The sequence below is a fragment of the Leucoraja erinacea genome, chromosome 2 (genome assembly GCF_028641065.1).
Source record: "Leucoraja erinacea ecotype New England chromosome 2, Leri_hhj_1, whole genome shotgun sequence".
In the NCBI taxonomy this organism is placed as follows: Eukaryota; Metazoa; Chordata; class Chondrichthyes; order Rajiformes; family Rajidae; genus Leucoraja; species Leucoraja erinaceus.
The window spans coordinates 25,958,951-26,103,129 of record NC_073378.1 but is presented as its reverse complement, the minus strand read 5'-3'; the positions used below and the strand labels follow the sequence as shown (position 1 = coordinate 26,103,129).

The window sequence follows — 144,179 nt, the reverse complement described above, 5'->3', positions numbered from 1 at the left end:
TCTGAGGCAGAGAATTCCACAGATTCACAACTCTCTGTTAGAAAACGTTATTTACTCGTTTCCGTTCTAAATGGCTTACTCCTTATCCCTAAACTGTGGCCCATAGTTCTGGACACCCCCAACATCTGGAACATCTTTCCTGCCTCGAGCGTGACCAAACCATTAACAATCTTATATGTTTCAATAAGATGCCCTCTCATCCTTCTAAACACCAGAGTGTACAAGCCCAGCCATTCCATTCTCTCAGCATAGGACAGACCCACCACCCCGGGAATTAATCTTGTAAACCTACCCTGCACTCTCTCAATAGCAAGAATGTCCTTCCTTAAATGAGGGGACCAAAACTGCACACAAGACTCCAGGTGTGTCTCACCGGGGTCCTGTACAACTGCAGAAGGACTTCTTTGCTGCTATACTCAACTCCTCTTGTTATAAAGGTCAACATGCCATTTGCTTTCTTCACTGCCTGCTGTACCTGCATGCTTACTTTAATTGACTGATGAACAAGGACACCCAGATCCTGTTGTACTTCCACTTTTCCTAACTTGACACCAATTAGATAGTAATCTGCATTCCTGTTTTTGCTACCAAAGTGAATAACCTCACATTTATCCACATTAAACTGCATCTGCCATGCACCTGCCCACTCACCCAACCTGTCCAAGTCACCCTGCATTCTCATAGCATCCTCCTCACAGTTCACACTGCCACCCAGCTTTGTGTCATCTGCAAATTTTCTAATGTTACTTTTAATCCCGTCATCTAAATAATTGATGTATATTGTAAATAGCTGCGGTCCCAGCACCGAACCTTGCTGTAGCCCCACTAGTCACTGCCTGCCATTCTGAATGGGACCCGTTAATCCCTACTCTTTATTTCCTGTCTGCCAACCAATTCTCTATCCATGTCAGCACTCTACCCCCAATACCATGTGCCCTCATTTTACCTGCAAGTCTCCTATGTGGGACCTTATCAAATACTTTCTGAAAGTCCAGGTACACTACACCCACTGGCTCTCCCTTGTCCATTTTCCTAGTTACATCCTCAAAAAATTCCAGAAGATTAGTCAAGCATGATTTCCCCTTCGTAAGCCATGCTGACTCGGACCGATCATGTTACTGCTATCCAAATGTGCCGCTATTTCATCTTTTATAATTGACTCCAGCATCTTCCCCACCACCTTGTTCCCCTTAATAAATTCACATTTTTCAGTCTTCAAGGGTCCAACTTTGGTCTTAACTATTATTTTTTCCTCTTCACAAACCTAAAGAAGCTTTTAGTATCTTCTTTTATATTCTTGGCTAGCTTATCTTTGTTCCTCATCTTTTCTCTCCATATTGCCTTTTTAGTTACAGGTATCTTCTGTTGCTCTTTTAAATATTACCCAATCCTCTTGCTTCCCGCTCATCTTTGCTACGTTGTACTTCTTTTTTATTTTTATACTGTCCTTGATGTCCCTTGTCAGCCACGGTCGCCCCTTACTCCCCTTGGAATCTTTCTTCCTCTTTGGAATGAACTGATCCTGCACCTTCTGTATTGTTCCTAGAAATACCTGCCATTGTTGTTCCACTGTCATCCCTGCTAGTGTATCTTTCCAGTCAACTTTGGCCAGCTCCTCCCTCATGGCCCCATAGTCCCCTTTATTCAACTGCAACACTGGCACCTTCGATTTACCCTTCTCCCTCTCCAATTGTAGATTAAACATGACCATGTTATGGTCGCTGCCTCCTAATGGCTCATTAACCTCGAGGTCCTTTATCAAATCCGGTTCATTACATAACACTAAATCCAGAATTGCCTTCTCCCTGGTAGGCTCCAATTAGATTAGATAGATTTGATTCACCTTTATTGTCATTGCACAAATACGAGTACAGGTATAACGAAATGCAGTTTAGCATCTAATCAGAGTGCAAAGTAGTAAAATACCGGTTGAAACAATATGTACAATGTGGATATATTGATCTAGTATATAGGTATAAAAGACAGCTAGCATCGGTCCTGTGAGTTCAGCAGGGTAATGGTATTTTGGAAGAAGCTGTTCCTTAGCCTGCTGGTGCGAGACCTGAGGCTCCTGTACTGCCTCCCTGATGGGAGGAGGGCAAATAGTCCATGGTTGGGGTGAGAAGGGTCCTTAATGATTTTGCCAGCCCGTCTCAGACACCGTTTGCGGTGAAGGGCAGCCATGGCAGGGAGCGGGGCACCGATGATGTGCTGAGCGGTTTTCATCACCCGTTGCAGTGCCTTCCTGTCAGCTGCGGTGCAGCTGCGGTACCAAACCGTGAAGCAGGTGGTCAGGATGCTATCAATGGTACAGCGGTAGAAGTTGGACAGGATCTGAGGGGACAGGTGAACTTTCTTAAGTCTCCTCAGAAAGTAAAGATGCTGCTGCGCCTTTTTAGATATAGATATGCCATTAATTGTCACTATACATGTACAGTGAAACTGAAAGCTGCTCGTACTCAGTGCATACATACAATTTGGCACAAAAAAAAAGAAACAAAAAAAAAAACAAAAAACAGAAGGGAGATGGGGGGGGGGGGGAATAGGTGCACAAATTCTGCGGCGCTACATACATATATACAGATGGAAGTCCGTGTTGGGCGGTGTAGTCAGTGCATGTGTGAATTTGAATTTATAGTAGATATAATTCTCGGAAAGCAACTATTCCTGAGTCTGTTTGTCCTGGATTTGATGCACCTATAGCGCCTTCCAGAGGGCAGCAGGTCGAACAGTTTTTAATCAGTTTGGTGGTGTTGAGGGACCAGGACAGATCCTCTGAGATATGTACCCCGAGGAATTTGTAGTTGGAGACGCGCTCCACCTCAGTCCCGTTTATGTGGATGAGGGTATGTCTGCCACCTCTGGTCTTCCTGAAGTCTACGATGATTTCCTTTGTCTTCTTTGAGTTGAGGACGAGGTTATTATTGGTACACCAAGCTGCCAGGTTCTGAACCTCCTCCCTGTAGGCTGATTCGTTATTGTCCCTGATCAGTCCTACCACCTTGGTGTCATCGGCGAATTTTATGATGGCGTTGGAGCCATACATAGGGACGCAGTCGTGGGTGAAGAGGGAGGAGAGAAGGGGGCTGAGCACACAGCCCTGTGGCACGCCGGTGTTCAGTGTTAGAGTGGAGGAGGTGAAGTTGTTGATCCTAACAGACTGGGGTCTGTTGGTGAGGAAATCCAGTGTCCAGTTGCAGAGGGAGGTGGTGATGCCAAGTCCGCTGAGTTTGGTGATCAGACTGGCGGGGAATGACAGTATTAAATGCGGAGCTGAAGTCGATGAACAACAACCTGATGTAGGAGTTGTTATTGTCCAGGTGGGTCAGGGCAGAGTGTGGGGCCGCAGATATGGCATCCTCTGTAGACCTATTGGGCCTATAGGCAAACTGATGGGGGAGGGAGGCTGGATTTGAGGTGAGTCAGGATCAGTCTGTCGAAGCACTTTGCGATGACGGGGGTGAGTGCCACTGGGCGAAAGTCATTGAGACTCCCTGAAGCTGATTGTTTGGGCACTGGCACAATGGTTGATGTCTTGAGGCAAGTAGGGACGACACCCTGGGCCAGTGACAGATTGAAAATGTCAGTGAAGTCCAGGGATAGTTGTCCAGCACATGCCCAGAGCACACGCCCAGGGATGCCATCAGGGCCGGCAGCTTTGTGCTCATTCACTTTGTTCAGTGCGCCTTGTACAGCAGAGGTGGAGAGACTGAGGGGTTGTTCATTCGGGGGTGGAGCAACTTTGGTGGCTGGTGTTTTATTGTCCCGATCAAAACGAGCATAGAAGTAGTTTAGCTCATCGGGAAGGGAGGCGTTGTCTGGGGGAGGGGGTGTTTACTTTGTTGTGGTCGGCAATGGACTTGTTGCCTTGCCACATTCGTCTGGGGTCGGAGTTATTTTGAAAATGCTCCTCGATCTGCCGTTTGTATTTGAGTTTAGCGCTCCTGATTCCCTTTTTCAGGTTGGCCCTGGATGAGCTGTATTCCTCAGCGTCGCCAGATCTGAAAGTGGCATCGCGAGCCTTCAGCATGAGTCTGACCTCTCTGCTCATTCACGGCTTCTGATTAGGGAAGGTCTTTATTTGTTTGTGGGTTGTGACGTTGTCGGTGCAGGATTTTATGTAGTCTAAAACAGGTGAGGTGTATGTATTAATGTCCACTTGAGAGTCAAAGGTGGCCTGAGTGGCAAAAAACTCCATTACAAGCTGCTCTATGAATCCATCATGGAGGCACTCCACAAACTCCCTTTTTTGGGGTCCAGTACCAACCTGATTTTCCAAGTCTACCTGCATGTTGAAATCTCAAAAGCTATTCACTGTATCTCGGTACACATGACGATAAACAAAACTAAACATAATAAAGGGGATGTTTTTTTTTTTTTTGTTTATTTTATTAGAAGTTATTACAGCACAAAACAGTACAGTGGAACCTAATTTTAGGTGCCAACTATGTAATACCGTAATCCATTCTATGTACAACCTCTAGTTTTATGTTATGAGAAGGAAGTAAGCAAGACAAGAAAAAGAAATCAATAGAAAGAGGAAAAAGTGGAAAAATAGATGGTAGAGAGTAGAAAAACGTGAAGTGTGTATATAAAAAAATAAAAAAGGAAGAGAGAAAGTGGAAAGTAGAAATAGAAGAGAAGGCCCCTTAAAAGAGAATTTTTCAAATCTGTATTCGGAGATGTAGATCTATCCGTCATGAACTGAAATCAGCAATCTTTACGGTACCGCTGCATCACATGATTCCAAAAAGTCGATGAAAGGAGACCAACTCCTTAAGAATTGGTCATATTTATCTATTAGTCGGAGTCTCATTTCTTCAAGGCGTGCTATGTCCATCATATTCCTAATCCACATTTTATCAGTTGGTATGGTTGTATTATTCCAAAATTTAAGTATCAATTTCTTTCCAATTATTAACCCATAATTAAAAAAAACATTTTGATCTTTATTTAAATTGGTATCTTCTCCTATTATTCCAAACATAATCCATTCCGTTTTGGGTTCTATTCTTGACTTGAAAAGCTTTGTAAATATATCAAATATATATAAAGGGGATGTTTAAGAAAGAACTCCAGATGCTGGAAAAAATCGAAGGTTGACACAAAATGCTGGAGAAACTCCGCGGGTGAGGCAGCATCTATGGAGAGAAGGAATAGGCGACGTTTCTGGTCGAGACCCTTCTTCAGACTGATGAAAGGTCTCGACCCGGAACGTTGCCTCTTCCTTCTTCTTGTTCTTGGTTCTTGGTCCTCCAAAACCTACGGCTGAAAGTGAAGAGGTATTATTGTGTTGCGTTTATTAGACGTCTGACGTTGTGTGAGGTATCACCCATTCCTTCTCTCCAGAGATGCTGCCTGACCCGCTGAGTTACTCCAGCATTCTGTGAAACGTCACCTATCCATGTTCTCCACAGATGCTGCCTGACCCGCTGAGTTACCCCAGCACTTAATCTATCTTAATCTCTTTAGCCTGAACCCAAAACTATCTCAATGTGAGCATTGCTTCCTGACACCATGATCGTTAGACTTTAGAGATACAGCGTGGAACAGGCCCACCGAGTCCACGCCGACCAGTAATCACCCCGTACACTAGCACCATCTAACACGTCAGGGACAATTTACAATTTACAGAGGTCAATTAACCTACAAACCTGAAACCGAAGCACCCGGAGAAAACCAACACGGTCGCAGGGAGAATGTACAAACTACATACGGACAGCACCCATAGTCCGGATCGAACCTGGGTCACTGGCGCTGTGAGGCAGCAGCTTTACTGCTGCACCACTGTACCCCCTGCCACCCCTTGACCCATTAAATACCCGATCCCACCAGTAATTGGTGTACTTACTCCCCACGCCCCCCCCCATTCAGGCACAGCACAAAACGCACATTGGCTTTCCATGCATCAGCATGTTAATTTGCCGTTCCATTAGGATTTCTAAGCCAAGCTGTTGTTCATGTTGTAAAACAGAGAACGTGTGACATCTGTGCTATTTATGTTTTATGACCTAATATTGCACCAAAGATTGCAGCTATAGAACTTTGGTTAGGCGGCTGCTTTTGGAGTGTGTCACGCAGTGCTGGCCGCCCCATCAGAGGGGGGAGGTGGAGGCTCTGGGGAAGGGTGCAGGAGAGATTTACCAGGATGAGAAGGTGTCGTGAGACAGCGACTCTATCGCTGCACCACTGTGCCGCTGGTAATGTGGAGGCTGAAGAGATTAATTTCACTTGGTTCCACTTAAGGGTCTGTCCCACTTCGGCTATTTTTTGGGCAACGACATGCGACTAGGCTGTCGCCAAATGGTCGCCATGGTGTCGCCTTTACGGTCGTGAGTAGTCTCCTTGGTCACCCAAAGAGTCGTAGCGTCTTTCTGGTCAACGTTGAATTTTCAACATGTTCAAAAATGTTTGCCGGCAGTGGGCTTGACGCCAATGAGCGTAGCTTGACTTCTCCTGACGTCGGTGCTGTCATAGGTTGTCGCCAGGTAACGTAGCTTGTCGCCGGTGTTGTCTTTCGTAAATTCCATTGGCGACTACCTCCATCAACCAGCGACGGGTACCGGCGACTGAATTGTCTTCATTTGTCGCCAACAGGGTCATAGCTTGGTATAGCTTGTCGCGGGTGGACATATGTTGACTTTGGTTGTTGTAGGTTGCCGCCTGTGTGGATTGTCGTAGGTGTGGTCATAGGTGGACCTCAATAGACAATAGGTGCAGAAGTAGGCCATTCGGCCCTTCGACACAGCACCGCCATTCAATGTGATCATGGCTGATCATCCCCAATCAATACCCCGTTCTTGTCTTCTCCCCATATCCCCTGACTCCGCTATCTTTAAGAGCCCTATCTAGCTCTCTCTTTAAAGTATCCAGAGAATCGGCCTCCACCGCCCTCTGAGGCAGAGAATTCCACAGACTCACAACTCTCTGTGTGAAAAAGTGTTTCCTCGTCTCCGTCCTAAATGGCTTACCCCCTATTCTTAAACTGTGGCCCCTGGTTCTGGACTTCCCCAACATCGGGAACATGTTTCCTGCCTCTAGCGTGTCCAAACCCTTAACAATCTTATATGTTTCAATAAGACCTCCTCTCATCCTTCTAAACTCCAGAGTGTACAAGCCCAGCCGCTCCATTCTCTCAGCATATGACAGTCCCGCCATCCCGGGAATTAACCTTGTAAACCTACGCTGCACTCCCTCAATAGCAAGAATGTCCTTCCTCAAATTAGGGGACCAAAACTGCACACAATACTCCAGGTGTGGTCTCACTAGGGCTCTGTACAATTGCAGAACGACCTCTTTGCTCCTATATTCAATTCCTCTTGTTATAAAGGCCAGCATGCCATTCGCTTTCTTCACTGCCTGCTATACCTGCATGCTTACTTTCATAGACTAATGAACAAGGTCCCCCAGATCCTGTTGTAGTTCCCTTTTCCCTAACTTAATGCCATTTAGATAACAATCTGCCTTCCTGTTTTTGCTACCAAAGTGGATAACCTCACATTTATCCGCATTAAACTTCATCTGTCATACATCCGCCCACTCCCCCAACCTGTCCAGGCCACCCTGCATTCTCATAGCATCCTCCTCACAGCTCACACTGCCACCCAGCTTTGTGTCATCTGCAAATTTGATAATGGGTCGCCGGTTATCGGTTGCTTGCCACAGCCTGACGTCGACTAGGTGGTCGGGTGTTGTATCTTGTTGCAGACATTGTCATAGAGGGTCCAGTCGCCGTTTATTCGGCGACCTGCTACGTCTATGACAGTCGCCTAAAAAATCGCGTGGGACAGGCCTATTAGACACTGTCGGCCGAAGAACATATTCCTGTTCTGTACTTTTCTATGTTCTAAATTCACCGAACGGAGAAAGTTTACGGGGTGATAACTTAATTGAAAGTTAACGCTTGCAAATTAAGGACTTGGATAAAAAAACGAATCACTGATGCAGCACCTGAACGAAAGCAGTAAAATTTTTTAGTAAAAAGAGATGTGAGCCCAGTTCAGTCTGTATGCAGCGTCAAGAGTGTTTTATTGTCATATGTCCCAGATAGAACAATGACATTCTTACATTCAGCAGCACAACACAATATGTAAACATATAAACAATATAATAAACGAGAACAAAAAAGTTCAATGTGTGTACATATACATATACTCTTGCGCACACACACGCGGGCCGCATGCACACACACTTACACACACACACACATGCTCACACACGTATATACACACGCACGCTCACACATATATACAATATATATGTATTCCTGCTCTCCAGAGATTCTGTTTGTCCCATTGAGTTACTCCAGTATTTTGAGTCTTATCTTCGATTTAAACCAGCACCTGGAGTTCCTCCCTACACACATTTATACACAGGGGCACTCACACACATATATACACACGCACGCTCACACACACGCATATATATATACACACACGCGCATTCTCTCACACACACACACACACACACACACACACACACACGCGCGCGCTCACACACACATACACACACATATACACACACGCATTCTCACACATGCACACACATATATACACACACGCATTCTCACACATACACTTACACACACACACACATGCTCACACACGTATATACACACGCACGCTCACACATATATACAATATATATGTATTCCTGCTCTCCAGAGATTCTGTTTGTCCCATTGAGTTACTCCAGTATTTTGAGTCTTATCTTCGATTTAAACCAGCACCACAGTGGGGATAGAGAGGGTGGGTGGGTTGAGAGGAAGGGGGGTAGAAAGGGAGGGGGGGCAGAGGAAGGGAGGGAGGGGGGTAGAGGGAGGGGTAGAGGGGAAGATGGACGGTAGACACAAAATGCTGGGGTAAGTCCCGCGGCTATTAAGTCACTAGGGGTGATGTTAGGGCCCGCTCCAAGTAATTTAATCCCAGCGATTCCGGCGAGTGGCGAGTCCGCAGGTTCCGACCGGAGGCAGCCGCCGGCTCCACGATGTTAGGCCCAACGACACCGGAGACCGTACAGGGAAGAGATTAAACAGTTTCCCCACATATACCCAGCAAAAAAAAAAAAATAATAACTGGAATAAAAACATACATTTAACAAGACAAAAATGTTTTTTAAAAAAGGCAGACGGACTGTAGTCGAGCCGCTGCCGTTAGGCGCCGCCATACCAGCCCTCCAGCAGTTACTCCAGCACTTTGTGTCTTCTTTTGATTTTACCAGCATCTGCAGTTCTTTCTTACACACTTAAGGATGGATAATACGTCCTTGCATCGTCGGCGAGGTCTGTTTTAATGTGAGTTTATAATCACAGAGAAATGGGCAGTAGTTCCAGGTTGGAACTAAAGTATCGCTTGTTTGCTTCATTCATTTTAAAATAATGTTGGACCTCTCGTTTCTTTAGCTGGAAAGTGACTGAAGCCAAACAGGAAAGCACAGCGAGGTCCAGCCAGTGCATCGCAGAGTCGTGGATGAGTTGTACAGTGCTGTTTGAAGAAATGGCCAGCTTCAAGAAGCAAAACCCAGGAAAGGTAAGGACATTCGAATTCCCTGTGATATCTGTCGTTTTTGGTTTCGTTTACAATACAATACAATACAATACAATACAATCAGTTTTATTCGTCACATTGCACATAAAGTGCAAGTGAAATGAATTTGCCAGCAGCGGTACAATGAGAAAGAACACACAAAAACACAATAAAATTTAACACAAACATCCACCACAGCATTCATCACTGTGGTGGAAGGCACAAAATTTGGCCAGTCCTCCTCCATTTTCCCCCGTGGTCAGGACTTCAACCCTCCGCAGTCGCCGCTGCGGGCATCCAGATGAGAAAAAGTCAAGGTAAGTCCTGAGTCGGTGCCTCCCTCACCGGAGACCGCGGCTTCAGATTGGTGTAGGCCGCAGGCCAGCGGTCGGTGATTTAGCGCTCGCGCCGCAGCCAGAAGCACCACAGACTGCAGGGCCGGCGGTCGAAGTCGAAGCTCCCCACCAGGGATCCCCGGGAACTCCCCAGAGGAACCCCGCTCCCGATGGTAAGTCCATGCCGCGCCCGCGGTAAAAATAGGCCGCGGGCTGGCAGTCGGAGTGGAAGTGGAAGCTTCTTCCTCTCCCGGGTCCCCAACGTGAGATCCCGGGCTGTAGAAGCCATAGAAACATAGAAATTAGGTGCAGGAGTAGGCCATTCGACCCTTCGAGCCTGCACCGCCATTCAATATGATCATGACTGATCATCCAACTCAGTATCTCGTACCTGCCTTCTCTCCATACCCTCTGATCCCCTTAGCCACAAGGGCCAAATCTAACTCCCTCTTAAATATAGCCAATGAATTGGCCTCGACTACCCTCTGCGGCAGAGAGTTCCAGAGACTCACCACTCTCTGTGTGAAAAAAGTTCTTCTCATCTCGGTTTTAAAGGATTTCCCTTAAGCTGTGACCCCTTGTCCTGGACTTCCCCAACATCGGGAGCAATCTTCCTGCATCTAGCCTTTTAAAACCCCTTAAGAATTTTGTAAGTTTCTATAAGATCCCCTCTCAATCTACAGTGATACAGTGCGGAAACGGGCCATTCGGCCTGCCGAGTCCCACTCCGCAAAGCCACCCACTAATGAGTTCACCCAAGAGCTCTCCCGAGTTTAAAAAAAAAAAAAACTCGTGGTAAGCACGTAGAATGTCCGTAGCGGGTACGTCTGAGCTCGGGACGTCTCTTAGCGACTCGTAACGCTAACGGCAGGTACTCGGGAAACGTGGTAAGCTCGTGAAGATTCGTGAAGATTTTTTCAACATGTTGAAAAATGTCCACGAGAACCCCGAGTACCTACGAGCGGCCGTTACCGTGAATCTCCGAGTTCGAATCAGGGGAAACGCGGCAGAACTCTTGAATGAACTCGTGCAGTGGGACAGGCCCGTAACACTACCCCACACACACACTCTCCAGGGACAATTTACATTTATACCGAGCCAATTAACCAACAGACCTGTACCTCTTTGGATGTGGGAGCAAACCAAAGTTCTCGGAGAAAACCCATATACATTAGACAATAGACAATAGGTGCAGGAGTAGTAGGTACAGTGCGGGTTTGCAGGTTAATGGCCTTCCGTAAATCATTCCTAGCTTGCGGGCTAGCGCTAGTATACGGGCGATGGAGGATTGGCGTGGACGTGGTTGGGCCAAAGGGCCCTGTTTCCGTGCCGTATCTCAAAGCCTGGCACGTGATCGGTTGCTTTAGGTGAGGGGGGGTTGAGTGGCAGATGGGTGGACCAAGGCCAGAGGTGAACAGGATACAAACGGGTGTGAGAGGAGAAGAGAAGACGCGTAAAGAGTGGGGAATGGGGTTGGGAGGGAGAGATAGATCAGCCGTGATTGGAATGGTGGAGTGGACGTGATGGGCACCACAAACCTATGAACATGATGCCAAACCAATCTCATCTGCCGGCACGTGATCCGTATCCCTCCATTCCCTGCATATCCATGTGCCGATCCAAAAGCCTCTTAAACACCACTACCGTAACGGCCTCCACCACCACCACTGGCAACGGGTTCTAGGCCCTCACCACTCTTGCCCCACACATCTCCGTTATAGACAATAGACAATAGGTGCAGGAGTAGGCCATTTGGCCCTTCGAGCCAGCACCGCCATTCAATGTGATCATGGCTGATCATCCACGATCAGTACCCCGTTCCTGCTTTCTCCCCATATCCCTTTTCTCCGCTATCTTTAAAAGCTCTATCTAACTCTCTCTTGAAAGCATCCAGAGAATTGCACTTCACTGCCTACTGAGGCAGAGAATTCCACAGATTCACAACTCTCTGAGTGAAAAAGTTTTTCCTCATCTCCGTTCTAAATGGCTTACCCCATAAGGGGAGAACGTACAAACGGGGAGAACGTACATACTCCGTACAGGCAGCACCCGGATTTGAACCCGGGTCTCTAGCACTGTAAGGCAGCAACTCGACTGCTGCGCCACCGTGCCGCCCATAAGCGGTGACCTTGCAGGAGTAGTTTCTAATGAAGGACTGTGTACGTTCTCCCGGTCAACGCGTGGGTTTGCTCCGGGGGCTCCGGTTTCCTCCCACACTCCAAAGATGTACATGTTTGTCAGTTAATTGGCTTTGGTAAAAATTGTTCATTGCCCCTAGTGTGTATGCCCCTAGGATGAACTAGTGTAAGTACATAGCTGTCTTTGCAGCTGCTAACATGCAAAGGAGCGGCAGGGTGGCGCAGCGGTAGTGTTGTTGCCTGACAGTGATAGAGACCGGACTTTGAAACTTTTGCTGATACCCCTGGTGGGAGACTGCTTTTCGGAGCTGCCGCAACGGCAACATCTCCCGCTGGAATCGCGGGGTTTAATGACTCGGAACGAGGCCCAACATCGCCCAGCATGGCTTAAACGGCCGCGGGACACAGTCGCCTCAATGCTACAGTTGGACTGCTGGACCGCGGGAGAAGAACAAAGGGAAGAGATAAGACTTTTGCCTTCCGTCACAGTGAGGAGGTGTTGGAGATTCACTGTGATAGATGTTAGTGTAAACTGTGTTAAGTGTGGGTCTTGGTTTTTTATGTAATGTCATGTCTGCAGGAATGAAATTTTGTTCAAATCTTGTCTGTTTGAATGACAATAAAAGGCATTCTATTATATTCTATTCTACATCCAGCTCAAAGCTAAACTTAAATCATAACAGTCTAGGTTATGTTCAGAACTGAAAGGAGCAGATTTAGGCCATCCAACCCATCAAATAATTTGAGGAAGGACATTCTTGCTATTGAGGGAGTGCAGCGTAGGTTTACAAGGTTAATTCCCGGGATTGCGGGACTGTCATATGCTGAGAGAATGGACGTCTGGGCTTGTACACTCTGGAATCTAGGATGAGAGGGGATCTTATTGGAACATTTAAGACTATTAAGGGGTTGGACACGCTAGAGGCAGGAAACATGTTCCCGATGTTGGGGGAGTCCAGAACCAGGAGCCACAGTTTAAGAATAAGGAGTAAGCCATTTAGAACGGAGACGAGGAAACACTTTTTCTCACAGAGAGTGGTGAGTCTGTGGAATTCTCTGCCTCAGAGGGCGGTGGAGGCAGGTTCTCTGGATGCTTTCAAGAGAGAGCTAGATAGGGCTCTTAAAGATAGCGGAGTCAGGGGATATGGGGAGAAGGCAGGAACGGGGTACTGATTGAGGATGATCAGCCATGATCACATTGAATGGCGGTGCTGGCTCGAAGGGCCGAATGGCCTACTCCTGCACCTATTGTCAATTGTCTACTGTCTATTGACCCGCTGAGTTACTCCAGAACTCTGTGAATCACCTATCCATGTTCTCTAGAGATGCTGCCTGACCCTCTGAGTTACTCCAGCACATTGTTTTGTTTGTTTTAGACTTGAACCATGTTGGAAGGCTGAAGGCACACCTTTGATATTCTTGCAACGGGATAACACTTCTGCTGCAGTGTCAAAGCCAGGCTTTACTTGAGTAAAGATAGACACAGGAGTGCTGGAGTAACTCAGCGGGCAGTGGAGGCCAAGTCACTGGATGGATTTAGGAGAGAGTTAGATAGAGCTCTAGGGGCTAGTGGAGTCAAGGGATATGGGGAGAAGGTAGGCACGGGTTATTGATAGGGGATGATCAGCCATGATCACAATGAATGGCGGTGCTGGCTCGAAGGGCCAAATGGCCTCCTCCTGCACCTATTTTCTATGTTGCTATGTTTCTATGTAACTCAGCGGTCAGGCAACATCTCTGGAGAACATGGCGAGGTGACGTTACGGGTCGCACCCTTCAGACTGAAAGTGGGTGATGGGGGAGAACTGGAGGCAAAACCTTTGGACGTGCCATTTTTTTTCCACTGGGATCGACCTGTGTTTGCAGTGACGTCTTCCTCCCAGCATCAGCTGCAGTTGCACCTGCGATGCTCGTGTGAACCCCTTGTCACACGGACAGGGCTATTACACACCAGCCTTCCACTGTCAGGCTGGAAATCAGACCCACATGCCTGTGCAAGTATTAAATCCGGCACGTTTAGTGGTCTATGGTGACTGGGGACATCGGGTCCTGAGGGAGCGCCAACAGTTTATGCTCCTGTCATTTCAATCTGATTTCATTTATTTGATTTTTATTTTGTTTTAGTTTAGTTTATTGTCACGTGTACCGAGGTACAGTAAAAAAGCTTTTGTTGCGTGCTAACCAGTCAGCGGAAAGGCAATATATGATTACAATCGAGGCGCCCTCAGTGTGCAGGCACAAGATAAAGGGCATCCCGTTTAGTGCAAGGTAAAGTGCGGGTGGAAGTTTCTTAAAAAAGGAAAGTTTAACGTTCACACTGCTGGGTTCTCTCCTGCGGCTTCTATTATTCATTAGTTTCTATAGATCCCAGAGGAGTCCAGCACAGGAAGGAGGACTTTGGCCCGCAATGTTTGTACTGAACGTGATGCCACGTTAGACTGATCACATCTGCCTGCTACATGATCCATATCCCACCATTTCCTGCACTTCTACCAGCCTATCTGAGAGCAACTTAAACGCCACTATCATTGCCCCCGCCAACCCCCCCCCTGGCAGCGCATGCCAGACTCCAGACCACTCTACGTGTAAAAAAAAAACTCGCCCCGCACAACTCGATTAAATGTTCGACCTCTTCACCTTATAGCTACAGCATGCCCACTAGTGCTGCATATTCCCACCCTGAGGAGAAGATTCTGACTGCGAGTTGGGGGCTATGCGTGAGTTGATAGGGCGGGGATAGGGTAAAAAGAACAAATTAATTAAAGTAATATAATATCAAGGGTTACACAGAAAAGCTGGAGAAACTCAGCGGGTGCAGCAGCATCTATGGAGCGAAGGAAATAGGCAACGTTTCGGGCCGAAACCCTTCTTCAGATGGGGATGGTTAGTGTGTGTGTGTGAGGTGGTTGGTATGTGTGGGGGGTGGTTTGTGCGTGTGATGCCGCAGGCCCCCCCCCACCGCTCGTTGAAGGGACCCAATGGCATCCCCTTGGTCTAGTACCATCTATATCTCTGATAATTTTACATACTTCTATCTCGTCTCCCCTCAACCTCTGATGTTCCAGAGAAATAGTTTAATAAAGTCTAACGGTTCAATAATGAATGACTGAATGAATGAATATGTTTATTCACATACACGGAATTTGCCTTGGTGCACCGCCCGCAAATGACTACATGACATACAGTAACCGTTAAGAATGATGCATAAAACATTAAACCCATATGTAATAAAACCCAGAGAAGTTTAATGACCTTTCTTTCTATTTTCCCTCCGTCTCTCACCCTACAGTTTTGCCTCCTTGTTTGCAGTCTCTGTACATTTTGTGCGGTTATTGGACGCTATATACCCGGTGCCCTGGTGTCATACTTCTTGTGTAAGTACTCCTGCTGCTGTTTAAGGACGATTTTATGTTGTCAATGTTTGCTTATACCTGTTCTCATGTAGTTCAACATTAGACAACACCACTGTTACTTCGTGGGGTGTGGGACTATCTCATGGCCGATCTATCGTTCCCTCTTAACCCCATTCTCCTGCCTTCTCCCCATAACCCCCTGACACCCGCACTAATCATGAGTCCTATCTATCTCTGCCTTTAAAATATCCATTGACCTCCGCAGCCTTCCGTGGCAAAGAATTCCACAGATTCACCACCCTCTGAGTAAAGAAATTCCTCCCCATCTCAGCCTATTGAATATTTGTAACATTACGGATGGTGCGTAATCACAGAATGAATTCGTTCATAATTCATGATCAAAATTCAATCCAATGGTATGATCATTGAATTCTCCATTTTAGCGACTCGTCTCTCCTCCCAACCCCCACCCCGCCTTTACTGTGCCCCTTGGACCCTGCTAACACCTATTTCTTACCCCCACCTCTCCCCCTTCCCCTGCATTCCTTCCTCGAGCTTCACAATAGACAATAGGTGCAGGAGTAGGCCATTAGGCCCTTCGAGCCAGCACCGCCATTCAATGTGATCATGGCTGATCATCCCCAATCAGTACCCCGTTCCTGCCTTCTCCCCATATCCCCTGACTCCGCTATTTTTAAGAGCTCTATCTAACTCTCTCTTGAAAGCATCCACGGAACCTGCCTCCACTGCCCTCTGAGGCAGAGAATTCCACAGACTCACCACTCTCTGTGAGAAAAAGTGTTTCCTCGTCTCTGTTCTAAATGGCTTACTCCTTATTCTTAAAACTGTGGCCCCTGGTTCTCGACTTCCCCCAACACCGGGAACATGTTTCCTGCCTCTCGCGTGTCCAAGCCCTAAACAATCTTTACGATTCACGACTCTGCAATTGTCTTTCATCATCCTCTTTGTCGCAAACATGGAGGGCACGGTATAAGCGTAGTGAAGCGCAATAGAGTCATTGAGTCGTACAGCATGGAAACAGGCCCTTCGGTCCAACTGGCCCATGCCCGCTAAGGTGCCCCATCTAAACTAGCCCCATTTGCCCACGTTTGGCCCAGCTCCCTCTGAACCATTTCTATCCATGTGTCTCTACCTGTCCAAATGTTTAGTTTAGTCTGGAGATTGGACAGTGTGGAGACTTTCCCTTCGGCCCATCTAGCCCGTGCCGATCAGTGATCCCCGTACACCAGCACTATCCTACACACTAGGGACACTGTACCATTTACAATTGCTGTACAGCGCGGACTCAGTACCTGTCACCGTGCTGTGTCTCTAAAGTCTAAAGTCTAAAGCCGAGTCAAGTCTAAAGATCACCCCTCGGCCTCCTGCGCTCCAAGGAACAAAAGCCCTCGTCTGCCCAACCTCTTCCTATATAGCTCGGGCCCCTCAGACTAATTAGTCTTTAGAGTGTAGACATCCAGCGTGGAAACAGGCCCTTCGGCCCCACTGTGTCCGAGCCGACCAGCAATCATCCCGCACACTAACATTATCCGACAAACTACAATTTTTTTTTACCAAAGCCAACTTAACTTACAAAAACCTGTACGTCTTTGGAGTGTGGGAGGAAACCGGAGCACCCGGAGAAAACCCACTCAGGTCATGGGGAGAACGTAGAAACTCCGTACAGACAGCACCCGTAGTGAGGATTGAACCCGGGTCTCTGGCGCTGAGAGGCAGCAACTCTACCCACTGTACCACCGTGCCACCCACTGGGCTTTCCACTGTACTGTGTATCTTATTTTGGTTGCAGCATTTTAAACATTCTTCAGTTTCAGTTTAGTTTATTGTCACGTGTACCGAGGTACAGTGAAAAGCTTTTGTTGCATGCTAACCAGTCAGCGGAAAGACAACACACGATTACAATCGAACATCACAATCGAATTAAAATGTACTCACAGTGTACAGATACATGATCAAGGAATAACGTTTAGTGCAAGGTAAAGCCAATAAAGTCCGATCAAAGATAGTCCGAGGGTCACCAACGAGGTCGATAGTAAGTCTTGTGGAAGTAAATGCTAGTTGTGTACCTTTTGCTGCCATAGAAAAGTGACTTTCCAATACTGATGTAAATAAGATTGTCAAATGTACACAAATTCACCGTGTCAGTCTGTGACTCCGACCCACAGTTAATGCCGATGGAAAACATTCTGATTTTATTTTCCTAACCCGCTCTATTTCTGTTTGTTCAATGGCACCAACATCAGCAGGAGATTTCTATAAGTCCATTACCTGTTACAAGATGTATAAGAAGGAACTGCAGATGCTGGAATTTCGTAGGTAGACAAAAATGCAGGAGAAACTCAGCGGGTGAGGCAGCATCTATGGAGCGAAGGACGTTTCGGGTTGAGACCCTTCTTCACACTGATGTGGGGGTGGGGGGGCGGGAAGAAGAAAGGAAGAGGCGGAGACAGTGGGCTGTGGGAGAGCTGGGAAGGGGAGGGGAAGGAGGGAGAAAGCAGGGACTACCTGAAATTGGAGAAGTCTATGTTCACACCGCTGGGGTGTAAACTACCCAAGCGAAATCTGAGGTGCTGCTCCTTCAATTTACAGTGGGCCTCGCTCTGGCCATGGAGGAGGGCCAGGACAGAAAGGTCAGATTCAGAATGGGAGGGCTGAGCCACCGGGAGATCAGGATGGTTTTGCAAACCGAGTGGAGGTACAAGACGGCATTTTCATCCTGCAGGCGTTCACATAATGGACATGCTTTTCTTCTTTGTCACAGTGACAACCATTCGATCGCTCCGCGAAACAGGCGGCTAATGTGTAGCATGTGTAGCACGGGACTGCAGATGCTGGGTTTATACTGAATATAGGCGCAAAACGCTGGAGTCACTCAGCGGGATCGGCAGCACGCAATACGATACAATACGATAGAACTTTATTTATGCCAGGAGGGAAATTGGTCTGCCCAGAGTCATAACGTACATAGATACATAGATACATAGAAAATAGGTGCAGGAGTAGAGGCCATTCGGCCCTTCGAGCCAGCACCGCCATTCAATATGATCATGGGTGATCATCCAACTCAGTATCCCGTACCTGCCTTCTCTCCATACCCCCTGATCCCCTTGGCCACAAGGGCCACATCTACCTCCCTCTTAAATATAGCCAATGAACTGGCCTCAACTACCCTCTGTGGCAGAGAGTACCAGAGATTCACCACTCTGTGTGAAAAATGTTTTTCTCATCTCGGTCTTAAAAGATTTCCCCCTTATCCTTAAGCTGTGACCCCTTGTCCTGGACTTCCCCAACATCGGGAACAATCTTCCTGCATCTAGCCTGTCCAACCCCTTAAGAATTTTGTAAGTTTCTATAAGATCCCCCCTCAATCTCCTAAATTCTAGAGAGTATAAACCAAGTGAGTACAGCAGGGGGCTGAGCACGCAGCCTTGAGGTGCTCCCGTGCCGACTGTGGTCTGTGGATGAGGAATTCGAGTACGAGCCGAGTCTATCCAGTCTTTCTTCATATGAAAGTCCTGACATCCCAGGAATCAATCTGGTGAACCTTCTCTGCACTCCCTCTATGGCAATAATGTCCTTCCTCAGATTTGGAGACCAAAACTGTACGCAATACTCCAGGTGTGGTCTCACCAAGACCCTGTACAACTGCAGTAGAACCTCCCTGCTCCTATACTCAAATCCTTTTACTATGAATGCTAACATACCATTCGCTTTCTTCACGGCCTGCTGCATCTGCATGCCTACTTTCAATGACTGGTGTACCATGACACCCAGGTCTCGCTGCATCTCCCCCTATCCTAATCGGCCACCATTTAGATAATAGTCTGCTTTCCTGTTTTTGCCACCAAAGTGGATAACCTCACATTTATCCACATTATACTGCATCTACCATGCATTTGCCCACTCACCCAGCCTATCCAAGTCACCTTGCAGTCACCTAGCATCCTCCTCACAGCTAACACTGCCCCCCAGCTTCGTGTCATCCGCAAACTTGGTGATGTTGCATTCAATTCTCTCGTCCAAATCATTAATATATATTGTAAATAGCTGGGGTCCCAGCACTGAGCCTTGCGGTACCCCACTAATCACTGCCTGCCATTGTGAAAAGGACCCATGAAACATGAAATTAAAGTGACGAGTGGAAAGGCCAGGATTGGGGATGTGCAAAGATTGGAGGGGCGGGGGGGGGAGTTAGTCTACCCCACGGCAGAAAGGGGAGGAGTTGTTTAGTTTGGTGGCCACATGGAAGAAAGATCTGTTGTGGCATTCTGTACAGCATCTGGAGAGAAGGAATGGGCGACATTTGGGGTCGAGACCCTTCTTCAGACTGAAAGTCGGGAGAGAGAGAGACAGAGATATGGAAGGGTAAGGTGTGAAAGGGACAGATCAAAGCAGATGATGATCAAAGAAATGTAGAATGGTACATTGTTAGCTAAGGGGATGATGGCAAAGAGCCTTACAAACAAAATTGATCAGGTTTGATAAATTCCAAGTGTATTGTCCTCCCGTTTCTCCGACACAATTTTTAAACATTCTAACAGACGGTGGCGCAGCGTAGAGTGGCTGCCTCACAGCGCCAGAGAACCGGGTTCCATCCTGACTACGGGTGATGTCTGTACAGAGTTTGTACGTTCTCCCTGTGACTACGGGTTTTCTCCGGGTGCTTCGGTTTCCTCCCGCATCCCAAAGATGTGCAGGTTTGTAGGATAATTGGCTTCGGTAAAAAATGGTAAATCGTCCCTAGTGTGTGTAGGATAGTGCTAGTGTACGGGGTGATCGCTGGTTGGCGCGGACGAGGTAGGCCGAAGGACCTGTTCCCGTACTCAATCTCTAAAGACTAATTCAAAAATACCCCAAAAATATATTTTACTTTAAAAAATGTATTTCTAAAACCTGGCCTGAGAAAATGGTGGGCTAATTTAGTTTGGTGGAATGCATGTTAGTAGAAACAGCAGAGATGCTGCCTGACCCGCTGAGTTACTCCAGCACTCAGTGAAACGTCACCTATCCATGTTCTCCACAGATGCTGCCTGACCCGCTGAGTTACTCCAGCACTCTGTGTCTTTCCTATTTCAGATTAGTGATGAGAGCAACATTGAAACTCCTCTTAAACTGCCACCTTGTGGCATAACCAGGCATTGCCAGATGTAAGTGAGACAAATTAGTTGCCTGGCACGGCCGTTAGAAATATAACATAGCAGTCCACATCATGCGTGTTGGCACATATAAGGAGATCAAATTTATACCTGCACTCTGCATTGAAATGTATTTACCATTCCATTGTTATGAGAAATGTCATACCTTGATCCCAATCTTAAACCCCGACCTTAGTTTTTAGATTTATTGCCTGATTAATTAGATCTGCTGCATCCCAATTTTTTTAATTTATTTTCAAAATGTAAGTGATTAAAATATGCGCAAAAATAAATATGCTGTTCATGTTCATAAGTAATAGGAGCAGCGTTTGGCCATTCGGCCGATCAAGTCTACTCCGTCATTCAATCATGGCTGATCTATCTCCTGCCTTCTCCCCGTAACCCCTGACAGCCGTACTAATCGAGAATCTGTCCGTCTCCGCCTTAAAAGTACCCATTGATGAGGCCTCCACAGCTCCTATCAACACTGCAGTCAAATCTATTCTCAGTCACGTCTAGAATTGACAGTAAATGTAGAATATTGACGTTCCACAGGCTACGATAATAAAAATAACCGATTTATTTATTTATGTATTTAATTCTTTATTTCGAACAGAATAAAAGAATAAAAAGCAAGTGTGAAACAGCATACAAAAAACAAAAACTAGAATATTTATAGTGTCATAAACAATATTTATAAATAAATGAAATCATATGCGTCCAAAAAGAAGCAGGAAGCCAAAGCTTATTAATTCCCACCTCTTATTCAACTACATAATTATCTTAGACAAATTTAGCAGCTATAAACACCTATTTCCATATTTCTGAAGAAGGATCTCGACCCGAAACGTCGCCTATTTCCTTCGCTCCATAGATGCTACCGCACCCGCTGAGTTTCTCCAACATTTATGTCGACCTACCATTTTCCAGCATTTGCAGTTCCTTCTTGAACCTATTTCCATATGTACAACAAATTATTTACATTTATACGCTAATCAAATATTTGCAAAGCCATACAAAAAAAGAGAGGAAAAAAATAAAAGAAAAAGCCCTCAGATACTATACAGTATCTCTTAGTCATATATACAACCCATCACCCTATAATTACACTTCCCAATACAATCAGTATGACGAATATCCCACTCACAATCACCTATCCTCATCCCAATATCCTTTTAAAAAAGTGTTTTTTGTTCATCTTTTTAAACTGAATTATGTTTGTGCTAAGTTTTATCTCCTGTTCCAATTGTCGCTTGAAATTATTCTAATTGTTTAAAGAGTCAGCTGCACACTACAGACACAGGACCTCCAAACCACCATGTAATGTGTGCGGTTTTGGTCTCCAGATTTGAGGAAGGACATTATTGCTATTGAGGGAGTGCAACCAAGATTCGCAAAGTTAATTCCCCAGGATGGCAGGACTGTCATATGTTGATAGAACGGAGAGGCTGGGCTTGTACACTCTGGAGTTTAGAAGGATGAGAGGGTATCTCATTGAAACATATAAGATTGTTAAGGGTTTGGACAAGCTAGAGGCAGGAAACATGTTCCCGATGTTGGGGGAGTCCAGAACCAGGGGCCACAGTTTAAGAATAAGGGTTAAGCCATTTAGAACGGAGACGAGGAAACACTTTTTCACCCAGAGAGTGGTGAGTCTGTGGAATTCTCTGCCTGAGAAGGCAGTGGAGGCCGGTTCTCTGGATGCTTTCAAGATAGTTAGATAGGGCTCTTAAAGATAGCGGAGTCAGGGGATATGGGGAGAAGGCAGGAACGGGGTACTGATTATGGATGATCAGCCATGATGATAATGAATGGAGGTGCTTGCTCGAAGGGCCGAATGGCCTACTCCTGCACCTATTGTCCATTGTGTTTTGTCCATGCCGACCAAATTTAGATTAGTTTAGTTTATCATCACATGTACTGAGGGACAGTGAAAAGCTTTTGTTACTTGCTATCCAGTCAGTGGAAACACTATACATGATTACAGTAGAGCCATCCACAGTGTACAGCACAGTTGGCATACTAGGCTCGTCCAATTTCTTTGCATTTGGTCCATATCCCTCCAAACCCTTCCTATCCATATATCTGTCCATAGACACAGAGTGCTGGAGTAACTCAGCGGTTCAGGCAGCATCTGTGGAGAACGTGGATAGGTGACGTTTCACAGAGTGCTGGGGTAACTCAGCGGGTCAGGCAGCATCTGTGGAGAACGTGGATAGGTGACGTTTCACAGAGTACTGGAGTAACTCAGCGGGTCTGGAATGATGCTCAGGACTACCAATGTTTCTACCACCGCTGACCCTCATCACCTCCTGGGAGTACCGACCAGAGATGCTGCCTGACCCGCAGAGTTACTCCAGCACTTTTTCTATTATCGGTATAAACCACCATCTGCAGTTCCTTCCTACGTATATATCTGGCCAAATGTTTTGTAAAGTCTTAATTGTACCCACTTCTCTAATTTCCTCTGGCAGCCCATTCCAGGCACGGACATTTTCTATCTTCACCCCCTCCATTCTGTCATGCTGCCCTTTTTTACTCCTCCAGTTGCTAAACGGCAGCGAAGCTTGATCCTCAGTAACGTTATTGTCCTGCTTGATTTTGCAGTGCTGTGTTTCCTGCTGTGGCCTTTAGTAACCTCGTACGACCTGTGGCATCGTTTTTGTACCAAGGCTGAACCAGTTCTGCAGCGACTGGATTTTGGCCTGAGGGACCTTGTACAACATTTGCAAAGAAGGATAAAAAGTAAGAACATTTAGGCGATTTCAAGACAAACATGAGTGTGAGAAATGATCCAAATCAGACCATGATGACCAATTATACTGTGGAGTCTTATTAAATTATTGATACTTATTGTCTCGCCAATGCATACTAGACTTTAGTTTTCATGAGTCATAGGAACAAAATTAGGCCATTCGGCCCATCAAGTCTACTCCGCCATTCAATCGTGGCTGATCTATCTCTCCCTCTCAACCCCATTCTCCTGCCTTCTCCTCATAACCCCTGACACCCGTACTAATCAAGAATCAATCAATCTCTGCCTTAAAAATATCCATTGATTTGGCCTCCACAGGCGTCTGTGGCAATGCATGACTTAATTGGCAATCTAGAAGTCCACCACCGATTTTCTGGCAACTGATGAGAGCCTTTAATCTAACATTAATAAAACATGAGATCACGTTTGAAATCCCCTTCCCGGAAGTCCCCCCAAAAATGTGACGCCCTGGCCATGCAATGCGGCCGATCTCGACCTCACCGGGACTTCCGTGGCCGATCGGGGGGGGGGGGGGGGGGGGGGGTGTAATTTGCCCCCGGCGGGCGGCCAGGGCTCTGGAACTCGGGCCCGGCCGGAGCCAGCAGATCTGTTCCCGTGTGTGGCGGCACGGTGGCGCAGCGGTAGAGTTGCTACCTTACAGCGGCAGGCAGTTTAGTTTTATTGTCACGTGTACCGAGGTACGGTGAAAAGCTTTAGATAGTGGATAGGTGGTTGGCGCGGGCCGAAGGGCCTGTTTCCATGCTGTGCCTCCAAACTAAAACTAAATAAACTGAACAGAGCCGACTTTGCGGGCCGGTATCTCGGCCCCTAGGCGGAACATTCCGGTACCGGAGGCCGTGACCTCTGTTGCTCCGGCAACACGGATATTCCGGCAAGGCTCTGGAACCGAGGGTGCCGGAAAACCGTTGGTGGGCCCATATCTAAATCGATTCTTTCATAATCTCAGAACGTGGCAAAATACAACACAGCTAATGCGTGCCTTTGAGTTGTCGCTGCCATAATGTAGAAAAATCAATTCATATGTGGCAGCTTACACTGATAGGCCAATACGTCACAGGAACAGGGCCTTCGGCCCACAATGTCTGTACTGAACCTGAAACCAAGTTAATCGCTTCTCCCCTGCCCATAAATGATCATTTTCAACCCATTCCTTGTATATCCATGTGCCTATCCAAATGTATCTGTGAGAGTAAACCATTTATTCTACAACGTGCACTTTACAGCTTTTGTTATATTCGTCTTGGTTATGAAAACAAAAGAAGGTAATTTCTCTAACCGACCCGTCGTCATCTATCTGTGTGTCGTTTTGCGTTTCAGTGAAGCAGGAGAGATTGGCTGAGAGGAAATCAGAAGACGAGAGTGAAGCAGACACGTCAGCTCTCTGTCCCAAGGTTAGGCCGGGTCCTCCACACCTCCGGTCACAGTGCCTGCAACACTGCCGGCAAGCCCAGCCGCCCAGCGGTACAGCCGCCCCAAAGCGGTAGATCATAAAGGATATGAGCAGAATTAGGCCATTCAGCCCATCCAGTCTACTCCACCATCCAATCACGGCTGATCTATCTCTCTCTCCGAACCCCATTCACCTGCTTTCTCCCCAGAACCCCTGACACCCGTACTAATCAAGAATCTATCTATCTCTGCCTTAAATATATCCGCTGACTTGTGGCCTCCACAGCCGTCTGTGGCAAAGAATTCCACAGATTTACCGCCCTCTGACTAAAGAAATTCCTCCTCATCAGTTTCATAAAATCTAGGTAAACAACATCTACTGACTCGCCTTTGTCTGTCCATAGACCCGGGTTTGATCCTAACCACGGGCGCTGTCTGTACGGAGTTTGTATGTTCTCCCCGTGACCGCGTGGGTTTTCTCTGGGTGTTCCGGTTTCCTCCCACACACTCCAAAAAGGTGTGGGTTTGCAGGTTAATGGCCTTCCGTAAATCATCCCTAGCTTGCGGGCTAGCGCTAGTATACGGGCGATGGATGATTGGCGTGGACATGGTTGGGCCAAAGGGCCCTGTTTGTTTCCGTGCCGTGGGGGGGGGGGGTTGAGTGGCAGATGGGTGGACCAAGGCCAGAGGTGAACAGGACACAAACGGGTGTGAGAGGAGAAGAGAAGACGCGTAAAGAGTGAGGAATGGGGTTGGGAGGGAGAGAGAGATAGATCAGCTGTGATTGGAATGGTGGAGTGGACGTGATGGGCACCGCAAACCTATGAACATGATGCCAAACCAATCTCATCTGCCGGCACGTGATCCATGTCCCTCCATTCCCTGCGTATCCATGTGCCGATCCAAAAGCCTCTTAAACACCACTACCGTAACGGCCTCCACCACCACCACTGGCAACGGGTTCTAGACCCTCACCACTCTTGCCCCACACATCTCCATTATAGACAATAGACAATAGGTGCAGGAGTAGGCCATTCGGCCCTTCGAGCCAGCACCGCCATTCAATGTGATCATGGCTGATCATCCACAATCAGTACCCCGTTCCTGCCTTCTCCCCATATCCCCTGACTCCGCTATTTTTAAGAGCCCTATCTAGCTCTCTCTTGAAAGCATCCAGAGAACAGGCCTCCACCGCCCTCTGAGGCAGAGAATTCCACAGACTCGCCACTCTCTGTGAGAAAAAGTGTTTCCTCGTCTCCGTTATAAATGGCTTACTCCTTATTCTTAAACTGTGGCCCCTGGTTCTGGACTCCCCCAACATCGGGAACATGTTTCCTGCCTCTAGCGTGTCCAAACCCTTAACAATCTTATACATTTCAATGAGATCCCCTCTCATCCGAGTGTACAAGCCCAGCTGCTCCAGTCTCTCAGCATATGACAGTCCAGCCATCCCGGGAATTAACCTTGTAATCTTTTCTCCTCTCACATTGTAGCAATGCCCTACAGAGTTAAACATGATACAACTTACACCCCACAATAAAATGTATGTTTAACCCGAGATACATTAGACTTTAATGACACAGCGCTGAAACATGGCCCTTCGGCCCACCGAGTCCACGCCGACCATCGACCAACCCCGTACGCTGCCACTGTCCTACACGCAATTTACATTTTTTATGGAAGTCAATCAATGAACTTAAAAACCTGCACGTCCACGGAGTGTGGGAGGTAACTGGAGATCCAGGAGAAAACCCACGCAGGGCACGGGGAGAACGTACAAACAGCACCCATAATCAGGATCGAACCCGGGTCCCCCGCCCTGTAAAGCAGCAACTCTACCGCCGTGCCTCTGTGCCACACCACTTCCACCCTGGGGACTAAAGTTTCTGCCTGTCTACACCTTTCTGTGCCTCTCATAAGTTAATATACTTCCACCTAGCATCTGCCTGTGGTCCACTGTTGGTATTCTGTTTCATAGTTTCCGTTCTATAACCTTGATTAACATTTCTTAGCTGCATGCTTATTCATTCTTCATTGTTTTGTGTTTTTTTGGATGCTTGACGGCCTTCCTGTTTGTTTCTTGCAGATAAGTAGCTCGGGAGCTGGTAAAGAGCTATCCATTTCAGACACGGAGCTATCTGAAACGTCTTGGACAGAGAATGGAACCTTTAACTTATCTGGAGGCCACACTCCCCAGACAGATGCTTCCGATGGTATGGTTCATTTGTGCTACCGTTGAAGATAACGGGCAGAATGTTGCACATAAAGTTATTTACAATAAATTAACACAACTATTAGAGTCATAGAGTGATGTAACGTGGAAACAGGCCCTTCTGCCAAACTTGCACGCACCGGCCAACAATGTCCCAGCTACACTAGTCCCACTTGCCTGCGCTTGATCCATAACCCTCCAAACCTGCCCTATACATGTACTTGTCCAATTGTTTCTTAAACAATGGGATAGTCCCACCCTCAACTACCTCCTCTGGCAGCCTGTTCCGTACACCCACCACCCTCTGTGTGAAAAAGTTACCCCTCAGATTCACCTTGAACCTATGTCCTCTGGTCCTCGATTCCCCTACTCCGGGTAAAAGATTCTGTGCATCTACCCGATCTATTCCTCTCATGATTTTGTACACCTCTATAAGATCACCCTCTCATCCTCCTGCACTCCATGAAATAGAGACCCAGCCTGCTCAACCTCTCTCTCTATAGCTGAATGAACCATAAGACATAGGTGTGTTAGAAGGAACTGCAGATGCTGGTTTCCACCGACGACAGACACAAAATTAATCGAAACATAGAAAATAGGTGCAGGAGGAGGCAATTCGGCCCTTTGAGCCAGCACCGCCATTCATTGTGATCATGGCTGATCATCCCCAATCAATAACCCGTGCCTGCCTTCTCCCCATATCCCTTGATTCCACCAGCCCCTAGAGCTCTATCTAACTCTCTCTTAAATCCATCCAGTGATTTGGCCTCCACTGCCCTCTGATAGAGAATTCCATAAATTCACAACTATCTGGGTGAAAACGTTTTTTCTCACCTCAGTCTTAAATGACCTCCCCTTTATTCTAAGACTGTGGCCCCTGGTTCTGGACTTGCCCAACATTGGGAACATTTTTCCTGCGTCTAGCTTGTCCAGTCCTTTTATAATTTTATATGTTTCTATAAGATCTCCCCTCATCCTTCTAAACTCCAGTGAATACAGGCCTAGTATTTTCTGGAGTAACTCAGCCAGTCAGGACCCTTCTTCAGACTGAAAGTAGAGATGGGGGAAGAGGTAAGGTGAGAAAATGCCGGGATAAATCAGGGCCGGCCACAGATGACCTCAGGAAGGGTGGAGTCCACAATGGTCCATTGTTGGCTGGGGAAGGTTTGATAACGGCAGGGATGCAAGGATGCGACCAGTGGAACTGGTGGACTGACTAGGGTGGGGGAGAGAGGGGAGGGGAGGAAAAATGCAGGAGTTACTTGAAACGAGAGAAATCAACGCACAAATCAGCTGCCCACGCGAAATATGCGATGCTGTTTCTCCAATTTGCATTTGGCTTCACTCAGACAATGGAGGAGGCCGAGGACAGAAAGGTCAGTGTAGAATTGGAAGGGTGTGTTTAAAGTGTTTGGCAACCGGGAGATTGCGTATGCCAAGGTGGACTGAGCGTAGGTTTCCAGCGAAACGATCGCTTGGGCTCCCCGGTATATAGGAGTCCACACCGGTAGCGCCAGATACAGTAGATGAGGTTGGAGTAGGTGCAAGTGAATTAGGCCATTCGGCCCATCGTGTCGGCTGCACCATCCGATCACGGCTGATCTATCTTTCCCTCTCAACCCCATTCTTCTGCCTTCTCCCCATAATCTTTGACGGCCTTCCTTAATCATTAATGATTGCGGAGAACAACTTGTACCATATAATCATAACGTAAATTGCCTTCGGAGATTTATATTGGGCGGCACGGTGACCCAGCAGATAAAACTCACAGCACCAGGGACCCTGGTTCGATTCTGACCTTGGGTGCTGTCTGTGTGTGGAATTGAGACTTTCTCCCCGTGACTGCGGTGGGTCTGCAGTGTTCTAGTATTCTCCCACACAAGGCATTGGAGCAAAATTGGATCGTTCGGCCCATCAAGTCTACTCTGTCATTCATTCATGGCTGATCTAATTTTCCCTCTCAACCCCATTCTCCTGCCTTCTCCTCATAACCCCCGACACCCGCACTAATCAGGAATGCTGTACATTCCAAAGAGGTGTGGGTTTGTAGGTGAATTGGCCTCTATAAATCGCCCCTCATGTGTACTAAGTGGATGGGAAAGTGGAAAAACATAGAACTAGTGTGAACGGGTGATCGCTGGTCAGCGTGGACTCAGTGGGCTGAAGAGCTTGTTTCTGTACTCTTTTTATCTCTAAAACTAAAACAATATTTTTGTTCTAGGAAGCATCAGCTGAAATTTGATTTTGTTGAAATTTTATATTTTTCATGCAGAAAGCATTTCATGTTTAGAATGCAGAACGCTCTTTAAAATATACTAGACCAAGTGCAGACCCGTTGGGTCTGTTCCCCAAACGTGTGGTTGTGGGGAGGGGGGGGCAGCATGCGGCGTCACACACACTAACTACCCCACCCCCCGCCCCCCGCACACAAGCTAATTACCCCCTTGATATTATATTAATATTATTAATTTGCTCCTTTTACCCCATAACGCCCTATCTACTGACGCATAGCCCCCAACTCACAGGCGCTTCTAGAGAGGAGGGGCGGGGGTAGAGAGTGAGGGCAGAAAGAGAAGGGGCAGAGACAGAGAGAGAGAGAGGGGCAAGAGACAGAGGGAGAGGGAGGGGTGGGGGGGAGGAGGAGAGGGAGGGTGGGAAGGGAGGGGGAAGAGGGGGGGGGAGTGAGAGGGGTGGGGCGAGAGAGAGGGGGGGGGAGAGGGAGGGGCATGGAGGGGGGGAAGAGAGGGAGAGGGCGAACCTGAACTCGGTGAACGGGCGGCTCGGACGGGGCCTACTGCGAACGGGCAGCGAGCATCAGCAGCTCTTGGCTCGGGCTGCATGGAGAGCCTCGGCAGCACGCGTGACGGGAGACGTGAAGGGGTGAGAGCAGGGAGGGGTGAGAGAGGGGTATGGATATATCCCAGGGTACTTAAGGAAGTGGCTTTAGAAATCGTGGATGCATTGGTGATAATTTTCCAATGTTCTATAGATTCAGGATCAGTTCCTGTGGATTGGAGGGTAGCTAATGTTATCCCACCTTTTAAGAAAGGCAGGAGAGAGAAAACAGGGAATTATAGACCAGTTAGCCTGACATCGGTGGTGGGGAAGATGCTGGAGTTAATCATAAATGATGAAATAGCGGCACATTAGGATAGCAGTAACAGGATCGGTCCGAGTCAACATGGATTTATGAAGGGGAAATCATGCTTGACTAATCTTCTGGAATTTTTTGAAGATGTAACTAGGAAAATGGACAAGGGAAGGCCAGTGGATGTAGTGTACCTGGACTTTCAGAAAGCATTTGATAAGGTCCCACATAGGAGATGGTAAAGTGGGCAAAATTAGGGCACATGGAATTGGGGGTAGAGTGCTGACATGGATAGAAAATTGGTTGGCAGACAGGAAACAAAGAGTAGGGATTAACAGGACCCTTTCAGAATGGCAGGCAGTGACTAGTGGGGTACCGCAAGGCTCGGTGCTGGGGCCGCAGCTATTTACAATATACATCAATAGAAACATAGAAAATAGGTGTCGGAGTAGGCCATTTGGCCCTTCATCCAACTCAGTATCCTGTACCAATGATTGAGATGAAGGGATTCAAAGTAACATTAGCAAATTTGCAGATGACACAAAGCTGGGTGGCAGTGTGAACTGAGAAGGATGCTATGAGAGTGCTGGGTGACTTGGACAGGTTGGGGGAGTGGGCAAATGCATGGCAGATGCAGTTTAATGTGGATAAATGTGAGGTTATCTACTTTGGTAGCAAAAACAGAAAGGAAGATTATTATCTAAATGGCGACAAGTTGGGAAAAGGGGAAGTACAACGGGATCTGGGGGTCCTTGTTCATCAGTCAATGAAAGTTAGCATGCAGGTGCAGCAGGCAGTGAAGAAAGCAAATGGCATGTTGACCTTCATAACAAGGGGAGTTAAGTAAAGGAGCAAATAGGTCCTTCTGCAGTTGTACAGAGCCCTAGTGAGACCACACCTATAGTATTGTGTGCAGTTTTGGCCTCCGAATTTGAGGAAGGACATTCTTGCTATTGAGGGAGTGCAGCGTCGGTTTACAAGGTTAATTCCCGGGGTGGCGGGACTGTCATATGCTGAGAATGGAGCTCTCATCATAGATGCTCCCTCACCCGCTGAGTTTCGCCAACATTTTTGTCCACCTTCGATTTTTCCAGCATCTGCAGTTCCTTCTTAAACACTTTATTTCAAGGTCGTTTTATTCCTCTTCAGACAAGTTTGTGTAACGGCATGATAAGAGTGCTGCATTAATTGTAATTCTCTCGTTTTAATCGTTTGATTCAGACTTGGACCGTCCGAGCGACCACGAAGAGGCGTTTGCCAGAGATCTCCCGGAGTTCCCTTCGATAGATAACAAGGGGACGATGGACGATGACGACGACTCCAGCATCGGCATCCCCACCCCCCCGTTCCCCACCCTGGAGACGGGTTTGTGTCAGGAAGACCTGGGGTCGGTGGTGGCCGGCCTGGCCCTCAACCTGTCGAGCGAGCAAAGCCTGGCCCTGATCAGCACCATGGCGAGCGGAGCCATCGCCGCGGCCGTCACCTCCGCCATGACCGGCCCGCCGCGGGCCGCCCACACCGGTCCCTCCTGCTCCTCCTCGCCGCCGCCACCGCCGACCACCCCCAGCGAAGACACCGACACCGAAGACGCCGACGACTTTGAGCTGTTGGACGAGTCCGAGCTGGAGCAGATCGAGAGCGAGCTGGGGCTGGGGCTGGAGCAGGGCCAGGCGGACAGGCACCAAGCCGGCAACGACGGCAAGCCGGGATTTCTCTCGAACCTACTGGGAGGAGGCCACTGAGCCCACCCCCCCCCTCCCCGCTGCTGCTGGGCTGGATAACAAATATGCAGACCATATTTCAAACAATCGCAAGCTCACAAGCTTATTCACTGCAGTTGTTTCCCCACTCTCTGCCCCCCTTCCCCCTTCCCTCCCTCCTCTCCCTCCCTCTCCCCCTCCCTCCCTCCCCCCCCCTCTCTCTCTCTCTCCCTCTCTCCCCTTTCCCCCCCCCCCCTCCCTCCCCCCTCTCCTCTCTCTCTCCTTCTCTCCTCTCCTCTCTCCCTCTCTCTCTCCCTCCTCTCCTCCCTCTCTCCCCCCCCCCCCCTCCAAACACAAAGAGCCAAACCTCACAAATAAGATCTTGTGAATATGGAACTAAACGCAGCAAAAAAAAAGACAAGACGAGAAAAGGTGAAACGATACTGCACATTTAATAATCTACTTATTGAAGGAACTGATTTGAGTTGTGTTCGTTGGTATAATGGGCCACCTACTTTTTTGTGTGTGTGTGTGTGTGTGTGTGTTGTCTGACTATAATCTTTACGCCTTGAATTAACAGCATGGAAATTAATCCTGTGGCGTCAGTCCGAGTTTCACGACTAGCTTTAAATGTTTTAACTGGACTCGTCCGGCGAATGTAACAGTCGGATATTCAACAAGACACAGTTTTTCTCCTCTGGATTGTGCACAGAATCAGACAATCGACGGCCAACTACCCCCTCCCCCCCGGTGCCGCACCGAGACTTGCCGCTGACGGTAACAAGTACCCACTTTTTTTTTTCTCTTTGCAAACATTTGCTGCGTTTTAAAAAAATATTTCAACTATTGAAGTCCCGTCCCTGTTTCAAGTCTTTAACTGGTATGTTTGTGGACGCTTTGCCATTTTCGTTTGCACTAGACGTGGAATGTTCACGGAGAGCTTTGTCCGAGGCATGTTTTCCAATCTGAGACTGGTCGTCCGTTTTCCATGCTTGTTCACTTCTCCAACCAATCTGTACTGCACTTTCTGCCTTAGTGAACTGAAGATTCAAAGATGAAAAATATTAAAAAGTTTAGTTTAAGTTGAGTACTGCAAATTAATCTTTCATTATTTGAATGATCGTACCTTAAAACGTTATCCTTTTGCACAAAGAGGGTGGTGGGTGTATGGAACAAGCTGCCAGAGGAGGTAGTTGAGGCTGGGACTATCCCAACGTTTAAGAAACAGACGGGTACATGGATAGGGCAGGTTTGGAGGGATATGGACCAAGCGCGGGCAGGTGGGACTAGTGTAGCTGGGACATTGTTGGCCGGTGTGGGCGAGTTGGGCCCTACGGCCTGTTTCCACACTGTATCACTCTCTGTGATTGCTGTTTAGCAGGGTTTCAGTGGGGTGAAGGGCCTGGTTCCACACTGTATCACTCTATGACTCTCTGATCGCTGGTTAGTAGGGATTCAGTGGGCTGAAGGGCCTGTTTCCACACTGTATCACTCTATGACTCTCTGATTGCTGGTTAGCAGGGATTCAGTGGGCTGAAGGGCCTGTTTCCACACTGTATCATTCTATATCATTCTATGTCACTTTGTTCCTTTAGAAAATGGGCTCTGCTCTGAAAATAGTTAAGCATTTTTATTTCTCGATTCCAGACTGTTTTGTTTTATAGATGAAGTGAGTACCAAAGCTATTTCCTATGCTGATTTAATAACTTTTAGGAGCAGAATTAGACCAGTCTGCCCATCACGTCTTCTCAGCCATTCAGTCATGCCTATCTTTCCCTCTCAACCCCAGTCTCTTGCCTTCTCCCCATAACCCCTGACACCCTTACTAATCATGAATCACTGCTCTAAAACCATCCATTGACTTGGCCTCCACAGCTGACTGTGGCAGAATTTCATAGATTCATCACCCTCCTCATCTCCTTCCTAAAGGAACGTCCTTTAATTCTGAGGCTGTGCCCTCTGATCCTAGACTGCCCCACAAGTAGAAACATCCTCTCCACATCCACTCCATCCAAGCCTTTCACTATTCGGTAAGTTCACGTAAGATACAATGTCAAATGATGACATTAAAGCTGATTAATGTTATAAATTTGTAGACACAAAATGGTGGAACTTGTCCTCATCCTCAACAACTTCTCTTTTGACTCCACTCATTTCCTTCGCCAGGTTTAAGAGGTGTAGCCATGGGCGCCCGCATGGGCCACAGCTATGCCTGCCTTGATGTAGGTTACATGGGGCGGCACGGTGGCGCGGCAGTAGAGTCGCTGCCTCACAGCGCTAGAGACCCGGGTTAGATTGTGACCACGGGTGCCGTCTGTACGGAGTTCGTACGTTCTCCCAGTGACTGCGTGGGTTTTCTCCGGGTGCTCCGGCTTCTTCCCACACTTCAAAGATGTACAGGTTTGTAGGTTAATTGGCTTCAGTGAAAATTGTAAATTGTCTCTCGTGTGTAGGATAGTGTTAGTGTACGGGTTTGATCGCTGTTCGATGTGTCTTTGGTGGCACTGTTTCCACGCAGTATCTCTAAAGTCTACAACGAACAGTCCTTGGCCTAAGTTTCCACCCCCAACTTTCTCTGCTGCATCGACAACTGCATTGGAGCTACCTCCTGCAAACTGTCTCCTCCACGGACACTTTAACTCCCCCTGCCATTCCCACACTGACCTTTCTGTCCTAGGCCTCCTCCATTGTCAGAGTCAGGCCCAATGCAAATTGGAGGAACAGCACCTCATATTTCGCTTGGGCATCTTACACCCCAGCGGTATGAACATTGACTTCTCTAACTTCAAGTAACCCTTGCTTTCCCTCTCTCTATCAGTCCCTCCCCCATCTTAGTTCTCCGACTAGTTTCACTGTCCTCCTGATTAAATTTTACCGATTATAAGCCTCGTTGTCACCTTCCCCTCAGCCAACAATGATCTATTCTCTATTTTCCTTGAACTTTGTCCCCTTTGATCTTTCGTTTTCACGCCTTACCCGTCCATATCTCGATGTATGTCTCTCCCCTGACTCTCAGTCTGAAGAATGGTCTCGAGCAGAAACGTCGCCCATTCCTTCAATCCAGAGATTCTGCCTGGTAGGCACAAAATGCTGGAGCAACTCAGCGGGTGAGGCAGCATCTATGGAGAGAAGCAATGGGCGACGTTTCTGCCTGTCCCGCTGAGTTACTCCAGCGCTTTATGCCTATCTCCTGCATAGAACTCATGGATTTCATTAATTTCACCACTAAATTCATCTGGACTATCACTGATGCCTCACTCAAAAACACTCCTTGACACCGTAAAAAGAGAAAGAAGGCAGATAGCCCCATTATGATCATTTAATGACCATAGCAGCGAACACGTTCTCCCTGTGACCGCGTGGGTTTTCTCCGGGCGCTCCACTGTCCCGACACACTCCAAAGACATGCAGGTTTGTTGGTTGACACAAAATGCTGGAGTAACTCAGCGGGACAGGCAGCATCTCTGGAGAGAAGGAATGGGTGACGTTTCGGGTCGAGACCCTTCTTCAGACTGAGAGTCAGGGGAGGGGGCGGGATAAAAATACCCATTCCGTCTATCCAGAGATGCTGCTTGTCCTGCTGAGTTACTCCAGCGTTTTGTGTCTACAAATTAAGAACATTAATCAGCTTAAGACGTAGGAGAACTGGGAAGGGGAAGGGGATGGAGAGAGAGGGAAAGCACGGGTTATCTGAAGTCGGAGAAGTCAATGTTCATACCGCTGGGGTGTAAGCTGCCCAAGCGAAATATGAGGTGTTGTTCCTCAAATTTGCACTGGGCCTCACTCTGACAATGGAGGAGGCCCAGGACAGAATGGTCAGATTGGGAATGGGAGGGGGAGTTGAAGTTCTGAGCCACCGGGAGATCAGGTAGGTTAATTGGTTTTGGTAAAAATTGTCGCTGGTGTGTAGGTATGGTATAGTACTGTGGTATGGTACTTTAATTGTCAAATGTGCCGAGGTACAGTGAAATTAATTTTTGTATATATGTTTGTATCACTTGTAGGCACTTAGATATATATTAGATAAGCATCTGGGATACAGTACAAGTGTGTAGCAGTAGTACACTGAGTATACAAGGTCGCCAGATCTGGCACCATTTTCAAGCCCCAGTTGTAATAAGTGCAGGGATCTTGATGTGACCATGAAGGCCCGTTGTCATGGCAATGCAGGGTCGGCCTGGCCAAGCGTAGCCGTGGTGTCCTCCGCCGCTGTAGGCCACGTGCAGTCCACCTCTTCGATAGCGCTAGTGTGTGGGGTGATCGCTGATCGTCACGGACTCGGTGGGCAAAAAAAGGACCCGTTTCCACACTGTATCTCTAAATTACATCAAGCGGTATTTGAACAATTGTTTTTAAATATATAGCATGAACTCCCAACTGCACGTACATGGTTTAAAGGGATATGGACCAAACGCGGGCAAATGGGACTGGTTTGGTTGGGACATTTTGGTTGGCATGGGACGAGTTGGGCCGAAGGGCCTGTTTTTATGCTGTTTGACTCTATGAATCTGGGGTACTGACTCAATCCTCTTGTAGGCGGGTACTTACCTGTCTGTCATTGAACCTACACCCCCATCCGTAAACCCCTTTAAATATCCTACAACATCGAACAGTGCAACACAGGAACGTGCCCTGGTGGTGGCCCACAATGTTTGTGTTAGGCGTGATGTTTAGTTGAACTGATCGCATCCATAATGGCTCCATTCCCGGCACTTCCATCTGCCTATCTAGAAGCCTCTTAAATACTGCTATCGCATCTGCCTCCACCACCCACCTCTGGCAGCCCATTCAAGGCCTCCTCCACCCTCTGTGTTAAAAAAAACCGAGAGCAAATAGAATGGCAGGCAATACTCTAAACACAGCCTAACCAAAGTCCTACAAAGCTAACTTCCTGGCTCGTAGAGTCTTCCAGCGTGAAAACAGACCCTTCGGCCCAACTTGCCCACACTGGCCAACATGCCCCATACACCCTAATCCCAGCTTGCCTGCCTTTGGCCCACATCCCTCTAAACCTGTCCTATCCATGTACCTGTCTAAATGTTTCTTAAATAACTCTTATTATAATGACTCATAGTCCATGCCCCCTCGCAATGAAGGCAAGCATACCATATATATGTCTTCTTCACCAGTCTATCTACTTGCGTTGCCACCTTCAGTGAGCTATGAACCTGGACTCCAAGATCCGTCTGCACTTCAACGCTATTAAGGGACTTGCCATTAATTACATTCTCTCATCTTGCATTCAACCTCCCACAATGAAACACTTGCTCGGGTTAAACTCAATCTGCCATTTCTGCAGCTGATCTATATCTCACTGCATTTTCTGACAGCCTTACTGTCTGCAATTCCTCCAACGTCGCCAAACTTACTCACCAACACGTCTATATTGGTGTCCAGTACATTTATGTGTCTATATATATCACATACAGCAGTGATCCCAACACAGATCCCTGCGGAACTCCACTGGTCACAGACCCCCCCTCTCCCGCAGCCAGAATATCTACCTATGTGGGACTGGGATCGTTTCGCTGAACACCTCCGCTCAGTCCGCCTGGACCTTCCTGATCTCCCAGTTACCAAACACTTTAACTCCCCCTCCCATTCCCACACTGACCTTTTTGTCCTAGGCCTCCTCCATTGTCAGAGTGAGGCCCAAACGCAGATTAGAAGAACAGCATCTCATATTTTGCTTGGGCAGCTTACACCCCAGCGGTATGAACATTGATTTCACTAACTTCAAATAACCCTTGCATCTCCTCTCTCTCCCCTCACCCAAGTTACTACCCCCTCCCAAGTCGTTACTAGTTTCAAAGCCGTCTTGTTGAGTCTCATTGTCTGTAACTCGTTTTCACCCAGCCCAACGCTAACAATGGCCTGTTTCCTTCATCATCGTTACTTCTTTACATATCTTTCATTATTTGTTCTATATCTCTTTATATCACTGTCTATATCTCTCGTTTCCCTCTCCCGTGACCCTCAGTCTGAAGAAATGACTCGACCCAAAACGTTGCCTATTCCTTCTCTCCAGAGCTGCTGCCTGACCCGCTGAGTTACTCCGGCTTTTTGTGTCTATCTTCGGTTTAAATCAGCATCTGTAGTTCCTTCCAACACATCTACCTACTTGATGTCCTTCACAATCAATTTTAGGCAACCAATCTACAAACAGCCCTGATTATAATCACGTATAGTTTTTCTGCTGACTGGATACCAAGCAACATAAAAGTTGTTTAAATGGCCAATTGAAATAAAAGTATTGGGGCAGTATGTTGGCAAGATGAATGTATGACCAGTCCTTGTAGCCTGGTCAACATTTGCTGCTCTCAACTGCAAAATCAAAATAGCGATCAGCAATTTAATAAGACTGGGCTGCGAGGTGATACAGCGTTGGAGGTGCTGCCTTGCAACGCCCGAATTCCGGGTTCGACCCTGACTACGGGCGCTGTCTGTACGGAGTTTGTACGTCCTCCCCATGACCTGCGTGGGTTTTCTCCGTGATCTTTGGTTTCCTCCCACATTCCAAAGGCGTGCAGGTTTGTAGGTTAATAGGCTTGGTATAAATGTAAAATTGTCCCTAGAGTGTGTAGGGTAGTGTTAATATGGGGGGATTGCAGGTCGGTGCGGACTCGGTGGGCCGAAGGGCCTGTTTCTGTGCTGTATCTCAAAAGAAACTAGTCCTTTATGAGTGGGGTTGCTCAATGTTAGTTATGAGGCATTTTTAAGTCTGAAATGTCTTTCAATGCCACAATCTAATTTGCATTGCCTAAATACTTTCAGAGTTGGAAAGTGGTGTCAAGTGATTATTAGCATGTTCATGGAAATAAATCTTGATTCTTGCACCATCCCAGCATACTTGTAGTGCAGTGATTATAACGATGCGATATTCAAGTTATGCAATTACTATTAACAGAAGGTGGAGCAGCGGTAGAGTTGCTAACTCACAGCGCCAGAGACCCGGGTTTGATCCCGATGACAGGTGCGGTCTGTACGGAGTTTGTACACTTTCCCTGTGACCTACATGGGTTCACTCCGGGATCACCGGTTTCCTCCCAGACTCCAAAGACATATAGACAATAGGTGCAGGAGTAGGCCATTCGGCCCTTCGAGCCAGCACCGCCATTCAATGTGATCATGGCTGATCATCCGCAATCAGTACCCCGTTCCTGCCTTCTCCCCACATCCCCTGACCCCGCTATCTTCAAAACCCCTCTCTTGGAAATTATCCAGAGAACCGGCCTCCACCGTCCTCTGAGGCAGAGAATTCCACAGATTCACAACTCTCTGTGAGAAAAAGTATTTCCTCGTCTCCGTTCTAAATGGCTTACTCCTTATTCTTAAACTGTGTGGCCCCTGGTTCTGGACTCCCCCAACATCGGGAACATGTTTCATTGTAGGTTAATTGGCTTGGTGTAAATGTAAATTGTCCCTCGGTGTGTAGGATAGTGTCGGTGTGCGGGGATCGCTGGTCGGTGCAGAAGGGCCTGTGTCCGCACTGCATCTCTAAACTAAAATATTTACTCCTGTTTACGCTGTTTTATACATAAGCATTTGAGTTTCATTATAGTTTCTGTCGCCAATCATTCAGATGTACAGCAGCTCTCCTCAATAAAGGCGTCCTACAGATAAGAATATAACGAAGGTGGAACACAAATTAGCAGATGACGTACTGACATCAATGAAGAGAATGAGGTGTAGCTGATATCCGTGACATTGTACACGTAGCAAACTAAATGACAGGTCTAGTAATTTCATAACACTAAAAAAGAGAATTAATTCAAGTACATTTTTCCTCTTGGCTCCATGACTTTAGTTTTCCTTACTCTGCTACTCAATATTATTTTCAGGCTGGCAATTGACATTTTGCTGCTATCCTCTGCCTCCATTCTATATGCTTTTATCTAGAGTTTTGTTGTACGTTTTTGACACGGAGTCCGTCTAACCCAGCAGTGGTGAACCTTTTCATGTTCGAACGCCGCATTAAGTTCGCTGTAATCTAATAAGGCCCATCCAAGAAACTTCAATTAGATATACTCCACGACATTTATCTTGAAAGTTGTTGAAGAAATCTATTCCTCGTTTTCTACCCGTAAGAGTGCCCAAAGCGAGTAACTCTTTGTGGCAATAAAATAGCCCTCGTGACTTACTAATGTTTTAATTGTGGCCGGCAGTCGGGGCAGATTATTTCGTTGAATCTTCTTTTGCTCTTTGGTATTTTAAATATGTTCATTTTAAGATAAAAATAAAAATAATAAAAGACGAACAAAAAACATATGAATAAAAATAAAAGGATTTGTTCTACAAAATTTGGATTCATTCAAAAGGCCGCACTTAACGGCCTAGAAGGCCGCAGGTTTCCCACCCCTGGTCTAACCTATTGGGCTACTTGGGTGAAATCTGTTTCTGGTTACAGACTACTATCGTCTAGTTTCTCTTCCCACCCGTTTTAAACTGGAAAGCTAACATTAGAGCATGTCGAGTGTGAAATTTGTCTTTGTGTAACTGTAGTAGCAAGGCCCAAAGTGCTGGAGTAACTCGGCATTTGTAAGGGTAGACACATAATACTGGAGCAACTCAGCGGGACAGGCAGCATCACTGGAGGGAAAGAATGGGTGTTGTTTCGGGACCCAAAACATCACCCATTCCTTCTCTCATAAGATCACAAGTTGATAGGAGTAGAATTAGGCCATTTGGCCCATCAAGTCTACTCCCATGGCTGTCTATCTCTCCCTCCTAACCCCATTCTCCTGCCTTCTCCCCCTAACCTCTGACATCCATACTAATCAAGCATCCATCTTTCTCTGCCTTAAATATATTCACTGACTTGGCCTCCACATCTTTCTGTGGCAAAGCATTCGACAGACTCACCACCCTCTGACTAAAGAAATTCCTCCTTGCTAAAGGAACGTCCAGAGCTGTGTAGAAAAAAGAACTGCAGATGCTGGTTTAAATCGAAGGTAGACACAAAATGCTGGAGTAACTCAGCGGGACAGATCTGATGAAGGGTCTCGACCCGAAACGTCACCCATTCCTTCTCTCCAGAGACGCTGCTTGTCCCGCTGAGTTACTCCAGCATTTTGTGTCCGTTGTCAGTGTAAACAAGCATCTACAGCATTTGTGGCGGGAATGGACAGGTGGTGTTTCAAGTCGGGACCCTTCCTCAGATTCAGAATGTCACCTGTCCATTCCCTACACGGATGCTGACTGACCCACGGAGTATTTCCAGTATTGTGTGCATTGCTCAAGATTCCAGCAACTGCAGTTCCTTCCATTTCCATTGAGTAGCTTCTGCAAATTTGACTTCATCTACATTGAACTGAAGCTTGTCACAACTTATAGCCTTAAATAATTGTAGAGGTGGAACCAAGCTTTGAATGGTTAGTGGCAGTATTTTAAATCTTTTCACCATTCTGACTTTTTCTACTTGTTACTTCATTAGTGCTTTCACTAACCAATTTACAAGTAATACTGTTGCTGTTTATCACAAGATATATATTATTAAATATTTTGTTTCATACTAATATAACATATCAGCACTTTCAAACATATTTAATTTATTTGTACTCATCATACCTGAAGAAATGTCCCGACCCGAAACGTCACCTATCCATGTTCTCCACAGATGCTGCCTGACCCGCTGAGTTACTCCAGCACTCTGTGAAACGTCACCTATCCATGTTCTCCACAGATGCTGCCTGACCCGCTGAGTTACTCCAACACTCTGTGAAAGGTCACCTATCCATGTAACCTCATTCATTGAAAGAGTAACGTTGATGCACATTTAATATTTGCAACATTTGTCACTTTTATTCAACTAGTGATGAATTTCTCCCCCAATTTGTTTTTTACAAGATGTGACCATGTTCCTTTATTGCATAATTTTGTTGCATCTGCAATTTGCAAACAGTTTGTGATGAAAAATAGGATCATTTGCATATTAAAAGTGGGTGTCGGGATAAATAGCAGTAGATTATGACTATATTAACAATGTTTACACTTTACCATGTGGGTTTTACTAAAATGCACTTTCTATCAACCAAGCACGTGAATCGATAATAATTGATTTTTGATCTCATAACCAGAAACAGAAGCCATCATAAAGTGTCGAACATTTCACAAAACATGAAGATGTCCCAACAATAGCACTTTATTTAATAGCTTTTTATGCACAGAATTTAAACGTTTCAGTGGCAAATACGTGTCCACAATGGTAATTGGATTTGATTATTAAAGCTTGTCTAATGCTGTGTTGATTTTTTTTGTGATTGTGATTTTTTTAAACAAAATAAAGGCACTAAAAATATTATCTCCTAACCGGTCAGTTTTTTATGGTCCAAATTAAATATGTTCTACAATTGGTTTGAACTATTTGCATTCTGATATGCAATACATGAGATAGAATGTTTTTAGTCAGAGGGTGGTGAATCTGCGGAATTCATTTCCACAGACGGCGATGGATGCCGTCAATAGACAATAGGTGCAGGAGTAGGCCATTCGGCCCTTCGAGCCAGCACCACCATTCAATGTGATCATGGCTGATCATCCACAATCAGTTCCTGCCTTCTCCCCTTGACTCCGCTATATCTTTAAGAGCTCTATCTAACTCTCTCTTGAAAGCATCCAAATAACCGGCAGAGAATTGAGGCAGTCAATGGATATTATTAAGTCAGAAATGGACAGATTGTTGATTAGTACGGGTGTCAGGGGTGATGGGGAGAAGGCAGGAGAACGGGGTTGTGAGGAAAACATCGAGCAGCCATGATTGAATGGCGGAGTAGACTAGATGGGCCGAACGGCGTAATTCTGCTCCTAGAAGAACTTATGATAGACACAAAAAGCTGGAGTAACTCAACGGGTCAGAATGGCATCTGGAGAAAAGGAATGGGTGGCGTTTCGTGTCGAGACCCTTCTTCAAACAGCCTTGAAGAGACCTCGTCTTAGGTCTTCAGACGGAGAGCTCTCAGTCTGAAGAAAGGTCTCGAGCATTTTGTGTCTATCTTCGGTTTAAACCAGCATCTGCAGTTCCTTCCGACACCTAGAACTTATCATAAGTGATAGGAGCAGAATTTGGCCAGTCGGCCCATCAAGTCTACTCTGCCATTCAATCATGGCTGATCTATCTCCCTCCTGACCTCATGATCCTGCCTTCTCCCCATAACCTCTGACACCTGTACTAATTAATAATCTATCTATCTATATCTGCCTTAAAAAATATTCACTGACTTGGCCTCCATTGCTGTCTGTGGCAATAAATTCCACAGATTCACCACCGTCTGACTATGGAAATTCCTCCTCATCTCCTTCTGAAATGAACGTCCATCAATTCTGAGGCTCTGAACTTATGAGTCGTGCACTGGACCATCACAAAAACGTCATTCAGCCAAACCATGTTCATCGGATGGGATGCCCAGTGGTGGGATGAGTCATTGGGCACCCCACAAAAACGCCAAGTGGTCACGTGGGGGGGGGGGGCAGGGGGGGCAGGGGGCAGACAGTAGGGGGACGGTCACGTCGGGTCCGTGACGTGAGAGGCAGTGGAGGTGGAGATGTGAGATTACCCACTTTGGTGGCAAGAACAGGAAGGCAGATTATTATCTGAACGGTGTCAGATTAGGAAAAGGGGGAGGTACAATGAGACCTGGGTGTGCTTGTACATCAGTCACTGAAAGTAAGCATGCAGGTACAGCAGGCAGTGAAGAAAGCTAATGGCATGTTAGCCTTTATTGTGAGAGGATTTGGGTTTAGGAGCAAAGAGGTCCTACTGCAGTTCTACAGGGCCCTGGTGAGACCACACCTGGAGTATTGTGTGCAATTTTCGTCACCTAATTTGAGGAAGGACATTCTTGCTATTGAGGGAGTGCATCATAGCTTCACCAGGTAATTTCACGGGATAGCGGGACCGACATATGAGGAAAGAATGGAGCGACAGGGCTTGTATATACATAAGATGGTGCCTGTCTGCGGTGACAATTTGCCAGCTGCACGACAGGAAATCGTCAAATATAGTATTTGTGAACTCACAGAAAAAATAATCTGCAGAAACCAGCAATGTAAGTAGAAAGCTGCTAACGCATTTAAGTGCAACAGCGCTCCTGAGAAACACGACAACGAATAAGCTCTGAGCTCTGAACTGCAAAAGACTATTATTATTGCACTATATTTGTTAATTATTGAACTTTTTCTTTTTTTTTTTTTGCTGCCCCCCCCCCCCCCCCCCCCCCCCCCCCCCCCCGTTATGTACTATGTTTACATATTCTGTTGTGCTGCAGCAAGAATTTCATTGTCCCATCCGGGACATATGACAATAAAACACTCTTGACTCTTGTACTCACTGGAATTTAGGATGAGAGGGAATCTTATTGAAACATATAAGATTATTAAGGGTTTGGACACGCTAGAGGCAGGAAACATGTTCCCGATGTGGGGGGAGTCCAGAACCAGGGGCCACAGAGTAAGAATAAGGGGTAAGTCATTTATGGAGACGAGGAAACACTTTTTCACACAGAGAGTTGTGAATCTGTGGAATTCTCTGCCTCAGAAGGTGGTGGAGGCCATTTCACTGGATGTTTTCAAGAGAGAGTTAGATTTAGCTCTTGGGGCGAACAGAATCAAGGGATATGGGGAGAAAGGAGGAACGGGGTACTGATTGTGGATGATCAGCCATGATCACATTGAATGGCGGTGCTGGCTCGAAGGGCCGAATGGCCTACTCCTGCACCTGTTGTCCAAAGATCCTATGGCAAGATAGTCCACTCGACGAAAATGCCGTAGTAGGGTCATGGGTAATCTTCAGCACCATTTCTGTAACCGGTCTCCGTCTCCGCACCAAAGACCGCCGCAACGGGATCTTTAGTCTCAGATGCAGTCGAGTCCTCGTAGCAACACCTCGTAAAAATCTTCTCCTCAAGTGCATTTTCTTTTTGCCTCTCTGCCTCACAATAAAAAGCAAAAAGATGCCCATGTTCCTTCCACAGAGTGTTGGGAGTCTGGGCCGGATTAGCATGGCTGGGACGCCAGGGTATAGTTGCCTGGAGGTTTGCAATGTATTGTTATGTAATGTCCCTTGTCTGTGTCTTGAGTCCGAATTAAAGTTTATCATCTATCTGAATACTTTTAAAACTCCGTGTGTGTGTGTGTGTGCACAGAATTTTGCCTTTGCTACGTTTCTCCTCGAAAACCAGACGCGAAAACGCGACGATTTTTACAATTTTGGTAGGGATTTATCATGAGTTCAGAAATCCACTCCTTGGTCAATTATTTCCCCAGATTTTGAATAAAAGTGATCACAAAACTCAATTTTTCTAAATATAAATGGCGCTCACCAGCTGCTGACTTCACAATGCCCACATGCCGACCAATCCAGGCTCACCTGCGCCCTGGCCTCCCCCCCCCCCCCCCCCCCCCCCCCGCCGCTGTGGATTAAAGGTGTAGAAATATCTAGAAAGTTCTGCAGAACAGCTGCGTTCCGCTGTAGCTTCTTTGTTCTACAGATCTCGGGGCAGCGACTCCTCACGCATTGAATTTCTCCTCATAAGTTCTGCAGCTCCATTCCGCTACCGCTGAACTTTCTCCTCACAGCCGGCGCAGCTGGCGAAACCCCGCCTGCTTGCCTGTGCGCCCCTCCCATCCCCTGCACGCTCATTCCAGCTGTGGGGTTTCCAGAGTCAGAAGCCTGTGCTTCTTTGCTGTCAACGCCCGCTCCTGGGCGAACGTCTTCTGCTTCTTCTGCTTCTTCTATGTAGTTTTTTTTGGCGGTTGGCAAACAACTTTTTGGTGCATTACCGCCACCAACTGGTATGGAGTGTGGATCAAATAACATTATTACTTATATACTAATAACCTATATCTTTCCGAACAAATTGGTTACCCTGAGAAAAAGCAATAGGATTTGATAGCACTTATATGAATTCTTTTGTAAAATATCTATTAAATCAAATTGTACTTTTTCTTTTCTGAATTGTTCACTCATTTATCTTCTTTCTTCCTCATACCTCTCACAATGTATAATGACATGCTCTATTGTCTCTTCTTGCCCACAGTATTCACATCTGCCTGTATTATGCTTGCCTATTATAAAAAGTGTACTGTTCAGACCAGTGTGTCCAAATCTGATTCTTGAAATTACTGTCTCCTCTTTTCTGTTTTTTCCTGCACATCTCATATCTCCCACTTTCCTCTGGACTCTGTAGAACCACCGTCCTTTCCGCTCTTCCTCCCATTGCTTTTGTCATCTTTCCTTCAGTCTTTGCTTAATAATGTCTTTGATTTCAGTTTTACTTATGTTAATACTTAAATCAATCTTACTTCTTTTTGTTACCTCTTTTGCTAATATATCTGCCATTTCGTTTCCTCTAATGCCAATGTGTGCTGGTACCCATAAAAATATGACTGTAAGCCCCATCATTTGAATTCTGAATAGTGTTTGTTGTATTTCAATCAAAATGTCTGGTCTACTGTCTGAATGGCTGTGCTGTAAACTCTTCATTGCTAAACTTGAATCTGAACAAATAACTGTCCTTACAGGCCTGGTATCCTCGGCCCACTGCGCCGCCTGGGCGAACGTGTCTCGCCTTAGTGGCTTTAAAGGGCTGTCGTCAGCTGGCAATTATCAATGGCTGTGGGCGTCATGAGGCCGAGTTACGTCAACACCCCCCCCCCCCCCCCCCCCCCCCCACGCGCGCGCTGGCATTTGGCTCTCTGACTCCTCCCTGTTCTGAGTTCCTCTGTGTTGGGGGCTATGCATCAGTAGATAGGGCCGTTATGGGGTAAAAGGGCAAATTAATAATAATATAATATCAAGGGGGTAGTTAGCATGTGTGCGGGGGGGGGGGGGGGTAGTTAGTAGATATGCCATTTATTGTCACTATACATGTACAACGAAATTAAAAGCTGCTCATACTCAGTGCATACATATAATTTAGTACAAAAAACAAGAAACAGAAAACAAAAACAAAAGGGAGAAGGGGGGGGGATAGGTGCACAATTCTGCGGCGTTATATACATATCTATAAAGGCAAAATGGTGAAGGAGATGTTTAAAGATTATATTAAATATTAAAAATGTTTTTTTTTTTTAAATGTTAAAAATTACAGTTACAATACACATTACAGTTCCAAATTTCATTACGTGGATATAATAGATGGAAGTCCGGGTGTTGGGCTGTAAAGTCAGTGCCTGTGTGAATTAAGAGTAGTTATAATTTTCGGAAAACAACTATTCCTGAGTCTATTTGTCCTAGATTTGATGCACCTATAGCGCCTTCCAGAGGGCAGCAGGTCGAACAGTCCAAACGCAGGATGGGAGCTGTCCTTGATGATATTCTTTGCCCTGCTAAGGCAGCGGGAGGTGTAAATATCCATCAGGGAGGGGAGAGGGCAGCCAATGATCTTCTGTGCTGTCCTAGTTACCCTCTGAAGCCTCTCCCTGTCTGCCATGGTGCAGCTGCCGTACCATGCTGTAATGCAGTATGTCGGCAGGCTCTCGATGGACGAGCGGTAGAAGGTCAGCAGCAGGTTAGAGTCCAGGTTGTGCTTCCTGAGGACCCTCAGGAAGTGCAGCCGCTGCTGAGCCTTCTTGATGACCGCTGTGTGACACCGCATGCTGCCCCTCCTTCCCGCAACCGCACGTTGGGGGAACAGACCCAACGGGTCTGCACTTGGTCTAGTTATATATAAAAATCTGGAGAAATATATATGTATGTGTTATATCACATTCATGTATGTGTGTTCTTTCCTACACAATCTAATCAGTTGTATGGTCGCTGAATAAAATCATCCTTATCATTTGTTAATCTTGCTCAAAACAAATTTTATTTTGTTAAATACTTCATTAGGTAACCCCACCATTACAGACAGATCTCATTCCACTCTCTGGGTAAAGCACTTTGGTTTCAACGCGAGTTGATTGAAATAAAGTTTACTTACTACTTACTTACTGTTGGGAAGACCAAAAACAGTAAGGAACATTCCAAGAGCAGAGCAACTGGTATCTTGATATTGCTATTATTTTACCAAATACCGCAGTTGTGAACAGTGTGATGAGACGAATTACAGAGTGCAAGTTTAATACAAACATCAACTCAAACACAGCACATGAGCCATTTAAAAATAAATTAAAAAAAACATTAAAAAAAATTAACAGAATTCTAATTTATTAAAATATTAATCATTAACGAAAAATATCAGAATTGTGAATTAACAGAATTATGAATCATGAATCTAACACTACATCACACACACAAACTGTTCCCCCGCAACGCTGATTACACTGCGAGATGGATATACAAAGTTGGGTTACTGAAATGGCCGCTCCGTTGTGTACTACACGTCAGCCCATTGGAGTTAGCAGGAGTGGACTAACTTGCTCGCTGGAAGATTTTTGCTGTTGTCTGTGAGATCACGTGGGGCAGGGGCGGTCAGTTGACGTCACGTGGTTACGTGGCGGAGGATGACGGTCACGTGCAAAGATTATAGAGGACTGCTCTAGGATCTTTGGTCACGTGGGGCAGTGGTGGGGGTGGAGCTGAGGCCACGTGGTTCAGTGGGGGAGCTGAGGTCACGTGGTTCAGTGGGGGAGCTGAGGCCACGTGGTTCAGTGGGGCGCTGAGGTCACGTGGTTCAGTGGGGGGAGCTGAGGCCACGTGGTTCAGTGGGGAGGCGGTTGACGTCAGCGGCCACGTGGTATGTGGGCGGGGAACGTGGAGTCCAGTATCGGGGTAATGGCGGCGGTGAATGGTAAGTGCGTTCGCTCCTTGCGGTGAGGATAGGCCCGACGCGGCGACTTTGCGCAGGGACTCGGGCCGCGGGCCGCGCCGGCAATAGACGGGGAGCGGCCGCGACTAGTGTAGACACCAACTAAATGCTGATGTTAGCGGGACGGGCAGCGCCTGTGGAGGGAAGGAATGGTGACGTCTCGGGTCGAGACCCACTCGTGTGCTCACCCCTTGCTCATGTTTTATCTTCCCGCACCATTAATGTTTGTTTATATATATATGTGTGTGTGTGTATAATTGTATGTGTGTGTATAATTGTATGTGTGTGTGTATAATTGTATGTGTGTGTGTAATTGTACGTGTGTGTGTAATTGTACGTGTGTGTGTAATTGTGTGTGTGTAATTGTACGTGTGTGTGTAATTGTACGTGTGTGTAATTGTACGTGTGTGTGTAATTGTACGTGTGTGTAATTGTACGTGTGTATAATTGTACTTGTGTGTATAATTGTATGTGTGTGTATAATTGTATATGTGTGTGTGTATAATTGTATATGTGTGTGTGTATAATTGTATATTGTGTGTGTATAATTGTGTATGTGTGTGTATATAATTGTATATGTGTGTATAATTGTGTATATGTGTGTGTGTATAATTTGTATATGTGTGTGTATATAATGTGTATATTGTGTGTGTGTATAATGTGTATATGTGTGTGTGTATAATTGTGTATATGTGTGTGTGTATAATTGTGTATATGTGTGTGTGTATAATTGTGTATATGTGTGTGTGTATCATTGTGTATATGTGTGTGTGTATCATTGTGTATATGTGTGTGTGTATAATTGTGTATATGTGTGTGTGTATAATTGTGTATATGTGTGTGTGTATAATTGTGTATATGTGTGTGTGTATAATTGTGTATATGTGTGTGTGTATAATTGTGTATATGTGTGTGTGTATAATTGTATATATGTGTGTGTGTGTAATTGTGTATATGTGTGTGTGTGTAATTGTGTACATGTATGTGTGTGTGTGTATGTATAATTGTATATGTGTGTGTGTATGTATATATGTGTGTGTGTATAATTGTGTATATGTATGTGTGTATAATTGTGTGCATGTATGTGTGTGTATCTGTGTGTGTGTATAAGGGTTTCACGGCAGTCGGGTCACGACCCATGACCCGTACTGTTGCTACGCTACTCCAAATGGATTACACGCGATGAACTGCAAGTAGGCACTTACCATTGTTTCCAGCATAGCGGGCCCGTTAAAACCTGCTGAAATTGTTAATTTTTGTGCTGTAAATAATTATGGTAATCGGGATAAGCGTGTGAGACATTTAGCCTACTTCAGAATTCCAAAAGTGAGGAGAAATGACGGTAGATAAAAAGCGATAGCTGAAGGGACAACAACAGACAGAGTGCTTGGCGAACATTGGCCGTTTGCTCACTGCATTTCATCAACTAAGGCATTATTTGTGTTTTTTCTTGATTCCTTTGGCATCTAAAAAGTTTCAGAAGTGATTAATCTGGCTGTAATTTTTTTAAATCGCTCCTGGTTCTCGTGGGTTTTTACATACAAAATGAAAATGCATCTGAAGAAAAATTTACAGCCAGATTTATCACTTCTGAGAATTTTTAGATGCCAAAGGAATCAAGAAAAAACACAAATAATGCCTTACTTGATTAAATGCAGTGAGCAAACGTGATAATTCCCAATATTTTCAATGTTTACCAAGCACTTTAGCTGCTGTAGTCCCTTCAGTTCTCACTTCTCTATACCTTCATTTCGCTTCACGTTTGGAATTCTAAAGTTGGGTACATGTCTCTCACACTTACCCCGACTCCCACAATTTTTTTCAGCGCACAAATTCAACATTTTGGCGGTTTTTAACAGGTAGGAATGTACGCGTTTCTAGCATTAATAACATATACCGGAAGTGACGGATGTCTTCCAGTTGGATTTAGCGGCTCCGTGCGTCGAGCCGCATGACCCAGTGACCTTTCGTGCAACCACCCTATGTGTGTGTGTGTGTGTGTATGTATAGCTGTTTATGTGTTGTGTGTTTGTATGTATTCATATGTGTTGATGTGTGTATACTGTGTGCGTACTGCATTGTCTGCAGTTTTTCATATTTAATATGCAGTTCTTGGTTTCTTGGTCCTCCAAAATATTCCAAATGGAATTAAAACTGGAGGTGGTGGAGGGAGGACATAATATATATATATATATATATATGCATAATATATATATATATATATATATATATGAAAAAAACTGCAGATGCTGCAATATGCTGAAAGACACAGAGTGCTGGAGTAACTCAACGGGTCAGGCAGCATCTCTGGAGAGAAGGAATTTGGACATTTTCATAAGGTCCAAAACGTCAACACATGCAAAGATGCACTGACTCCAAAAGCATCTCCATCTCGACTAGCACGACCAACACCATCATAGTGCTGAGTGATGCTCTACCTGGAGCTTTTCAGCGTACTACATCCAGATCCAGACTCATAAGTGATAGGGGCAGAATTAGACCATTTGGCCCATTAAGTCTACTCTGCCATTCAATCGTAGCTGATCTATCTCTCCCTCCACACACCCAGTCTCCTGCCTTCTCCTCATCACCTTTGGCACCCGTCTAGACCCTTCAGACTAGAGTCAAGGGATAGGAAAGCTAGAGATATAGATGCTGATATAGAACAAATGAATGAAAGAAAGATAAAAAGCAACTATGATCAAAAGAACATTCCATTGTTATGTGTGTGGAAGAAGGGTTTCGACCTGAAATGTCGCCCGTTTCCTTCGCTCCAAAGATGCTGCCTCACCCGCTGAGTTTCTCCAGCCTTTTTGTGTACCTAAGAAGACTTTGAAGTTGGCACAACTTGGGTGGGGGAGGGACGCAGGGAGAGAGAGGGAAAGCAAGTGTTGAAGTTAGAGAAATCAATCATCATACCCTTGGAGGTGTAAGCTGGCCAAGTGAAATATGAGGTGCTGTTCCTCTAATATGTGTTTGGCCTCACTCTGACAGTGTAGGAGTCCTAGGACAGAAAGGTCAGTGTGGGAATGGGAGGGGGAATTAGTGTTTATCAACCGGGAGATCAGGTAGGCCCAGGCCCAGCCAGCCTGACCGAAACGATAACTCAGTCTATGTTTGGTCTCGTCCTTATAGAAACATAGAAACATAGAAATTAGGTGCAGGAGTAGGCCATTCGGCCCTTCGAGCCTGCACCGCCATTCAATATGATCATGGCTGATCATCCAACTCAGTATCCCGTACCTGCCTTCTCTCCATACCCCCTGATCCCCTTAGCCACAAGGGCCATATCTAACTCCCTCTTAAATATTGCCAATGAACTGGCCTCAACTACCCTCTGTGGCAGAGAGTTCCAGAGATTCACCACTCTCTGCGTGAAAAAAGTTCTTCTCATCTCGGTTTTAAAGGATTTCCCCTTTATCCTTAAGCTGTGACCCCTTGTCCTGGATATGAGTTCACACCTTCTGTTGTGTATATTCTGTTGTGCTGCAGCAAGAGGGCCCTATCCCTGAACTCTGTCTCCGTTACATTGACGACTGCATTGGTGCTACCTCCTGCACACATGCAGAACCCACTGACTTTATTAACTTCACCACCAAATTCCATCCTTTACTCAAATTCGCTTGGACCATCTCTGACACCACCCTCCCCTTCCTTGATCTCGCCATCTCCATCATAGGGGATAGACTATCGACTCGCGTCTATTATAAACCCACTGACTCCCACAACTATCTAGACTACACTTCTTTCCACACCTGCTATCCCTCTACTCCCAATCCCTCCGTCTATGCCCAATGAAATCTGTGCCCAAGATAAGGTGTTCCATACCAGGACATCCGAGATATCCTCATTCATTAGGGAATGGGGGTTCCCCTCTTCCATCATAGATGAGGCCCTCGCACGTGGACCGTTCCCTTGATCATCGTTACTTTTTGCATATCTTTCATTTGTTACCTATCATCGTCTATATCTCTCGAAGGTAAACAAAAATGCTGGAGAAACGCAGCGGGGCAGGCAGCATCTATGGAGCGAAGGAATAGGTGAAGTTTCGGGTCGAGACCCTTATAATCTCTTGTTTCCCTTTCCCTTGTCTGAGCCTGAAGTGGGGTCTTGACCCGAAATGTCACCTATTTCTTTTCTCCAGAGATGCTGTCTGACAGACGCAAAATGATGGGTAACTCAGCAGGTAAGGTAGCATCTGTGGAGGGAATGAACAGGTGTTGTTTTGGGTCGGGACCCTTCAGTTTTAGTTTATTGTCACGTGTACCGAGGTACAGTGGAAATCTTTTGTTGCGTGCTATCCAGTCAGTGGAAAGACTATACTTGATTACAATCGAGCCATTCACAGTGTAATACATGATAAAGGGAATAACGTTTAGTGCAAGATAAAATTCAGTAAAGTCCAAATAAAGATAGTCCCAGAGTCTCCAATGATGTAGATGGTAGCTCAGGACTGTTCTCTAGTTGTTGATAGGATGGTTCCATTGCTTGATAACTGCTGGGGGAAAAACTGCCCCTGAATCTATTCCCTCTATAGCTACTGCTCGACCTGCCGTGTTACTCTAGCTCTAGCACTATGCCTTATACAATAAATGTAAGCTACTCGTTTTTCCAGAGATGCTGCCAGATCCACGGAGTTAGCTTACTCCAGGATTTTGTCTCTCATCAGTGAGAGTTCTCCGATTGATATAGTGACAAAGCGAGATTGGGATTGATTATTTTCCCCTGGCTGTCTAACTTTTAACTGTTTCTGTTCAAGCGATGTCTTCCTACACCTGCATAACGTGCCGCGTGGCGTTCGCTGACACGGAGATCCAGAGGTCGCACTACAAGACGGACTGGCACAGGTATAACCTGAAGCGTAAGGTGGCAGACATGCCACCGGTTACGGCGGAGAACTTCCAGGAGCGGGTGCTGGCGCAGCGAGTGGCAATGGAGGAGCAGAGCAAGGGGACGGCGACAGTATGTGCCGCCTGTGACAAGAGGTTTGCCACCTACAATGCCTACGGCAACCACTTGAAATCGAAGAAGCACGTCGACGCGGAAAAGAAGGCTGCCGGCATCGCCAGCAAGGAGCTGGAGAGGCTCAACACCAAAAATCTGGAGAAGGGATTGAGTGAGGAGCGGATGGACAAAGACGCGATGAATCTAGCCATCCAGCAGGCAGTGAAGGCCCAGCTTTCCCCCTCGGCCAAGAAGAGGACCCTTAACCCAACACCCGGCGACACTCAAGCAAAAGTAAGCAAGAAAAGGCCCGACAAACCACCCCGCTTACTTTGGCTGGAGCAGCAAGCCAAGAAATTGGGACCGGACGAATCCTCCGAGGATGAGGAGCAGGACGTGGTGATGGAAGAGGAAGATGCAGGCGATGGTGAGTGACTGTAAATGTATCCTTAACAGCCTGCAGATGGCAAAATGAAGGTGAGGGTGAGAGGGGAGGTGAGGAAGATTTAATAGGAAACTGAGGGGCAACTTTTTCACACACAGGCTGGTGGGTATATGGAACTAGCTGCCAGAGAAGGTAGTTGAGGCAGGTACTATAACAGCAGGATGTTTCTATTAGTGGGAGAGTCTAGGACCAGAGGTCACAGCCTCAGAATTCTTGGACGTTCCTTTAGAAAGGCGATGAGGAGAAATTTCTTTAGTCAGAGGAATCTGTGGAATTCTTTGCCACAGAAGGCTGTGGAGGCCAAGTCAGTGGCAGAGGTAGATAGATTCTTGATCTGTACGGGTGCCAGGGGTTATGGGGAGAAGGCAGGAAATTGGGGTTGAGAGGGAGAGATAGATCAGCCATGATTGAATGGCAGAGTGGACTTGATGGGCCAAATGGCCTAATTCTGCTTCTATCACTTATGAACATGAACATTTAAAAACCATTTGGACAGGTACATGGAGAGAAAGGGTTGAGGGATATGGTGAACAGCAAACGGGAAGGGCTTGGATGGGCATGTTGTGGCCAAGTTGGGCTGAAGGACCTATTTCCATGCTGTCTGACGCTATATCTCTAATAAACAGTGTGACAGATGATCCAGCACCTTTCAAACTTTGGGGAGAGTTCTTATCTGAGGGAAAGGAGAGTATTCTAAGGGATATGATATACATGCATTTAGAAGGACTAGGACTGATTAGAGATAGTCCGCATGGTTTTCTATGTGAGAGATCTGAAGATGTGACAAAAAAGATTGATGAGGCCAGAGCTGTAAGCATTGTATGTATGGATTTCAGCACGGCATTTGACAAGGTCCAATATGGTAGGTTGCTCCAGAAGCTTAAATTGCATGGGATCCAAGAAAACATAGCTGACTGGATAGAAAATGAGCTTCATGGGGGGAAGCAGAGGGTGATGGTGGAAGATTGTTTTTCAGACTGGAGGCATGTGCCTCAGGATTCGGAGCTCGGCCCGTTACTGTTTATCATCTACGTCAATGATTTAGATGAGAACGTACAAGGGTTGATTAGTAAGTTTGCAGATGACACTAAAGTGAGTGCTATTGTGGATGGGTGTCAAAAATTGCAGCAGGATCTTGATCTGTTGGGCAGGTGGGCTGAGGAATGGTTGATGGACTACAGAGAAGTGTGAGGTGTTTTATTGTGGGAAACCAAACCAAGGTAGGATCTACACAGTGAGTGGCAAGGCTCTGGGGAGTGTTGTAGAACAGTGGGATCTAGGAGTGCAGGTACATGGTTCCTTGAAAGTGGCTTCACAGTTATATAGGGTGGTCAAGAAATCTTTTGGTACATTGGCCTTCATCAGTCAGAGTATTGAGTCTGAAGAAGGGTTCCGACCCAAAACGTTATCAATTTTTCTCCAGAGATACTGCCTGACCTGCTGGGTTACTCCAGCATTTTGCGTTTATCTTTGGTATAAACCAACATCTGCAGTTCCTTCCTGCATACATTGAGAATAAAGGTTGGGATGTCATGCTACATTTGTACAAGGATTTACAAGGATGTTACCCGGTCGTGAGGGCCTGAGCTATAGGGAGAGGTTGAGCAGGCTAAGACCAGAGTTGGGGAATCGAGAACCAGGGAGTATAAGGTGAGTGGAGAAAGATATAATGGGAATCTGAATGGCAACTTGGCCAGCAAGGTGGCACAGCGGTAGAGTCGCTGCCTTACAGCATCAGAGACCTGGGTTCGATCCTGACTACGGGTGCTGTCTATACGGAGTTTGTACGTTCTCCCGGTGACCTACGTGGGTTTTCTCTGGGTGTTCCGGTTTTCTTCCCACACACCGAAGACGAACAGGTTTGTAGGTTAATTGACTTCAGTGAAAAGTTGTCAATTGTCCCAGGTCTCTGGTGCTGTAAGGCAGCAACTCTACTGCTGTGCCATTGTAACTCTATTTTCAAGCAATTGAGTTTTATTCCTTTTGATGATACCCCTATGCACATTTAATTCCTAACAGTAAATATTCCAGCAAAGGGAGCAGCTGAAATCAGGCCTCCACTGAGTTTAAGCGGTGCAGCACAATCAGATTGTGTGGTTTTCCTGTGTGTGGGTTTGCCCATTTGGTGCCCGTTCTAACATTTTGATATTCAATCTGTAAATACATATTATGCTGCTTTGGCAAAGTATTTAAATTATAACTAAAAGGGACATGCTGGAGTGATTAGGCAGGTCAGGCAGCATCTCTGGAGAACATGGATAGGCCCTACCAGTCTGAAGAAGTGCCCTGACCCAAAACGTCACCTATCCATGTTCTCCAAAGATGCTGCCTGACCCGCTGAGTTACTCTAGCACTCTGTGAAACGTCACCTGTCCATGTTCTCCAGAGATGTTGTCTAATCCGCTGAGTTACTCCAGCACTCTGTGAAACGTCACTTATTCATGTTCTCCACAGATGCTGCCTGAGCTGGATGACCAGCCATAATCATATTGAATGGCGGTGCAGGCTCGAAGGGCCGAATGGCCTACTCCTGCACCTATTTTCTGTTTCTATGAGCTGCTGAGTTACTCCAGCACTCTGTGAAACGTCACCTATTCATGTTCTCCAGAGATGCTGCCTGACCCGCTGAGTTACTCCAGCACTCTGTCCATTTAAAAAAAAAAAAAAATTAATATTTAATTTTTATTAGAAGTACGGTAAATTAGAATAATACACAACACGTATGTCTTAATACATTTTTTGTACTGCTTCATTTTTTGAGCTTTAAGAAAAAGATAGAAGTAAAGAAAGTGCGCAAGAGTCGTGAAGGTGCAGGAGAGTGTTGAGAAAGGAAAGCCCCTTAGAAAAGAAGTTAGAGAAGGAAGTAAAGAAAGAAAGTAGACCCTAGAAAAGAAGGAAAAAGAGAGGAGAAACAATCGCTCTATTATAACATTAAACTCCGCAGAAAGGGGACTACCAGCCAAGTCTGATTTTGTTGTTTTTTTTTTTTTTACCCCCCGTTGCCAGATCCTGGCACCTTTTATTTATTTATTTATTTTTTATATTACTATTGCACCTTGTAATAGTTCCAATAACGTAGACCACGTCTTTTGGAAGTGGTCTGGTTTGCCTGCTAAGAGGAATCTCATCTCTTCCAGATGTAGTGTTTCAAACATATTTGATATCCACATTTGTATTGTTGGTGTAGGCGCATTTTTCCAGAATTTAAGTATGAGCTTTTTTCCCATTATTAGTCCATTTTTTGTTAACCAGCATCTGCACTGCCATGTCTCTGGATTACAACTAACTTTGCTCTTCACACTTTCCACCAGTTGAGTGGGAGGATTTGGACACAGCCGATGAGATGGAAGATGAAGCAGAAGAAGAAGATGAGGAGAGCAAAGCTGAAGGGCCGAGGGCAGACTCCCCGACTGCTGCCTTTCCAGTTCACGGACTGCTTGTTCTGCTCACACCACTCGCGGACTCTGTTAAGAAATATAAATCACATGACCAAGTCCCACAGTTTCTTTATCCCTGACGTGGAATTTCTAGTGGATCTGCGGGGGCTGATAAAATATCTGGGTAAGTACCACAAGTTTCCGAGATACTGTAAATTCATCAACCATTGACAAGGGTATTGCAAGACGAGCAAAATTATTTACAATGTCACAGGACCATAAGATGCAAGAGCAGAATTAAGCCTTCCAGCCAATCAAGTCTGCTCTGCACTTCGATTGAGACTGATCTCCCTTTCTCTCTCAACCCTTCTCTTCCCCTCGCCCCATAGCCCTTGTCACCCATAGTAATTAAGGACCTCTGCCTTAAAAGTATCCATTGACTTGGCCTCCACAGCCATCTGTGACAGAATTCCACAGATTCAACAACCTCTGGCTAAAGAAATTCCTCCTCATCTCCATTCTAAAAGTATGTACCTTTACTATGATGTTTAAGAAGGAACTGCAGATGCTGGAAAATTGAAGATAGACAAAAATTCTGAAGAAACTCAGTGGGTGAGGCAGCATCTAAAGATGCTGCCTCACCCGCTGAGTTTCTCCAGCATTTTTGTCTACCTGCCTTTACTATGAGGTCTCTGGTCCTAGACTCTCCCACTAGTGGAAAAATGTTGCTGATGAACATCAGAACAGGTGTGGAATGAGCTGACACAATTAAAATTGTCTGCTTTGTTGAAAGGCTGTGTCCCATGGTACATTGAGTCCACGTGATGTAGAGGGTAGTACAATGTGACTTAATGTGTTGGAAGGAACTGTAGATGCTGGTTTAAACCAAAGATAGACAGAAAAAGCTGGAGTAACTCAGCGGGTCAGGCAGCATCTCTGGTGAAAAGGAATAGGTGACGTTTCGAGTGAAGAAGGGTCTCGACCCGAAACCTCACCTATTCCTTTTTTTTCAGGGATGCTGTCTGACCCGCTGAGTTACTCCAGCTTTTTGTATCTGTCTTCAATGTGACAAGCTGCAGATTTGCCACTCATTTCTCTCCACAATGTTGCCGAAATGTTACCTTCAGTTATGTCCGCGACGGAGACTTGTTGAGCAGTAATTAGCTGCTACCGATTGCCTCTAAAGGGACCTTAAGCAGGGCTGGTACAGATGCTCCCCGATTTACCATGCTTCGACTTACGATATTTCGACTTTACGATCTGCGAACATTGGGCAACAGCAGCGAGCTGCAGGTCATTTCCGGTCTCGTGATCACATTGTATTAAATGCATTTGCGACTTAAGATATTTTCGATTTACGATGGGTTTATCGGAACGTAACCCCATGGTGGTTGGAGGAGCAGCTGTAATTAATTTGGGTAGGAAGGAAGGTTCATACCGAACACACACAAATTACTGGAGTAACTGATCAGATCCGGAAGCATCTCTGGAGAAAAGGAAGAGGTGATGTTTTGGGTGGGAACCCTTCTTCAGACTTATAATTTATTCTCATGCACCACATGACATAGATATAGAGCCGGACAGCACAGGAACACACCCTTCATCCCACAATGTCTGTGCCGAACGTGATGCCCAGTTAGACTAAAGTCAGCAGCTCAACACTTTGTCTTCAATTCTGAAGCTGTTTATCTTTTAGAAGTCATTTGATTCCAAACATTGAGACTAGTTGAGATCCAATGGGTTTTGGGATGGGATGCATATGCATTGTGGAAGCAAGGAACTGCAGGTGCTGGTTTACAACAAAAAAAAAAAGACAGTGCTGTAGTAACTCAGTGGATCAGTCAGAATCTCTGCAGAACATTTTCCAGCTTAGTAGGGGTGTTAAAGGTTAGTGGGAGGAGGCAAATTGGTTTGTGAAGGGGAAAAATAGATCAGCCATCATCGAATGGCAGAGTGGACTTGATGGGCCGAATGGCCTAATTCTGTTCCTGTGACATGAACATAGGTGATGTTTAGGGTCAAGACTCAGTCTGAAGAACAATCTGTCTGAAGAAGGGTCCCGACCCGAAACATCACCTATCCATGTTCTCCAAAGATGCTGCCTGACTGGCTGAGATATCCCAGCACTCTGTGAAACGTCACCAATCCATGTTCTCCACAGATGATGCCTGACCCGCTGAGCTACCACAGCATTGTGTCCTTTTTACATGCTACACTGGGTGGCCGACTGCTGGTGATGTGTGTACTTTTATTTTTGGTGCAGGGGAAAAAGTTGCTGTGGGAAATATCTGCCTGTGGTGCAACGAGAAGGGTCGGTCCTTTTACTCACTGGAAGCAGTGCATGCTCACATGGTTGACAGCAGTCATTGTAAGCTGTTCACAGACGGAGATGCTGCCATTGAATTTGCAGACTTTTATGATTTCAGGTAATACATTTTGTGCTTTGGGATATTATGTAGTTAGGTGCAGCAGGAAATGCTGCTGCTTTTGGCAGAAGCACATATACAATCAGGTTTTTTGGGGCTAATAACTGTACAGTTTGAAGGAATGCTGCACAAATCACGTTATTTCTCAGTGCCCAAGTTTAGTGTCGTTTGGAGATACAGCGCGGTAACAGGTCCGTCAGCCCACCGAGTCAGTGCCGACCAGCGATCCCCGTACCCTAACGCTCTCCTACACACTAGGGATAATTTACAATTTTACTAAGCCAATACAACCTACAAGTCCTTGGAGTGTGGGAGGAAACCAGAGATCCAGGGGGGAAAAAACTATTTGGGCCCGGGGAGAACGTACAAACTCCGTCCAGACAGCACCATTGTTTGGATTTAACTCTGGTCTCTGGCGCTGTAAGGCAGCAATTCTACCACTGCAACACCCTGCTGCCCTAAGTTCCAGCTTTCCATATCTCCAATGAGATACTCATCCATGCTGACCAAGTTGCCCCATTTAAACTACCATTTACCTCTAAACCTTTCCTGTCCATGTACCTGGGCAAATGTATATCAAATGTTGTTATATTGTTGTCGTCCATGAGTTTAATTTCACAGGTGTTTTATAACAGTTGAAATCCATCCCCATATATCCTCTGTGTTGGACAGGCATTTCAGGGTTTGAAATGTACGCAACACGCTGCACAAGAAACTGTCATGAAGTGGCAAATAGTCAGAAATTAATTAGTCAAGTCGAGAGTGTTTTAATGTCATATGTCCCGAAACGGAACCATGAAATTCTTACTTGCAGCAGCACTGCAGGTATATACAGTCATAGAGTGACACAGCATGGAAACAGGCCCTTCCGCCATGCTGTATTGACTCCAGGATATGTTTACATATGCTCCATCTGCGCTAGTCCCATCTAGTGTAGATGAAGCAAAATGCCCCAACTACACTAGTCCCATCTGCCTGATTTTGCCCAAGATCTCTCTAAACCTTTCCTTTCCATGTGCCTGTCCAAATGTCTTTTAAATGTTTATAATACCTGCCTCAACTACCTCCTCTGGCAGCTCGTTCCATATATTCACCGCTCTGTGGAAAAAGTTGACCCTCGGGTTCCAATTAAACCTTTCTCCTCTCACCTTAAATTTATGTCCACTAGGTCTTGAATCTCCCACTCGTGGTACAAGATGCTGTGCATCCACCTAATCTATTCCTCTCTATAAGATCACCCCTCATCCTTCTGCATTGCAAGGAGTTAAATCCTATTCCTGCCCAATGGGGAATGGTACGAAGGCCAAAGCTTTCAATTAGATTTTCCATGTCTTGCAGAATTAAAATTACAAAGCACTTTGCACACGAACAATGGTAGAAATTTGGAGCAATCCTCATAGTGCAATTCCACTGAACTCAGTGGTTGAGACAAGTCACAATAGCAATCTTGTTGGATGATGGAACAGGCACAGGGGAGTTTTTGAACACTTGCTCTCAGTCCGCCTTGTCCTACGAAATCTCCCGGCTGCCAGACATTTGAATTCCCCTTCCCATATTGACCTTTCTGTCCTGGGCCTCCTCCACTGTCAAAGTGAGGCCTCACGCAAATTGGAGGAACAGCAGCTCATATTTTGCTTGGCAACTTACAATCCAGCTGTATGAATATTGATTTCTCTATTTCAAGTAACCTGCATTCCCGTCCCTCCTCTCTCTTGCCTTCCCATCCTCCATTCTAGACATCCTACCAGTTCCACAGTTTGCTTCCTTGTATCCCTCCTAACATGCCTTCCCCAGCCAACAATGGGTCATTATGGACACCATCCTTCCTGAGGTCATCTGTTGCCGCCCCTGATTTCTTCTGGCCTTTTCTTGCATCCAGTTCATCCCTCCCCCACCTCTACTTTCAGTCTGAAGAAGGGTTGCAACCTGAAATGTCACCCATCCTTTTTCTCCAGAGATGCTGCCCGACTTGCTGAGGTACTCCAGTGCTTTGCGTCTATCTCAAGAGAGTACACAGCTAGTCATTTGTAAATGTTTTTGATTTTTTTTCCCTTAGAGAAAGTTATCCCGATCACAATGGAGAAGATGTTGAAAAGAAAACCACAGAGGTTCCTAGCAAGAATCTGGAATACAATGAAGAAACAATGGAGCTTGTACTTCCTTCTGGTTAGTACAAAGTCAAGATGTCCCTTCACTGAGATGTTCTTTGTACACCTAGTGTCATGCAGCTAAAGATAAGTCACAAAAAGCTGGAGTAACTCAGTGGAGCAGGCTGACTAAAGAGCCTCTTTGGACTGAAGAAGGGTCTCGACCCGAAACGTCACACATTCCTTCTCTCTAGAGATGTTGCCTGTCCCACTGAGTTACTCCAGCTTTTTGTGTCTATCTTTGGTGTAAACCAGCATCTGCAGTTCCTTCCTACATAGAGTCATAGAGCTATACAGCACGGAAGTTTGGTAGAGCTGCTGCCTTACAGTCCAAGTGCTTGTCCAAGGATCTGTTCCTCTGGCAGCTCGTTCCATATACCCACTAGGGCCGGGGCAGCACGGCGGTAGAGTTGCTGCCTGACAGTGCCAGAGACCCGGGTTCAATGCTGACTATGGGTGCAGTTTGTCTGTTACCCCTGTGCCTGCGTGGGTTTTCCCCGGGTGCTCCGGTTTCCATCCACACTCCAAAGACGTACAGGTTTGGAGGTTAATTGGCTGTGGTAAGAACTAAATTGTCCTTAGTGTGGAATAGTGTTAGTGTACGGAGATGATTGCTGGTCAGCACGGATTTGGTTGGCCCAAGGGCCTGTTTCCATATGTGTGTCTAAAGTACAAGATCAGAGCAATATTAGAGGCACCAGAAACTTCAGATGCTGGAACGCCATGCTGGGTGAATTCAATAGGTCAGACAGCATCACTGGAGGAAATGGACAGGTGACATTGCGGGTCAGGGCCAGTCAACAGATGCTGCCGGACCCACTGAGATCCCCCAGCGCTGTGTTTAAATCAGGGTAGTATTGCATTTGAATTTAAAATTTGAAACGCACTGGTGTAAAACAATGTTGTTAATTTGATTTAAATAGTTTGCTTGGGGCTAACCTTGCAATTTTTTTTTTTTTTTTTAATTGCGAGGGGGGGGGGGAAGAAAGAGGGTAAATGGTACAACTGCAAAATATCAAAACATCATAATTCAAATTTACTCAGTGCATTATATTAAAATCTTTGTGGAGAAGATGTTTCCATTAGTGGGAGAATCGAGGACTAGAGGTAATTAAATAACGTTCTATTAGGAAGGAGATGAAGAGGAATTTCTTTAGTCAGTGGAATTCTTTGCCACGGAAGGCTGTGGAGGCCAAGTCAGTGGATATTTTTAAGGCAGAGATAGATTCTTGATTAGTACAGGTATCAGAGGTTATAGTGAGAAGGCAGGAGAATGGGATTAGGAGGGAGAGATAGATCAGCCATGATTGAATTGGGCTGAATGGCCTAATTCTTTTCCTATCACATTATCTTATGAACTCAGCGGGTCAGGCAACATCTCTGGAAAACAAGGATAGGTGACGTTTCGTGTCAGGTCTGAAATTGGGTTCTGACCTGAAACGTCATCCATCCTTTTTCTCCAAAAATGCTGCCTAACCTGCTGAGTTACTCCAGCACTCTGAAACGTCACCTATTCATGTTTTCCAGAGATGTTGCCTGACCCATTAAGTTACTCCAGCGCTGTGTGTCTATCTTTCGTAATAAAATATTAATTTGCTACTGGTTTAACTTTTTTCCACTCTATTGAATCTCAGGTGCAAGAATTGGTCACCGGTCACTGATGCGATACTATAAGCAACATTTTGGCATCTCTAGAGCAGTGGCTGTGACTGGAACTCATCGTGTGATGGGCAAATTGCTACAGCAATACAAAGCCCTGGGTTGGACAAGTGAGCTTGGTAAGTGTCTTGATATCTTCAGTGCAGTAACTTCAATCTGTTACCTTCCTCAGCCTTAAAGTCTTTTGTTTAGTTTAGAGATACAGCCTGGAAAGGGTCCTTCGGCCCACTGAGTTCACACCGACCAGCGATCACCCCTTACAATAATTCTATTCTACGCACTAGGGGCAATTTACAGAGGGCTAGTTAACCTACAAGTCAGCACGTCTTTGGAGTGTGGGAGGAAACCAGAGCACCCGGAGAAAACTCACCCATCACAGGGAGAACGTACAAACTCCATACAGACAGCACCCGTAGTTAGGCTCGAACCCAGGTCTCTGGTGCTGTGAGGCAGCAACTCTACCAGTGCGCACAGTGCAAAAATCAAAACCCTCAAAAAGTCCTTAGTGCAATCAAAGACAGTCTATAGAAATCCTTAATTGAGGTTAGTATTGCGTGGTGTACGGGAGCCTGATGGTTGATGGTGAGAAGCTACCTTGAACCTGGTGGTCAGGGGGTTTTATACCTATTCATGATGTTAGATGTAAATTACCACCTTCCCGAAGGCAGGAGTGTGTGGCCTATGAGGTGTGCGTCTCTGATGCTGGCTGCCTATTTGAGCCTGTGCCTCGTGTACATCCCTTTGATTCAGTTTACTTTATTGTCTCGCGTACCGAGGTACAGTGAAAAGCTTATGTTTCGTGTCAACCAAGCAACGGAAGACAATAAATGACTACAATCAAGCCATCCAGTGTACAGATACATGATAAGGGAATTACGTTTTGTGTAAGATAAAGCCAGTAAAGTCTGAAAGTGGTAAATGTTGATGTAGGAATATAGATTCAAAACTGTGGAGCGATTGTAGATCTGCTTCTGTGGCCAGCACGCAGTCACCTGGGTTGACGCCATCTTGGAAGCTATACTAGGGTGGGGAGGTCAGTATCTGTGATGGGCTGAACAGTGTCTACCATCTCAGTTTAAACTAATATTATTTATATTGGGCAGCATGGTTGGGCAGCATGGTGGCACAGCAGTAGAGTTGCTGCCTTACAGCGCCAGAGACCCAGGTTCAATCCTGACTACAGGTGCTGTCTGTACGGAGTTTGTACGTACTCCCTTTTTCCCCGGGTGATCCGATTTCCTCCCACACTCAAAAGACAATAGGTGCAGGAGTTGGCCATTTGGCCTTTCGAGTCAGCACCGCCATTCAATGTGATCATGGCTGATCTTACCCAATCAGTACCCCGTTCCTGCCTTTTCCCCATATCCCCTGACTGCTACCTTTACGAGCCGTATCTAGCTCTCTCTTGAAAGTATCCAGAGAACCGGCCTCCACCGAGGCAGAGAATTCCAGACGTACAGGTTTGTAGGTTAATTGGCATCAGTAAAGATTGCCAATGGTTCCTAGTGTGTGGGTTAGTGCCAGTGTACGGGTGATCGCTGGTCGGCGAAAACACATTGAACCCTGGGGCCTTTCTCCGTGCTTTGTCTCTAAACTATACTATATTCCTGTCGGAAACAACTTTCAGCTGCTTAGACACGATAACTTACCTCAATTTATTTTTTTTCAATAGAGACAAATTGACTTTCTGAATTGTAGTGTAATAATCTCTGATGGTTTATGTGGCCGGCTGTTATTTCTTTCTTTACTAGCTAAAGCAGCATCGCAGAGAAAGGAGAAAGACATGCAGTACGTGCAAAGAATGAAATCCAAGTGGATGTTGAAGACAGGAATGGCCAACAACAAAACAAAGCAGATGCACTTTAGACAACAAATTCTGTTTTAGAAACTGTGGACTGTAGTTCTCAGTGTGTACCTGGCAATGATGGAAACCAAAAAGCAACATCAATAACGGGGGACTGATTTTCTTGCTGACTTTCAGTTGTATTTTGGGAAGGAGGGTGGGGGTTCATTTTGCTTCTCCAAATGTCTCTTTCAGGTTAATATTAAAACATTGGAAATTGTAAAGCATCAAAGCATTGCCTTAAAACATGAGTATTGTATCACACGCTGCTTAATGTAATTAAACTTAATTTTGCTCCAAAATAAATCTTCGGCATTCCACGTGCTATAATTTTGGCTTTCTACCATCTGGACCATCACAGCAATAACTGAGCTAATCATCTGATTTCAGTTCCATCTTTTCTTTAGTTAATGGAAAAGCTTGAATTGTGATCTCTCCTTTTGGTATCTTTCATCTCAATAGTATGAGCATTTAGACCTTGTTAGTGGTAGATGTTTTATTCAGTCTAACCTCGGGCAGCACAGTGGCTCAGTGGTAGAGTTGCTGCTTTATAGCACCAGAGATCCTGGTTCGATACTGACTACGGACGCTGTCTGTATGGAGTTTGTGACCGCGTGGGGTTTTCTCCAGGTGCTCCAGTTTCATCCCATACTCCAAAGATGTACAGATTTGTAGGTTGATTTGGCTTGGTATAAATGTAAATTGTTCCTATTGTGTGTAGGATACTGTTAGTGTACGGGGATCGCTGGTCAGGGTGGGCCCCAGGAGCTGTTTTCCCCGCTGTAGCTCTAAACTAATTGAAATGTCCCATGAACAATTATGAAAACTCATAATTTATTCTGCTATCATAATTTTCTCTGCTTCCTTTGGTTACTGGGTTCCTGCTGTTGCCCTAAGTGCAGTCTTTGTGTTGGCATTTTGGCCAGATTGACGTTTGAATTAATTTTTTACCAGCTGGTGGGCAAGGTCATACATTCTGGAATCTGGTCGTCTATAAAGATATTAGGACTTTAGAAGGATGAGGGAGATCTCATTGAAGCCTGCTGGATAATGAAAAGGCTTATAGTAGATGCGGAGATCATATTTCCACTAGTGGGAGAGACTAGAACTAGAGGGCACAGCCTCAGGAGATAAAGACATAACCTTTAGAATGGAGATAAGGAATTCCTTTACGCAGAGGGCAGTGAATTGTGAAATTCATTTACACGGTGGTAGGGTTGCTGCCTTACAGCACCTGCGACCCGGGTCCAATTCTAACTACGAGTCTGTACGGATCCCTCTAAATCTATCCTATCCATGAACCTGTCTAAATATTTCTTAAATGTTGCAATATTACCTGCCACAGCTACCTCCTCTGGCAGCTCGCTCCATACACCCACCACCCTTTTATGTTAAAAAGTTCCTCTAAACCCTTCCTGTCCATGTACGTGAGAAAATCCATTGTGGTAAATGGTGTACTTTGTTGATTCGTAGAATGAATGGATTCGTTGAGCAGGTTGAGCGACGATCTAATCAAATCATGAGTCATGGAGTCACACAGAACGGAAACCGGCCCTTTGGCCCAACTTACACATGCCAACCAAGAAGTCCCATCGAAGCTCGTCCCACCAGCCTGAGTTTGGCTCATATCCTTCTAAGCCTTTCCTATCCCTGTACAAATCTGAGGGAGCTGACAAGGTGGATGTTGATGGGATGCTTCTTATCATAGTCCTCTGTTGGGGTCAAGGAAAGAGTGTTCGCGTCGCTGCCCTGTTTCCACCAATCTTTCCACCACCACGCACAAGAAGTGACAAGACAGACACCATTGTATGCAGATGCCCAGAAGGGTGTTCAGCTCTGGCTGAACAACTTCTAATCTTGTGTGTGGACTCGATAAGAAGAAGATAGTCCTCTGTTTCTTGATTCCCTTACTCTGAGTAGAATACTCTGTGCATTTACCCTATCTATGATATGATCATATATACCTCTTTAATTTCATCCTCCTGCGCTCCAAGGAATAGCCTGCCCATCCACACCTGATAGCTCAGGCCCTCCAGTCCTGACGATTGGAGAAAAGGGGAATTTGTACCAGAACAGTACAGCACAGGAACGGGTCCTTTGACGTACAATGTCTGTTTGAACATGATGCCAAGAGCAACTCTTATCTGCCATATCTCTCCATTCTTATTGTATGCCCATCCAAAGTCTCTTTTGCACTTTGCCCCCTCTCACCTTCAAACTATGCCCTCTGGTCTTGGCCATTTCCACCCTGGGGGAGAATAAAGGTTCTGAATGTCTACCCTACCTGTGCCATCTATACTCATAATAGATGTAGACTGATGGAGGGGTGGGTTGGGGAGAGGGGGGGTGAGAATAGACTGGGGCGGGCGGAGAATAGGTTGGGGCGGGGCGAGTTGGGGGAAAGTTCATATGGGGGAAGGGTGGTGAGATGGTGGGGGGGGGTTTGCTGAGGTGGGATACGAGGATGGAATGGTGGAGCAGTGAGATCGGGAGGTTACAGAGGTGGGAGAGTGAGATTGGGAGGTGCACCGGGGAGGGGGGGGGGATTGCTGAGGTGACCATGTTGGGGGGGGGGGCGCCCATCGCCCCCATCACACCCGCACCCCTCCTCACACATACACCCTCACGCCCGCTCCCCCCTCCACCCACACACACCTCCCCCCCCCCACCTCTCACACATCCTCCGCCCACCCCTCACACTCTTCCCCATCCCTCACACACATCTCCCTTCCCTCACACCCCAATCCCCCACCCCTCACACACACCGCACATCTTCACCCACCCCTCACACCCCCCATCCCCCACACACCCCATCCCCCACACACACCCCCCATCCCCCCCCCTCCCCCACACCCCCCACACCCCCCACCCCCCCCATCCCCCACACCCCCCCATCCCTCACACACCCCACCCCCCCCGCCCCCCACCCCCTCCCGCTCACCCCCCCCCGCTCACACTCCCCCCCCCCCGCCCACTCCCCCCCCCCCCCCCCCCCCCCCCCCACCCCCCCCCCCCCCCCCCCCCCCCCCCCCCCCCCCCCCCCCCCCCCCCCGCCCCCCCGCCCCCCCCCCCCCCCCGCCCCCGCCCCCCACCCCCCACACCCCCCCATCCCCCACACCCCCCCATCCCCACACCACCCCATCCCCCCCCACCCCCCCCATCCACACACCCCCCATCCCCCACACACCCCCCATCCCCCACCCCCCCACCACACACCCCCCACCCCCCCCCCCCCTCACACACACCCCCCATCCCCCCCACCCCCCCACACCCCCCCTCACACCCCCCCCATCCCTCACACACACCCCCCCATCCCCACACCCCCCATCCCACACAACCCCCCCATCCCCCACACCCCCCCATCCCTCACACCCCCCCATCCCCCCACCCCTCATCCCCCACACCCCCCCACCCTCACACCCCCCCCATCCCCCACACCCCCCCATCCCTCACACCCCCCCACCCCCCACCCCCCCATCCCTCACCCCCCCCATCCCTCACACACCCCCCCATCCCCCACCCCACACCCCCCCCCACCCCCCCACACACCCCCCATCCCCCACACCCCCCATCCCCCACACCCCCCCCATCCCTCAACACACCCCCCCATCCCCCCCCACCCCCCCCCCCCCCACCCCCCATCCCCCACACCCCCCCCCCCCACACACCCCCCATCCCCCCACCCCCCATCCCTCACACCCCCCCATCCCCCACACCCCCCATCCCTCACACCCCCCATCCCCCACACCCCCCCCCCCCACACACCCCCCATCCCTCACACACCCCCATCCCCCACTCACACCCCCCCATCCCCCACACACCCCCCATCCCCCCACCCCCCCCCCCTCCCACAACACCCCCTCCCCCACACCCCCCATCCCCCACACCCCATCCCATCCCCCACAACCCCATCCCCCACACCCCCCCATCCCCCACCCCCCCCATCCCCACCCCACACCCCACCCCCATCCCCCACCCCCCCATCCCCACCCCCCCCATCCCTCACACACCCCCCATCCCTCACACACCCCCATCCCCCTCACCTCACACCCCCCCCCCCCACCCCCCCCCCACCCCACACCCCCCCCATCCCTCACACCCCCCCCATCCCCATCCCCCACACCCCCCCTCCCCCACTCCCCCCCCACCCCCCCCCCCTCCTCACACCCCCCCATCCCTCACACCCCCCCCCATCCCTCACACCCCCCCCATCCCCCACACACCCCCCCACACACCCCCCCCCCCCCCCCCACACCCCCCCACCCCCCCACCCCCCCACCCCCCCCATCCCCCCCACACACCCCATCCCCCACACACCCCCATCCCCACACCCCCCACTCAACCCCCACCCCCCATCCCCCCCCCCATCCCCCACACACCCCCCATCCCATCCCCCACACCCCCCCATCCCCCACACCCCCCCCATCCCCCACACCCCCCCATCCCCCACACACCCCCCATCCCCCACCCCCCCCCCCACACCCCCACCCCTCACACCCCCCCCCCATCCCCCCACCATCCCCCCCATCCCCCACACCCCCCCATCCCTCACACACCACCCCCCCATCCCCCACACCCCCCCATCCCCACACACATCCCCCATCCCCCACCCCCCCAACCCCCCCCCCCACCCCTCCCCTCTTATCCCCCCACCCCCCCCCCCCCCCACCCCCCCACCCCCCATCCCTCCCACCCACCCCCCACCCACCCCCCCCCGTCAACCCGTTAACGCCCCGTCCCCCCCACCCCACCCCCCCACCGCCCCCACGCCCACCCCCCCCCCCCCCCCCCCCACCCCCCCCACACCCCCCCATCACCCCCCCCCCCCCTCCCCCCCCCATCCCCCCCCCACCCCCCCCCCCCCCATCCCCCCACCCCTCCCCCCCCCCCCCCCATCCCCCACCCCCCCATCCCCCACACCCCCCACCCCCCCCACACCCCCCCATCCCCCACACCCCCCCATCCCTCACACCCCCCCCATCCCCCACACCCCCCATCCCCCCACCCCCCCCACCCCCCCCCCCCCCCCCACTCCCCCCCCCCCCCCCCCCCTCCCCCCCCCCCCCCCATCCCCCACACCCCCCCATCCCCCACACCCCCCCATCCCTCACTCCCCCCCCCCTCCCTCACACACCCCCATCCCCCACCCCCCCACACCCCCACCCCCATCCCCCCCTCACCCCCCCCCCATCCCCACACCCCCCCCATCCCCTCACCCACCCCCCCCACCCCCACCCCCCCCCCCCCCCCCCCCCCCCACCCCCCCCCCCACCACCCCCCCCCCCCCCCCCTCACACCCCCCCCCCACCCACCCCCACACCCCCCCCCCCCCCCACCCCCCCCCGCACCCTCCTCCCCCCCCCCGCCCCCACCCCCCCACCCCCCCCCCCCCCCCATCCCTCACACCCCCCCCATCCCTCACCCCCCCCCCCCACACCCCCCCACCACCCCCCCATCCCCACACACCCCCCCCCCTCCCCCACCCCCCCCATCCCCCTCACACACCCCCCCCCATCCCCCACACCCCCCCATCCCTCACACCCCCCCCCATCCCCCCCCCCCCCCCCATCCCCCCCCCCCCCACCCCCCACCCCCCCCACCCCCACACCCCCCCATCCCCCACACCCCCCCCATCCCCACCACCCCCCCATCCCCCATCCCCACCCCCCATCCCTCACACCCCCCCCCATTCCACACACACACCCCCCCATCCCCCACACCCCCCCATCCCCCACCCCCCCCCACCCCCCCCCATCCCTCCACACCCCCCCCCCATCCCCCACACCCCCCCCCTCCCGATCACACCCTCCACTCACACCCCTCCCCCTCTCGCGCTCCATTCCACCCCCCCCTCCCTCCTCGCGCTCGCCCGCCCGCCCGCCCGCGGCTGTGATGATCTGAACCGCGCGCGCTCCAACCGCCCCGCCCGCCCGCCCCCGCCCGCCCGCCCGCGCCGTGAGGTGAACCCTCGGTCCGTCCCCACCTCCTCCTCTCCCCACACACCTGCCCCCTCACTCACCCCGTCCCCTCCCCCACACGACGCCATGAGCCACCGACACCCGACTCAGCAGCGGGGGCCGGCGCCGGCGGCGGCGGAGAAGAAGAAGAAGAAGAGGAGGTTGGCCGGCACCATCGGCGTCAGCGGATCTCCGCCATCCCCGCCCGTCGACGCCGCGGCCGCCCGGAGCCCGGAGCGCAGTCGCAGCCCGAGTGGGGGCGCTGTAGACGGAGGGCGGCGAGCGGGCGGCCCGGGGGAGGGCGGTGGGCTGGCAGAGCGGGAACCGGCCGATGGTGTCCCCCCCCCCCGACCCCGACCCCCCGCTCCCCACCTCGCCCGCCGACGGCGCACCGTCCCTGGGCAGCAGCAGCAGCGGCAGCAGCGGCGGCGGCGGCGGCATCACCCCCACCTGCAGGATCTGCTTCCAGGGCTCCGAGCAGGTGAGTCGTTTACACACCTACTCTCTTATCCCTCAGATAAGAACTCTCCCCAAAGTTTGAAGGATGCTGGATCATCAGTCTCACTGTTTATTAGAGATATAGTCAGACAGCATGGAAATAGGTCCTTCAGCCCAACGTGGCCACAATATGCCCATCCAAGCCCTTCCCGTTTGCTGTTCACCATATATCTCTCTAATAAACAGGAGCCTGAAGACTGCAACAACCAGGTTCAGGAATAGCTACTTCCCCACAGCCATCAGGTTATTAAACCTGGCTCGGACAAAACTCTGATTATTAATAACCACTTTCTGCTATTTGCACTTTATCAGTTTATTTATTCATGTGTGTGTATATTTATAGCATGGTATATGGACACATTTATCTGTTTTGTAGTAAATGCCTACTATTTTCTGTGTGCTTAAGCAAAGCAAGAATTTCATTGTCCTATACAGGGAACACATGACAATAAACTCACTTGAACTTGAACTTGATATCCCTCTGAACCCTTCCTCTCCATGTACCAGTCCAAATGTATTTTAAATGTCCACAAGTGATAGAAGCAGAATTAGGCCTTTCGGCCTGTGCTATTCAATCACGGCTGATCTATCTCTCCCTCTCAACCCCATTCTTCTGCCTTCTCCCCATAACCCCTGACACCCACACTGATAAAGAATCTATCTACCTCTGCCATAAAAAAATATCCACTGACTTGGCCTCCACAGCCTTCTGTGGAATAGAATTCCACTAATTCCTCTGACTAAAGAAATTCACCTTCCATGTCTCCCCCCCCGACTCTGGCCACCGCCCTTTGCAGGAAAGATGTTGTCAAGCTGGGACGGCAGACAGACACACAATGCTGGAGTAAACTCAGCGGGACTCAGAGGCAGCATCTCTGGAGTGACCCTGGAGGGTCTCTAGAGGGCCTGAGCTACAGGGAGAGGTTGAGTAGGCTGGGACTCTAATTCACGGAGCGCAGGAAGATGAGGGGAGTTCTTATAGAGGTGTACAAAATCACGAGAGGAATAGACCGGGTAGATGCACAGAGTTTCTTGCCCAGAGTAGGGAAATCGAGGACCAGAGGACATAGGTTTAAGGTGAAGGGGAGAAGATTTAATACGAATCTGAGGGATAACCTTTTTCAAACAAAGCATGGTGGGTGTATGGAACGAGCTGCCAGAGGAGGTAGTTGAGGCGTGGACTATCCCAACGTTGAAGAAGTAGTTAGACAGGTACATGGATAGGGCAGGCTTAGAGCGACAAGGGCAGGCGGGACTAGTGTAGCTGGGATATGTTGGCCGGTGTGGGCAAGTTGGGCCGAAGGGCATGTTTCCACACTGTATCATTCACTCTTTGACTATGAAGAAGAAACCACAAAAAAAAAACGGTTTGAAAGCAGGCCCGTTTCACGAAACAGTTCAAATATCGAGCCTTTCATAAAACGGGGCACAAAAAAAAAGGGCGGAAAGCGCGCCCCATTCATGAAAATGTACCCGACATTTCATTAAACGGAGCAAACAATGGCCTGCAAGTACGTCCTAAACATGAAACTGCAACAATAAAACGGACTGTAAGCGCGGCTCATTCATAAAACTACAAAAAGAATGGGCTGAAAACACTTCATTCATAAAAATTGTGCAAAAAAGGGCCGAAAGCAAGTCCTAATTAATAAAACTGTGCACCAACGGGATCTATCCGATGTTTCACTTGCAATTTAAAAGTCGTGCAACAGTTATTTGTAATTCATTGCCATCTGCAACATCACATACTGACACCTGCAAGCTTTCTTGATGACACAAGGAACTGCAGATGCTGGAATCAAGTTTTTGATAGTGGATGTAATATTAAATAGCCGCTGCCTAGGAAACACACATTGCAGTTTCATGTCTTGAATAGTGGAAAATATGATTTTAGTTCAGATTTTATAACTTTTTTTAAAATAAAATTAAAATGCGTGTTATCGTTTGCGGACTGAACATATCTCAATCCTGGCAAGGGAGGAATGATTATTATTTTAGCTGTTTTTATGATGCTCTTGAAAAATAAAAATAAAACAAGTGTAGTTTTATCCAGACAGAATACACCTCTATCAAGGCGTGGTGGGAAATATTGGTATTTTAGCAAAACACAAAGTGCTGGAGTAACTCCGCGAACCAGGCAGCATCTGTGGAGGGAATGGACAGGCGACGTTTCTGATCCGCACCCGTCTTAGGACTAATTTTATCGTGTTGCTCAAGTTTCCGGCATGTGGAGTTTCAGATCAAACTGTAGCCTCTCTTTCCCAATTAGGCTTCTGGGACCCTTTTTCAGACCCGAAAGATCGCCTGCTTGTCCATTCCCCCCTACAAATGCTGCCTGACCCGCTGAGTTCCTCCAACACTTTGTGCCTCGCACAAGATTCCCAGCATCTCTTGTGTCTCCGAGTGATTGATTTTAGTTCCAGCCTGTTCTGGCGCCTTGCATTGCACAGTGCGTTGCAAGCTGGCCTGCGAGTTTGATTTCAGCACCATGGTCAGCGCCGCTCCCTCTCGGAGGCTGGGGTTTTGAAAGGAGCACAGCACACAGCGAGCTCTGCATTTGCACCGGCTAATACATTTACACACAGTTGAGGTTCTTTATTCGCCTTTTTCACAATTCCACAAGGAATTCCTAGTTGAATCATCAAACTATTACTGCGTTTATTCGTAAAGTATTCCAACAGATTCTGACAATCAAAGATTCTGACAAGCAAAGTGCTGGAGTGACACAGCGGATCAGGCAGCATCTCTGAAGAACATGGATGAGTGACGTTTCACAGAGTGCTGGTGTAACTCAGCGCGTCAGGCAGCATCTCTGGAGAACATGGATAGGTGACGTTTCACAGAGTGCTGGAGTAATTCAGCGGGCCAGGCAGCATCTCTGGAGAACATGGATAGGTGACGTTTGTGGTTGGAACCCTTCCTCAGACCCAAGAAGGGTCCCGACTCAAAACGTCAGCTCTGCTTTTTCTCCATAGATACTGCGCGACCTGCTGAGTTACTCCAGCACTCTGTGTCCATCTTTGGTATCAACCAGCATCTGCAGTTCTTAGGTTCTAGATTCTTCCAATCCATCCAAGCACATGGTCCAGTCTGAAGAATGGTCTCGACCCGAAACGTTGCCTATTTCCTTCGCTCCATAGACCCCCTCCCTCTTGCCGGTGGAGACGATGGAGAGAGAGAAGGGGGAGAGAGAGAAGAGGGAGGGAGAGAAGGGGAGAAAGAGAAGGGAGAGAGAGGGGGAGAGAGAAGAGAGAGAGAACGGAGAGGGAGAGGGGGAGAGAGAAGAGGGGAGTGAGAAGGGAGAGACATGAGGGTCACACAAGCCATAGGTGACAGGGCAATATGAACCCAAGAAGCAAGTTGTAAGCGGCCGAAGGTGCGTATCCCTCGGGACAGCTCTCACTCTCCCACTGCCACCCTCCGTGGGCTGTGGGTCGGGTGGAGCGGAGGTGTGGGACAATGTTCATCCCTCCACAGTGATGTGATGGACACGGGGGTCTGGACCAATCGCTGACACGTCCCGCCCCCCCCGGCAACGTCATGTCTGTTATTTGACTTTTCTGTTGAGCGGCATTCAGTTCGTTGGCTTGTAGGCGACGCCGCCTTTCGGGTAGGTGGCATTTCGTCAGAGCGGCCATTCGGTGAGTTTGCTTTTAGGCACTGCAGCCTTTCGGTTAGTTGGCTTTTAGGCGTCCCGCCCTTTCGGTTAGTTTGCATTTAGGCTTCGTTATCATTCGGTTATGTGGCATTTCTGCTTCGTTTCCATTTAGTTATTTGGCTTCCACTTCTTTGCTTCGGCTTCTCGTCCGTTGGCGCCACGTCCATACACTGGAATGAGCTGCCAGAGGAGGTAGTTTAGGCAGGTACTATCACAAGGTTTAAGAAACATTTGGACAGGTACTTGGATAGGACAGGTTTAGAGGGATATGGGCCAAACGCAGGCAGGTGGGACTAGTGTGGATGGGGCATGTTGGTCGGTGTGAATGAGTTGAGTCAAAGGACCTGTTTTCCTGCTGTGTGACTATGACTCTCTATGGTCATAACATAAACCATATATTAAGAACTGAGTCAGCAGGACCCAACAGAGATTTTATTCAAATACATTAATTAATTGAGGACTACAATGATTATTGAATATTTAAAGGACTGAATAATTATGAAATAGGGTTGTTTAACAAACACAGTGGCACAGTTGGTAGAGCTATTGTCTCAGAGCACTAGAGGCACGGATTCGATCTTTATCTCGGGTGGTGTCTGTATGTGCAGTTTGCACATTCGCCCTGTGACTCAGTAGGTTTCCTAGAGGTGCTCTGGTGCCCTCCGATATCCCAAAGCCATGCGGGCTTGTAGGTTAATTAGATGAGAAAGTGGGATAACAGAGAACTAATGTGAATGGGTGATCGATGGTTGGCATGTAGTTGGTGGGCCGAAGGGCCTGTTTCTACGCTGTATCTGAAAACAAACAAAAACAACTTTCATGATGAATATTTTCATGTCAGTCGTGCTTGTATTCTTGCAATTCTAGAAATGCTCAACAGCAAGAACCTCATGTGTGGAATTCCATCAAGTTTACCAGTGACCCTATGCGGTCAACTTCAAACAATGCAGTTGATAGTTTACTTTAGTTGGTTGAGTTTAATCTATTGTCACGTGTACCGAGGAACTGTGAAAAACTTTTGTTGCGTAGTTAACCAGTCGGTGGAAAGACTTGTCAGCAGGGAAGTGTACGTAACTTGAATGACCACATTGAGAGAGACATGTTGAATGCATATTGAATGCATACAGAATGGACATGTATGAAACAGAAAGTGTGCCCTCTCCAGATGTTCTGGGTAAGTTATTTGCTAAGCAAGGAAGCTGCCTGATTTATAAAGAATACAATATAAAGATTTTTCCACTTAGGGATGTTATTTGTTACTTTTCCAACATACTTTTTCCATGGCTGATTATTTTGGAATCCTTCACGTACACAATCCCATGATAAGAGAATGGGAAAATTGTTCAAATTTAACCAGTGCCAGCAAGGCAGAAATTGATAGAAGATATGTGTCCTAGTCATACAATTTGGAAACAGGTCCTTTGGCCCAACTTGCCCACACCGACCGACCAATCCCATCTACAATAGTCCCCACTGCCTGCTTTTGGCCCGTATCCCTCCAAATCTGTCCTATCCATGTACCTGTCTAGATGTTTCTCAAGCATTACGATAGTGCCTGCTGATTTTTTTATCCTTTTTTTTTGGTAACATTTACATCTCTTGATGTATTCAAGAGAGAGTTAGATATAGCTCTTAGGGCTAACAGAATCAAGAGACATGGGAAGAAAGCAGGAATACTGTACTGATTCTGGATGTTCAGCCATGATCATATTGAATGGTGGTGCTGGGTCGAAGGGCCGAATGGCCTACACCTGCACCTATTCTCTATGTTTCTAACACTTGGTTGAGATCAGAAATTCATCATGTAACAGAACACAGGTGACTAAGTGGAAAATGATTCCCTTGCCTATTATTAAGCTATCATAATTAAGTGAACTCAACCTAGCTTTCTAGAAGTTTTATGCTAGCTCTCTTCTGACATTTTTTCACATCACTTACAATCAGTCGGAAAAAGGATCTCAACCCGAAACCACCTATCCATGTTCTCCAGAGATGCTGCCTGGCCCTCTGAGTTACACCAGCATTCTGTGAAACGTCACCTATGCATGTTCTCCACAGATGTTGCCTGACCCGCTGAGTTACTCCAGCACTCTGTGAAACGTCACCTATCCATGTTTGCCACAGATGCTGCTTGACCCGCTGAGCTACTCCCGCACTTTGTGTCTATCTTTGGTTGAGGGGAGACCTGATAGAAGTGTATAAAATATGAGAGACAGACAAAGTATACAATCTGAAGAACCATTTTCCCAGGGTGGAAATGTAAAAATGTAGAGGGCATAGTGAACGAGGGTCATGGAGCTGTGAGATTTGCTGTTACAAATACCATGTGGTGGCAATAAGAATGAAAAGACCTTGCCAGGTAAAGGGTCACCAAACCAAATACCATCACTGATAAAGTCCATAGAGGGACAAAGTTTCAAAGAAATGTGTGATGCAGATTATTAATACAGAGGGTGGTAGATGCCTGAAACACGCTGCCAGGTGTGGTGGTGAAGACAGATATGATGGCAGCGGATCATGTGAAGATATGCAGGAAATAGAGATGATAAGGATAATGTGCAAGTTAATTTAACCTGGTTTAGTTTAATTTCAAGATATCGCAATGAAACAGGCCCTTTGGCCCACTGAGTCCACGCCGACCACCCATCACCCGTACACTAGTTCTACGTTATCCCACTTTCGTATCCTACACACTAGGGGCAACTTAAAGGGGCCAATTAACCTACAAACTTTAGAATGTGGAAGGAAACCAGAATGTGGGTGAAAACCCACCCGGTCACATGGCGAACGCACAAACTCCGCACGCACACAGCACTCAAGGTCAGGATCAAACCCAGTTCTCTGGCCCTTAAGGCAGCAACTCTACCGCTGCGCCACTATGCACTATCTATACTGGCTGATGTCAACCATGTTGTCATTTGTTTCACCTTGAATGAACCTTGAATGAACCTTGTTTTCCTTTTGTTGCTCCCAGGGTGAATTGCTGAGTCCCTGCCGTTGTGACGGCTCTGTACGGTACTCCCATCAGCCGTGCCTTTTGAAGTGGATTAGTGAACGAGGGTCATGGAGCTGTGAGATTTGCTGTTACAAATACCATGTGGTGGCAATAAGAATGAAAAGACCTTGCCAGGTAAAGGGTCACCAAACCAAATACCGTCACTGATAAAGTTCATTGAAAGTTAGTTTAATTAAGTTTTGCGCTGGATCATGAGGTCTGATGCCAAGAGGGATATTACATAACTAGTGATTTTCCATGCACTAGTTATTTGGTACTGGTTTATTATTGTCATAAGTACTAAGATATATGTGCAATCCTGTCAAAATACACTAAATACAACAGGCAGTGGATGCAGCCTAGAGCATCACACACAAAGCAACTTCCCTTCCTTTGACCTCTGTCTACACGCCACACTGCCTCAGCAAGGCCAGCAGCATAATCAAGGACCAGAAGACATTCCCTCTTCTCCACTCTCCCATCTGGCAAGAGGTAGAAAAGTTTAAAAATGCATACCGCCAGGTTCAGGGACAGTTTCTTCCCAGCTGTTGTCAGGCAACTGAACCATCCCATCAACAACTAGAGCGCGGTCCTGACCTCCCATCTACCTCATTAGAGACCTTTGAACTATCTTTGGTTGAAACTTCATCAGACTTTATCTTGTATTAAACGTTATTCCCTTTATCCTATATCTGTACACTGTGGACGGTTTAACTGTAATCATGTAAAGTATATTTGTTGACTGATTAGCATGCAACAAAAAAGCTTTTTGCTATACTTCGGTACAGGAGACAATAATAAACTAAACTAGCCGTCATATCAATATGGTTGGACCAGAACAAATTGTTGGTGTTATTTATGCCCGGGAACTTGAACGTCTTGTCCATCTCCACCTTGGCATCAGTGATAGTGACTGGGGAGTGTACCGCCTCCCGCTTCCTGATGTCAATAACTAGCTCCTTTGTCTTGCTGACGGTTGTTGTCTTGGCACCATGTTATTATGTTCTCTACCTCCTTCCTGTTCTCCGTCTCGGAGACCAGGCCCACATGGTGGTGTTATCTGCACACTAGAAATTGGACAGTGCAGATTTTGGCCACACAGTAGTAAGTGTATGGGGAGTACAGTTGGGGACTGGAAACACATCCTTGAGGGGCACTGGTGTTGAGAATTATTGTGGAGGGTGTTTTTAGTTTAGAGATGTAACGTGGAAACAGACCCCTTCGACCCACCGAGGCCATGCTCGCCATCAATCACCCATTCACACAGATTCTATGTTATCTCATTTTCTCATCCACTCCCTACAAACTAGGGGGCAATTTGCAGAGGGCCAATTGACCTACAAAGCTGCATGTGGATTTGGATGTGGGAAGAAACCAGGGCACCTGGGGGAAACCCACGGGGTTCCATGGAGAATGTACAAACTCCACACAGAGACGGCACCCGAGGGCAGGATCGAACCCCCGGTCTCTGGCAGTGTGAGGCGGCGGCTCTTTCAGCTGTGCTACTGTGCTGCCCTTTTAGTTCAGGGATACAGCATGGAAGCAGGCCCTTTGGCCCATCGAATCCACTCTGACCATCGATCACCCATTCACACTAGTTCTATGTCATCCCATATTCTCATCCACTCCCTACACACCAGGGGCAATTTACAGCGGGCCGATTAACCTACAAACCTGCATGTCTTTGGGATGTGGTCGGAAACTACATCTGGAGAAAACCCTCACTGTCACAGGGAGAGCGAGCAAACTCCACACCAGGCAGCACCCGAGATCAGGATGGAACAAGGGTCTCTGGTGGTGATGCAGTGACTCTACCAGCTACACTAATGTATCTCAGTTTTCCGCCTAATCTTACTGATTACGGTCGGTGGGTCAGGAGGTCCAGTGGCAGAAGTGGGTGCTGACTCCTGAGTCCAGAGGTTTATAAATGCTTTTGGTTGGGATTATGGTGTTGAAGTCAATAAATAGGAGTCTGATAGCGGTGTCCTTGTTAACCAGACTGGAGATGGGGCCCAGAGCACCATGAGTCTCAAGCAAGGGTCCATATGATGTCATTGGTTAGCTAGCTGACAAAGATGAGCTATGTGGAATATTAAGAACAAACTTGCAAGTTTAGTTTATTGTCACGCGTACCGAGGTGAAAAGCTTTTGCTGAGTGCCATCCAGTCAGCAGAAAGACAATACATGATTGCAATCAAGCCATTTATAGCCAGTAGATAGGTACAGGTCAAAGCAAAAACGTTTAGTATAAGGTGAAGCCAGCAAAGTCCAATCAAGGATAGTCCAAGGGTCACCAATATGGTAGATAGTAGTTCAGCACTGCTCTTGGGTTGTGGGATATAAAGTAGAAACAGGCCCCTCGGCCCACTGAGTCCGCGCCGACCATAGATCCCCATACACTACTTCTATTCTACACCCAAGGGACAATTTACAAAAGCCAACTAACCTAAAAACCTGTACGTCTTTGGGATGTGGGAGGAAACCGGAGCACCCAGAAAAAACCCACGCGGTCACAGGGAACTCACAAACTCCACACAGACAGGAAGCACCTGTAGTCAGGATCGAACCTGGATCTCTGGCGCTGTAAGGCAGCAACTCTACTGCTGTGCCAATGTGCCACACATCAAATGTTTGCAAATCATCAAGCAGATATATAAAACAGAAACGGATACATGATACTCTGTTCACTGCAAGATCTGTGCAGAACAATTAAGCATGGACCTCTTCAAACAGCAATGTTATTCTTTAATGTATGTTATTCATTCATGAAATGCAGGTTCCTCTAGTTGCCCTTGAACCAAGTAGCACGCTAAGCTATTTTTGTCATCATATTACCATTTTTCCAACGTGAACAAGACTAGCTAATGACAGAATATTTCCTTCCATTTCACTGGACCACTAGATAGTCAGAATATTATTCCCCAGGGTGGAATTGTTCAACACCAGAGGGTATAAAGTGAGAGGAGCAAAGTTTAAAGGTGATGTATGGGGCAGGTTTTTGTTGCCTAGCTTGGAACGGGCTGCCAGGAATGGTGGTGGAGACAGATACGATAGTGGCTTTTAAGAGGCTTTTAGATAGGCAGATGGATATGTAGGGATATGGATTATGTGCAGGCAGATAGATGTTGGTTTTGGCATCATGTTCAGCCCAGATTGTCTACTCCATATATGCGACTCATAATTTTATATACTGCATTATACATAATGTATTTATATCACGAATTTCCAACTGAAATAAACCATTACAACTCGCTCAAAGAAATCTACCGAATAAAAATAAAAGGCCTGGATAAAGTGGACATGGAAAGAATGTTTCCAGTAATGAGAGAGTCTAGAATAACAGGGCACACAGCATCTGAATAAACAGATGTACTGTGGCTTGCAAAAGTATTCATACCCCTTGAACTTTTCCACATTTTGTCACGTTACAACCACAAACTTAAATGTATTTTATTGGGATTTTATGTGATAGACCAACACAAAGTGGTGCATAATTGTGAAGTGGAAGGAAAATGATACATGGTTTTCAAATTTTTTTACAAATAAAAAATTGAAAAGTGTGGCGTGCAAAAGTATTCAGCCCCCCTGAGTCAATACTTTGTAGAACCACCTTCGCTGCAATTACAGCTGCAAGTCTTTTGGGGTATGTCTCTACCAGCTTTGCACTGAGACTGAAATTTTTGCCCATTCTTCTTTGCAAAATAGCTCAAGCTCAGTCAGATTGGATGGAGAGCGTCTGTGAACAGCAATTTTCACGTCTTGCCAGAAATTCTCAATTGGATTTAGGTCTGGACTTTGACTGGGCCATTCTAACACATGAATATGCTTTGATCTAAACCATTCCATTGTAGCTCTGGCTGTATGTTTAGGGTCGTTGTCCTGCTGGAAGGTGAACCTCCGCCCCAGTCTCAAGTCTTTTGCAGACTCTAACAGGTTTTCTTCCAAGATTACCCTGTATTTGGCTCCATCCATCTTCCCATCAACTCTGACCAGCTTCCCTATCCCTGCTGAAGAAAAGCATCCCCACAGCATGATGCTGCCACCACCATGTTTCACAGTGGGGATGGTGTGTTCAGGGTGATGTGCAGTGTTAGTTTTCCGCCACACATAGCATTTTGCATTTAGGCCAAAAACTTCAATTTTGGGCTCATCTGACCAGAGCACCTTCCTCCACATGTTTGCTGTGTCCCCCACATGGCTTGTGGCAAACTGCAAACGGGACTTCTTATGGCTTTTTATCAACAATGGCTTTCTTCTTGCCACTCTTCCATAAAGGCCCGATTTGTGGAGTGCACGACTAATAGTTGTCTTATGGACAGATTCTCCCACCTGAGCTGTGGCTCTCTGCAGCTCCTCCAGAGTTACCATGAGTTGGCTGCTTCTCTGATCAATGCTCTCCTTGCCCGGCCTGTCAGTTTAGGTGGACGGCCATGTCTTGGTAGGTTTGCAGTTGTGTCATATTCTTTCCATTTTCGGATGATGGATTGAACAGTGCTCCGTGAGATGTTCAAAGCTTGGGATCTTTTTTTATCACCTAACCCTGCTTTAAACATCTCCAAAACTTTATCCCTCACCTGTCTGGTGTGTTCCTTGGGCTTCATGATGCTGTTTGTTCACTAATGTTCTCTAACAAACCTCTGAGGCCTTCACAGAACAGCTGTATTTATACTGAGATTAGATTACACACAAGTGGACTCTATTTACTAATTAGGTGACTTCTGAACGCAATTGGTTGCACTGGATTTTATTTAGGGATATCAGAATAAAGGGGGCTGAATACTTTTGCACGCCACACTTTTCAGTTTTTTATTTGTAAAAACATTTGTATCATTTTCCTTCCACTTCACAATTATGCGCCACTTTGTGTTGGTCTATCACATAAAATCCCAATAAAATACATTTACGTTTGTGGTTGTAACGTGACAAAATGTGGAAAAGTTGAAGGGGTATGAATACTTTTGCAAGCCACTGTACCTTCAGAGTGGAGATGGGGGGGGGAATTGTTTTAGCCATAGGGTGGTTAAACTGGAATTCATTGCCACAGATGACTGGAAGCCAAGTCATTGGGTATGTTTAAAGCAGAAATTGATAGATTCTTGATTCATAAGGGTGTCAGAGTTCACGGGCAGAAGGCAGGAGAATGGGGTGGAGAGGGAAAGATAGATCAACCATGAATGAATGGCGGAGCAGACTCGATGAGCCGAATGGCCAAATTCTCCTCCTACGTCTTCTGGTCTTATGAAAACTAGACTATTGCGTTTTCAGAAGGGTGAAGGGAGGAGTGAGGGTGAGCACAAGAGAGCAATTTAACAGGTGAGAGATTGTAATCCTGTTTTCATTTAACAGTCCTGTTTAAAACTGTGGTTAACATGAGATTTGATTGAAGTGCTTGACAGCCCTAATGATTACTATTACCAGCTCAAATCTAGAACATTCCCCACATCCACTGGGTGTGGTTTTGTATTTGTTTCATTGGATCATAAGCCATCCTATGGGTTACTAGTCCAGTAACATAACCAGTCTGCTACAATAACCCATGTGTGGTTCAATACTTCACTGTTAACCTCATGCTACACGGAACCCATTTTTTTGGATATTGTGTTCAGATTTGATCATTTGATCATTAAGCAGGAAAGAGCACAGTGAAGGTTTATGAGGATGCTGACATTTCGCGAGGGTCTGTGCTATAGTGAGAGGGTCAGGCAGCATCTGTGGAGAACATGGATAGGTGACGTTTCACAGAGTGCTGGAGTAACTCAGCGGGTCAGGCAGCATCTCTGGTGAACATGCTAGAGTACCGACCTGAAACATCACCTATCCATGACCTCCAGATTTGCTGCATAACCCACTAATTTACTCCTGCATTTTGTGTTCTATATGGTAGATAGGGCAGTACCAATACAGCAGAAGGTGGATTAAAACTCCCAGTGTATCTTGTTCCTTAGACCTACACGTTACTGGACCAGAATTTTGAGATTAAAAATGTCAGAGTGACATCTGCTGCCCATGCGTACAGTTAAAATAATCTGCAGTTTGGGAATATCCTGCTCCTCAGAAAACTGTGGTTTATGTTTCGGTTTATTATTGTCACGTGAACAGAAGTACAATGTATAGCTTTGTTTTACATGCTCGCCAAAAAAATCAGTTACTATACATAAATACAATTACGTCAAGCTCAAGTACAGAAGGTAAAGCAAAGGAGAAGATACCGAGTGCAGAATATAGTTCTTGGCATTGTAACGCACCAGAGACAAAGTCCAATGTCCGCAATGGGGTAGAGGTGAATCAGACAGTACCCTAGCTTATGGATGGACCGTTCAGAAGCCTGATAACAGAGGGGAAGAAGCTATTCCTGAGTCTGGTGGTGCGCGCTTTCAAGCTTCTGTACCTTCCGCCCAATGGGAGCATAGAAAAGAAGGTATGACTAGGCTGGGAAAAGTCCTTGATTATGTTGTGGAGTTTGGTGTGTGTGATGGTCTGGGCTACATCTACAACTCTGCAATATCTGCAGTCTTGAGCAGAGCTGTTCCTAAACCAAGCTGTGATGCAACTGAGAGTATGCTTTCTACGTTGCATACTGTAGAAGTTTGTAAGAGTCGATGTAAGAGAACTTGCCGAATTTCCTCAGGTTTATGTTTATTAGGGATTCTGGGCCGTTTCTTCCCGGCTGTTATCAGGCAACAGAATCATCCTACCACAACTAGAGAGCAGTCCTGAACTACCATCTACCTTATTTGTGACTCGGACTATCTTTGATCGGACTTTACTGGCTTTACCTTGCACTATTTCCTTACCCTGTATCTGTACACTGTGGACGGCTCGATTGTAATCATGTATTGTCTTTCCGCTGACTGGTTCGCACGCAACAAAAGCTTTTCACTGTACCTCGGCACACGTGACGATAAATTAAACTCAACTGAACTGAAATTATTGTCACACGTACCAAGGTACAATGAAACCATTTTCTTTGTGTACCATCCGATCAAATTAGATAATACTGTACATGAATGCAATCAAGCAAAACATAACAACAAAAGGCAGAACAAAGTGAATGGAGCTGATGTTCGATTTACAAGTAGAAAGGACATTTTAAAAAGTAGGGCGATTGTATAGGATGCTAGTAGATCCTCCACTGGGACCAGCAAGCTAAGATGCATCATGTGTCCGGTGTCATATTTATTTCTGAAGATCAATATTAATTTTCTTGATCCTGCTGAAAATTCAGATCAATATCGCGCTGAGCTTTTTTGAAGATGAAACAGACTATTTACAATCTAGGTTTCATGATCATCGTCCTCTGCAATAATCCTCATTCACCACTGTTGCCCCGCAAGGGTTCATGCGTTCTCAGCGCCCCTTCTTTACTCCATATACACCCACAACTGTGCAGCCAAATAGGAATCTATAACTCAATTTACAAAGAGGCTACACCAAGGCAGCATTGTGGGCCAGATATCAAATAATGACGAGTACAGGAAGGAGAATGAGAACCTTGAAACCTGGTGTCAGGACAACAACCTTTCCCTCAATGTCAGCAAGGCAAAGGGGATTGTGATCGATCTCAGGAAGTGAAGCGGTACACACATCCTGGCTTGTGTTGACAGTACCGATGTAGAGAAGGCTGAAAGCTTTAAGTTTCTTGGAGTAAAAACTTCTGTAAATTGGAAATTGTCCCCAGTGTGTAGGACAGTGTTAGGGTACGGAGTGATCGCTGGTTGGCACGGACTCAGTGGGCCGAAGGGTCTGTTACCGAGCTGTTTGTCTAAAGTCTGAAATCTAAAGTTTTATTTAATAGATTATAGAAACAAGGAACTACAGACGCTGGTTTATTAAAATGGCACAAAGTGGTGGAGTAACTCAGCGGGTCAGGCAGCATCAGTGAAGAACATGGATAGGTGACATTTCACACAGCGCTGGAGTAACTCAGCGGGTCAGGCAGCATCAGTGGAGAACATGGATAGGTGACGTTTCACAGAGTGCTGGAGTAGCTCAGCGGGTCAGGCAGCATCTGGGGAGAACATGGAGAGGGACGTTTCGGGTCCACACCCTTCTTCGAACTCTGCAGAGTCTAAAACTGTCCCTGAAACGATCCATGTTCTCTAGAGATGCTGCCTGACCCGCTGAGTTAGTCCAGCACTTTGTGTCAAGTTTGAATTGATGATGTTCTCTGTTTTAAGTTAACATACTTTCTCTTCTTTCCTTCCCACAGTGGGAACCCATCACAGTGACGTTGGTGGAGAAGGTGCAAATAATTGCAGTGATCCTTGGTTGCCTCTTTCTGATAGCAAGTGTGACCTGGCTCTTATGGTCAGCCTTCAGCCCTGCTGCATTGTGGCAGAGAAGAGACATCTTATTTCAGATCTGCTACGGGATGTACGGCTTCATGGACCTTGTTTGTGTAGGTACGTACAATGCGAGAGAACTCAATATCCGTATCGTAAAGCCTGGCAATTGATATTGCTGGTAGGAACGTTTGATGACACTGGTCCCTGTACCCGCTGGAGTTTAGAAGGATGGGGGGAGGGGGGGGGACCTCATTGAAACTTACCGAATAGTGAAAGGCCTGGATAGAGTGGATGTGGAGAGGATGTTTCCACTAGTGGAAGAGTCTAGGACCAAAGGTTACAGCCTCAGAATTAAAGGACATAGCATTAGAATGGCGATGAGGAGGAATTTCTTTAGCCAGAGGGTGGTGAATGTGTGGAATTCATTGCTACAGACGGCTGTGGAGACCAAGACAATGGTTATTTTTAAGGTGGAGATCTACAGATTCCTGATGATAAGGCTGTCATGGGTTACAGGGAGAAAGCAGAAGAATGGGGGTTGAGAGTGAAAGATAGATCAGCCATGATTGAATAGCGGAGTAGACTCGATGGGCCGAATAGCCTAATTTTGCTCTTTAGAGTTATGAACTTTGGAGATACAGCGTGGAGCTCCTTGTTTCTACACTTTGAAATTAATGAGCACCTGTTAGTTTAGTTTAGAGATACAGCATGGAAACAGGCCCTTCGGCCCACCAAGTCCGTGCCGACCGGCCATCCTTGAACACTAGTTCTCATCCACTCATCCTACACACTAGGGGGCAATTTAAGGAGGGCCAATTAACCTACAAACCCGCACGTCTTTGGGATGTGGGAGGAATCCGGAGGAAACTCGTGCTGTCATGGAGAACGTGCGAGCTCCACACCAGGTCAGGATTGAACCCGGGTCTCTGGTGCTGTGAGGCAGCGACTCTACCGCTGTGCCACCGTGCCTGTGATCACAATTATTTTGGTAGACAAAAATGCTGGAGTAACTCAGCGGGTCGGGCAGCATCTATGGAGAACATGGATAGGTGACGTTTCACAGATTGCTGGAGTAACTCAGCGGGTCAGGCAGCATCTGTGGAGAACATGGATAGGTGACGTTTCACAGAGTGCTAGAGTAACTCAGCGGGTCAGGCAGCATCTGTGGAGAACATGGATAGGTGACGTTTCACAGATTGCTGGAGTAACTCAGTGGGTCAGGCAGCATCTGTGGAGAACATGGATAGGTGACGTCTCGGATCGAGACCCTTCCACTGACTGGATAATCTGATACCTTTCTCCACAGGACTGATAATTCACGAAGGAACAGCAATCTATCGGGTGTTCAAACGCTGGAGGGCCGTGAATCTGCACTGGACGGTGTTGAGTTACGACAAATCGAAAGATTTGGATGTCAGCAGTGGCACGGCTGAGCGAACGGTCAGCCAGAACATTTGGTCGTCGCTGAACCAGATGAGAAGGCAGCGGCCGGCAGCTTCCACCAGGCTGATGACAGAACAGTTCCAATGCAGCTACACCTTGTTGCATCTACTCACTCGCCTCAGGCCGCACGATGAGGACGATGACGAGGACAACAGCTCTGCTGAGGTGGTCATGAGGGTAACGACGGTATGAAAGTGCGCTCCTCATGTCCAGAGAACTCACCAAATACATATGTTTATTCCTGCCTTTGTACGCCCACATCAAACAAGTATACGGGATAAAGAAATGTAATATATTTAAAAATCCTTTTATAAATAAAATGCATGCACTTTTGATATGGTGCATACCTACCAGTGTAATATATATATATTTTTAAGACATTAAAAATGTTGGTTGATTTCTGTCTATAAGTTAATATATTAGTCAAATGGGTTTTCTTTCACGCTGATCATTGTTTTAAAAGACAAAACATGGCAAAATACATTCCTGAATTTTAAGGTTACACAGAAAAGCTGGAGAAACTCAGCGGGTGCAGCAGCATCTATGGAGCGAAGGAAATAGGCAACGTTTCGGGCCGAAACCCTTCTTCAGACTGATCAGGGGTGGGGGTGGGTGGGGACAAGAAAGGGAAAAGGAGGAGTAGCCGGAAGGCTGGAGGGTGGGAGGAGACAGCAGGGGAGCTGAGGAAGGGGAGGAGACAGCAAGGACTAACAGAATTGGGAGAAGTCGATGTTCATGCCCCCGGGGTGCAGACTCCCCAAACGGAATATGAGGTGCTGTTCCTCCAATTTCCGGTGCTGCTCGCTGTGGCCATGGAGGAGACCCAGGACAGAGAGGTCGGAGGCGGAGTGGGAGGGGGAGTTGAAGTGCTGAGCCACCTGAATTGTAATATGGCCGGTCAAAGTTCCTAATTATCACATAGAAACAAGGAAGTGCAGATTCAGGTTTATACCAAAGACAGAGTGCTGGAGTAACTCAGCGGGTCAGGCAGCATCTGTGGAGAACATTGATATGTGATGTTTCACAGAGTGCTGGAGTAACTCAGCGGGTCAGGCAGCTTCGCTGGAGAAAGTGGATGGGTGACATTTCACGTCAGGACAGTCTTCAGTTTGAAGCCTCTTAATTTTTCAGTCTGAAGAAGGGTCCCGAACAGAAACGTCACCTATCCATGTTCTCTGGAGATGCTGCCTGACCCGCTGAGTTACTCCAGCACTCTGTGAAACGTCACCTACCCATGTTCTGAGTTGGATGATCAGCCATGATCATATTGAATGGCTGTGCAGGCTCGAAGGGCCGAATGGCCTACTACTGCACCTATTTTCTATGTTCTCCAGAGATGCTGCATGACTCCAGCACTCTGAAACGTCCTTGCATTTCATGGTCTCAATGACGTGCCTTGATTTGGAGCAGCTTTTGACGTTAGCATTTCCCAGTCAATCTATTTTCGAGTAACGCACATTGGAGGTACTACTCATGGGCACCTTACAGTCCAGCGGTATGAATATTGATTTCTCTAATTTCAAGCAGCCCTTGCATTCCCTCTCTCTCTGACCCTCTCCCATCCATCATCCTGCCAGTTTCAGTGTTCCTATCCCTTCGTCACCACCTCTTGTACAGCCAACCTTTCTTGGGTCATAGGTCACAGTAACAGAATCAGGCCATTCGGCCCACCAAGTCTACTCTGCCTTTCAATCATGGCTGATCTATCTTTCCCTCTCAACCCCATTCTCCTGCCTTCTCCCCATAACCCCTGACACCCGTACTAATCAAGTATCTGTCAATGTTCTCCTTAAAAAACATCCACTGACTTGGTCTGTGGCAATGAATTCCACGAATTCATCACCCTCTGTAATGAAATTCCTCCTTGTCTCCTATCTAAAGGCACGCCTTAACTCTTAGGGCTAAAGGAATCAAGGGTTATGGGGAAAAAGCAGGAACGGGGCACTGATTTTTGGTGATCAGCTGGCTCGATGGGCCGAATGGCCTACTCATGCTCCTATTTTTCTATGTTTCTACGTCCTTTTATTCTGAGGCTATGCCCTCAGTTCCTAGACACTCCCAGTGTAGGTGGAAACATCCTCTCCACATCCACTCTATCCAAGCCTTTCACTATTCCGTAAGTTTCAATGAGGTTCCCCCTCTCCTGAAGGGTGTCGGAGATCAGGGGGACTTTGGCGACCCTGTTCACCACACGTGGGGGTCGGTGGTTCTTGGTTTGAGAACAGCTCCATCCAAGACTGCAAGAAATTGCAGTGAGTTGTAGACACAGCCCAGACTATCACACAAACCAACCTCTCTTCCATTGACTCCGAGGCCAGCAGCATAATCAAGGACCAGTCTCACCCCCGGCCACTCCCTCTTCCCCCCCTCTCCCATCAGGCAAAAGGTACAGAAGTGTGAAAACGCACACCTCCAGATTCACGGACAGTTTCTTCCCAGCTGTTATCAATCCACTGAACCATCCTACCACAACCAGAGAGCAGTGCTGAACTATCTACCTCACTGGTGACCCTCGGACTATGTTTGATCGGACTTTTCCTTGCACTAAATGTTATTCCATTTATCTATAAACGCTCATACGTGAAGTGGAACCGGACACACGAAGGATCATCTCTCTTTAATCAGAGGATGGTGAATGACGCGATTGTAATCATGTATAGTGGTCCCGCTGACTGGTTAGCACGCAACAAAAGCTTTTCGCTGTACCTCGGTACACTTGACAATAAACTAAGCTAAACTGAACTAGAGTGTCCAGCTGCAGTTCCTGACTGGACCGAATAAGTGAAGTGGAACTGGATACACGAGGGATCATCTGTCTTTAGTCAGAGGGTGGTGAATATGCGGAATTCATTGCCACAGATGGCTTTGGAGGCCGTCATTGGGTATTGACGTGAAGATTGACAGGTTCTTGAGCAGTGTGTTTATGAGTTATAGGAGCAGGATTAGGCCATTCGGCCCATCAGTTCCACTCCGCCATTCAATCATGGCTGATCTATTTTTTCCCTCTCAATCCCATTCACCTGCCTTCTCCCCATAACCATATAACCATATAACAATTACAGCACGGAAACAGGCCATCTCGGCCCTACAAGTCCATGCCGAACAAATTTTTTTCCCCTTAGTCCCACCTGCCTGCACTCGTACCATAACCCTCCATTCCCTTCTCATCCATATGCCTATCCAATTTATTTTTAAATGATACCAATGAACCTGCCTCCACCACTTCCACTGGGAGCTCATTCCACACCGCCACCACTCTCTGCGTAAAGAAGTTCCCCCTCATATTACCCCTAAACTTCTGTCCCTTAATTCTGAAGTCATGTCCTCTTGTTTGAATCTTCCCTATTCTCAAAGGGAAAAGCTTGTCCACATCAACTCTGTCTATCCCTCTCATCATTTTAAAGACCTCTATCAAGTCCCCCCTTAACCTTCTGCGCTCCAGAGAATAAAGACCTAACTTATTCAACCTTTCTCTGTAACTTAATTGCTGAAACCCAGGCAACATTCTAGTAAATCTCCTCTGTACTCTCTCTAATTTGTTGACATCCTTCCTATAATTGGGCGACCAAAATTGTACACCATACTCCAGATTTGGTCTCACCAATGCCTTGTACAATTTTAACATTACATCCCAGCTTCTATACGGCACTGGGACTGTACTCGCTGGAGTTTAGAAGAATGGGGGGGGGGGGGGGGTCCTGAACTATCTACCCCACTGGTGACCCTTGGACTATGTTTGATCGGACTTTTCCTTGCTGCATTCAGGGGAATGATGTCCTAAGGGTGACGCTTTGAATGGAGTTAAAGACCGTGTTAGGGAACTGGATCAACAACTGGATGACCCTCAAGGTCACCCAGGAGAATGAGAGCTTGTTAGATATGAGTCAGTATAGCTTATTGTCCCGTGTACCGAGATATAATGAAAAGCTTTTGTTGCTTGCCAACCAGTCAGCGGAAAGACAAAAGGTAATTACAATCGAGATCAGCCGTGACTGAATGGCAGAACAAACACGGTGGGCCAAATGGCCTTATTCTACTCCAATGTCTTCTGGTTCAATGGCACTTAATTGTCACAAGTACCCGACGGCACGGTGGCGCAGCGATAGAGTTGCTGCCTTAATGCCCTTGTCCCACTTAGGAAACCTGAATGGAAACCTCTGGAGACTTTGCGCCCCAGCCAAGGTTTCCGTGCGGCTCCTGGAGGTTTTTGTCAGTCTCCCTACCTGCTTCCACTACCTGCAACCTCCGGCAACCACCTGCAACCTCCGGGAACCGTAAGGAAACCTTGGGTGGGGGAGCAAAGTTTCCAGAGATTTCCGTTCAGGTTTCCTAAGTGGGACAGGGGCATTAAAGCGCACACAGCACCAGATATGAGTCAGGATAGTTTATTGTCACGTGTACCAAGATATCATGGAAAGCTTTTGTTGCTTGCCAACCAGTCAGCGGAAAGACAAAACGTGATTACAATCGAGATCAGCCGTGACTGAATGGCAGAACTGGGATCGAACCCGACCACGGGTGCTGTCTGTGCGGAGTTTGCATCTTCTCCCTGTGACCGCGTGGGTTTTCTCCAGGTGCTTCGGTTTCCTCCCACACGCCAAAGACGTACAGATTTGAAGGTTAATTGGCTTCGGTAAAATTGTAAATTGTCCCGAGTGTATAGGATAGTGTTACTTTACGGGGTGATCGCTGGTCGGCGAGTACTTGGTGGGTCGTACAGCGTGGAAACAGGCCCTTCGGCCCACTGAGTCTGTGCTGACCATTGATCACACATTCTCACCGGAGTCATACAGCGTGGAAACAGGCCTTCTGGCCTAACTTGCCCACACCCATCACCACTAGTCCCACCTACCTGTGTTTGCCCCATATCCCTCTAAACCTGTCCTATCCATGGACAGAGTGGTGGGGGCCTGGAACACCCTTCCAGGAGTGGTGGTGGAGGCAGATACGATAGTGGCGTTTAAGAGGCGCATGGAAGTGCAGGGAATAGAGGGAATGGATCACGTTCAGGCAGATGAGATTAGTTTAACTTGGTATTATGTTCATCTCTGTGGATTGTCACCTTGTCGTGGTGGAGAAGCTTGTGTGGACCCGAGATCCTGAGAGCGATGCCGTCTGGAGCTGTGCTCCTGGTAGGGCCACCCGTGGCGGTTAGGACGAGGGGGAGGTCTCTGACAAAGAGCCAATCCAACCAAGACCTCAACGGTGGAACAGGCGGAGGACGATGGCTGACCTTTGAGATCCGCACTCTTCTGAAGACCAGACACCGGGCATTCATGTCTGATGATGCAGTGGTCTACAAGATGTCCAGATACGACCTTGGTAAGGCCATCAAAAAGGCCAAAAGGGACTTCTGCTCCAATCTGGTGGATGAGACAGATGTTTGGCAGCTGTGGCGGGGCCTGAATGCAATCACCTCCTACAAGGCAAAATCAGGAGGCAGCTCGAATGTCGGCGAAACATCACTCCCTGACGAGCTCAATGCATTTTACGCACACTTTGATAGGGAGAACACCAATGTGCCCTCCCGATCCCCCATTCGCTGGGATGGTATTTCAGTCCAGTGTGCAGACCAACTGGCTGAGTTTCTACGGCCATTTTCAACCTCTCACTTCTGAGGTCTGAGGTCCCCACCTGCTTCAAAAGGGCATCAATTATACCGGTGCCCAAGAAGAGCAAGGTAACGTGCCTCAATGACTATCGACCAGCGGCACTAACGCTGGTGGTGATGAAGTGCTTTGAGAGGCTGATCATGGCGCAAATCAACTCCTACCTCAACAGAAACCTGAACCCATTGCAGTTCGCTTACCGCCACAACAGATCAACGGTGGATGCGATCTCGCTGGCCCTCCACTCCGCTCTGGACCACTTGGACAACAAAAACTCATATGTCAGGTTGTTATTCATTGATTACAGCTCAGCATTTAATATAATCCCCTCCAAGCTGTTTACCAAACTCGCAGAACTCGGCCTCTGCCCATCCCTCTGCAATTGGATCCTCGACTTCCTCATCCACAACCACAGTCTGTTCGTATTGGTGGAAATGTGTCAGACTCGATAACAATCAGCACGGGAGCACCTCAAGGCTGCGTGCTCAGCCCCCTGCTGTACTCACTTTATACTCATATCTGCGTAGCCGGTCATAGTGCGAACTCCATCATCAAGTTCGCTGAGTCTGTGCTGACCATTGATCACACATTCTCACCGGAGTCATACAGCGTGGAAACAGGCCTTCTGGCCTAACTTGCCCACACCCATCACCACTAGTCCCACCTACCTGTGTTTGCCCCATATCCCTCTAAACCTGTCCTATCCATGGACAGAGTGGTGGGGGCCTGGAACACCCTTCCAGGAGTGGTGGTGGAGGCAGATACGATAGTGGCGTTTAAGAGGCGCATGGAAGTGCAGGGAATAGAGGGAATGGATCACGTTCAGGCAGATGAGATTAGTTTAACTTGGTATTATGTTCATCTCTGTGGATTGTCACCTTGTCGTGGTGGAGAAGCTTGTGTGGACCCGAGATCCTGAGAGCGATGCCGTCTGGAGCTGTGCTCCTGGTAGGGCCACCCATGGCGGTAAGGACGAGGAGGAAGGTCTCTGACAAAGAGCCAATCCAACCAAGACCTCAACGGTGGAACGGGGCGTATCACTGATGGGGATGAGTCAGAATACACAAGAGAGATCTAGTAACTGTCCATATGGTGCCAGTACAATAACCTGTCCCTCAACTCCAGCAAAACCAAGGAACAGGATTGTGGACTTCGGAAGGAGTAGGATGGGGACCCACAGTCCCGTTTATATCAACTGGTTGATGGTTGAAAGGGTCAAGAGCTTCAAATTCCTGGGCGTGCACATCTCTGAAGATCCTTCCTGGTTCGAGAACACTAATGCAATTATTAAGAAAGCACATCAGCGCCTCTACTTCCTGAGAAGACTACGGAGAGTCGGTTTATCAAGGAGGACTCTCTCTAACTTCTACAGGTGCACAGTGGAGAGCATGCTGACCGGTTGCATCGTGGCTTGGTTCAGCAACTTGAGCGCCCTGGAGAGGAAAAGACTACAAAAAGTAGTAAACACTGCCCAGTCCATCATCGGCTCTGACCTTCCTTCCATCGAGGGGATTTATCGCAGTCGCTGCCTCAAAAAGGCTGGCAGTATCATCAAGGACCCACACCATCCAGGCCACACACTCATCTCCCTGCTACCTTCAGGTAGAAGGTACAGGAGCCTGAAGACTGCAATGACCAGGTTCAGGAATAGCTACTTCCCCACAGCCATCAGGCTATTAAACTTGGCTCGGACAAAACTCTGAACATTAATAGCACATTATCTGTTATTTGCACTTTATCAGTTTATTTATTCATGTGTGTATATATTTGTGTGTATGTGTGTATGGACACACTGATCTGTTTTGTAGTCATGCCTACTATGTTCTGTTGTGCTGAAGCAAAGCAAGAATTTCATTGTCTTATAGGGACACATGACAATAAACTCACTTGAACTTGAACTGACTTGAACTTGAACCTTAGTGGAGCGTCACAACGGCTGGGAAGGCGGACGGCGGACGGCGGCTGCAGCAGAAAAGGGTCTCCGGTCGTCTTGGACTCCATGCCACTGGATCCTGACCCAGATCTGTCAAGGACCGTGGGGTGGCTGTCTGTGCACCAGTCTCCCCACGTTAAACAAAGTCACGTACAGATGTCCTCCAACCCTGGAGACACCCATGGTCAGCCATGACCAAGGGGGGCCTTAGACTAAAGAAAGGAAAGACTATGTTCGGCACAGACATTGTGGGCTGAAGGGCCTGTTCCTGTGCTGTAACGTTCTATGGTGAATCTGTGGGACTCATTGCCACATAAGGCTGTGGAGGCCAAGTCAATAAATATTTTTAAGGCAGAAATAAAAAGGTTCTTGATCAGTACAGGTGTCGGGGGCTATGGGTAGATGGCAGGAGAATGGGGTTAGGAGGGAAAGATAGATCAACCATGATTGAATAGCGGAGTAGACTTGATGGGCCAAATAGCCTCATTCTGCTCCTATAACGTATGAACATGAACTATGTCTATGTACTGTTCTATGTCCCTTGTAAGGAATAAAATCATGTTCACATTGAATGTATTGTGTATACACACACACACACACACACACACACACACACACACACACACACACACAACACACACACACACACACACACACACACACACACACACACACACACACACACACACACACACACACACACACACACACACACACACACACACACACACACACACACACACACACACACACACACACACACACACACACACAAAAAAAACTTCAAATAATGAAATAGTTTTCTGCTTAGAAATACTTTAATTTTATAAAGCACTGTTTTGCAAAGTCTTCTTTACACATATATAAAAAGAGATCTGTGAGGTTTTGGAGCTGCAGGCTGTTGGTGGAGTGAGTTGGCCAGGTGTGATAAATACCTTGGAGCAGTTACAGAAAGCTCAGCGGGACCCTGCCTTCCTGTGGCCACCACTCAGAACTTCTACGACTTCTGGGCGCCGAGCGTTTCTTGGCAGAACGGATTAACCAGGACCATCCCGGTGTCCACATAGTCGCCGTTCGGCGGCGATTGTGGCTCTGACAGGCAGTCCTGTAAAAAAAAAAAAAAATCACAGCCCGATCACTCTTATTTCACAATAGAAATATTCATAGAATTATAAAGACCAAGGGCGAGTCTCAGCCCTGGACACTTCCCCCTTCTCCAACCTTCCTTCTATCGACTCCATCTACACATATAATGGCTGCCTCGGCAAGGCCAGCAGCACAAACGAGGACCAGTCTCAAGTCCCCGCACAATGTTTCGAGTTTCGAGATGCAGCGCTGAAACAGGCCCTTCGGCCCTCCGGGGCCGTGCCAACCATCGATCCCCGCACACTAACACCATCCTCCACCCACTAGGGACAATATACACTTATATCAAGCCGATTCACCTACAAACCTGCACGTCTTTGGAGTGTGGGAGGAAACCGAAGATCTTGGAGAAAACCCACGCAGGTCACGGGGAGAACGCGCAAACTCCGTGCAGACAGCGCCCGTAGTCGGGATCGAACACGGATTCGCTGTAAGGCAGCAACTAGACCGCTGCGCCACCGTGACCGCCCTGAACGTGCGCCGAATGTTTAAGTAACGCCATCTCTCCCCGGGCCACTCCCTCTTCTCCCCTCTCCCATCAGGCAAGAGGTATAGAAGTATGAAACCGCACACCTCCACATTCAGGGACAGTTTCTTCCCAGCCGTTAGCAGGCAACTGAACCATCCTATCACCAGCTGGAAAGCGGTCTTGAGCTGCTATCTACCTCATTGGAGACCTTCGGACTAACTTTAATTGGACTTTACTGGACTTTAACTTGCACGAAACATTATTCCCTTTATCCTGTATGTGTACACTGTGGATAGAGACACACAGAGTGCCGGAGTAACTCAGCGAGTCTCAAGGCAGCATCTCTGGAGAACAGGAGTAGGTGATGTTTTGGGTCAAGGCCCTTCATCAGACTGGGGCTCAGTGTAAAGGGCCGGTCCCACTTGGCGATTTTTTCCGGCGACTGCCGGCGTCATATCAGTATCGCGAAAAGATTTAGAACATTTCAAAATCCAGCAGCGACAAAAAAATGTTGCGACACTTGAAAAACACATCGCGCGTCAATACATCATCACGTCCATACGTCATCACGCCGCGTATTTTTCGGTGACCTGATACGTCAGTCAATGATGCCGGCAGTCGGCGCAAAATATCAGCAAGTGGAACAGGACCTACAGTGAAAAGCTTTTGTTGCGTGCTAACCAGCCAGCGGAAAGACAACACATGATTACAGTCAAGCCGTCTACAGTGTATGGATACAGTACATGATAAGGGAATTACGTTTAGTGCAAGGCAAAGCCAGGAAAGTCCAATCAAATATGGTCTGAGGCTCCCCAATTAGATAGACAATAGACAATAGGTGCAGGAGTAGTCCATGTGGCCCGTCGAGCCAGCACCGCCATTCAATGTGATCGTGGCTGATCATCCCCAATCAGTACCCCGTTCCTGCCTTCTCCCCATATCCCCTGACCGCTATTTTTAAGAGCCCTATCTAGCTCTCTCTTGAAAGCATCCAGAGAACCTGCCTCCACCGCCCTCTGAGGCAGAGAATTCCACAGACTCACCACTCCCTGTGTTTAGAAGTGTTTCCTCGTCTCCGTTCTAAATGGCTTACTCCTTATTCTTAAACTGTGGCCCCTGGTTCTGGACTCCCCCAACATCGGGAACATGTTTCCAGCCTCTAGCATGTCCAAGCCCTTAACAATCTCTTATATGTTTAAATGAGATGCCCTCTCATCCTTCTAAACTCCAGAGTGTACAAGCCCAGCTGCTCTATTACTCAGCATATGACAGTCCCGCCATCCCGGGAATTAACCTTTTCAAACTACGCTGCACTCCCTCATTAGCAAGAATGTCCATCCTCAAATTAGGGGACCAAAACTGCACACAATACTCCAGCTGTGTCTCACTAGGGCTCTGTACAACTGCAGAATGACCTATTTGCTCCTATATTCGATTCCTCTTGTTATAAAGGCCAACCTGCCATTCACTTTCTTCACTGCCTGCTGTACCTGCATGCTTACTTTCATAGACTGATGTACAAGGGCCCCCAGATACCGTTGTACTTCCCCTTTTCCCAACTTGACGCCATTTAGATAGTAATCTGTAGCCAGTAGTTCAGGACTGCTCTCTAGTTGTTGATAGAAACATAGAAACATAGAAATTAGGTGCAGGAGTAGGCCATTCGGCCATTCGAGCCTGCACCGCCATTCAATATGATCATGGCTGATCATCCAACTCAGTATCCCGTACCTGCCTTCTCTCCATACCCCCTGATCCCCTTAGCCACAAGGGCCACATCTAACTCCCTCTTAAATATAGCCAATGAACTGGCCTCAACTACCCTCTGTGGCAGCGAGTTCCAGAGATTCACCACTCTGTGTGTGAAAAAAGTTCTTCTCATCTCGGTTTTAAAGGATTTCCCCCTTATCCTTAAGCTGTGACCCCTTGTACTGGACTTCCCCAACATCGGGAACAATCTTCCTGCATCTAGCCTGTCCAACCCCTTAAGAATTTTGTAAGTTTCTATAAGATCCCCTCTCAATCTTCTAAATTCTAGAGAGTATAAACCAAGTCTATCCAGTCTTTCTTCATAAGACAGTCCTGACATCCCAGGAATCAGTCTGGTGAACCGCCTCTGCTCTGCACTCCCTCTATGGCAATAATGTCCTTCCTCAGATTTGGAGACCAAAACTGTACGCAATACTCCAGGTGTGGTCTCACCAAGACCCTGTACAACTGCAGTAGAACCTCCCTGCTCCTATACTCAAATCCTTTTGCAATGAAAGCTAACATACCATTCGCTTTCTTTACTGCCTGCTGCACCTGCATGCCTACCTTCAATGACTGGTGTACCACGACACCCAGGTCTCGCTGCATCTCCCCCTTTCCCAATCGGCCACCATTTACATAATAGTCTGCTTTCCCGTTTTTGCCACCAAAATGGATAACCTCACATTTATCCACATTATACTGCATCTGCCAAACATTTGCCCACTCACCCAGCCTACCCAAGTCACCTTGCAGTCTCCTAGCATCCTCCTCACAGCTAACACTGCCCCCCAGCTTAGTGTCATCCGCAAACTTTGAGATATTGCCTTCAATTCCCTCATCCAGATCATTAATATATATTGTAAATAGCTGGGGTCCCAGTACTGAGCCTTGGGGTACCCCACTAGTCACTGCCTGCCATTGTGAAAAGGACCCGTTTACTCCTACTCTTTGCTTCCTGTTTGCCAGCCAGTTCTCTATCCACATCAATACTGAACACCCAATGCCTTGTGCTTTAAGTTTGTATACTAATCTCTTATGTGGGGCCTTGTCGAAAGCCTTCTGGAAGTCCAGATACACCACATCCACTGGTTCTCCCCTATCCACGCTACTAGTTACATCCTCGAAAAATTCTATAAGATTCGTCAGACATGATTTACCTTTCGTAAATCCATGCTGACTTTGTCCAATGATTTCACCACTTTCCAAATGTGCTGCTATCCCATCTTTAATAACTGACTCTAGCAGTTTCCCCACTACCGATGTTAGACTAACTGGTCTGTAATTCCCCATTTTTTCTCTCTCCCTCGCTTCTTAAAAAGTGGGGTTACGTTTGCTACCCGCCAATCTTCAGGAACTACTCCAGAATCTAAAGAGTTTTGAAAGATTATTACTAATGCATCCACTATTTCTGGAGCTACTTCCTTAAGTACTCTGGGATGCAGCCTATCTGGCTCTGGGGATTTATCGGCCTTTAATCCATTCAATTTACCCAACACCACTTCCCGGCTAACCTGGATTTCACTCAATTCCTCCAACTCCTTTGACCCGCGGTCCCCTGCTATTTCCGGCAAATTATATATGTCTTCCTTAGTGAAGACGGAACCAAAGTAGTTATTCAATTGGTCCGCCATATCCTTGTTCCCCATGATCAACTCACCTGTTTCTGACTGCAAGGGACCTACATTTGTTTTAACTAATCTCTTTCTTTTCACATATCTATAAAAACTTTGCAGTCAGTTTTTATGTTCCCTGCCAGTTTTCTTTCATAATCTATTTTTCCTTTCCTAATTAAGCCCTTTGTCCTCCTCTGCTGGTCTTTGAATTTCTCCCAGTCCTCCGGTATGCTGCTTTTTCTGGCTAATTTGTACGCACCATCCTTCGCTTTGATACTATCCCTGATTTCCCTTGTTATCCATGGATGTACTAACTTCCCTGATTTATTCTTTTGCCAAACTGGGATAAACAATTTTTGTAGTTCATCCATGCAGTCTTTAAATGTCTTCCATTGCATATTCACCGTCAACCCTTTTAGAATTAATTGCCAGTCAATCTTGGACAATTCACGTCTCATACCCTCAAAGTTACCTTTCTTTAAGTTCAGAACCATTGTTTCTGAATTAACAATGTCACTCTCCATCCTAATGAAGAACTCAACCATATTATGGTCACTCTTGCCCAAGGGGGCACGTACAACAAGATTGCTAACTAACCCTTCCTCATTACTCAATACCCAGTCTAAAATAGCCTGCTCTCTCGTTGGTTCCTCTATATGTTGATTTAGATAACTATCCCGCATACATTCCAAGAAATCCTCTTCCTCAGCACCCCTGCCAATTTGATTCACCCAATCTATATGTAGATTGAAGTCACCCATTATAACTGTTTTGCCTTTGTCGCACGCATTTCTAATTTCCTGTTTGATACCATCTCCAACTTCACTACTACTGTTAAGTGGCCTGTACACAACACCCACCAGCGTTTTCTTAGTGTTTCGCAGCTCTACCCATACCGATTCCACATCCTCCAAACTAATGTCCTTCCTTTCCATTGCATTAATCCCCTCTCTAATCAGTAACGCTACCCCACCTCCTTTTCCTTTCTGTCAGATGGCAGTGGGACGACAGATGGCACAATGGGCTAAGTGTTCGGCTGGCGACTGGAAGGTAGCTGGTTCGAATCCCGCTTGGAGTGCATACTGTCGTTGTGTCCTTGGGGCAAGACACTTCACCCACCTTTGCCTGTGTGTAAATGTAATGTAATTATGTGAAGCACTTTGGGGTCAATGCAAGTTGACTGAAAATGTGCTATATAAATAAGATTATTATTATTATTATTATATCCCTCCTGAATATTGAATATCCCTGGATGTTCAGCTCCCAGCCTTGGTCACCCTGGAGCCATGTCTCCGTGATCCCAACTATATCATAGTCATTAATAGCTATCTGCACATTCAACTCATCCACCTTACGAATGCTCCTTGCATTGAGACACAAAGCCTTCAGGCTTGTTTTTACAACACTCTTACCCCTTATACAATTATGTTGAAAAGTGGCCCTTTTTGATTTTTGCCCTGGTTTTGTCTGCCTGCCACTTTTACTTTTCACCTTGCTACCTATTTTTCTTCTACCCTCATTTTACACCCCTCGGTCTCTACGCTCACACATTTAAGAAACCCTTTCCCTTTAACTCCATCCTCCACTATCCCATTCGACACCCCACCCCCCTTATTCAGTTTAAAACCACCCGTGTAGCAGTGGCAAACCTGCCTGCCAGAATGCTGGTCCCACACCTGTTAAGATGCAATCCGTCCCTTTTGTACAGTTCCCCCTTACCCCAAAACAGATCCCAGTGATCTAAGAATCTAAACCCCTGACCCGTGCACCAGTTCCTCAGCCACACGTTCAGGTCCCGTATCTCCCTGTTCCTGCTCTCGCCAGCACGGGGAACTGGAAGCAAACCGGAGATAACAACCCTGGAGGTCCTGCTTTTCAACATTTTTCCGAGCTCTCTAAAATCACGCTGCAGAATATTCATCCCCTTTTTTCCGACATCGTTTGTGCCGACATGCACTACCACTTCCGGATGTTCACCTTCGCCCTTGAGGATGTTCTGCACTCTGTCCGTGACATCCTGGATCCTGGCACCGGGAAGGCAGCACACCATCCTCGCATCCCGTCTGTTGCCGCAGAAACCCCTGTCCGTACCTCTCACGATGGAGTCTCCCACTACAATGGCCTTGCCTGCCTTAGGCCTTTTTGGTTTTGGCTCAACAGCCCTATTCGCATCGCAAGCCAGTCCGCCGCTCACGTCTTCTGTCCCAACAGCTTCTAAGCGGATGAACCTGTTTACAAGAGGTACATCACCCGGGGACGTTGGCATTCCATGCTTCCCTCCCTTTCTCACTGTCTCCCACCTTCTCTCTTCCAGTACCTTAGGTGTAACAATTGTACTGTAGGACTTGTCGAGGAACGACTCCGTTTCTCGTACGAACCGGAGGTCATCCATTTGCTTCTCCAGTTCCCCAACACGGCCCTTCAGGAGCTCCACCTGGATGCATTTTTCGCATTTGTAGCAGCCAGAGGCACCAGCGGTGTCCTTGACCTCCCACATACTGCAAGCATCACACTGAATCAGCTTGCCTGACATCTCCTTCTTTGGTCTCTACTATCTCTATTGCGTGGTCTCCTCTCCTCAGCCTCCTAGCCGAAGACTCTCGAGCCAAAGACTCACACTTTGGCTCGAGTTTGTTTGGCTCGAGCGTGTCTGTTAAAGACTCACAATTTGATAGGATGGTTCAGTTCTTTAGTTGCGGTAGGATAGTTCGGTTGCCAGGACTCGAGGGCCTGAGCTACAGGGAGAGGTTGAGTAGGCTGGGCCTCTATTCCTTGGAGCGCAGGAGGATGAGGGCAAATCTTATAGAGGTGTTCAAATTCGTGAGAGGAATAGATCGGGTAGATGCACAGAGTCTCTTGCCCAGAGTTGGGGAATCGAGAATCTCTGTATGACTCTATGATTGCTCACTTAGTAATTTTTGATCACTCAACCAATCCCGCTGCTGCCTTTATCAATCCGTCTGATTGAAAAAGTTGCCCCGTGGTCCTTCTTAAATCCCTCCCTTCTCACATTCTGTCCAAACGTCTTTTAAAAGCCGTAGAAGGGTCTCGGCCCGAACCGTGACCCCTTCCTTCTCTCCACAGATGCTGCCTGACCCGCTGAGTTACTCCAGCATTTTGTGTCTATCGTCGGTGTAAACCAGCATCTGCAGTTCCTTCTTACACATATTAAAAGCCATAATTTGCTGCGTTTTATGTTTAATGGCCCTGTCCCATGGTGCGAGTTCATTCCAAGAGCTCTCCCGAGTTAAAAAAAAAAATCAAACTCGTGGTAAGCACGTAGAATGTACGTAACGGGTACGTCGGAGCTCGGGACGTCTCTTAGCGGCTCTAAACGCCCATGAGAGCCCCGAGTACCGACGAACGGCCGTTACCGTAAATCTCCGAGTTCGAATCAGGGCAAACTCGGGAGAACTCTTTGAATAAACTGGTACAGTGGGACAGGGCTTTAAGACTTACCTCAGATGTTTCGAGGGACTGTATTTCCCTGGGGAGTTCCACGGCATGTCTGTTAAAGTAATCCATAGTGATTGCATCGTTCCAGTAACTTAAATTATTTTCAGGGTTTGTTGGCTTCTTCTTTTTCTGCATACAGCAAACTGTAAACAAAACTGCTGCCGGCAAAGAATAGAGTTAACTTCATATACAAGGAAATGCAGTGCTTAACATTGTATGTCAGACCTCCTGACCTCCCCACCATCGAAGGGATCTATCGCAGTCGCCGCCTCAAAAAGGCAGCCAACATCATCAAGGACCCACACCATCCTGGCCACACACTCATCTCTCCGCTGCCATCAGGAAGAAAGTACAGGAACCTGAAATCTGTAAGGTCCAGGTTCAGGAACAGCTTCTTCCCCACAGCCATCAGGCTGTTAAACACGACATCAAACAAACTCTAAACAATAACAGCCTATTGCACTTTATCTGTTTATTTATTGTGTATATATATATATGGTCTATAGACACACTGAACTTTTATCTCCCGTTCCGTATTATATTTACATATTCTGTTGTATTGTATTGTATTCAAATTTATTGTCATTGTCTCAATTTGAGACAACAAAATGAATTTCCCTTATCATTTAAAAAAAAATCTTTTTTTAAAAATAAATAAATGATGAATAAATGGATGATAAATAAATAATAAAACGTATTAAAAATATAATTGAAATTGAATTAAAAAAAAAATATTCTGTTGTGCTGAAGCAAAGCAAGAAATTCATTGTCCTATCTGTGACACATGACAATAAAACTCTCTTGACTCTTGACTTAGTTTAATTTATAGATACAGTGCGGAGACAGGCCCTTCGGCCCACCTAGTCCGCGCCAACCAGCGATCCCCGCACATCAACACTATTCTGCAAACACTAGGGACAATTTACACTTAGACCAAGCCAATTAACCTGCAAGAAGGGTTTCGGCCTGAAACGTTGCCTATTTCCTTCGCTCCATAGATGCTGCTGCACCCGCTCTGTTTCTCCAGCCTTTTTGTGAACCTACAATCCTGCACATCTTTTGAACGTGGGAGGAAACCGAAGATCTCAGAGAAAACCCACGCAGGTCACTCACGGGGAGAACGTACAAGCTCCGTACAGTCAGGATCGAACCCCGGGTCTCTGGCGCTGTGAGGCAGCGACTCTACTGCTGTGCCACCGTGTTTATTAAAAACCTCTTTTCAGATTATCACAGCATGGTTTGGGAACAGCTCCATCCAAGACCGCTAGAAATTCAGACCATCACACAAACCAACCTCCCTTCCATCGACTCCATCTACACCTCACGCTGACTCGGCAAGTCCAGCAGCATCTTCAAGGACCAGTCTCACCCCGGCCACTCCCTCTTCTCCCCTCTCCCATCGGGCAAAAGGTACAGAAGTGTGAAAACGCACACACTCCAGATTCAGGAACAGTTTCTTCCCAGCTGTTGTCAGGCAACTGAACCATCCTATCTTCAGTCCTGACCTCCCATCTACCTCATTGGAGACCCTCAGGTTATCTTTAATCGGACATTACTGGACGTTACCTTTCATTGAACTCTCTTCCCTTTATCCTGTGTCTGTACACTGTGAATGGCGTGATAGTAATCATGTATAGTCTTTCCACTGACTAGTTAGAATGCAACCTTTGTCGGAGCTTGTCCATGCCGACCCACTGAATCAAGTCCCACCTGCCCACGTTTGGCCCAACCTTTCCTGTGCATGTACCTGTCCAAATCTCAATTACTCCAGGAGTGGTCTCACCAGGGCGGTCACGGTGGCGCAGCGGTAGAGTTCCCGCCTTACAGCGAATGCAGCTCCGGAGACCCGGGTTCAATCCTGATCACGGGTGCTGCCTGTACAGAGTTTGCACGTTCTCCCCGTGACCTGCGTGGGGTTTTCTCCGAGATCTTCGGTTTCCTCCCACACTCCAAAGACGTGCAGGTTTGTAGGTTAATTGGCTTGGTAAATGTAAATTGTCCCTAGTGTGTGTAGGAGAGTGTTGGTGTGCGGGGATCGCTGGTCGGCGCGGTCCTGGTGGGCCAAAAGGGCCTGTTTCCGCGCTGTATCTCTAAACTAAACTAAACTAAAATGCTGTGATTGTAGCTGCCTCAACTACTTCCTCTGGCAGTTTGTTCCATACACTCACCACCTTGGCCACCCCCTCCATTTGGAAGAAGCTATAGAAATCTCCAGATGAGGGAGGACCTAATTGAAACTTACCGAATAGTGAAAGGCATGGGTAGAATGGATGTGGAGAGGCTGTTTCCACTAGTGGGAGAGCCTAAGACCAGAGTTAAAAGGACGTACCTTTAGAAAGGAGATGAGGAGGAATTTATTTAGTTATAGGTTGGTGAATCTGTGGAATTCGTGGCCACAGACGGTTGTGGAAGTAGAAAATGGGTATTGTTAAGGACATTGACGGATTCTTGATTAGTACGGTGTCAAGGGTTACAGCAGGCAGTGAAGAAAGCGAATGGCATGTTGGCCTTCATAACCTGAGGAGTTGAGTATAGGAACAAAGAGGTCCTTCTGCAGTTGTACAGGGCCCTAGTGAGACCACACCTGCAGTATTGTGTGCAGTTTTGGTCTTCAAATTTGAGGAAGGACATTCTTGCTATTGAGGGAGTGCAGCGTAGGTTCACCAGGTTAATCCCGGGATGGCGGGACTGTCATACGCTGAGAGAATGGAGCGGCTGGGCTTATATCCAGTGGAATTTAAAAGGATGAGAGGGAATCTTATTGAAACATATAAGATTATTAAGGGATTGGACACGCTAGAGGCAGGAAACATGTTCCCGATGTTGGGGGAGTCCAGAACCAGGGGCCACAGTTTAAGAATAAGGGGAATACCATTTTGAACGGGGATGAGGAAAAACCTTTTTAGAGAGTTGTGAATCTGTAGAATTCTCTGCCTCAGAAGCCAGTGGAGGCCGATTCTCTGGATGCTTTAAAGAGAGAGCTAGTTAGCGGAGATGGGGAGAAGGCAGGAACGGGGTACTGATTGTGGATGATCAGCCATGAAAACATTGAATTGCAGTGCTGGCTCAAAGGGCCGAAAGGCCTATCCCTGCCCCTATTGTCGACTGTCTATTGTTATGAGAAGAAGGCAGGAGAATGGAGTCAGGAGGCAGAGATAGATCAGCCATGATTAAATGGCAGAGTAGACTAGATGGGCCAAATGGCCTTATTCTGCACCTATCATGAAGAACGTATGAAGAACCTCCAGGTTCAAGAACATCCATCAGGCTATTGAACACTGCACAACACTAACCTCAGTAACTACGAACCTCCATGGATCGCACTGCAGACTTCAATTCTGTTCGATTTTTGGTGACCTTCAGTGTAGTTTAGAGATACAGCACGGAAACAGGCCCTTCGGCCCACTGAGTCCGCGCTGACCTGACCATCATTCCCCACACGTTAACACAATCTTACACCCACGAACGACAATTTGCAATTTATACCGAGCCAATTAATTAACCTGTAACCCTGTAGGTCTTTGTGGAGCATGGGGGGAAACTGAGGCACCCGGAGAAAACCCACGCAGGTCACGGGGAGAACGTTCAAACTCCGTACAGACAGCACCCGTGGTCAAGATGGAACCCAGGTCTCTGGCGCTATGAGGCAGCAACTCTACCTCTGCGCCACCCTAGCTTTAATTTATTATTATTCATTCACATATTATCTGTATTATTGCATCAACTCTAAGCTGAAGCAAGTGAGAGTTCCATTGCTCCATTGTTGGTAGATATGTCCAATAAGCACTATTGACTCTTCACATTTAAAATGACCCTCTTAAACTAACGGGAAAATTAATGCCATAGAATACAGCATAATACAGCGTAGAAACAGACTCTTCGACCCAACTCGCCCACACCGGCCAACAATGTCCGAGCTACACTAGTCCCACCTGCCAGCGCTTGGCCCACATCCCTCCAAACCTGTCCTATCCATGTACCTGTCCAACTGTTTCTTCAACGTTGGGATGGTCCCAGCCTCAACTACCTCCTCTGGCAACTCGTTCCATACACCCACCACCCTTTGTGTGAAAAAGTTTCCCCTCAGATTCCTATTAAATCTTCTCCCCTTCACCTTAAATCCATGTCCTCTGGTCCTCGATTCCCCTACTCTGGGGCAAGAGACTCTGTGCGTCTACCCGATCTATTCCTCTCAAGATTTTGTACACCTCTATAAGATCACCCCTCATCCTCCTGCGCTCCATGGAATAGAGTCCCAACCTGCTCAACCTCTCCCTATAGCTCAGGCCCTCTAGCCCTGGCAACATCCTCGTTGCAGCACTGTGGCGCAGCGGGTCGAACTGCTGCCTCGCAACTCATCATCCCCGGGCTTGTTCTCGTAAAGGTCATAAGATCATGTGATAGGAGCGGAATTAGGCCATTCGGCCCATCAAGTCTACTCCGCCATTCAATCATGGCTGATCTATCTCTCCCTCCTCAACCCATTCTCCTGCCTTCTCCCCATAACCCCTGTCACCTGTACTAATCAAGAATCTATCTATCTCTGTCTTAAAAAAAGTTGGGCAGGCTTGGGTTATTTTCTATTGAATGCCAGAGGTTGAAGGGAGACCTGAAAGTATCTAGAAACCCAACTCAAGCTGAGAAATATCCAATGACTTGACCTCCACAGCCATATGTGGCAATTAATTCCACAGATCCAGATATATGCAAAACATTAAGCACCACATCCTCCAAATAAGCACTGAGCTCCGTCGATATGTTCATAGCGCAAGTTCCAATGAGGTCCCCCCCCCCCTCACCCTTCCAAATAGAGTTGCTGCCTTACAGCGCTACAGACCCAGGTTCATTCCCAACTACGGGTGCTGTCTGTGTGGAGTTTGTACGTTCTCCCCGTGACCTGCGTGGGTTTTCTCCGAGATCTCCGGTTTCCTCCCACACTCCAAAGACGTGCAGGTTTGTAGGTTAATTGGCTTGGTGTAAAATGTAAATTGTCCCTAGTGTGTGTGCGTGTGTGTGTGTGTGCGTAGGACAGTGTTATGCCCCTGTCCCACTTAGGAAACCTGAACGGAAACCTCTAGAGACTTTGTGCCCCACCCAAGGTTTCCGTGCGGTTCCTGGAGGTTCCCGGAGGTTTTTGTCAGTCTCCCTACCTGCTTCCACTACCTGCAACCACCTGCAACCTCAAGGAACCGCACGGAAACCTTGGGTGGGTCGCAAAGTCTCCAGAGGTTTCCGTTCAGGTTTCCTAAGTGGGACAGGTGCATCGGTGTGCGGGGATCGCTGGTCGGTGTGGACCCGGTGGGCCGAAGGGCCTGTGCTCTATTAAAAAAAAGGCCCAGTGCCGTCAAACGCTCATCGTATGTTAACCCACTCACTCCTGGGATCATTCTCATAAACCTCCTCTGGACCCTCTCCAGAGCCGGCACATCCTTCCTTAGACAATGTTTAATGTTTACGTTTCTTTTCTTCTTTTTTATTTTAGACGGATGTATGGAAATCTAATTTTTTTCACTGTAAAGCACTTTGGCTTCAACATGATTTGATTTAAAAGTGCGATATAAATAATACTTACTTACTTACTTACTTATGTGTCATTCCTAACTGTCACTGTATGTCATGTTGTCACTCGCGGGCGGAGCACCACGGCAAATTCCTTGTATGTGAATACTTTGCCAATAAACGTATTCATTCATATGCCACCCCACCCCACCCCTACAACCTCCTTACTTACAGCACGACGACACAGGCACACTGACAGCCAGGATAATCCAGGCGATGTCCACTTTGCTGAGGCAGATGGTGGCTTTCTGCTGAGGCTCCTCCGCGTCCGAGACGTGGGAGACGTTGCCGGGGGCGTCCGGCCCTCGTGTCTCGGCGGGAACCATCCTGTTGAGAAAGCTGCCGGCCGCCGTGGACTCGGACTGGCTCAGGGTCGAGGAGATGGCGGCAGCGGCCGAGGCCGAGGTGGGTAGGAGGCCGGGAGTGGCGGGGCCTTCCCTCCTCTCGGAGGGCGCGCTGGACGTGGCCGGAGAAGACCAAAGATGAAGAGAGAGCGTGGCGGAGAAGTCCCCGTCACCATCCCCATCCCCCGCGTCTTCATGTGGGGAATGCTGAGCGGAGGTTAGGAGATCCAGGATTGGAGTCGCCGGCCATTTTAACGACAGGGTACCACCGAACGTCGGGGGGGCCGGCGAGGACGAGTCCGAGTCCATTGCCGGAATTCCGGGCAGGAACGGCGTCTGCGAAACCTCCCCCTCAGCAACACCCCTTCCCTCCACTTGCCCGAGGTGCTCAGATAGTTGCCAGTTTCCTTCGCTCCATGGATGCTGCTGCACCCGCTGAGTTTCTCCACCACTTTTGTCCACCTGCTCAGAGTCAAGATGGCCACCAGCCTGGCCCAGCGCGGCCTCCTCCGTGGACACGTTCAGCCCGGAGGCTGGGCTGGGGGAGACCACCTCACGCTGGTGGCCGGGGGGGGAAGAAGGCAGGGGGGGGACGTTCCCGCCCACCAACAACCCACCAACCTGGCGGGACGTGGCCAGCCTCCCCTCGGCCGCTGGCGCCTCCGGGTACAAAGTGCTTTGGGCGCGCGAAGAACCGGTGGGTGGCATCGTCCTCTGGTCGACCCCGGCAAAGACCAACATGGTGGGCTGGATCTCAATGGGTATGGAGTCAACCAAACCGCTCTTGGAGCCGTGGGCCGTGTCCAAAGTCCTGTGTCTATTTGTAGCGCGGTCCACCATCTTGGAGCCGGCACTAGGCTTGGCCGACATCATTCTTACGGCTGTTGAGTCTGTGAGAGAACTTTGAGACATGGACTTGGGGGACAGTTTGTGCGCGGCAGATATCAGTTCTTCAGTCAGTGCCAGGATTAGAAGACCTAAGCATAAACAAGGAAGGTGTGTTATTCGAAATCAGAGTATTGTGAAGTGCTTGGGCTGCAGGATATAACCACATAACAATTACAGCACGGAAACAGGCCATCTCGGTCCGTGCCGAACAATTATTTTCCCCTAGTCCCATCTACCTGCACTCAGACCATAACCCTCCATTCCTTTCCCATCCATATACCTATCCAATTTTTTTTTTAAATGGTTACAGGATACAGAGAAACTGCAGGCCCTTCGGCCCACCGGGTTCATGCTCGCCATCAATCACCCAATCACGAATCTCGAATCCCATGTTATCTCCATTTCTCATCCACTCCCTACAAACTAGGGGGCAATTTGCAGAGGGAAAATTGACCTACAAAGCTGCATGTGGATTTGAATGTGGGAAGAAACCAGGGCACCTGGGGGAAACCCACGGGGTTCCATGGAGAATGTACGAACTCCACACAGAGATGGCACCCGAGGGCAGGATCGAACCCCCCAGTCTCTGGCAGTGTGAGGCGGCAGCTCTCTCAGCTGTGCTACTGTGCTGCCCTTTTAGTTCAGGGATACAGCATGGAAGCAGGCCCTTTGGCCCATCGAGTCCACTCTGACCATCGATCACCCATTCACACTAGTTCTATGTCATCCCATATTCTCATCCACTCCCTACACACCAGGGGCAATTTACAGCGGGCCGATTAACCTACAAACCTGCATGTCTTTGGGATGTGGAATTCGTTGGCACAGGCAGCTGTGGAGGCCAAGTCAATGGGTATTGTTAAAGTGGAGCTTCATATATTCTTGATTAGTACAGGGTGTCAGAGGCTATGGGGAGGAGGCAGGAGAATGGGGATTGAGAGGGAGAGATAGATCAACCATGGTTGAATGGCGGAGTGGACTTGAAGGGCCGAATGGCCTAATTCTGCTCCTGTGACCTATGTGGGAGGAAACCGGAGCGCCCGGGGAAAAACTCATGCGGTCATGGGGAGAACGTACAAACTCCACAAAGACAGCAGCCGAGGTTGATAGACAATAGGTGCAGGAGTAGGCCATTCGGCCCTTCGAGCCAGCACCGCATTCAATGTAATCATGGCTGATCATCACCAATTAGTACCCCATTCCTGCCTTCTCCCCATATCCCCTGACTCCGCTATCTCTAAGAGCCCTATCTAGCTCTTTCTTGAAAGTATCCAGAGAACCGGCCTCCACCGCCCTCTGAGGCAGAGACGTGCCCGGGGCTTCAGCTGCGGGCGCAGCGAGGGCTCTCATCGCGGAGCGGGCGTGCCCTCGCCAGGGCTCGCCGGAGGGGAGCGCTCCGTTCGCTGGCCCGCGGCAGCCTGAAGCCGTGGTCTGCAGAGCTCCAGCCGGCGCAGCGTCCTAGTCCTGGGATCCCTCGTTGGGGACCCGGGAGGGGAAGAGCTCCAAGCACCGGCCCACAGCCAACTTCTACCGCGGGCGCGGCGTGGACTTGCCATCAGGAGCGGGGCCCCTCGCCGGGGATCCCTGGAGGGGAGCTCCGAATGCCGGCCCCAGCGGTCTGCGGTGCTTCTGGCTGTGGCGCGGCGGGGACTTTAAATCTTTGACCGCCGGCCTGCGGCCTACACCAACCTGAAGCCGCAGTCTCCGGTGGGGAGGCACCGTTTCAGGACTTACCGGGACTTTTACCCGTCTACTCATCTGGACGCACGCAGCAGCGGCTGCGGAGGGTTGAGGTCCCGACCACGGGGGAAAATGGAGGAGCACTGGCCTGACACTGGCCACACCGCCCGCTGCTGAAAGACTCATCCATGCCTTCATCTCCTCCCGACTGGACTATTGCAACTCACTGCTCCTTGGCATCAGCTCCACCTACATCAACCGACTCCAACTGGTCCAGAACGCAGCCGCCCGACTCATCACCCACACCAAATCCTGGCATCACATCACTCCAGTCCTCAAACAACTTCACTGGCTTCCCATCTCCCACCGGATCACCTACAAAATCCTGATCCTCACCTACAAAGCCCTCCACCATCTGCCCCCCCCCCCCCCCCCCCCGTCTCGCACTGCCCTCCGCTCCCCCTACCGACCCTCCCGGGCCCTCAGACCCACATCAGCCGGTCTCCTCTCCATCCACAAGTCCACCCTCCGCAGTTTTGGGGACAGAGCCTTCTCCAGGGCAGCTCCCAGGCTCTGGAACTCCCTCCCCCAACTGATCCGCAATTCCGTGTCCCTCACCATCTCCCAGTCCCGCCTCAAGACCCATCTCTTCACCTCTGCCTATCCTTAGCCCCACGTGCCGTCCCTTTTCATCTGTGCATTAATTGCCTCATACTGTGTTTTGTATTGAATTCTGTTTTTACTTTGTGTACTAGTCATGTCTCTACTATTTATTTCATTCCCCTTACATGTTTTTCCTCTACCTGCTAGATTTTTGTAAGGTGTCCTTGAGACTCTTGTAAAGGCGCCCATAAATAAAATGTATTAATATTATTATTATTTGTGCCTTCCACCACAGTGAAGAATGCTGTGGTGGATGTTTGTGTTAAATTCTTATTGTGTTTTTGTGTGTTTTTTTTAAATTGTACCGCTGCTGGCAAATTCATTTCACTTGCACTCACTCTGACAATGGAGGATGCCCAAAGGTGATAGTGGAAATGGGAGGGGGAGTTAAAGTGTTGGGCAACCGGGAGACCCCAGTCATCCTACTACTTCACATCCTCCTATCCCATCACCATCACCATCACCTCTTCTCCCCCAGCCAACAATGGACCATTGTGGGCTCCATCCTTCCCTGGTCATCTGTTTGGGATGGACCGCAAGTGCTGTCTGTGCGGAGTTTGCGCGTCATCCCTGTGACTGTGGGATTCCTCCGGGTGCTCCGGTTTCCTCCCACATCCCAAAGATGTGCGTGCCGGTTTGTAGGGAGATTGGCTTCTGTAAATTGTCCCCAGAGGGTGTAGGATAGTAATAGTGTACTGGGTTGATCGATGGTTAATCGCAGGTTATTCGACCCTCTGTAAATTGCCCCTCGTGCGCAGGGAATCGATGGGAAATTGGGATAACATGTGAGCGGGTGATCCACAGCCGGTGTGGGGCCTGTTTCCGCTCGGGATTTCCCTGGATGCCATGCTTTCAAGTTCAAGTTCAAATTACATTCATTGTCACATATTTCCGCCCACATTCCAAAGACGTGCAGGTTTGTAGGTTAATTGGCTTCTGTAAATTGTCCCTGGCGTGTGTGTAGGATAGTGGGAGTGTGTGCGGGGATCGCTGGTCGGCACGGACCCGGTGGGCCGGAGGGCCTGTTTCCGCTCTGTATCTCTCAATCAAACGATAAAACGCTAACAACACTAAAGTGGCAGAAGCTCAAACACAATAAATCCATCTCCTCCCATGGGAAGGAAATGCGGCCAAAAAGGATTCTTGCTTAATTGGTTCTATCCTTCAGACAGCATTGAGGCCCATGCACAAAAAAAAAAATAAGTGCATCGAATGCAGAAATACCTGCTGCTGTAAGTCATAAGGTGTTGTATCGGATGATGTTCATACGCTCCAGGAGCAGAATTAGGCCATTCAGCCCATCAAGTCCATCTTTTCCTCTCAGCCCCATCCTCCTGCCTTCTCCCCATAATCCCTGACACCCGTACTAATCAACAACCTCCCTATCTCTGCCTTAAACGTATCCACTGACTTGGCCTCCACAGCCGTCTGTGGCAAAGAATTCCACAGAATCTGACTAATGAGATTTCTGCTCATCTCCTTTAGAAACATAGAAAATAGGTGCAGGAGTAGGCCATTCGGTCCTTGGAGCCTGCACCGCCATTCAATATGATCATGGCTGATCATCCAACTCAGTATCCCATCCCTGCCTTCTCTCCATAACCCCTGATCCCTTTAGCCACAAGGGCCACATCTAACTCCCTCTTAAATATAGCCAATGAACTGGCCTGAACTACCTTCTTGTGGCTGAGAATTCCACAGTTTCACCACTCTCTGTGTAAAAAGGTACTCTTTCTAAAGGTACGTCCTTTGATCCTGAGGCTGTGACCTCTGGTCCGGGCCATCTTCTCCACATCCACTCTATCCTGCATGCATTTGGCCCATATCCCTCTAAACCCATCCTATTCACGGACCTGTCCAAATTGTTTGCCGCAGAAGGTTGTGGAGGCCAAGTCAGTGGATATTTCTCAGGCAGAGCTGGATAGATTCTTGATTAGTGCGGGGTTATGGGGAGGAGGCAGGAGAATGGAGGTTAGGAGGGAGAGACAGATCAGCCTTGATTGAATGGCGGTGGACTTGATGGGCCGAATGGCTTAATTATGCTCCTATCACATGACCTTAAATGGTTCTTCACATAGATAGGCAGTGAATGGAGGGATTATGAGGAGATTAGTTTAGTTTAGGTACAGTTTAGGGCAGTGGGCAGGTGCTATAGACCTGCACGGGAAGGTAGACGCTCCCGCCCCCACGAGTCTCGGGCAGATGGGGCTCGTCAGCCTGGGAAGGCGGTCCATCTAGGGGAGGGAAAACTCTGATTTAAAACCTCCGCTGCCTCGTGGCCATATCCAGTCATGGAAAAGGCTCCAGGAGTGAACCTCAAGAAAATACCGAGTCGGAGCCCCTAAGGCAGTTTGTCGTTGTCTACAACCTCGCTCTGGCAGCTCCTGCGACGGCGCTGGTGCCAAACTGTAACGGTCCTTTGGATCGATCAGCGACGTGGAGAGGGGGGACGTGCTGCATGGCCAACAGCCTGTCCCCCATATGACATCGCCCAGGCTTGCATCCGACCAGGATGCATCACCCATGGTCAGTCATGACCGAGAGGGGCCTACTTAGGTACAGTGAAAAGCTTTTGTTGCCTGCTAACCGGTATGACTTGGGATCATGTTTGGCAGAGATACTGTGGGCCGAATGGCCTGCTCCCCTGCTGTACTATGTTCAACATTGAGATCCGTGGGGCGGCACGGTGGTGCATCGGTAGAGTTGCTGCCTCACACCTCCAGAGACCCGGGTTCGATCCCGAGTACGGGTGCTTGTCTGTACGGAATTCGTACGTTCTCCCCGTGACCTTTCTCCAAGATCTCCGGTTTCCTCCCACACTCCAAAGACGTGCAGGCACGTAGGTTAGTCGGCTTGGAATAAATTGTAAATTGTCCCTAGTGTGTGTAGGATAGTGTTAGTGTGCGGGGATCGCTGGACGGCGAGGACTGGGTGGGCCGAAGAGCCTGTTTCCGCGTTGTATCGCTGAACTAAACTAAACATCGGTTCAGGGTTCTTACTTAGTAGTTGGTGATGGATGACCCGTGAGCTTCTCTTCATGGTATCACCTGCTCCAGATTATCCTCCACATTAGTCATGATTCACTCTGGAAGTAAACACATGAAAGACCACGTTAAAGTGGGAGTGGGATATAACACCAGGCTCCTTGCCATTCACAAAAACTCCATCAGTTGTCGTTCATAAGTACACAACCCTTACAGCCGTACAGTGAAACAGCGTGGAAACATGCCCTTCGGCCCAACCCGGTCAACATGCCCCATCTACACCAGTCCCACCTGCCCATATCCCTCCAAACCTGTCCTAGCCATAGGAGCAGAATTAGGCCATTCGGCCCATCAAGTCTACCCCACCATTCCATCATGGCTGATCGATATTTCCATTTCAACCCCATTCTGCCTGTTTCCACACTGTATAACACTGTGACAACAGTACACACAGGGAAAGGCCATTCAATAGACAATAAACGCAGGACTAGGCCATTCGGCCCTTCGAGCCAGCACCGTCATTCATTGTTATCATGGCTGATCATCCCCCATCAGTACCCCGTACCTGCCTTCTCCCCATATCCCCTGACTCTGCTATCATTAAGAGCCCTATCTAGCTCTCTCTTGAAAGTATCCAGAGAGCCGGCCTCCACCGCCCTCTGAGGCAGAGAATTCCACAGACACAACTCTCTGTGTAAAAAAAGGGTTTCCTCGTCTCCGTTCTAAATTGCTTACCCCTTATTCTTAAACTGTGTGGCCCCTGGTTCTGGACTCCCCCAACATCGGGAACATGGCTCCTGCCTCTAGCGTGTCCAAACCCTTAATAATCTTATATATTCCAATAAGATCCCCTCTCATCCTTCTAAACTCCAGAGTATACAAGCCCAGCCGCTCCATTCTCTCCTCATATGACAGTCCCGCCATCCCGGAAATTAACCTTGTGAACCTACTCTGCTCTCCCTCAATAGCAAGAATGTCCTTCCTCAAATTAGGAGACCAAAACTACACATAATACTCCAGGTCTGGTCTCACCAGGGCCCTGTACAACTGCAGAAGAACCTCTTTGCTCCGATACTCAACTCGTTGTTATGAAGGCCATCATGCCATTAGCATTCTTCACTGCCTGCTGTACCTGCATGCTTACTTTCATTGACTGATGAACAAGAACCCCCCAGATCCCGTTGCACGTTCCCTTTTCCCAACTTGACACCATTTAGATAATAATCTGCCCACAATTTATGTGCCGTAAAAGACCAACTCTTGACCAATCTGCCTGTCCAATAATCTTCATCCTAAACCTGTACCTAATTCAACACAACATACCAGGAATTCAACATCTGCTGCTTTCCTATGAAGTCTCTTATTTAAAGCCGGATAATGTCCAAGTGTATAGTGTATGGGTATAGTAACAGAGGTTGAGTAGGCTGGGTCTCTATTGGAGTGTAGAAGGATGAGGGGTGATCTTATACAGGTGTACAATATCATAAGAGGAATAGATCGGGCCCCTTGCCCATAGGTGAATCAAGGAGCAGAGAATAAAGGTTTAAGGTGGGGGGGGGGGGGTAGATTTATTCAGGACCCGATGGGTAACCTTTTCACACAAAGGGTGGTGGGTGTATGGAACGAGCTGCCGGAGGAGGCAGGCACTATTATAATGGTTAACAGTTAGACAGGTACATGGATAGGACAGGTTTAGAGGGGTATCGGCCAAACGTAGGCAAGTGGGACTAGTGTCGATGGGACATGTTGGCTGGTTTGGGCTGAAGGGCCTGTTTCCACACTGTATCACTCTATGACTATCTCAACACTTAATCACAGATTTGACATTTAATCAATAACATTGATGATTTATACCACAATTCTTCCCTCGTGTACATCCCACGCTAATCCCTATCAATTAATTTAGGATCCACAGCGGTTTCATAATGTATTTTATTTCTAATTGTAAAATTCCCCAGGTGCTGACGAGACTAACAAGCTTGTATTTACTCTTGTGAATGGAGCACAGTGGCTCAGTTCAGTTTAGTTTAGTTTATTGTCACGTGTACCGAGGTACAGTGAAAAGCTTTTGTTGCGTGCTAACCAGTCAGCGGAAAGACAATACATGATTACAATCGAGCCGTCCACAGTGTACAGATAAATGATAAGGGAATAACGTTTAGTGCAAGGTAAAGCCAGCAATCAAGCGTAGTCCGAGGGTCACCAATCAGGTAGATCGTAGTTCAAGACTGCTCTCTGGTTGTGGTGGGATGGTTCAGTTTCCTGATAACAGCTGGGAAGAAACTGTCCCAGAATGTGGAGGTGTGCGTTTTCACACTTCTGTACCTCTTGCCTGATGGGAGAGGGGAGAAGAGGGAGTGGCCAGGGTGCAACTGGTCCTTGATGATGCTGCTGGCCTTGCTGAGGCAGCGTGAGGTGTAGATGGAGTCAATGGAAGAGAAGTTAGTTTGTGTGATGATCTGGGCTGTGTCTACAATTCGCTGCAATTTCTAGTGATCTTGGATGGAGCTGTTCCCAAACCGAGTTGTGAAGCTTCCCGATAAAATGCTTTCTACGGCGCATCTGTAGAAGTTGGTGAGAGTTGTTGGTGAGAAGTTTGGAAATGCACACCTCCAGATTTAGGGACAGTTTCTTCCTGGCTGTTATCAAGCAACTGAACCGTCCTCTCACCAACTAGAGAGCGGTCCTGAACTCCCAACTGCCTCATTGGCAGCCTTCAGACTATCTTTAATTGGACTGGACTGGACTTTACCTTGCACTAAACATTATTCCCTTTATCCTGTATCTGTACACTGTGGACGGCTCGATTGTAATCATGTGTTGTCTTTCCGCTGACTGGTTAGCACGCAACAAAAGCTTTTCACTGTACCTCGCTACACGTGACAATAAACTAAACTAAACAGGCGCATGAGAGGAATAGGTTGTGAAAATGCACAGCGTCTTTTGCTGAGAGTAGTGGAATCAAGAACCAGAGGAGATAGGTTTAAGTTGAGAGGGGGGGGGGGGGGGGGGGAAAGATTTAATAGGAACCTGAGGGGTAACTTTTTCACACAAAGGGTGGCGGGTGTACGGAACGAGCTGCCGCAAGAGGTAGCTGAGGCTGGGACTATCACAATGTTGAAAAGACATTAGAACAGGTACATGGATAGGATAGGTTTAGAGGGATATGGGCCAAGCATGGGCAGGTGGGACTACTGTAGATGGGACGTGTTGGCCAGTGGGGGCAAGTTGGGCCGAAGGGCCTGTTTCCGCTACCTCTATCCTGGCATCACAGGTAGATAGGGTGACAAAAAAAGGCTCATGGCAGGCTGGCATTCATTAGTCAGGTACTAACTATAGAAGGTACACAAAAAAAGCTGGAGAAACTCAGCGGGTGCAGCAGCATCTATGGAGCGAAGGAAATAGGCAACGTTTCGGGCCGAAACCCTTCTTCAGACAACCCGAAACGTTGCCTATTTCCTTCGCTCCATAGATGCTCCATAGATGCTGCTGCACCCAGCTTTCTCCAGCTTTTTTGTGTACCTTCGATTCTCCAGCATCTGCAGTTCCTTCTTAAATACTAAGTATAGAAGTTGGGTTGAGGAAGTTCTCCTCTCTCCGATGAGAGTTGTGCAACATCCTCTCTCGCTGCTCGACCCGAAACATGACCCATTCCTTCTCTCCAGAGATGCTGTCTCACCCGCTGAGTTACTCCAGCACTCTTGGGTTGTTATGTTATAGTTGTACAAGACATTGGTGAGGGACGCACTTGGAGTATTGTGTTCAGTTTTGGTCTCCCAGCTGCAGGGTGGATGGCGTAGACTCACTGAGTGACTAAAGGTTCTTTAGTAACTTGTAAGTTTATTTGTTGAACTAAATTAAGGCGCATGTTGCAATCAAAAGCGCTTGAACAATTGGTCATTGCAAACAGGCCCTTCGTCCCAACTTGACCACATCGACCAACATGTCCCATCTGCACTAGTCCCACTTGCCTGCGGTTTGGCCCATATCCCTCCAAACCTGTTCTATCCATGTACCTGTCTAACTGTTTCTTAAACGTTTGGATAGTCCCAGCCGCAACAACCTCCTCCGGCAGCTCGTTCCATACACCCACCACCCTTTGTGTAAAACAGGTCACCCTTCAGGTTCCTATTAATGGACCGGTCCCACTTGCCGATTTTTTCAGCGACTGCCGGCATCATGTCAGTGTCGCCGAATGATTTCGAACATTTCAAAATACAGCGGCGACAAAAAAAATGTTGTGACACTTGAAAAAACACCGCACGTCAATACGTCGTCACGCCGTGTATTTTTCGGTGACCTGATACGTGAGTCAATGATGCCGGCAGTCGCCGAAAAAAACCGCCAAGTGGGACAGGCCCTTAAATCTTTCCCACCTCACCTTGAACCCATGTCCTCTGGTCCTCGATTCCCCTACTCTGGGCAAGAGACTCTGTGCATCTACCCGATCTATTCCTCTCATGATTTTGTACACCTCTATAAGATCTCCCCTCATCCTCCTGCGCTCCAGAGAATAGAGTCCCAGCCTGCTCAACCTCTCCCTGCAGCCATAAAAATAACCAGACGATAAAAAATTGAAAATGTCTTTTAAAAAATCGATTCTGGCTCATTTATTGCTGTGTAAGGAGGCGGTTTCTTAGGATGCAATTTTTGAATTATTATTTAAAAGATTTACATTTTTGTCCTTGGTCTTAATAATCTTAAGGTCATAAAATCTTAAAAGTCCATGAATAGGCTAATCAGTGGGAAATTGTGCGGTTAGGTACTTCCCTTGCTGGAAAGGCGAAATAAAATAGAAACAGAAAGGGGAGGCGCGATGGCGCAGAGGTAGAACCGCTGCCTCACAGCGCCAGAGACCCGGGTTCAATCATGACCACGGGCGCTGTGTGTACAGAGTTTGCACATTCTCCCCGTGACCTGCGTGGGTTTCCTTCCTGTGCTCCGGTTTTCACCAGCACTCTGTAAATTGCCTCGAATGTGTAGGGAGTGGATGAGAAATTGGGATAGCATAGAACTGGTGCGGACGGGTGATGGATGGTCAGCCTGTTGGGCCGAAGGGCCTGATTCCATGCTGTGTCTTTCAATCAATTCAGTCAATCCATCAAACTGGTGGAGAAAGGTAATTGAAAATGGATTTAAGCTCGTCTGAAGACGCAAGGAACTGGTTTACAAAAAAAAAAGACTCAGCGTGCTGGAGTAACTCAGCGGGTCAGGCAGCAACTCTAGAGAACGTGGATAGGTGATGTTTCACAAAGTGCTGGAGTAACTCAGCGGGTCTGGCAGCATCTGTGGAGAACATGGATAGGTGACGTTTCACAGAGTGCTAGTGTAACTCAGCGGGTCAGGCAGCATCTCTTTAGTATATTGTCACGTGTACCGAGGTACAGTGAAAAACCTTTAATGTGTGCTAACCAGTCAGCAGAAAGACTATACATGATGACAATTGAGCGGGCCACAGTGTACAGATACATGATGAAGGGAATAACGTTTAATGCAAGATAAAGCCCAGTAAAGTCCGATTAAAGATAGTCCAAGAGTCTCCAATGAGATAGATGGGAGGTCAGGACCGCTTTCTAGTTGGTGAGAGGACGGTTCAGTTGCCTGATAACAGCCGGGAAGAAACTGTCCCTGAATCTGGAGGTGTGCGTTTTCACACTTCTGTACCTCTTGCCTGATGGGAGAGGAGAGAAGTGGGAGAGGTGAGACTGGTGGAGGTTGGTTTGTGTGATGGTCTGGGCTGCGTCCACAATATTTGCTGCAGTGTCTTGCAGTCGTGGCTGGAGCTGATCCCAAGCCAAGTATCTAATCCAGAAAAGCAACTTCAGAAAGTTCTTCATTTTTACATTTCATTGTAACAGTCTATAGCTGCTGCCCAATTAATAATTTAATCAGTATTACTGCTATTAACCATCTCATTATTTCTCCAGCTTAATGCAGTTAAAAGGTTTAATGATAGTTGTCCAGCATCCACTCCTTGCGTCTGATTCATCAGCAAATTCCCCACTTAACTCCTCTGCAAAGAGATTCTTCACCAAATGACGGCACCACAAGAAGCCAGACAGTTCTCATCCTCTGCGGAAAACCAGCCATCAATAATAACTGCATCCTCACCAGCATGCCAAGACTTATATTTTTAATCAGCATAAAACATTATATTGCAGAATAATGTATCACCGCAGCAGTGGCGCAGCGGGTAGAGTCGCTGCCTCACAGCGCTAGAGGCCCGGGTTCCATCCTGACCACGGTTGCTGCGTGGGTTTTCTCCGGGTGCTCCGGTTTCCTCCCGCACCTCTTGATTGTAATCGTGTTTAGTCCACAACTAGGGAGCGGTCCTGAACTACTATCTACCTCATTGGTGACCCTCGGACTATCTTTGATCGGACTTTACTGGCTTTACCTTGCACTAGATATTATTCCCTTTATGGGTCTCGACATTCCATTCCTTCGCTCCATAGATGTCGCCTCACCCGCTGAGTTTCTCCAGCATTTTTGTCTACCTTCGATTTTTCCAGCATCTGCAGTTCTTTCTTAGACATTCCCTTTGTCACATATCTATACACTGAGGACAGCTTGATTGTAATCACGTTTAGTCTTTGCACCAGCTGGTTTCTTGTTTAGTATGGGTGTCAGGGGTTATGGGGGGAAGGCAGGAGAATGGGGTTAGGAGGGAGAGATAGATCAGCCAAGATTGAACGGTGGAGTAGACTTGATGGGCTGAATGGCCTAATTCTACTCCTATCACGTATGACCTTATGGTTAGTAGGCGACGAAAGCTTTTCACTGTACCTCAGTACACATGACAATAAACTAAACCAAACTAGTCTTTTCTCCGACTAAATAGCACGCAATATAAACGTTTTACACTGTATCTCGATATATGTGACAATATCATAATCAACTAACATCCACTGAACTAACCTATGAAATATCTCCTGAGCTGCTGAGTTACTCCGGCACATTGTGTCTTTTTTTTGTAAACTACCATCTGCAGTTCTGTGTATCCCCAGGGCATATCTTGTGCCTTCTTTAGCCTGACTTGGTGTTTGCAGGGGGCTATGTACAAATAGGGTAACGTTTATATTTGAGATACGGCACGGAAACAGGCTGTTTGGCCTACTGAAGCCGCGCCGACCAGCCCTCACCTATCCATATTCTCCACAGATGCTGCCTGACCCGCTGAGTTACGCCAGCACTCTGTGAAACGTCACCTATCCATGTTCTCCACAGATGCTGCCCGACACCGCTGAGTTACTCCAGCACTCTGTGAAACGTCACCTATCCATGTTCTCCACAGATGCTGCCTGACCCGCTGAGTTACTCCAGCACTCTGTGTCGTTTTTTTGTCAATCAACAGCTGCAGTTCCTTGATCGCCTTCTTTGCCCTGATTTGGTATATACAAATTTTGTATTGTTTAGAGAACAAGGCCCTTCGGCCCACCGTGTCTGCGCCGACCAGCGATCCCCGCACACCAACCCTATCCTACACACACTAGGGACAATTACACATTTACACCACGCCAATTAACCTACAAACCTGCACATGGTTGGAGTCTGGGAGGAAACCAATTATCCTGGAGAAAACCCACGCAGGTCACGGGGAGAACGTGCAAACTTCATACAGACAGCGCCCGTAGTCAGGATCGAACCCGGGTCTCTGGCACTGTGAGGCAGCAACTCTACCGCTGCGCCACCGTGCCGCACCAACATTGGACTGCACGAACATTAAAATAAAATAAATCACGGTTAACACCTTCCCATTTCTGAAAATGCCAATTTTTACCCCACTTGGGCTATTTTTTGGAATGTAATTTTGTTTGAGGCTGCATTTCGGTGTGGCTCGGCTTTGTGTATGAGATTTGGAAAATCAGTAACCACTCGAAGTGGGTCAAGGAGCAGGAAACAAAAGCAGCAAAGGATGTTTCATTGTGTTTTAAACACAAACCTGATTCTGCTCGAGAGGAATCAATAGACAATAGACAATAGGTGCAGGAGGAGGCCATTTGGCCCATCAAGCCAGCATCGCCATTCAATGTGATCATGGCTGATCATCCCCAGAATCACGAGAGGAATAGATCGGGTAGACGCACAGAGTCTCCTGCCCAGAGTAGGGGAATCGAGGACCAGAGGACATAGGTTTAAGGTGAAGGGGAGAAGATTTAATAGGAATCTGCAGGATAACTTTTCACACGGTGTACGGAACGAGCTGCCGGCTGAGGTAGTTGAGGCTGGGACTATCTCAACTTTTAGAAACAATTAGACAGGTACATGGATAGGACGGATTTGGAGGGATACGGGCCAAATGTGGGCAGGTAGGACTAGTGTAGATGGGGCATGTTGGCCGGTGTGCGCAAGTTGGGCTGAAGGGCCTGTTTCTACGCTGTATCACTTGATGACTCCATCTATACCCATCACGATTGAGATGTAACTTAGTTCCAGAGCCACCATACAATTTCTTTGGACAGAGTCTCTTGCCCAGAGTAGGTGAATGGAAGACCAGAGGAGAAGGCAGGAACGGGGTACTGCTTGTGGATGATCAGCCATGATCACATTGAATGGCGGTGCTGGCACGAAGGGCCGAATGGCCTACTCCTGCACCTATTGTCTATTGAGATAGATTTAAGGTGAAGGGGAAACGATTTAATAGGAACCTGAGGGGTAACTTTTGCTACACAAAGTGCGGCGGGTGTATGGAACGAGCTGCTGGAAGAGGTAGTTGAGGCAGGGACTATCACAACGTATAAGGCAAGTACATGGATAGGACAGGTTTGGAGGGATATGGGCCAAACACATGCAGGTGGGGCTAGTGTAGATGGGACATGCTCGCTGATGTGGGCAAGTTGGGCCGAAAGGCCTGTTTGCACACTGTAGGTATGTTACAAAACTTACCTACAGCGGCGCTGTAATTCTGCCACTGGCCGGGCGCGCGATTTTGGCGCGTTTGAGGGGGAGGAGGGGTTAAAATGGGTTTTTTTCCCGACCTGGTCCTGAATTATATTTGTTGGAGTGCAAGATGTTGCTAAAGAATTGTTTCGACGGCTGTTCTGTGTGTTTTAAAAAAAAATTCACCCGAAAAGTTAATCGCTGGTACACAAAAAAGCTGGATAAACTCAGCAGGGGCAGCAGCATCTATGGAGCGAAGGAAATAGGCAACGTTTCGGGCCAAAACCCTTCTTCAGACGTTAATCGCTGGAATGATTTTAAAATCAGCTTCTGAAGTCGCCAATGCCGAAAACGGGGACGGATTGTATGGAGGACCAGGTAAAAGAAAGTAGTTTGTTTTTATGTATAAAAGTGTTTCTTAAGATGTATTTAATTCACATTTTAAGTTGCGAAACGGTGATTTAGTCCCCGTACGAACCGGCAGTGTTTTTGCTGCAGATATGGGGGACTAAAAACACTGCAACCTCAACGTTCCAAATGGTCCCGTTCCAGAAAATCCCACTCGCAAGCTGATTTAAATGGCCATTAATTTACAGGTATTAAACATTAAATTCCTTCCATTTGGCCTATAAACCCATGACAATGAGATTTAAAAATTATGTTATATTCTGAATTCTTGTGTGAATGTTATTTGGACACATAGTTATTTGGACACTTAGGCTATTTAAAAATGTTGATCTATTCTTAAGAAATGGATAGATGTTTATATCTAGTAATTGAATTTTGTAATTAGCTACAATTAGGTAACAAACTAATTATATGCTTTAATTTCAAGTCATCTAAGTAAGATTGTTTCATATTTGTTTCAGAATGCTTCAATCGATAATAACTGAAAAATTCTTTCAGTTCTCTTAAATTTTAAGAAAGTCGGCTTTTAAATGTTCTCGATCACAGTTTTTGTGCTAAGTCAATGGAAAAGCGATAGCGAACAAGATGTCAATTTCCGAGTATGAAAATGGCCACAACGTTTTTAATACTGAAGATATGAAAGTGAATTAGGTGTCAAATTAAACTTTTTATGCTTTATCTGATGGGATAAATTAAAGACTTGATTTTTTTAATCTCAAAATTTTGTAACATTGCTACACACTATGAGGCCCAACGCAAATTGGAGGAACAGCACCTCATATTTTGCTTGGGTAGTTTACACCCCAGCGGTATGAACATTGACTTCTCTAACTTCAAGCAAACCTTGCTTCCCCTCTCACTCCATCCCTCCCCCACCCTAGTTGTTGTACTAGTTTCATTGTCGACCGGTTGAGTTCCACTGTCTATGTACTCGTTATCACTGATTCCACTGCCAACAATGGAGCATTGTGGGCTCCACATTTCCTTGATTATCGTTGCTCTCTGCATATCTTCCACTCATTTATCCTAAGTACCGTCTATCACTCTCCCTCCCCCTGACTCTCAGTCTGAAGACGGGTCTTGACCCAAAACGTCACCTATTCCATTTTGTTCCAGAGATGCTGCCTGACCCGCTGAGTTACTCCAGCACTCTGTGAAATGTCACCAATCCATGTTCTCCACAGATGCTGCCTGACCCGCTGAGTTACTCCAGCACTCTGTGAAACGTCACCTATCCATGTTCTCCAGAGTTGATGCCTGACCCGCTGAGTTACTCCAGAGTTGATGCCTGACCCGCTGAGTTACTCCAGCACTCTGTGTCTCTGCAGGGCTCCTGTCATGTTAATGTGCCCTTCCAAAAATAAATTATTAATAATATTTTGAAAGCATAAAACCTAGAAAACGTGTTAAAGTGAACCGTGTCAAAGAAATTACCACAGCAAAGGCAATACAGAGGGGAACAATTGGACTGTAAGAATGAATGCTTCTGGCTAATGCCTGCAGGCTCGAAGTGAATGAAATGTTAAATTCTGTTTTATTAAACCTGACTCTCAAGATTCCAACCAGGCCAACTGTGAGGCCGCACTTGGAGTACTGTGTGCAGTTTTGCCCACCCTGTTATAGGAATGACTCTGTTAAGCTGGAAAGAGTGCAGAGAACATGTAGGAAGGAATTTGTGATGCTTCGGGCTGAGAAGAAGGGTCTCAACCCGAAAGGTCACCCATTCCTTCTCTCCAGAGATGTTGCCTGTCCCGTTGAGTTGCTCCAGCTTTTTGTGTTTTATCTTCGGTGTCTTATCTTCGGTAGGAAGGAACTGCAGATGCTGGTTTACTCCATAGACAGACCCAAAATGCTGAAGTAACTCGGCGGGACAGGTATCTGAAGAAGGGTCTTGACCCGAGATGTCACCTACACCTTTTCTCAAGAGTGCGGAGAAGATTTACTTTTAAGAAGGAACTGCAGATGCTGGAAAAATCAAAAGTAGACTAAAAATGCTGGAGAAACTCAGCAGGTGAGGCAGGTTCTATGGAGAAAAGGAGTAGGAGACGTTTCGGGTCGAGACCCTTCTTCAGACTGATGTCGGGGGAGGGGGGGGGGGGGAACGGGAAGAAGAAAGGAAGAGGCGGAGACAGAGCTGGGAAGTGGGAGAGCTGGGAAGGGGAGGGGAAGGAGGGAGAAAGCAAGGACTACCTGAAATTGGAGAAGTCAATGTTCATACCGCTGGGGTGCAGACTTCCCAAGCGAAATATGAGGTGCTGCTCCTCCAATTTACGGTAGGCCTCACTCTGGCCATGGGGGAGGCCCAGGACAGGAAGGTCGGATTCAGAATGGGAGGGGGAGTTGAAGTGCTGAGCCACTGGGAGATCAGATTGGTTAATACAGAGAAGATTTATGAGGATGTTTCCGGGACTCGAGAGCCTGAGCTACTGGGATAAGTTGGGCAGGCTAAGACTCAATAGACAATAGACAATAGGTGCAGGAGTAGGCCATTTGGCCCTTCGAGCCAGCACCGCCATTCAATGTGATCATGGCTGATCATCCCCAATCAGTATCCCATTCCTGCCTTCTCCCCATATCCCCTGACTCCGCTATTTTTAAGAGCCCTATCTATCTCTCTCTTGAAAGTACCAGAGAACCTGCCTCCACCGCCCTCTGAGGCAGAGAATTCCACAGACCCACCACTCTCTGTGAGAAAAAGTGTTTCCGCGTCACCGTTCTAAATGGCTTACTCCTTATTCTTAAACTGTGGCCCCTGGTTCTGGACTCCCCCAACATCGGGAACATGTTTCCTGCCTCTAGTGTAACAATCTTATATGTTTCAATGAGATGCCCTCTCATCCTTCTAAACTTTAAAGTGTACAAGCCCAGCTGCTCCATTCTCTCAGCATGACAGTCTCGCCATCCCGGGAATTAACCTTGTAAACCCCTGAATAGGAAGAATGTCCTTCCTCAAATTAGGGGACCAAAACTGTACACAATACTCCAGGTCTCACTAGGGCTCTGTACAACTGCAGAAGGACCTCTTTGCTCCTATATTCGATTCCTCTTGTTATAAAGGCCAACATGCCATTTGCTTTCTTCACTGCCTGCTGTGCCTTGGACTCTATTCCTTGGAGCGCAGGAGGATGAGGGGAGAGAGGTTGTGACATCATGTTGCAGTTGTACAAGACGTTGGCGAGGCCACTTTGGGGGGACTATGCTCAGTTTTGGTCACCCTGCTATAGGAAAGATGCTGTTAAGACTGCGGAGAATAGTGGCGAGGATGTTGCCTGGGCCTGAGCTACAGGTAGAGAGATTGGGCAGGCTAGGACTTTGTTCCTGAATGTAGAAGGGCATAGGTTCTAGGAGCAAAATTAGGCCATTCGGCCCATCAAGTCTACTCCACCATTCAATCATGGCTGATCTATTTTTCCCTCTCGACCCTATTCTCCTGCCTTCTCCCCGTAACCCCCGACACCCCGACTGATCAAGAATCTGTCAATCCCCTCTTCAAAAATATCCATTAACTTGGCCTCCACGGCCTTCTGTGGCAATGAATTCCACAGATACACCACCCTCTGTTGAAAGAAATTCTTTATCATCTCCTTTCTAAACGTACATTCTTTTATTCTGAGTCTGCGCCCTCTGGTCCTAGACTCTCCCACTAGTGGAAACATCCTCTCCTTAGTCCCCCTTCGGTCATGGCTGTGCGTGACTTTGTTTAACGTGGGGAGACTGGTGCACAGACAGCCACCCCACGGTCCTTGACAGATCTGGGTCAGGATCCAGTAGCATGGAGTCCAAGACGACCGGAGACCCTTTTCTGCTGCAGCCTTCATCCGCCTTCCCAGCCGTTGTGACGCTCCACTAAGGTCAGCCATTGTCCTCCGCCTGTTCCACCGTTGAGGTCTTGGTTGGATTGCTTTTTGTCAGAGACCTCCCCCTCGACCTTACCGCCATGGGTGGCCCTACCAGGAGCATAGCTCCAGACGGCATCGCTCTCAGGATCTCAGGACCACACAAGCTTCTCCACCACGACAAGGTGACAATCCACGGAGAAACATCCTCTCCAGATCCGCTCTATCCAGGCCTTTATAACAAGAGGAATCGAATATAGGAGCAAAGAGGTCCTTCTGTGTTGTGCAGAGCCCTAGTGAGACCACACCTGGAGTATTGTGTACACCTTTGGTCCCCTAAATTGAGGAAGGACATTTTTGCTATTGAGGGAGTGCAGCGTAGGTTTACAAGGTTAATTCCCGGGATGGCGGGACTGTCATATGCTGAGAGAATGGAGCAGCTGGGCTTGTACACTCTGGAGTTTAGAAGGATGAGAGAGGATCTTATTGAAACATATAAGATTGTTAAGGGTTTAAGAGGCAGGAAACATGTTCCCGATGTTGGGGGAGTTTTTCCCACAGAGAGTTGTGAGTCTGGAATTCTCTGCCTGGCGGTGGAGACAGGTTCTCTGGATGCTTTCAAGAGGGAGCTAGATAGGGCTCTTAAAAATAGCGGAGTCAGGGGATATGGGGAGAAGGCAGGAACGGGGTACTGATTGGGGATGATGAGCCATGATCACATTGAATGGCGGTGCTGGCTCGAAGGGCCGAATGGTCTATTCCTGCACCTATTGTCTATTGTCTTTCACTCTACGGTAAGTTTCAATGAGATCCCCCCTCAACCTTCTAAACTCCAGGGAGTACAGGCCCAGCGCCGTCAAACGCTCAGCATGGGTTAACCCACGAGGGTGAGGGGTGAGATGTTGGCATGGTAACGGGCCTGTCCCACTTAGGCGATTTTTCAGCGGACTGCCAAGTTGCCGGCAGTCGCCTGAAAAATCGGCAACTTGAACGGCGACTGTCAGAGTGGAACACACACACGCACACACATCGCTTCCTTCACCAGCCCGTTATGCAGGAGGGGACAGGGCAAGCGGGGGGGAGCGCTGTCTAAAAAATACTCACAGTGCAAAGCCAAGGTGATACAGACACACATCGCGATGAACAGGAAGGTTGGCGCTGTAATTATGATGGCTAAAGCACTGTGTACGATAAGTCCTTTAAAAGAGGGGGTGGGAGAAGGAGTGGAGGCAACTTTTAAGAAGTCTGTGAAGCTCGGCGGACATTTAACATTACTGGTCAGTTATCCTTGGTTCTGAAAACTACTGCTTACCTTTTTTTCCCCAAATGAGCCAATGAAATTCACCGATCAGCACCTGCTACAACCTACGAGAACCTCTGAGAATCTTCGACCTCCTGGCAAACCATCTACGGCTCGAGAATTCTCGCTATTATGGCGGCTGCATTCTAGTCGGCGCTAATTGAACAACAACAGGCCCACAGCAACAGGCCCACGACAACAGGCCCACAGGAACAGGCCCACGGCAACAGGCCCACGGCAACAGGCCCACAGGCGACAACAGGCCCACGGCAACAGGCCCACGGCAACAGGCCCACGGGAACAGGCCCACGGGAACAGGCCCACGGCAACAGGCCCACGGGAACAGGCCCACGACAACGGGCCCACGGCAACAGGCCCACGGCAACAGCCCACGGGAACAGGCCCACGGGAACAGGCCCACGGGAAGAGGCCCACAGGAAGAGGCCCACAGGAACAGGCCCACAGGAACAGGCCCACAGGAACAGGCCCACAGGCCCACAACAGGCCCACAGGAACAGGCCCACGGCAACAGGCCCACGGCAACAGGCCCACGGCAACAGGCCCACAGCAACAGGCCCACGGCAACAGGCCCACGGCAACAGGCCCACGGCAACAGGCCCACGGCAACAGGCCCACAGGAACAGGCCCACAGGAACAGGCCCACGGCAACAGGCCCACGGCAACAGGCCCACGGCAACAGGCCCACAGGAACAGGCCCACGGCTACAGGCCCACGGCAACAGGCCCAAGGCAACAGGCCCAAGGCAACAGGCCCACGACAACAGGCCCACGACAACAGGCCCACGACAACAGGCCCACGGCAACAGGCCCACGGCAACAGGCCCACAGGCCCACAACAACAGGCCCTTCAGCCCACATCGTATGGAATAAACATGATGCCGACAAACTAATCTCCTCTGCCTGCAGTTAAATCCAAGTCTGTCCCAACCTCTGCCTGCAGTTAATACCCTCTATTCCAGGCAGCGTTCTGGTAAACCTCCTCTGCACCTTCTCCAAAGCCTCCACATATCTTTCCTGTAATGGGGGTAGCCAGAACTGCACGCGATACTCTATGTGCGGCCTGAACCAATGTCCTGCAGAGCTGCATCATGACTTGCTGACTCTTGTACTCAACGCCTGCAATAGGGCGGGGAGAAAATGTGAAGCTTTATTGATGTTTTCTCCAAACCTTTCGAATTTAAACTTTTTTGAGATACAACGTGTAAACAGGCCATTCGGCCCACCGGGTCCGCCCCGACCATTGTTCGCCCCGTACACAAGCACAATCCTACACACAATAGGAACAATTTATCATTTTACCGAAGCCAATTCATGCCTACAATGTTCTGGTGTGCTAAAGCAAAGCAAGAATTTAATTGTCCTATCAGGGACACATGACAATAAACTCTCTTGAACACTAACCTTCAAACCTGCACGTCTGTGGAGTGTGTGAGGAGACTATAGACAATAGACAATAGAAACATAAAAAAATAGGTGCAGGAGTAGGCCATTCGGCCCTTCGAGCCTGCACCGCCATTCAATATGATCATGGCTGATCATCCAACTCAGTATCCTGTACCTGCCTTCTCTCCATACCCCCTGATCCCTTTAGCCACAAGGGCCACATCTAACTCCCTCTTAAATATAGCCAATGAACTGGCCTCAACTACCTTCTGTGGCAGAGAGTTCCAGAGATTCACCACTCTCTTTGTGAAAAATGCTTTTCTCATCTCGGTCCCAAAGGATTTCCCTTTATCCTTAAACTGTGACCCCTTGTCTTGGACCTCCCCAACATCGGGAACAATCTTCCTGCATCTAGCCTGTCCAACCCCTTAAGAATTGTGTATGTTTCTATAAGATCCCCCCTCAATCTCCTAGGTGCAGGAGTAGGCCATTCAAACCAGCACCGCCATTCAATGTGATCATGGCTGATCATCCACAATCAGTACCCCATTCCTGCCTTCTCCCCATATCCCATGACTCCGCTATCTTTTAGAACCCTATCCAGCTCTCTCATGAAAGTATCCAGAGAACCGGCCTCCACCACCCTCTGAGGCAGAGAATTCCACAGACTCACAATTCTGTGTGAAAAAGTGTTTCCTCGTCTCCGTTCTAAATGGCTTACCCCTTATTGTTAACGTGTGGCCCCTGGTTCTAGACTCCCCCAACATCGGGAACATGTTTCCTGCCTCTTTCCAAATCCTTAACAATCTTATATGTTTCATAAGATTCCCTCTCATCCTTCTAAATTCCAGAGTATACAAGCCCAGCCGCTCCATTTTCTCAGCATATGACAGTCCTGCCATCCCGGGAATTAACTATGTGAACCTACGCTGCACTCCCTCAACAGCAAGAATGTCCTTCCTCAAATTAAGGGACCAAAATTGCACACAATACTCCAGGTGCGGTCTCACTAGGGCTCGGTACAACTGCAGAAGGACCTCTATACTCAAGTCCTCTAGTTACATCCTTTTATTCTGAGACCGGAGCACCCAGGAGAAAACTCACGTAGGTCACGGGGAGAACAAGCCTTTCACCTGCAGACAGCGCCTGTAGTTGGGATCGAACTCGGGACTCTGGCGCTGTGAGGCAGCAAGTCTTCCGCTGCGCCGCCCTGTTCTCATTTATCTTGCGACAAAAGTATTTGACTAAACGTGATTTCTCTTTCACTAAAACCAATTTTGCCTTTGCCGGATTGTTCTGTGACAATAGACAATAGGTGCAGGAGGAGGCCATTCGGCCCTTCGAGCCAGCACCGCCATTCAATGTGATCATGGCTGATCATCCACAATCAGTTCCCCGTTCCTGCCTTCTCCCCATATCCCCTGACTCCGCTATCTTTAAGAGCCTTATCTAGCTCTCTCTTGAAAGAGAACCTGCCTCTACCGCCCTCTGAGGCAGAGAATTCCACAGACTCACAACTCTTTGTGAGAAAAAGTGTTCCTTGTCTCCGTTCTAAATGGCTTACTCCTTATTCTTAAACTATGTGACCCCTGGTTCTGGACTCCCCCAACATCGGGAACATGTTTCCCGCCTCTAGTGTGTCCAAGCCCTTAACAATCTTATATGTTTCAATGTGGTATTTAACCAGCCTCTAACATTTTCCCCGTGACACATGTTAAATGAATTGGCCTTGAGTCTCCTACTTTCTGTCTTGCTTGTTGAATAAATAAGATGAGCTGACGCTATGAAGCTTACACAGGGAGTGACGTCAGTCCATGCGTTACCTACACTGTAGAAATTCCTCCTCATCTCCTTTCTAGAGGAACATCCTTTTATTCTGAAACTGTGCCTTACGTCTACCCAATCTATTCCTCTCGTGATTTTATACAGCTCTAGAAGATCACCCCTCATCCTCCTGCGCTCCACCTAATCAACCTCTCCCTATAGTTCACACTCTCTAGTCCTGGCAGCATCCTCGTAAATCTTCTCTGAACCCTTTCCAGCTTGACAACATCTTTCCTATAACATGGTGCTCAGAACTGAACACAATACCCTAAATGCGGCCTCACCAACGTCTTGTACAACTGCAACATGACCTCCCAACTTCTATACTCAATACTCTAACTGATGAAGACCAAAGTCCCAAAAGCCTTTTTGACCGCCTTAGCTACCAGTGACTCGACCTTCAATGAACCATGCACCTGCACGCCTAGATCCCTCTGCTCTACAACACTCCCCAGCAAAGATCCTATACCATTCACTGTGTAGGTCCTGCCCTTGTTCGACGTCCCAAAATGCAACACCTCACACTTCTCTGTGTTAAATTCCATCCACCATTCCTCCGCCCACCTGGCCAATCGATCCAGATCCTGCTGCAATCGTTCACAACCATCTTCACTATCTTCAAAACCACTCACTTTTGTATCATCAGCAAACTTGTTAATCTTGCCCTGTAGGTTCTCATCCAAATCATTGATATAGATGACAAACAGTAACGGGCCCAGCACCGAACCCTGAGGCCAATCACTAGTCACAGTGGAGAAGCAACTTTCCACCATCACCCTCTGCTTCCTTCCATGGAACCAATTTCTATCCATTCTACCCTTGAATCCATGTGATCTAACCGTGATTTAATTAATTTTTTTTTAATGCAAATAACCTGCATGTAATTTTTGTGTGTTAGAATCAGGAAGTCGCCATGCGGCTCTCTATAGGGCATTATGTCAGGCCACAGATGGGGCATTGCTTTCAATTCTGGTTGCCCCATTGCAGGGAAAATGTGGAGTGCTTTGGAGGGGGTGGGGAGGAGGTTTGCCAGAACGCTGCGTGGCGTAGAAGTTGTTCAGCTACAGGGAGAGGTTGGACAGACTTAGTAATCATGCAGGTACAGCAGGCAGTGAAGAAAGCAAATGGCATGTTGGCCTTCATAACAAGAGGAATCGAATATAGGAGCAAAGAGGTCCTTCTGTAGTTGTTCAGGGGCCTAGTGAGACCACACCTAGAGTATTGTGTGCAGTTTTCATCTCTAAATTTGAGGAAGGACATTCTTGCTATCGAGGGAGTGCAGCGTAGGTTTACAATGTTAATTCCCGGGATGGCGGGACTGTCATATGCTGCGAGAATGGAGCAGTTGGGCTTGTACACTCTGGAGTTTAGAAGGGTGAGAGGGGGTCTCATTGAAACATATAAGATTGTTAAGGGCTTGAACACGCTAGAGGCAGGAAACATGTTCCGGATGTTGGGGGAGTCCAGAACTAGGGGCCACAGTTTAAGAATAAGGAGTAAGCCATTTAGAAAGGAAACGAGGAAACACTTCTAATCACAGGGAGTGGTGAGTCTGTGGAATTCTATGTCTCAGAGAGCGGTGGAGGCAGGTTCTCTGGATGCGTTCAAGAGAGAGCTAGATAGGGCTCTTAAAAATAGCGGAGTCAGGGGATATGGGGAGAAGGCAGGAACGGGGTACTGATTGGGGATGATCAGCCATGATCACATTGAATGGCGCTGCTGGCTCGAAGGGCCGAATGGCCTATGGTCTATTATGCTCGGCACCAACATTGCGGGCCGAAGGGCCTGTTCCTTGTGCTGTACTGCTCTACATCCTGGCATAACGGAGTAATATTCTCAGATCACACCTCCGAATGATGACAAGTGGACGAATGCAGTGACCAAAGGACATTTGTCCACTTGTTGTGAAATTATTAAAGGCTTGATTCTTGTTATTTGTAATTACTGGTTGGTGATTTGGTGGTGGGGGGGAGGGGGGGGGGTGAGGTATGAAGGAAAGAGAAGCATCTGGAATATTAACCCATAATTCTACGAATATAACCCTTTGAAAGATAAAAAATGAATCAGGCATCAGTCATGCAGCAAGCCACGTACAGACAAGCGCAAAGGCAGAGGGTGGCATGCATGCATGAAACAAAGACATCAAATTAGACTAAGCATATCGAATAAGGCAAGTGGATTTGGGGGGGGTGGGGGGGGGGCTGAACTGGGAAAAGATAGATCTGTTTCCTTCAACCATGAGAGATTTGTGTCGCTCAATGATTCAGCTGCAAATCACTTCTCAGCCATTGCAACGTTTGCGATGCTGTCGAGTATTTTGTCGCCGGCGATGGCAGATTGAAGGGGAAAGCGCGGATTATGTTATCCAAGTGTGTGTGTGTGTGTGTGTGTGTGTACATCCCGCTTGTCATTCCCGTCACGCCGCTCATCGATCGCTTCTGGAGCCCGGGGAACACTAATAGATGGAGTGGGGGGGAAATAAATCAAAACAAATTGTAACTGTACCTTGATGGAGGTGGCGGTGGTGGAAAGCCCTGAAATTCAGTTGCATTTTCCCTAAGACGCTGCAATCGATGAAAGTTGGTGGTGGGGGGGATAAAATAGCCACAACGCACATTGTGCATGTTTTTTTTGTTGTTGCAGAAACGACGCTAAACGAGTTGAGGGGGTTCATTTTGGGCAGCAGAGAGGAAATTACCGAGGCAACCTTCGCGATATGCAATGCTTAGAATAACCCAGTAACACAACGCACAAAATGTGGCGAATAGTTCTTGCCTCTAGTTCTTGCCTCTAATTCTTACCCCTAATTCTCGTCTCTAATTCTTCCCTGTAATTTTTGCCCTCTAATTCCAATTCTTGCCCCCCGGATATCTTTCTCTTTTTTTTTCTAATCGCGTGGAGTACAAAAACCGACCTGAAATATATAATAGGTGTGTAAGGAAAGACACTGCTATCCATCCACCCACCAAATGATGTTGGCCACCGAGCTGGGATTCACAGAGGGGGCAATCAATATCTCAGGGTTGCGAGCTGCCTATATATATATATATATATATGTTTTTGTTTTAATGCAAAATAAGGGAGACGCTAAAGGCTTACCTTTCCCCTGGAACGGTGCAGTCTGGCTGGGGACGATGTCTCCGTCTGCGATGGTGATGTGTGCTTCATTTAGACCATCCTGCCAGCGAGCAAGGCCAGAAATGCCAGTTGAATCGGCTCCGTCATCTGACTGTCGCCTCAAATCTCCATAATCTTTTCCGCAATGCTGGGTGAAATTCTCCAGTGGGAGGGGGTGTAGGTAGGGGGGAGGTTTAAACAAAAATTAAAACAGCGCCTGCTCGACAGAAAACCCAGACACAATAGAGACCAGATGTAAGGAGGAACTGCAGATGCTGGATTACACCGAGGATAGATAGACAGACACACACAAAAAGCTACACGACTCTGTTCCAAAGACGTGCAGGATTGTAGGTTAATTGGCTTCTGTAAATTGTCCCCAGTGTGTAAGATAGTGCTGGTGTACGAGGTGAAAGGGAAACGAGAAATACAGGCAGTGCTATAGAGAGAGAGAGAGAGGCAGTTTTTGCATATTTCATTCATTTGTTCTATATTTCTCCACATCACCGTCCAAATCTCTCGTTCCCCTCTCCCCTGACTCTCAGTCTGAAGAAGGGTCTCAACCAGAAACGTCACCTATCCATGTTCACCACAGATGCTGCCTGACCCGCTGAGTTACTCCAGCACTCTGTGAAACGTCACCTATCCATGTTCACCACAGATGCTGCCTGACCCGCTGAGTTACTCCAGCACTCTGTGAAACGTCACCTATTCAGAACAAGGGGTCACAGTTTAAAAGGATAAAGGGGAAGTCTTTTAGGACCGAGATGAGAAAAACATTTTTCACACCGAGAGTGGTGAATCTCTGGAATTCTCTGCCACAGAAGGGTAGTTGAGGCCAGTTCATTGGCTATATTTAAGAGGGAGTTAGATGTGGCCCTTGTGGCTAAAGGGATCAGGGGGTATGGGTAAGGAGAGAAGGTAGGTACAGGATACTGAGTTGGATGATCAGCCATGATCATATTGAATGGCGGTGCAGACTCGAAGGGACGAATGGCCTACTCCTGCGCCAAATATCTATGTTTCTATCCATGTTCTCCACAGATGCTGCCTGACCCGCTGAGTTACTCCAGCTTTTTGTGTCATCAAGAAGTTCAGTCTGACCCCTCTCTCTCTCTCTCCCCCACCCCTCCCCCGCTTCTCCTCTCTCTCTGCCACCCACCCACCACCTCTCAGCTAACCCCCCTGGGATTACAAAGATTCAGTGTGATGGAGGAACAGACGAAGATGAGGAGAAAGACATGTTTGCAGCCACCGGATGCAACCGAGTGCTTTCTGTCCCAGAACCTGGCAACAGCTTTCATCCCTGGGTTTATAGTTTTATTATAGTTGAGAAACAGCCTGGAAACAGGCCCTTCGGCCCACCGAGTCCATGCCGGCCGGCCGGCGATTACCTGTATACTAGCACTACCCTTCACACACTAGGGACAATTTACACAAATCATTATGTCTTTGTTACGAATTAACTGACAAACGTGCACGTCTTTGGAATAGAGACATGAAGTCATACAGCGTGGATACAGGCCCTTCGGCCCAACATGTCCCTGCTACACTAGTGCCACCTACCCGTATTTGGTCCATATCCCTCCAAACCGGTCCTATCCATTAACCTGTCTTAACTGTTTCTTAAATGTTGGGATAGTCCCAGCCTCAACTACCTCCAATGGCAGGTACACAAAATCGCTGGAGAAACTCAGCCCCTCAGATTTCTATTATCTCTATCCTTATAAAACTCTGATCTTGGATGTGTGTGTATTTGTGCGATGTTCGTGTGTGTTTCACATCTCCTCGCAAACACAACGCTCTAACGGTGATTATTTTACATATTCCGATAGAGATTTACGCCGTGATATCAAAAATCGCCTTGTTGAAAATTTATTTCTGCAGTTCCTTTTTGAAAAATTTCCTATAGGCAGCTTGTTCCGTACAACCCACCTGCCGTGTGCGTGAGAAAGTTACCCCTCAGATTTCTATTATCTCTATCCTTATAAAACTCTGAACTTGGATGTGTGTGTATTTGTGCGATGTTCGTGTGTGTTTCACATCTCCTCGCAAACACAACGCTCTAACGGTGATTATTTTACATATTCCGATAGAGATCTACCCCGTGATATCAAATTTCCCCCCTTATCTGAAGATTCATTTCTCGAGTCAGATTTATGAAAATTGTTCATTGTCAGTTACAGTACAGAACGACGAATGATGCCCTCGTCAATGGGTCTCCTCGTGCAGCCCCCCTCCCCTTCTCTCCTATTGCCCCTCCTCCTCCTCCACCCTGCCCCTCTCCATCACCCGACCCCCTCCATCCCCAGTCATTTCTCCTCCTCCAGCCCCCCCTCCACAGCTTCCCCTCATCACCCCCCCTTGCCCCCCCCGTGTGTGTGGGTACGTGGTCTCTCCCCTCCCCCTCCCCTCCCTCCCACAGGACCCACTTGATCTAGTATCTTTTAAATCTATGTCCTCTGGTCCTCGATTCCCCTACTTTGGGCAAAACTATGATCTATTCCTCTCATGATTTCATACACCTCTATAGGATCACCCCTCATCCTCCTGCCTCCTCTCCTACTCAACCCCCCTCGTAACCCTGTAGTCTTTCTCGTAAACCTTTTCTGAACCCTTTCCACCCTTATTCCCCCCTAGAGTAATTAAAAAATCGCGCCCCCCCCCCCCCCCGCCGTTCAGACCCGCCTGCACCCCCCCCCCCTCATGCCACCCTCCTTTTTGTAAAGCTTCGTACGGGCCTGCAACTGCAACATGACGTCCCAACCTCTCTACTCAAGTCATACTGTGTGGAATCAGGCCCTTCGGCCCACTGTGTCCACACTGACCAGCGATCACACTAGTTCTATCCTACACACTAGGGACACTTTACAGAAGTCAATTGACCTACAAACCTGCATCTGTTTGTAACAGTCAGAGTGTGGAAACAGGCCCTTTGGCCCAACCATGTCCCATCTACACTAGTCCCACCTGCCTGTGTTTGGCCCATATCCCTCCAAACCTGTCCTATCCATGTAGCAATGTGGGAGGAAACTGGAGCACCCGGAGAAAACCCACATGGTCACAGGGAGAAATGTGCAAACTCCGGACTGACAGCGCCTGTAGTCAGGATTTTACCTGGGACTCTGGTGCCGTGATGCAGCAATTCTATCAGCTACGCCACTGGACAAAAATACAAAGAGTGGAGCTACCACTGATGTAAACTGCTTGGGTTTAGACGTAGAAGCAAGAAACTGCAGATGTTGGTTTACCAAGGAAAGGCACAGAGTGCTGGAGTAACTCAGCGGGTCAGGCACAGAGCATCTCCGGAGAGCATGGATAGGTGACGAAGATGGTCGACTCTGAAGAAGGGTCCCGTCCCAAAACGTCACCTATCCATGTTATCCAGTGATGCTGCCTGGCCCGCTGAATTTAGAATTTAGTTTGGGATTGAGATATGGTGGAAATAGGATCTTCGACCCATCAAGACTGTGCCGAGAGCAGCGATCACCCCCATACACTAGCACTATCCAACACACTAGGGACAATTTTCAATTTTTTACCGAAGCCAAATAACCTACAAAACCCGCACTTCTTTAGAGCTTGGGAGGAAACTGGAGCACCCGGGGAAAACCCACGAGGTCACAGGGAGAATGTACAAACTCTGTACAACTTATTCAAGACACTTATTCATGCAAACACCCGCGTTCCCAATCGCAATATAATTCAGCGTACAATTAATAACAAACAATTAGGATAAGATTTGAAAAGTACATATAGCATTTCTAGGGATCTCCAACCTCAGCCCTTCATCACCAGCTACTAATGTGCAATTCTTGCTATTGAGGGAGTGCAGCGTAGGTTTATAAGGTTAATTCCCGGGATGACGGGACTGTCATATGCTGAGAGAATGGAGCAGCTGGGCTTGTACACTCTGCAGTTTAGAAGGATGAGAGGATATCTCATTGAAACATAAGGTTGTTAAGGGTTTGGACAGACTAGAGGCAGGAAACATGTTCCCGATGTTGGGGGAGTCCAGAACCAGGGGCCACAGTGTAAGAATAAGGGGTGAGCCTTTTAGAACGGAGACGAGGAAACCCTTTTTCTCACAGAGTTGTGTCTGTGGAATTTTCTGCCTCAGAGGACGGTGGAGGCAGGCTCACTGGACACTTTCAAGAGAGAGCTAGATAGGGCTCTTAAAGATAGCGGAGTCAGGGATATGGGGAGGAGGCAGGAACGGGGTACTGATTGGGGATGATCAGCTATGATCACATTGAATGGCGGTGCTGGTTCAAAGGGCCGAATATCCTGCTCCTGCACCCATTGTCTATTTGTGAAGAAACTCATCCAGATGAATCATGTCAATCCATTCTGATAAAATTTATTGTATTTGGTTTGTAATATTGTTCTTCTAGAAACATATACAATTCTTAAGGGATTGGACAGGCTAGATGCAGGAAAAATGCTTCCCATATTGGGGGAATCCCGAACCAGGAGTCACATATTAAGAATAAGGGGTAGGCCATTTAGGACTGAGATGAGGAAAAACTTTTCCAACCCAGAGTTGTGAATCTATGAAATTCTCTGCCACTGAAGGCAGTGGAGGCCGATTCACTGGATGTTTTCAAGAGACAGTTAGATTTAGCTCATAGGGTCAACGGAATCAAGCAATGTGGGGGGAAAAAGCAGGAACGGGGTACTGATTGTGGATGATCAGCTATGATCATATTGAATGGCAGTGCTGGCTCGAAGGTCCGAATGGTCTACTCCTGCATGTATATTGTATGTTTCGGACAGCACCCATAGTCAGGCTCGAACCCGGGTCTCTGGTGCTGCGAAGGCAGCAACTCTACCGCAGCGCCACCGTGGAGAGGCGAGTTAATAGAATACGGAACCCATGATAGCAACAATGAAGGCAAAGCATGGCGACGGAAAGGGAAAGACAGTGCCGCAGCCCTGGTGCCAGAGAATGGGCAAATGGCACATGGGGGGGGGGGGGGGGGGGGGTGTACAGCCTCAAGGTGATAGCTTTAGGGTTTAGATTAATATTATCACTTATAAATAGGTCTCGTCTCTGTCTGAACACAATACTTATATACTCTGTGCAACTAAAGTGCTGGAGTAACTCAGCGGGTCAGGTAGCATCTGTAGGGAACATGTATAGGTGACGTTTCACAGAGTACCCAAGTCGGGCAGCATTGTGGCGCAGCGGTTGAGTTACTGCCTCACAGAACCAGAGACCAGATTTAGATTCTAACTATGGGTGCTGTCGGTACGTTCTCCCCGTGACCTGCACATTTTCTCCGATATCCACACTCCAAAGATGCACAGGTTTCCAAGTTAATTGGGTTGTTATAAATGAAAACATGGCATTGGGGGGTTCAGTATTGATGTGGATAGAGAACTGGCTGGCAAACAGGAAGCAAAGAGTAGGAGTAAACGGGTCCTTTTCACAATGGCAGGCAATGACTAGTGGGGTACCCCAAGGCTCAGTACTGGGACCCCAGCTATTTACAATATATATTAATGATCTGGATGAGGGAATTGAAGGCAATATCTCCAAGTTTGCGGATGACACTAAGCTGGGGGGCAGTGTTAGCTGTGAGGAGGATGCTAGGAGACTGCAAGGTGACTTGGATAGGCTGGGTGAGTGGGCAAATGTTTGGCAGATGCAGTATAATGTGGATAAATGTGAGGTTATCCATTTTGGTGGCAAAAACGGGAAAGCAGACTATTATCTAAATGGTGGCTGATTGGGAGGGGGGGAGATGCAGCTGAGTTGGATGATCAGCCATGATCACATTGAATGGCGGTGCAGGCTCGAAGGGCCGAATGGCCTACTCCTGCACCTAATTTCTATGTTTCTATGTTTCTAAAAAGTAATTGCTGAGTGTGTGCGCGCTCGTGTGGTAGGGTAGGGGTAATGTGCAGGGATCGCTGGTCAGCGCAGACTCGTTGGTCAAAGGACCTGTATCTGCACTGTCCCTCTAAATAAAACATATTTTTAATTAGTGCAAGAAGGAACTGCAAACACTGGTTTAAACACTGCTTCAAGAGGCTGGTCCTGGCACACCTCAAAAGCTGCCTACCCCCCACACTGGATCCCTATCAGTTTGCCTACCACAAGAACAGGAGTACGGAGGATGCCATCTCAACGGCACTTCACTCCGCCCTCTCCCACCTTGACAACAGAGACACTTATGTAAGAATGCTGTTCATCGATTACAGCTCAGCATTCAACACCATTATACCATCAAAACTGATCACCAAACTCGGTAACCTGGGCATCGACCCCTCCCTCTGCAACTGGATACTGGACTTTCTAACCAACAGACCCCAGTCTGTGAGGTTAGACAAGCACACCTCTTCAACCCTCACCCTGAACACCGGCGTTCCACAGGGCTGTGTGCTGAGCCCCCTCCTCTACTCCCTCTTCACCTACGACTGCACACCTGTACATGGTACTAACACCATCATCAAGTATGCAGATGATACAACGGTGATTGGCCTCATCAGCAACAACGATGAGTCGGCCTACAGGGAGGAGGTCCAGCACTTAGCAGCATGGTGCGCTGACAACAACCTGGCCCTTAACTCCAAGAAGACCAAGGAGCTCATTGTAGACTTCAGGAAGTCCAGAGGCGGCACGCACACCCCCATCCACATTAACGGGACGGAGGTGGAACGCGTTTCTAGCTTCAGGTTCCTGGGAGTCAACATCTCTGATGACCTCTCTTGGACCCACAATACCTCAACTCTGATCAAGAAGGCTCACCAGCGTCTCTTCTTCCTGAGGAGACTGAAGAAGGTCCATCTGTCTCCTCAGATCCTGGTGAACTTCTACCGCTGCACCATCGAGAGCATCCTTACCAACTGCATCACAGTATGGTATGGCAACTGCTCTGTCTCCGACCAGAAGGCATTGCAGAGGGTGGTGAAAATTTCCCAACGCATCACCGGTTCCTCGCTCCCCTCCATTGAGTCTGTCCAAAGCAAGCGTTGTCTGCGGAGGGCGCTCAGCATCGCCAAGGACCGCTCTCACCCCAACCATGGACTGTTTACCCTCCTACCATCCGGGAGGCGCTACAGGTCTCTCCGTTGCCGGACCAGCAGGTCGAGGAACAGCTTCTTCCCAGCGGCTGTCACTCTACTCAACAACGTACCTCGGTGACTGCCAATCACCACCCCCTCCCCCAGACACTTATTATTATTTATTCAAATCATTTGCTATGGTCGCTCTTCC

The 144,179-nt window shown here is 47.8% G+C and overlaps 4 protein-coding genes across 5 annotated transcripts in view; 3 read left to right on the top strand and 1 right to left on the bottom strand.

The window, feature by feature from the left end:
• Positions 1-31,850, top strand: part of retreg1 (reticulophagy regulator 1) — a 98,172-nt gene extending 66,322 nt beyond the window's left edge. The window contains exons 4-9 of the mRNA XM_055653564.1: positions 9,401-9,527; positions 15,287-15,371; positions 23,114-23,251; positions 24,600-24,673; positions 26,758-26,884; positions 31,193-31,850. Of these exons, the coding sequence (XP_055509539.1) occupies positions 9,401-9,527; positions 15,287-15,371; positions 23,114-23,251; positions 24,600-24,673; positions 26,758-26,884; positions 31,193-31,713 (1,072 nt within the window). The 3' untranslated portion in view covers positions 31,714-31,850. The remainder of the gene's footprint in view (positions 1-9,400; positions 9,528-15,286; positions 15,372-23,113; positions 23,252-24,599; positions 24,674-26,757; positions 26,885-31,192) is intronic.
• A 16,415-nt stretch (positions 31,851-48,265) lies between these two features.
• On the top strand, positions 48,266-65,563 carry znf622 (zinc finger protein 622). The gene is given in 8 exon segments (XM_055653553.1): positions 48,266-48,398; positions 53,176-53,787; positions 57,117-57,232; positions 57,234-57,366; positions 59,446-59,608; positions 61,665-61,774; positions 63,390-63,533; positions 65,166-65,563. Coding segments are annotated over 8 exon segments (1,464 nt in total). The 5' UTR covers positions 48,266-48,346; the 3' UTR covers positions 65,300-65,563.
• Positions 65,564-71,235: 5,672 nt separating this feature from the next.
• LOC129707993 (E3 ubiquitin-protein ligase MARCHF11-like) lies at positions 71,236-88,478 on the top strand. Its single transcript, XM_055653539.1, has 4 exons — positions 71,236-71,695; positions 78,345-78,500; positions 86,575-86,767; positions 87,957-88,478. Exons 1-4 carry the CDS (start codon positions 71,546-71,548, stop codon positions 88,283-88,285), a joined length of 828 nt encoding a protein of 275 aa, XP_055509514.1. The 5' UTR covers positions 71,236-71,545; the 3' UTR covers positions 88,286-88,478.
• A 7,940-nt stretch (positions 88,479-96,418) lies between these two features.
• tmem108 (transmembrane protein 108) lies at positions 96,419-137,226 on the bottom strand. Of its 2 annotated transcripts, none has more exons than XM_055653516.1 (5): positions 136,940-137,226; positions 116,205-116,290; positions 109,803-110,951; positions 104,075-104,229; positions 96,419-96,740 (listed from the first exon to the last, which is right to left on the bottom strand). In XM_055653516.1, exons 2-5 carry the CDS (start codon positions 116,242-116,244, stop codon positions 96,633-96,635), a joined length of 1,452 nt encoding a protein of 483 aa, XP_055509491.1. In that variant the 5' UTR covers positions 116,245-116,290; positions 136,940-137,226; the 3' UTR covers positions 96,419-96,632. The 2 variants fall into 2 exon arrangements, with proteins under 2 accessions (XP_055509491.1, XP_055509499.1); XM_055653524.1 differs by having other exon boundaries at positions 104,075-104,226; positions 136,940-137,214.
• Between the last annotated feature and the right edge of the window lie 6,953 nt (positions 137,227-144,179).

Coding starts and splice junctions, on each gene's coding strand:
- LOC129707993 (XM_055653539.1), top strand. CDS start 71,546: ATGGTGTCCCCCCCCCCCGACCCCGACCCCCCGCTCCCCACCTCGCCC. Junction 71,696..78,344: donor GCTTCCAGGGCTCCGAGCAG/GTGAGTCGTTTA, acceptor TGTTGCTCCCAG/GGTGAATTGCTGAGTCCCTG. Junction 78,501..86,574: donor GAATGAAAAGACCTTGCCAG/GTAAAGGGTCAC, acceptor TCCTTCCCACAG/TGGGAACCCATCACAGTGAC.
- tmem108 (XM_055653516.1), bottom strand. CDS start 116,244: ATGAAGAGAAGCTCACGGGTCATCCATCACCAACTACTAA. Junction 110,952..116,204: donor CATCCATCACCAACTACTAA/GTAAGAACCCTG, acceptor GTTTATGCTTAG/GTCTTCTAATCCTGGCACTG. Junction 104,230..109,802: donor TGTGCCTGTGTCGTCGTGCT/GTAAGTAAGGAG, acceptor CTTTGCCGGCAG/CAGTTTTGTTTACAGTTTGC.